The 122,238-nt window shown below is 44.4% G+C and overlaps 3 protein-coding genes across 9 annotated transcripts in view; all 3 read left to right on the top strand.

The window, feature by feature from the left end:
- The first annotated feature begins 2,084 nt into the window (after positions 1-2,084).
- LOC139409886 (beta-crystallin A4-like) lies at positions 2,085-5,289 on the top strand. 2 transcript variants are annotated; one of them, XM_071155285.1, is made up of 6 exons: positions 2,085-2,144; positions 3,331-3,374; positions 3,980-4,098; positions 4,306-4,447; positions 4,560-4,702; positions 5,072-5,289. In XM_071155285.1, exons 2-6 carry the CDS (start codon positions 3,336-3,338, stop codon positions 5,217-5,219), a joined length of 591 nt encoding a protein of 196 aa, XP_071011386.1. In that variant the 5' UTR covers positions 2,085-2,144; positions 3,331-3,335; the 3' UTR covers positions 5,220-5,289. The 2 variants fall into 2 exon arrangements, with proteins under 2 accessions (XP_071011386.1, XP_071011385.1); XM_071155284.1 differs by lacking the exon at positions 2,085-2,144 and adding an exon at positions 2,244-2,407.
- Positions 5,290-14,794: 9,505 nt separating this feature from the next.
- On the top strand, positions 14,795-114,241 carry LOC139408508 (G protein-coupled receptor kinase 3-like). Of its 2 annotated transcripts, XM_071152483.1 has the most exons (21): positions 14,795-16,749; positions 31,620-31,696; positions 53,526-53,599; positions 54,099-54,200; positions 54,445-54,519; positions 57,848-57,909; positions 58,393-58,444; positions 58,656-58,747; positions 58,915-59,014; positions 60,865-60,943; positions 64,178-64,308; positions 82,111-82,205; positions 82,322-82,429; positions 83,687-83,753; positions 86,073-86,173; positions 86,552-86,618; positions 86,825-86,920; positions 90,281-90,443; positions 91,911-92,047; positions 109,089-109,202; positions 109,334-114,241. In XM_071152483.1, exons 1-21 carry the CDS (start codon positions 16,637-16,639, stop codon positions 109,493-109,495), a joined length of 2,067 nt encoding a protein of 688 aa, XP_071008584.1. In that variant the 5' UTR covers positions 14,795-16,636; the 3' UTR covers positions 109,496-114,241. The 2 variants fall into 2 exon arrangements, with proteins under 2 accessions (XP_071008584.1, XP_071008585.1); XM_071152484.1 differs by lacking the exons at positions 14,795-16,749; positions 31,620-31,696; positions 53,526-53,599 and adding an exon at positions 53,828-53,855 and having other exon boundaries at positions 109,334-109,701.
- A 4,724-nt stretch (positions 114,242-118,965) lies between these two features.
- The window catches only part of LOC139408507 (unconventional myosin-XVIIIb-like), a 65,287-nt gene continuing 62,014 nt past the window's right edge, over positions 118,966-122,238 (top strand). For 2 of the 5 annotated variants that reach the window (XM_071152478.1, XM_071152477.1), the window contains exon 1: positions 118,998-119,173. The gene's annotated coding sequence lies outside the window, so the exon portion shown is untranslated. Of the gene's footprint in view, positions 119,174-122,238 lie in introns of all 5 variants that reach the window. The other 3 variants (XM_071152479.1, XM_071152481.1, XM_071152480.1) reach the window with 3 other exon arrangements.

Here is a 122,238-nt window from a genome sequence, read left to right as displayed (position 1 = left end):
CCCATTCTTCTCAGCAGATCCTCTCAAGCGCTGTCAGGTTGGATGGGGAGCGTCTCTCCAGAGATGTTCGATCGGGTTCAAGTCCGGGCTCTGGCTGGGCCACTCAAGGACATTCAGAGACTATTCCCAAAGCCAGTCCTGTGTTGTCTTGGCTGTGTGCTTAGGGTTGTTGTCCTGTTGGAAGGTGAACCTTCGCCTCAGTCTGTCCTGAACGCTCTGGAGCAAGTTTTCATCAAGGATCTCTCTGTACTTTGTTCCGTTCATAATTCAATTCTGACTAGTCTTCCAGTCCCTGCCGCTGAAAAACATCCCCACGGCATGATTCTGCCACCACCATGTTTCACTGTAGGGATGGTGCCAGGATTCCTCCAGATGTGATGCTTGGCATTCAGGCCAAAAAGTTGCATCTTAGTTTGTTCAGACCAGAGAATCAAATTTCTCATGTTCTGAGAATCCTTTAAGGTGCCTTTTGGCAAACTCCAAGCAGGCTGTCATGTGCCATTTACTGAGGAGTCAATGGGTCTTTATACTTACTTTCCGAATGCGCTGTATATAGATACAGTATTTTGTTATTTGGGGGTTAATAGGAGACAGTGACTGTAGCAAAGCAGGTGAGGTGAACCAGAGTGTGACAGACAGGTGAGCAGACAGAGAAACAGACAGGTCTCTCCCTATAGGTGAGTAAAGGACATGACAAGCTTGTCAACAGAGAGGGGAGGTAGGGAGGGTCATCCATTAGGCTTTGGGGACACAGCTAGCTAGTTTACTTACTCATAAGAAAACGTGAGATGTGAATGATAGAAATCGAGAAGGTTGATAGGGAGAGATGGTTAGGAAGAGAGACGGAGAGAGAGGGCGTGAGAAGAGAGAGAAATCAACAGTGTAGGCTACTGTACATGTCTTTGAGGGCATCCCCCTCCCCTCCTCCTCGCCCCTTGACATGCTCTCTAAGTGCCCTCCCCTCCTCTACGCCCCTTGACATGCTCTCTAAGTGCCCTCCCCTCCTCTTCGCCCCTTGACATGCTCTCTAAGTGCCCTCCCCTCCTCTTCGCCCCTTGACATGCTCTCTAAGTGCCCTTCTCTCCTCCTCGCCCCTTGACATGCTCTCTAAGTGCCCTCCCCTCCTCCTCGCCCCTTGACAAGCTCTCTAAGTGCCCTCCCCTCCTCCTCGCCCCTTGACATGCTCTCTAAGTGCCCTCCCGTCCTCCTCGCCCCTTGACATGCTCTCTAAGTGCCCTCCCGTCCTCCTCGCCCCTTGACATGCTCTCTAAGTGCCCTCCCCTCCTCCTCGCCCCATGACGTGCTCTCTAAGTGCCCTCCCCTCCTATTCGCCCCTTGACATGCTCTCTAAGTGCCCTCCTCCCCTCCTCGCCCCTTGACATGCTCTCTAAGTGCCCTCCCCTCCTCCTCGCCCCTTGACATGCTCTCTAAGTGCCCTCCCCTCCTTCTCGCCCCTTGACATGCTCTCTAAGTTCCCTCCCCTCCTCCTCGCCCCTTGACATGCTCTCTAAGTGCCCTCCCCCCTCCTCGCCCCTTGACATGCTCTCTAAGTGCCCTTCTCTCCTCCTCGCCCCTTGACATGCTCTCTAAGTGCCCTCCCCTCCTCCTCGCCCCTTGACATGCTCTCTAAGTGCCCTCCCCTCCTCCTCGCCCCTTGACATGCTCTCTAAGTGCCCTCCCGTCCTCCTCGCCCCTTGACATGCTCTCTAAGTGCCCCCCCCTACCTCCTCGCCCCTTGACATGCTCTCTAAGTGCCCTCCCCTCCTCCTCGCCCCTTGACATGCTCTCTAAGTGCCCTCCCCTCCTCCTCGCCCCTTGACATGCTCTCTAAGTGCCCTTCTCTCCTCCTCGCCCCTTGACATGCTCTCTAAGTGCCCTCCCCCCCTCCTCGCCCCTTGACATGCTCTCTAAGTGCCCTTCTCTCCTCCCCATATCTGGTCCCTGCCCTGGGTGATACTGTGGTGTCTGCACTTCTGGCCCTCTATAGATTACCCCTGCTTTTGTCGGTGGGACAAAGAGAGGCCCCTCCCCGCTGCTGAGCCGGGGCTTTCAGCGTGGCCCCTTGCCAGGGGAGGCTTTAAAAGGGTGGGGGCGCGTGAGTCCTCTCACTCTCATTCCAGGACAGCCAAGGGCATCAAAGCAAGGTGAGTCCCTCTGTCCCACCCAGCACCAGCCTGATCATCCACCCAGCAAGCCAGGCAGGCAAGCAGGCAGGTTGAGCGGGGCAGAGTACCCAGGGTAGGGTAACAGGCTCCATACTGACTTGGTCTGTCCCCCACCACTTCGCACTGCAGCCTAGCAGGCCCAAAGGCCTAACTCTGGGTGGCGGAAACAGAGACCAGGGGCAGACATAGGATGGACAGAGAAAGAGAGATGGAGAGAGGAGAAAAAAAGGAGGAAAAAGGGGGTAAATAGAGACGAGACGAGAAAAATGGAAAAAAAGTGAAAAATAGACAGAGTAGTATCCTGGATGTGGACCATGGCCAGCTGGACTTTCCTCATTCTAATCGGGGATGTGTAGCTGCTGATGATTTCAATCCAGCCTCACACAATGGTCCTGCTGTCCAGGCCTGTTGCTCCACAGCTCATGCTTTTCGGCTCGCTGGGATACTAGCCTCACAGGCGTTTCAGCCCCGAACAACACATAGTTAAATCAAGCCTTTTAGCCCTGCATACAAAGCTAAACCAGCCTTTCCACATTCTAGAGCATTGGAGCTGTACAGGCCTTTTCAGTACAAAAGCAGGCCATGCAGCGTAGCATAGCGTAGCTGTGGTCGTAGAGTATGAATAGTTTACACACATGGATGGAGTCCTGCTGTGCTAACCTGCCATTGGAAACTATTCTGGGGTTTGAAGCACAATGCTTCTCCATTTTCTCTCTCCACCAGCTACACACATGGATGGAGTCCTGCTGTGCTAACCTGTCATTGGAAACTATTCTGGGGTTTGAAGCACAATGCTTCTCCATTTTCTCCCTCCACAGCTATTTTATTTGTTTTTGTGTTTTCATTTTCACCCATATTGTTTTTTGATGCTCAGTAGTTTTTGATATGGGCAAACTTTGTTTCTAAACATTGTTGTGTGTCTGGGGCACTGTGTATGTGTGTGTTAATAATGTGAGAAGAAAGTGTGTGTGTGTGTGTGTGTGTGTGTGTGTGTGTGTGTGTGTGTGTGTGTGTGTGTGTGTGTGTGTGTGTGTGTAATATGAGTATGAATGTGTGGGAAAGAAATTCTCATCACGAGTTGTACATTGCACAAATGTAACATTCTGCACTTTGTAGGACTACAATTGTTTATAACAGTCCTACTATCTGTCCTCTCTCATTCCAGACAAGATGACTCACCATTGTACCAAGTTCTCCGGCCACTGGAAGGTATGTGAGACTGATTAACTGAGTGTATGGATGACAGCACAGCTCAATGCATTATGTAAAGGTCTGTTCTGGCCCTGTTTCAAAACTTCTACAATTCATCCTTTCTTGCAGTAGTCAATGATCTGAAAGCAATGTAGTGTACTTCCATCTATCCAGCCATGTCAGAACAGTGATTACCCCAAGGAGGGAAGAGGGGAAGGAAGGATGGATTTGAGCATAGCCTGCATAGCCTGCCTGTGTGTTCAGGAAAGTTCTTTAACAGAGGGCTGTGTGAGAAACAGGCTGAGCTCAGTACACACCGTTTATCACAGGAGACAATTCTGTCATAACAGCAGGCTCGGGTCTAGACACACTATTTCTGTTTCAGCTGAACAGATTACAACCTGCCCAAATTTAGACAAAACAGACCACATTGCATTACCATAGTCTCATATGATTGGTCCATTTATCCAGGTTCTGGATATTAGAACCAAATTGACCAATATCCCAGCTTTAAAGAGGTAGTTGTAGAGATACTTGTGGCAGCACCCAAACCTCAGCTTTAACCTGTCCAGGTAAATAGATAGATAGAGTACGTAATTCATGTCTCTCTCTGCCCCTCTCAGATCATTGTCTTCGACGAGGAGTGCTTCCAGGGCCGTCGGCATGAGTTCACCTCCGAGTGCTCCAATGTGATGGAGTTTGGTTTTGAGACCGTGCGCTCCCTCAGGATTGAGAGTGGAGCGTGAGTAAAAAACACACACAAATCCACATACACACGCAGGCACACTCACCTAGCACTGTATGGTTTCAGACTTTAGAACTATTGCTCAGAGAAGCTGGGGGAAAATGATGATATCGACACAATCTCTGACTTCTTCCCTTTCTCCCTCCCATCTTCTCTCCATCTCCCTCTCTCCCTCCCTGACCTTTCTCTCCCTCTCTCCTATAGTTGGATTGGCTATGAGCATGCTTCCTACCAGGGCCAGCAGTTTGTGCTGGAGAGAGGAGAGTACCCCCAGTGCGATGCCTTCAGTGGTAGCAATGCCTACCACATAGAGAGGATGACCTCCTTCAGGCCCATTGCCTGCGCTGTGAGTAACACAACCACCACTCTCTCTATCCATATCTCTTTTTACCACTATCTATTCTACACTATTCCTCTTGACTGACTAACTGACATCCCCCCTGTCCTCTCCCCTCCAGAACCACAGGGAGTGCCGTATGACCATCTATGAGCGCGAGAACTTCCTGGGTCGTAAGGGCGAGCTGAGTGACGACTACCCCTCCCTTCAGGCCATGGGCTGGTGCAACAACGAGGTTGGCTCCCTCAGGATCCAGTCTGGAGCGTGAGTAGCCAGCCGTAGTCCCCTAACACATCTCCCTCTCACCCTGTCTCTCACCCTCTCTCCTTCTCTAAAATCAAATCACATGTTATTTGTCACATGCTTGGTAAACAACAGGTGCAGACTAACAGTGAAAGGCTTACTTACGGCCCTTCCCAACAATGCAGAGAGAGAACAGAGAAATAATAGAAAAGTAAAACACGTAATACTACACTCACTCTCAAGCGCTCACTCCAATCTGCCTCTCTCTCTTACATTCTCTATGAATCTCTCTCATCATCGCTACAATTTCATTTTTTACTACTTCCCTAGCCTCATAGTATCCGTTTCCGCCAACTGACTCTGAAATCTCTCTGTCTCTCTACCTAACAGTTTTGTGTGCTACCAGTACCCCGGATACCGTGGCTACCAGTACATCATGGAGTGTGACCGTCACTGTGGCGAGTACAAGCACTTCAGGGAGTTCGGCTCCCACTCCCAGACCCCTCAGATCCAGTCCATCCGCCGCATTCAGCAGTAATTTCACCCGTTACCCCAAGCTTATCCCCACTGCTACCCAATGCTGAATAAACTGTCTTTCTAAAACCTCACTGACCTACTGTCCATGCTTCTGCCTCTCTGAATGTATGTCAACTGTAGATTAAATGGTACTATGAGATAAATATAGCTAGAGACAAACAAACAAACAATTCAATAAATAAACAAACAAACAATTAAACAGAGGGATATTTAGACGTTTGAGTACTTCTGACAATAATACCTTCACTGGCCAGCAGGGGGCGCTACGTCTCCAGTGATGCCTCTAAAAAAGTTAAATATCATAATAAAACGCGGATTGGTTAAATCAAATATAACGGTGCGATGACGCACATTGCTGGATAGAATCACACACATCATATTGACGACACCTGGCCCTGATGGCCTGTCAGTTGAATTCTATAGACCGCTTTGAGAGTTACTTGAATAACCTATTTTTTATGTTTCAAGATTGCATTGAAAATGAGGAAATGGTCTCCACTATGAAACAGAGCCATATTTCACTCATTCCGAAGCCAGATAAAGACCCTTCTCTCAAAATTGATTACAAATTGATTGCTCTGGTTCATGCCAAAAGATTAAAGAAAGGAATGGATACCATTATAAATGAGACTCAAACAGGATTTTTGAAAGGCCGTCACATAAACTCTAACATTAGTTGACCTTTGACCTTCTAGATAATTCAGATGCAATTGACTAAGATGCGGTTGCCTAATTTTTGGACATGTGTAAAGCCTTTGACACAATTGAACATTAATTTCTCTTTAGGTCACTTAAACTCTTTGGCTTCTGTGTAAATTTTATCAAATCATGTGCATGTTTTACAAAGACATAAATAGTTCTGTGTTACAAAACCTTAATAGATCCAAAAGATTCAGTACCAACAGAAGTGTATGAGAGGGATGCCCAATTTCGCAATTTTTATTAATTTTGGTTGTGGAACTTCTATCTCTAGATATTCTGAATCATGCATATCTGTATGGCTTAACCATATTTAACAAAGAAATCAACATTTCCCAACTGGCTGATGATACTACTCTTTTCTTAAGAGACAAAGACCAGGTCGCACATGGCCTTAATGCTATCACTGCATTCTCTATTGCATCAGGATTAAAAGTGAATGTTTCTAAATGTGGAAACGTATGTTTATATGACTCCGATGATAAAGAAAAATAATATATTCCTGTAAAGGTCTGAGTTAAATATGTAGGAATACATCTGTCAAAAAACCACTTAGTCAGACAAGATATGAATTTCTCTTCTAAAATTAAGAAAACAAAAAATATATTTAATAATTGGCTATAAAGGGATCTTTCTATACTTGGGAGAGTACTTCTGTCCAAGGCAGAGGGACTGTCTCGTTTTGTGTACCCCTCATTATCTGTATTTGTAAATCCCTCTACTTGAAAAGAGATCCACAAGACCTTTCTTGACTTCATCTGGAAAAATACGTCTCACAAACTAAAGAAATCTGTCCTCTCTAATACAAGAGCTGAAGGCGGTCTAGAAGTGTTTCGATTTTGTTTCGATTTTGTTGACATAAATAACACTCACAAAGATGCTTGATCAATACTGATACAATATGGTATTTCATTCCAAATAATGTGTTTAATAATTTGGGAGGTCTTCAATTTTTACTGAAATGTAATTATATTCCTGAAAGATTACCCGCTAAATTGGCTAGGTTTCACCAACAAGCTTTATTGGCCAGTAAAATATGTTTCCTGCAGAATTTTTCCCCACATAAAGCTATTTTTTAGAATAATTCAGACAAACCTGTAAGGAACAAGTCATTGTTCTACCTTAGCTGGCATGAGAGGAATATTGACTTTGTTCTTGATATTTTCGACAACAAGGATAATATTCTCACATATGAACAATTTATTACACTGAATGAGTTTCAAATACCTTTCAGAGAGTTTATTTCTGTGGTTAAAGCCGTTCCCAGTGGTTTAACTACACTAATGAAAACTCATCTTAGCTTTGGTAATGATCACAAAGCTTATGCAGAACTCAGTTTGGAAGGCGGGTGGGCTTACTTGCAAAATCTTGTTGTATATATACATAAGACAAATTCTACATTCACAGAACCAACTTACGCCTAGAGGCACATTTTTTTGGAACATGCTTATTCCTGATATTGTCTGGAAAAAAGCTTGGTTAAGGTAAGGCCTTACTGTAGCGGGATGCGTAATTGGTGGCAGATAAGTCAGGCGCAGGAGAGCAGAACTTGGTAATAACCAGAGATTTATTAAGCAAAACAAACAGCATCCAGAACAACAAGAATAAATGGCCACAAAATAACCCGTCAAGCGCTCCCGGGGAACGTGCACAAGCACTACAATAAACAATCCCACACAAGACATGGGGGGAACAGAGGGTTAAACACGCAACAAGTAAATGAGGGAATTGAAACCAGGTGTGAGAAAAAACAAGACAAAACAAATGGAAAATGAAAAGTGGATCGACGATGGCTAGAAGACCGGCGACGCCAACAGCCGAGCGCCGCCCAAACAAGGAGAGGACCCGACTTTGGTGGAAGTAATAACAGGGGTTAATACGGTAATCGGGGGGAAGCTGTAACCTATAACAAACCTTGTTCACTCTCCTCAGGACATTAAATGGCCCCACAAACCACGGGTCCAGCTTCCGGCAGGGCAGGCGGAGTGGCGGGTTTAGAGAGCCAAACCCGGTCCCCCGGAGCAAACACCAGGGCCTCACTGCGGTGACGGTCTGCGCTGGCTTTCTGGCGCAGTACGGCCCGCTGGAGGTGAACATGGGCGGCGTCCCATGTCTCCTCCGCGCGCCTGAACCAGTCGTCCACCGCAGGAGTCTCGGTCTGACTCTGATGTCAAGGTGCAAGAACCGGTTCGTACCCCAGTACGCACTAGAAGGGGGAGAGGTTAGTGGAGGAGTGGAGGAGCGAGTTCTGAGCTATCTCGGCCCAGGGCACGAACGCTGCCCACTACCCCGGCCGATCCTGGCAGGATATAACCCCACCCACTTTGCCAAAGCACAGCCCCCACACCACTAGAGGGATATCTTCAAACACCAAACTCACCATCCTGAGACAAGCCCGAGTATAGCCCACAAAGATCTCCGCCACGGCACAACCCAAGAGGGGCCCCAACCCAGACAGGAAGATCACGTCAGTGACTCAACCCACTCAAGTGACGCACCACTCCTAGGGACGGCATGGAAGAGCACCAGTAAGCCAGTGACTCAGCCCCTGTAATAGGGTTAGAGGCAGAGAATCCCAGTGGAGAGAGGGGAACCGGCCAGGCAGAGACAGCAAGGGCGGTTCGTTGCTCCAGAGACTTTCCGTTCACCTTCACACACCTGGGCCAGACTACACTCAATCATATGACCCACTAAAGAGATTCTTCATTAAAGACTTAAAGTTTGAGACCGAGTCTGCATCTCTCACATGGGTAGACAGACCATTTCATAAAAATGGAGCTCTATAGGATAAAGCCATGCCTCCAGCTGTTTGCTTAGAAATTCTAGGGACAATTAGGAGGCCTGTGTCTTGTGACCGTAGCGTACGTGTAGGTATGTACACCAGGACCAAATCGGAAAGATAGGTAGGAGCAAGCCCATGTAATGCTTTGTAGGTTAGCAGTAAAACCTTGAAAACAGCCCTTGACTTAACATGAAGCCAGTGTAGGGAGGCTAGCACTGGAGAAATATGATCAAATGTTTTGGTTCTAGTCAGGATTCTAGTAGCTGTATTTAGCACTAACTGAAGTTAATGTAATGCTTTATCCGGTTAGCCGGAAAGTAGAGCATTGCAGTAGTCTAACCTAGAAGTAACAAAAGCATGGATTAATTTTTCTGCATCATTTTTGGACAGAAAGTTTCTGATTTTTGCAATGTTACGTAGATGGAAAAAAGCTGTCCTTGAAACAGTCTTGATATGTTCGTCAAAATAGATTTTAGGGTCCAGAGTAATGCAGAGGTCCTTCACAGTTTTATTTGAGACGACTGTACAACCATTAGGATTAATTGTCAGATTCAACAGAAGATCTCTTTGTTTCTTGGGACCTAGAACAAGCATCTCTGTTTTGTCCGAGTTTAACGGTAGAAAGTTTGCAGCCATCCACTTCCTTACGTCTGAAACACAGGCTTCTAGCGAGGGCACTTTTGGGGCTTCACCATGTTTCATTGAAATGTACAGCTGTGTGTCATCCTCATAGCAGTGAAAGTTAACATTATGTTTTCGAATGACATCCCTAAGAGGTAAAATATATAGTGAAAACAATAGTGATCGTAAAACGGAACCTTGAGGAACACCAAAATGTACAGTTGATTTGTCAGAGGACAAACCATTCACAGAGACAAACTGATATCTTTCCGACAGATAAGATCTAAACCAGGCCAGAACTTGTCCGTGTAGACCAATTTGGGTTTCCAATCTCTCCAAAAGAATGTGGTGATCGATGGTATCAAAAGCAGCACTAAGGTCTAGGAGCACGAGGACAGATGCCATTAAAAGATGCCATTAAAAGGTCATTTACCACCTTCACAAGTGCAGTCTCAGTGCTATGATGGGGTCTAAAACCAGACTGAAGCATTTTGTATACATTCAGGAAGGCAGTGAGTTTCTGCGCAACAGCCTTTTCTACATTTTTTGAGTGGTACAACCGCATCTATGGTATTGCACAAGGTTAAACTGAGTTCCTCAGTTACAGTGGGGCAAAAAAGTATTTAGTCAGCCACCAATTGTGCAAGTTCTCCCACTTAAAAAGATGAGAGAGGCCTGTAATTTTCATCAACAGCTCTCGGTCCCCCACGTCATAGTTTCGCTCCGCCGGGCTGAGCTTCTTCGAGAAGAAGGCACAGGGGTGGAGCTTCGGTGGCGTACCAGAGCGCTGAGAGAGCACGGCTCCTACGTGTCCACCTCCACTATGAACGCCAAAGAAGAATCCGGATGGACCAGCACGAGAGCCGAGGTAAACAGAGCCCTCAGATAACCAAAAGCCCTATCCGCCCCTGCCCGACCACTGCAAGCGTACCGGGCCCCTCTTCAGCAGTAAGTTAATGGGAGCAACTACCTGACCAAAACCCTGGATAAACCTTTGGTAGTAATGGGCAAACCCTAGGAACCACTGCACCTCGTTTACCATGGTGGGAGTCGGTCAATTACGCGTGGTTGATATGGGGTCACTCTCAATCTCCACCCCCGAGGTGGAAATGCGTTACCCTAGGAAGGAGACGGACTGCTGGAAGAACAGGCATTTCTCAGCCTTGACGTACAGGTCATGCTCCAACAGTCGACCAAGCACCCTGCGCACCAGGGACACATGCTCAGAATGTCATCAATATACTCCACTACACTACCCTGAAAATCTCATCTACAAAGGCTTGGAAGACTGATGGAGCATTCATTAACCAGTACGGCATGACGAAGTACTCATAATGCCCTGAGGTCGTACTGAACGCCGTCTTCCACTCGTCTCCCTCCCGGATACGCTCCTGAGATCTAGTTTGGTTTCGATAGTCAATATACGGGCACAGACCTCCCTCCTTCTTCTTCACAAAAAATAAACTCGAAGAGGCGGGTGAAGTGGAGGACCGAATGTACCCCTGACGCAGGGATTCGGAGACATATGTTTCCATAGCCGCCGTCTCCGCCTGTGACAGGGGATACACGTGACTCCTGGGAAGTGCAGTGTCTACCAGGAGATTTATCACACAATCACCCCGTCGATGGGGTGGCAATTGAGTCGCCTTCTTTTTGGAGAAGGCGAGCCCCAAATCGGCATATTCAGGGGGAATGCGCACGGTGGAGACCTGGTCTGGACTTTCCACCGTAGTAGCACCAATGGAAACCCCTAAACACCTCCCCGAGCCCTATCGTTCCATCTCGCGCCGGCGGCCAGGGTCTGAAAATCCACGGCAAACTCCTGGGCGCTCCTCGTCCCCTGCCTGAGATGGAAGAGATGTTCACCCGCCGCTCTACCCTCGGGTGGGTGGTCGAAGACTGCCCGGAAGCGGCAGATGAAATCCTTGATATGGTCCAGCGCCGCATCTCCTTCTTCCCACATTGTGTTGGCCCACTCCAAGGCTTTCCCAGAGAGGCACGAGACGAGGGCGGATACCTTCTCACAGCCTGAAGGAGCCGGGTGGACGGTTGCCAGGTAGAAACCCTGGCAGCGTGCAGCCGTCCCGTCGTATTCCTGGGGACGGGCGAGATGAATCCCACTGGGACCTGGTGAAGGGGTGGCGAGTTGTGGAGACCCCGGTTGTGCTGGTGGAAGCGCTGGAGGAACTCCCTGTCTCTCCCAGCGGTCCATGGTTTGGACAATGCGGTCCATGGCGGCGCCGAGATGGTGAAGCATCGCCGCGTGCTCCCGAACGCGCTCCTCCACCCCTATTCCAGGGGCACCTGCTCCTGCTGACTCCATATGTTGCGGTGTGGGATTCTGTAGCGGGGTGCGTAATTGGCGGCAGAGAAGTCAGGCGCAGGAGAGCAGAACTTGGTAATAACCGGAGATGTATTAAGCAAAACCAACGGCATCCAGAACAACAAGAATAAATGGCCACAAAATAACCTGTCATGCGCTCCCGGGGAACGTGCACAAGCTCTACAATAAACAATCCCACACAAAGACATGGGGGAAACAGAGGATTAAATACACAAGTAAATGAGGGAATTGAAACCAGGTGTGAGAAAAAAACAAGACAAAGCAAATGGAAAATGAAAAGTGGATGAGCGCTGAGCGCCGCCTGAACAAGGAGAGGACCCGACTTCGGCGGAAGTCGTGACACTTACAAACATTGTATACCAAACAAATTTAAGGAAGTGCACTTTAAAATTTTACTTACGATATATCCACCATATGTTGTCCAAATCTGTGGCTATTGATGATATCTGCGTTTTTTGTGAAAAAGGTGAGAATCTGACTCACTTTGAACGTAAATTTGTGTCAGAATTTTGATGATTTTTTGAATCATTATGTGAATACAATTGCACAATAATTGTTAATTTTGTAAAATTATTTTTTAGATATTTTTTTGTATGTTTTAGCACTTTCTTGTTAATACCTGTGTTTTGTTTTGTTAGACATGTTTGATGTAGAAATGTAAGTTGTTGATATTTGTATTATGAACAAATATATAATATTAATCATACATCATACTGACGACATAACACAAACCGTCGTTCCGTGGCAGGCCTGCTATGAGAAGAGTCAGGTGGACAGTGGAAGCCCAATTTTGCCATGCTTTCATCAGAATTTGCTTTCCATTTTTAAATGCTGTCCACAAGGAATCACTGTATTATACTCTAAAGCACTACAACATTTGTAAGTAATTAGTATTTTATAGCTATATAATGACTTATGGGTTCAAATACTATTTCAAAAATCTGAATTACTTTCACATACATTTGAAGTAAGTATTCAGATATATTTTATTTGAAAAGACAAGAAGTTAAATATTTTAATGTAGGCCTATTTGGAAATACACTTGGAAAGTATTTAAGTATTTAAGTATTTAAGTATTTGAAAATACTGTCAAATATAAATTGGTAGAGTATTGTTATAGACCCTGTCTTTCAAAGATAATTTGTATAAATCCAAATAACTTCACAGATCTTCATTGTAAAGGGTTTAAACACTGTTTCCCATGCTTGTTCAATGAACCATAAACAATTAATGAACATGCACCTGTGGAATGGTCGTTAAGACACTAACAGCTTACAGATGGTAGGCAATTAAGGTCACAATTATGAAAACATAGGACACTAAAGAGGCCTTTCTACTGACTCTGAAAAACACCAAAATAAAGATGTCCAGGGTCCCTGCTCATCTGCGTGAACGTGCCGTAGGCATGCTGCAAGGAGGCATGAGGACTGCAGATGTGGCCAGGGGCATAAAATTGCAATGTCTGTACTGTGAGACGCCTAAGACAGTGCTATAGGGAGACAGGACGGACAGCTGATCGTCCTCGCAGTGGCAGACCATGTGTAACAACACCTGCACAGGATCGGTACGTCTGAACATCACACCTGCGGGACAGGTACAGGATGGCAACAACAACTGCCCGAGTTACACCAGGAACGTACAATCTCTCCATCAGTGCTCAGACTGTCCACGATAGGCTGAGAGAGGCTGGACTGAGGGCTTGTAGACCTGTTGTATAACGCAGGTCCTCACCAGACATCACCGGCAACAACGTCGCTTATGGGCACAAACCCACCGTCGCTGGACCAGACAGGACTGGCAAAAAGTGCTCTCACTGATGCGTCGTGGTTTTGTCTCACCAGGGGTGATGGTCGGATTTGCGTTTATCGTTGAAGGAATGAGCGTTACACCGAGGCCTGTACACTGGAGCGGGATCGATTTGGAGGTGGAGGGTCCGTCATGGTCTGGGGCGGTGTGTCACAGCATCATCGGACAGGGAAGACATCCTCCTCCCTCATGTGGTACCCTTCATGCAGGCTCATCCTGACATGACCCTCCAGCATGACAATGCCACCAGGCATACTGCTCGTTCTGTGCATGATTTCCTGCAAGACAGGAATGTCAGTGTTCTGCCATGGCCAGCGAAGAGTCCGGATCTCAGTCCCATTGAGCACGTATGGAACCTGTTGGATCTTAGGGTGAGGGCTAAGGCCATTCCCCCCAGAAATGTCCATGAACTTGCAGGTGCCTTGGTGGAAGAGTGGGGTAACATCTCACAGCAAGAACTGGCAAATCTGGTGCATTCCATGAGGAGATGCACTGCAGTACTTAATGCAGCTGGTGGCCACACCAGATACTGCCTGTTACTTTTGATTTTGACCCCCCCTTTGTTCAGGGACACATTATTCCATTTCTGTTGGTCACATGTTTATTTTTGCTGAAAATAAACGCAGTTGACAGTGAGAGGACGTTTCTTTTTTTGCTGAATTTATATATATATATATTTACAAATAGCCATTCAAATAATAAAATACTCAAACTTGGCTGTGTATGTGAAAATACTCTAATACATAGAAATCTATTAGAAATACTGATTCTCAAATACACATGTATTTGAACCCAGGTCTGTACTGGATACCAGAAAAAAATTGAGTTTCTCGATTAAATATATGTAGGTCTATATAGCGGCCTATGCTACAAAATCTGAGTAATTGATAGCCTCAATTTAGAACAAATTAGCAAAGGAATGGGTCTCCAACATAGACTTACAATAACATGGTTTCAAGGTCCACAGATGAGTTAATTGTCTGTTGATTCAGGGATTGGTCCATTGGATTGATCCAGCAAGTTATCACCCAGAAGTGTCTGTTATATATTATTCATGTAATATTTAAAAAAGATGCCCATAATGGCAGCCTACCGACCTCGTCTTTGATCCTATTATGTAATCTTAATTTGCAGTTAACACTGTTAAAAATAAAAATATAAAGCTAAACAAAATATTGCTCATTTTATATAATGGTTTTAATTTGATTCAAATCGTAATAGGGCATTTATAATCATCTAGGTCCGCGTCCATGAGTGATCCTGCTCCATTACATGTTTTCCAGGATGCTTAGTCGCAGTTGGAGGAAGTGGGGCTTTTACAATTAGGTAGGGCTTGTTTCTGAGAATACACAACACAGCCAGCGAAATGGAGTAAAGTCAACTGTTTTTATTCGGACTCAAAAGGGATAACAAGAGGAAATCGGTGCCTCTTGGAGGACCGTAAACAAACAGGATATCAAACGTTCTCCCGCGTCGTCAGTCTGTCGAATGCACAGATCTCAGCTGCGGCTTGTGCTGATTGAGGAGCAGAAACGTTTGATGGTTACAACTTTACGGAGGAAGTCACTGACGGGCAGCAAATATTACAAAGTTATATGTACTTAGGTTCTTAGTTTATATTTCATTGCCTCTTCGTCAGCTAGTTGGCAAGCTGTTGATCGCAACAAAAAAAAAATCAACTTGTTGTTGAAGACTCGGTCGCGAGGGACCGTGGACGGTTACCAAGCTAAGATTATCTTAACTAGCCCATTTCCTCCAACACCCCCTCCCCCATTATAGCTAGCTAGCTAGCCACTGTCTCCATATCAGAGCCCACACACTGGGGTGAAATAAATTACTATGGTTAATTTTGTGCGGTTTCGTTGGTCTCTTGTGAAATAACATGGATTTGGCTGAAGATCAGGATTCGTTACCTAACTGAGATGGCGAGCTAGCTAGCGAACTGGATGAGTGGGTTTCGTGTCGTTGCGATAAAGCGGTTGTGTTAGCTAGCGCTAGTTTGTTACCTATGCTTCGTATATTAACTAGCCCAAATTCAGCTATCTAACGTTACTGGCTAACTCGCTACCAAGTAGCACCGGTTTCCACAGAAGCTAGTAATAACACTTCTCCCTTGTCGACCACGTACATTGAGAATCTAGCTGGCTGATTTCGTGGCTGAATTTACAGTTTAAATGTGGCATCTAACGTAAAGTTAGTGCCAACAACCGAATGCTTGTTATCTTGATAGCTAAATTCGATAGTTGTCGCCAACGTTAGTTAGCTAAAGTAGATTTTAGTCGGGTATAGTTTTTGCGTGCTGCATATTCAGCTGGCAACCTACATCTGTGGTTTGATTGATGTCCTCCTTCTGATATCGCTGTGTAGGATCCTATGCCAATAAGACAATTGTTTAGATTTTTCATGTTGGTGAATATGTTTGAACCTGAACCTCACTACTGTATTCGCTAGTATCTGGACCATTCATTCGTCAGTACTTTTTTTTGTGTGATACAGGCGAGCTGGCTTGCTCTTGTTATTTTAGCTTTCTACCCCTGTCATCGTTATTACACGAGGATGTCTTTATCGAATACCAATTCGATAAAGTGATACAACCCATCTTTGTCGACGCATAAAGTCATGTTTTATTTTGAAGCAGATGCGACGAGACACAATTAGGAAGCTTGAAGCATACGTCTTGCTGGAGTACCACGTACCGCAATATTACATTTTTAGCTTTTCAAGAAGATAAAACAAACTATGTGGCTAGGATCAGTGGGGATTCACAGTTATTAGCTAGCTGCCTTGCTAGTTCGCCACATCTAGCAGGTGGGCCATCTAAAATAAGTGAAGCTCTCTGAAAGGTGGTAAACGAAATCTCTCATCAATCTGGTCTGGCCATTGAAACCACTACCATTTTTGGCACACAAAAAAATACCCAGATGATAAATACTATTTTTTTTGTGTAACAATGGTTGTGTTTTGAGCGACCGTGTGTGCCGAACCTAGAGGAAGAAAACGACACGCTTCATTCGATGGTCACCCCTGTCATCCGCATAGCTGCCTCGGTCGCCCAGGTTGGAACTAGATTTTAAAGATTTTCAGTGGACATTTGCTTTATCTTTCAAAAAAAAAAAATCCTTCCCACGGCTGGTGTTGCATCGACTCGGTCGAACCAGGGTTGAAGATGGCGGACCTCGAAGCAGTTCTCGCCGATGTCAGCTATTTGATGGCGATGGAGAAGAGCAAATCTACTCCAGCGGCCCGAGCGAGCAAGAAAATCATACTGCCTGAATCCAGGTACATGTAACTGCTTACCCGCCTTGTAGGTTCTGCTTCGGTCAGTCAATGTTTGTCTACCTGTCAAATTGATGTATGTGTGTATGGCCATATAGGGAGATGGGAGCCCTATCTCATTGAAACCTCTCGGTCAGTTACAGTAACTCACTAATAGGAAACTATTTGTCAACTGTCTCCGTTAGGCGACTCCAGGATCCCTACCATTCAAGGCCCTAGCCTTCAAGTCCACATTAGGCCAATTTGCATCTGACGTAATGCCATCGAGAATTATATCATTTTAATGAAGCTCATTAACAATGCGTTCTGACGACCAGACCAAGAATCATTCCAGCTAGCACCAAAACCACCCATCCATTACCACCACCTCCATCCGGTGGTAGCTTCTGTTTATTTATTTTTTACTGGTGGTTTAAGAGTGTAAATAATATGCAGTTATTTTCATCTGATTCAGTAATATGTTAGTACTACCAGTATCTGTTTTTGATGGAATGATAGATAAGAGATGGTGGGAGGAGTCTTCAGTATCCATCCATTTACATCTGCATATCTGTCCCCTTCAACTGCCTGAATTTCCCCATTTACATTTTTGACATTTAGCAGATAGTCTTATCCAGAACGACTTACAGTAGTGAGTGCATCCATTTTCGTACTGGTCCCCCTTGGGAATCAAACCCTCAACCCTGGCGTTGCAATCACCATGCTCTACCAATTGTGCCAAACGGGACCTACGGCAATCACTGGTGTTTTTGACAGCTATTTATAAACGCACAGTTTTTAAATGATTTTTTATAACATACAGGCCCGCAGGCAGCTACTATTGGGACGTTGAAGGCAAATGTGAGGTGATGGAAATTGAGCGTTAGGAGAGTGTGATGTGTGCATGTCCTTTGATGCCACCATAGCAACACCTTCTGTCAGTATGAAGCCAGTTAGGTAGTATTGTTGGAGCTAACTGCTACAATACATGACTAAAAGTATGTGGACACTTGCTCATCAAACATCTAATTCCAAAATCATGGGCATTAATATGGAGTTCGTCCCGCCCCTTTTCTGCTATAACAGCCTCCACTCTTCTGGGAAGGCATTCCATTAGATGTTGGAACATTGCTGCGGGGACTTGCTTCCATTCAGCCACAAGCATTAGTGAGGTCGGACACTGATGTTGGGTGATTAGGCCTGGCTCGCAGTCGGCATTCCCAAAGGTTTTCGATGGGTTTGAGGTCAGGGCTCTGTGCAGGCCAGTCAAGTTCTTCCACACCGATCTCGACTAACCATTTCTGTATAGACTTAGCTTAGCAGATTTGTCCGTCGGACAGCCAGATGGTGAAGCGTGATTCATCACTCCAGAGAACGCGTTTCCAGTGCGCCAGCACTCCAGCCTGCGCTTGGCATTGTGCATGGTAATCTTGTGCTGCTTGGCCATGGAAACTTATTTCATGAAGCTTCCGATGAACAGTTCTTGTGCTGATGTTGCTTCCAGAGGCAGTTTGGAAGTCGGTAGTGAGTGTTGTAACCGTGGACAGATGATTTGTATGCGCTTCAGCATTCGGCGGTCACGTTCTTTCAAGCTTGTTTGGCCTACCACTCCATGGCTGAGCCGTTGTTGCTCCTAGACATTTCCACATCACAATAACAGCAGTTACAGTTGACCAGGGCTAGCAGGGCAGAAATTTGATGAACTGACTTGTTGAAAAGGTGGCATCCTATGACGGTGCCACATTGAAAGTCACTGAGCTCTTCAGTAAGGTTGTTCTACTGCAAATGTTTGTCTATGGAGATTGCATGTGTGTGCTCAATTTTTATACACCAGTCAGCAACGGGTGTGGCTGAAATAGCTGAATCTACTCATTTGAAGGGGTGTCCACATACTTTTTGGTATTAACTAGGCTATTAACTACTTAAGAACAAATTCTTATTTACAGTATATATACTGTATGTCTCTGTAGCTGCCCATACAAAGATGGTATCCCCCGCTTAGGTGTAGTTGGTAGTGTGGAGAGGCCCTGTTGTCTGTGACCTTTAGAGAAGATTCATGCTAAACTGCTTTCTATAAGCATTTTGGATATGTGGGAATACCTACTTTACAAATAAAATACCTTACTATAACTAAAAAACAATTTTACCTTTATCCCTCCTCTGAAAAACCTGCATGCATTAGTTGAGCGTATAGCTGTACATTTTTATTTAAGGTCAGGGTTTGGCTGTCTAGTGAGCTGTTAGTCAGACTAAGGGAAAGAGGATGTGGTGAAGTGTTTTGTCAGTGTAGAGTTGACACCGATGGCATTCTCACCATAGATTTCGCAGTGTGTGTGTAAATGTGAAACGTACAGCTCAAAGGAGATCGAGATAATGAACGTATGATAATGTTAACAAGTCTCTGACTTGTAGTTTAGGCTCAGGCTGTATAACGTCTAAGCCTAAGTTTCTCACCAAGCTCAGTCCTAATCTTCACCAAGCTTAGTCCTAGTCTTCACCAAGCTTAGTCCTAGTCTTCACCAAGCTTAGTCCTAGTCTTCACCAAGCTTAGTTCTAGTCCTCACCAAGCTTCAGAAGCACAGCATGTTATGCCATCTCTTCCATCCATTGATTGCTTTATGGACTTTTCTCAATCATAATATTCAGTGTCATGCTGCGCAATGATCATAGATACAATCACTTCGTCAAAGTTCTTTCTGATAATGTTATGAATTGGCTCTAATCTGAGCAATCCTAAATTAGGTTTATCATTTGTTCATCATATAGCCTAGACATGTAAGATGTAGACCTGACACGATTCACTATTCTACCTGACCGAGAATAATTTATATACAACAAAATACAGTCACTCAGAACTTTTTGTAACATTGCACATAAAGTTAACTGTAATGAAAAGAGCTTTAGGCCTATTCCTTATTCTAGACCTGTCCATATATTTCTGTCTTAAACAACTTCTTAGGGCTGCAATTCCGTTAACGGGATCGATATGACAACAGCCAGTGAAAGTGCAGGGCGCCAAATTCAAAACAACAGAAATCCCATAATTAAAATTCCTTAAACATACTAGTATTTCACACCATTATAAATATGCACTTATTGTTAATCTCACCACAGTGTCCGATTTCAAATAGCCTTTAATAGCCCTGGGGTGGCAGGGTAGCCTAGTGGTTAGAGAGTTGGACTAGTAACCAGAAGGTTGCAAGTTCAAACCCCCGAGCTGACAAGGTACAAATCTGTCGTTCTGCCCCTGAACAGGCAGTTAACCCACTGTTCCTAGGCCGTCATTGAAAATAAGAATTTGTTCTTAACTGACTTGCCTAGTTAAATAAAGGTAAAATAAAAAATAAAATAAAAATTACAGCAAAAGCACCACAAATGATTGTTAGGTCAGAGCCAAGTCACAGAAAAACACAGCCGTTTTTCCAGCCAAAGAGAGGAGTCACAAAAATCAGAAATAGAGAGAATTCATCACTAACCTTTGATGATCTTCATCAGATGTCATGTCATGTATGTTTTGTTCGATAAAGTTCATATTTATATCAAAAAATCTCAGTACACATGTTCAGTAGTTCCAAAAACATCTTGTGATTTTGCAGAGAGCCACATCAATTTACAGAAATACTCATCATAAATATTGATGGAAATACGAGTGTTATACATGGAACTTTAGATACACTTCTCCTTAATGCAACCACTGTGATTTCAAAAAAGCTTTATGGAAAAAGCAAACCATGCAATAATCTGAGTACGGCGCTCAGAGCCCAAACAAGCCAAAAAGATATCCGCCATATTGTGCAGTCAACAGAAGTCAGTAATAACATTATAAATATTCACTTACCTTTGATGATCTTCATCAGAATGCACTCCCAGGAATCCCAGTTCCACAATAAATGTTTGTTTTGTTTGATAATGTCCATCATTTATGTCTAAATAGCTCCCTTTGTTGTGTTTGGTAAATCCAAACTCACGAAGCGCGTTCACTAGGAGCAGACGAAGTTCCGTTCCAGTCCGTAGAAACATGTCAAATGGTGTATAGAATCAATCTTTAGGATGTTTTTAACATAAATCATCAATAATGTTCCAACCGGAGAATTCCTTTGTCTGTAGAAATGCAATGGAACTCAAGCTAACTCTCACGTGAACGAGCGTCACGAGCTCAAAGCATTCTGGTAGACCTCGGACTCATTCCCCTCTCATTCGCCCCCACTTCACAGTAGAAGCATCAAACAAGGACTGTTTTTCATAGTTTTGTACCACTTTTTCTCCCCAATTTTGTGGTATCCAATTTTTCTCCAATTGTTTAGTAGCTCTTGTCCCATCGCTACAACTCCCGTACGGGCTTGGGAGAAACGAATGTTGAAGGTCACGCGTCCTCCGACACACAACCCAACCAAGCCGCACTGCTTCTTAACACAACGCACATCCAACCCGGAAGCCAGCCGCACCAATGTGTCGGAGGAAACACCGTGCACCTTGGTTGGCGCGCACTGCGCCGGTCCCGACACAGGAGTCGCTGGTGCGCGATGAGACAAGGATATCCCTACCGGCCAAGCCCTCCCTAACCCGGACCTCCCGGTCGCGGCCGGTTACAACAGAGTCTGGGCGCGAACCCAGAGTCTCTGGTGGCACAGCTGGCGCTGCAGTACAGCGCCCTTAACCACTGCGCCACCCGGGAGGCCTGGTTCTAAAGACTGTTGACATCTAGTGGAAGCCTTAGGAAGTGCAACATGACCAATATCCCACTGTATCTTCAATAGGGAATGAGTTGAAAAACGACCAACCTCAGAAACTTCAGAGTGATTTCTATCCAAATATACTAATAATATGCATATATTAGCAACTGGGACTGAGTAGCAGGTAGTTTACGCTGAGCACCTATGGGCACCTTATTCATCCAAGCTACTCAATACTGCCCCCAGCCATAAGAAGTTAACTTTTTGCCACCCTGGTGTTTGCAGCAGCACCCCACTGCCTTATGGGAGTTGTAGTACAGACAGACATCCTCACCCCTGAATGACCACCTCGAGAAATCAGATCAGCAACACACAGGGACCAGTTTCCCAGACCCAGAGTATACCTAGTCTTGGCCTTAGCACTGCTGACAGAGATTCTCCATCGATCACGCTTTTAAGTCCATGAGTAGGCTTAATCTGGGTTCAGGAAACTGGCCCTAAACATCACCTCCCTTTTTAGTGAAATTCAATATGTTTAGTCACATCTATTGATGAAAACCAATCACGTACTGGGCCAAAGTTAGCCTACTAAGGGATGACTGTGTTTACAGACCCCACTGTGTGTGTTCATTCAAGGCTGAATCGTACCATGGCCATTTGGTAAAGCCACTGGTTGATTTGTTTGCTTTAGATGTGGTCAATGAACAGGTCCAAACTGCAGCCTTGAACCCACTAAGACTAATGTTGTTCTTTTAGTTTTTCTACATTGATCTCCTATTACAGCCAGGGTCTTTTACACAATGGCTGATGTAGATGGTGTGAACTTTTGCTCCAGCAGAGCATTAACGCACTTGATTAATCTTATGAACTAATCATCATAGTCTTCAGCCAAGGCTTTGATTGGTAGAATCAGGTGTGTAACTGCTTGGCAGGAACCTAAGCTGTTCGGAGAAAGATGTTCTGGTACTGAGAAACGATTATTTAGCTACTTCTGTTAGTGTTTGTATTACAATTAAGTGAGTTCTGTGAAAGTGTCAAAATTCGTTCTATCCAGTCAGCCAGGCTTCTGTGACTTCCTCATCCTCTGTCTCAGCTCTATCAGACCCTAAGCTAGTGAACTAGATGTGTTGTTAAACTGAGTAGGCCTTCAGTTGGTTTTCCCATGTGCAGAGCAAGTTCACAGCCCCAACGTTAAAGCAGGGATTGACATTAAGGGTTGCCCTATTGCCTGGGGCAAGTGTCCTGATCCGTCCTGCAAGTTGAGCCTGCTCTGAGGCTGGCCCCATTGGGCAGGTTTTAATTTTTATTTTTTATTTTAAACTTTCAACAACCAAAATGCAAATAATTCCATTCTTTGTGGTTCCTCCCCTGTGTGTTGAAAAGATTGCCTCTCCAAATCAGATTTGGAAGATGTTTCTCCTCAGAGGTCAATCTATGTACTGTCTACGGCTTCTTCTACTTTTGGTGTGTGTGTGTGTGTGTGTGTGTGTGTGTGTGTGTGTGTATTGAGCTTGTAGAATTTGAATTTGATTGCTAATCGTCCATTAGGTATTGTTTACAGGGCTGAGGAGATAAGAGACTATTCTTCTGTGATAAAAGAGTGTGTCATAGGGGTGATAGTGGGGTTTGCTTTAACAAAGACTGAAGTAGTATGGTATACATGGCCCTGCTCTTTATTAATATTCTGCTTTAGTCGTGTGTGTGTGTGTGTGTGTGTGTGTGTGTGTGTGTGTGTGTGTGTGTGTGTGTGTGTGTGTGTGTGTGTGTGTGTGTGTGTGTGTGTGTGTGTGTGTGTGTGTGTGTGTGTGTGTGTGTGTGCTGAAGCCAGGATTACCAATACAGCACAGTGGGTAATACCACAGCAGATTGAGAGAGAGCATTAATACCATCAGGCCAGGGTCAGGAGGGTCAGCATCATTACTACTGTAGTGGCTGTGTTGCATAGGCTAGTCCTTCCAAACCTAACTGTCTAAAGTGGACATAGTGACTGGCTGTTAGCCTACTCTGCAACCTCACCCTCCCAGAAACGATTATTAGATCTGAATTGTCTGACCCCTGCTTGGGTTCAGATGGCTTTATGGAAATTATTTGTTTTAATTTGATAAGGATTTAAAAGATTATTGATGGAAAGCATGTGTTATCTCCTGAAATTGGCTATGATAATAATCCGACTAGAGAGGGAGACCTGGGAGGGGGGATCTAGGCTAGAGAGGGGTGGTATAGGCTTGAGAGGGAGAAACAGGGGTGGATCTAGGCTAGAGAGGGAGAGACAGAGGGGAGGGAAATGGGCTAGAAGGGGAGAGACAGAGTGGGGATCTAGGCTAGAGAGGGAGAGACTGGGGGGGGGGTGTATAGCCTAGAGAGGGAGAGACTGGGAGGGGAGGATCTAGGCTAGAGAGGGAAAGCGGAGTGCTGAAAGCCAGCGTTGGTATGTGTGAGTGATTTGGAGCTGTGTGTATGTGGGACGTGTATGTGAGTGTTTCAGCTCTGTATGTTTGTGTACTTGGGGCTGTGTGTATGTGGTCTTTGGAGTTGTTTGTGTGGCATTTGGAGTAGTGTGCGTGTGTTTTGTGTTAAGAGCTGTGTGTATGTTTGGAGTGGGTGTGAGTGTTTGTGTGTTTGGAGATATGTTGGCATTTACACAGGCAGCCCAATTCTGATATTTTTTCCACTAATTATTTTTTTGACCAATCACATCAGATATTTTCACATCAGCTATTTTTCAGAGCTGATCTGTTTGGTCAAAAGACCAATGAGTGAAAAAAAACCGATCTGAATTAGGCTGCCTGCTTGTGACGTTGTGGATTGCGCATCGCTGCTACATTCTCTTTGTGCCTAGGCTTTGCCTGCTGGCAGAGAGGTGAGATTTTGACGGCAGCATTGGAAGTGATAGAGAGGGGGAGGGGAGAGGATCGGGTGCTGGTACTGTTTGAAAGAGAGAGGCGAGGAGAGGCGAGAGGTTATGTGTGTTGTGCGGTAGGAGGTGGGGGAAGAGGGAATAAACTAGAAGGCTAAAGAGGGATGACAGAGAGCGGGAGGGGTTGTTGGAGTACAGTCGTTACAGGAGGCAGGTTCAGATCCAGAGGGGGAGGACAGTCAGGGAGGACTGGGGGGATGTCAGGGAACGTCACATTCCAATAACAATGGATAGATGACAATTCTTTGCAAATATAACGTTCTTTGGAAATATAACCAATTGTCAGTGCTGCCTTCTGGACCTCGTTGAAGACTGAATGCGGCCCCGGGGCAAAATGGGTTTGACACCCCTGGTCTACAGTATACAAGTCCTATCCTTTTTTAAATCCAAGAAGGGAAGTGCAAAATTTGTAAGTATGCACCAGTCTAGAAGAGTGTCAGTGGATTGTTATTGGTCAGTATAGCAGAGTGGGTTCTAGAATGTTATTGGCCAGTGTAGCAGAGAGTGGATTCTGATTGGCCAGTGTAGCAGAGAGTAGATTCTGACAGGACAGTCTGCTTTATGGCCCTGTCCAGAAACACCCCTTAGCCCCCTACTCATTGGGGCAAAGGCACTTCATGCATCTGAAATAATTGGATTGTTACATTATTGTAGTAGCTCCACCTTATCCCCTGATTGGCTACCCAGAGGAATTTGCACCAAATTGCTTATTTAGATCAGCTCTCTACAAGTGTCCACCAGGGACTAGGGGTTAGCCAGGCTAGTTGTTTCTGCAGCATGCAGACATGCCTATGACTCACCCCTGGCCTCCAGTGAATGAGGAAGAGTCAACTTCCTGTATCCTGGTTCTTGTGGCTCAGTTAGACAGAGAGCTATTACTGGACTGCGTACAAGTTGACCTGTAGGCACAGATCCAGGCCCAGCTATGTTACTACTAGTACTATTGGTTAAATTCTTACCCTGGTTTTAGCTTTGCTGCTAGGCTAGCATTATCCACTGTGTTATAAACTAGTAGGAGTGTGTAATGATATTGGGATCCTTAACATTAAGAAAAAACCCGAACTAAAAAAAAATGTTTTTTCCACAACATTTTAATCAGAGTGCAGTTATCACAAAACATTGTTTTCTGTGTTATAGTCCAACTAGACTATAAACTATAGAGAGGTAGTAATGGCATCTTTTTGTAGGTAATAACTCTGTCATGGTTCGTTGGACAAAGCCTATGAGGAAAATGAATGGTGTTTTTGGAAAAATGCTGAAAATAAGGTCTGTGGTAAACACTGGCTTAGGAGATCATATACGTTCGGTTCTGAGATAATCTTCATCAGTTAACGTCACTTTTTGTGAATTTTTAAGAATGAATGTAATAAAAATCACAAAGGCTTCACAATTCATAAAGATCATGTTAAGACTGCTATCTCATAGAACAAAAGATATAACATCTAAGCCTTTTTTAACCTCTGACCTTATTTTCAGCATTTATTCCCAAACCTTCTTTCCCCATCTGTTTTTCCCATAGGGACGTCTGAACAAATCAGAGGTAACTTATTTCTGGGTATTGGGACTACCAGCTCTAATGGTCTGGGGAAAGTTGTCATTTAAATAAAACCAGAGATGAAGAGGCAAACTTTAGGCTACTTTGGTGAATTTGCGAGGCCTGCAAGACCAGACATTGCGAGATACAGATTACCAAGAAGTATGCGCACGGTTTGCAAGGTTATTTCTGCCTGCACCCTCCTCTCTCTCCCTGGCCCTGGCTCGCCTGCTCTTTCTCTTCGCTAATGATGCGAGTGTGTGTTCAGTCTTCAATTTGTTGCGTGTAGAATATCCTAGCCCAGGGATATTCAACTCTTGTCCTACGAGGTCCGGAGCCTGCTGGTCTTCTCTTCTACCTGATAATTAATTGCACTCACCTGGTGTCCCAGGTCTAAATCAGTCCCTGATTTGTAGGGGTACAATGGGGGGAAAAAGGACGAACTGGTTTCCAAGTCCAGAGTTGAGGGTCTAGCCTATTCATTGATGATAGGTCCTGCTTTACTGAAGTTGAGAAACATTGCAAGCCAAGAAATGACGAGATACAGCAATCCATTGGGATAAACAGGATGGCAAGCAGTAAGAAGTCTGTTTTTGTCTCGTAAATATTCATTTTAAAAAAATGCATTCCATTATGTTTGTCTCTTTTTTTTCAATTTTCAAGTTAAATATACCTTCCTGCAACCCGCCTCACCCAATGTGGTATGTAGCTGCTATTTTTTTTAGATCTTATAACTGGAACCTCCATCAGAAGCTAGCCATTAGTTACTAGCTATTTAGTCATTGTTAGCCACTGCTAGCGGTCTTTACCTATAGCTCAGACACCAGCCACTATAGCCCGGATAAAACATGCCAGTCTGCACAGCGCGATATCAGCCCTGAGCATATCGGACTCCTTTTTTCCCCACTACATCACCGGATTCCTGCCACAAGCTCTGGACCATTACTCTGGATCATCGCAGCTAGCTAGCTGCTGCTGAGTGGCTATTGTCCAGAAGCATGCATCAGTTAGCCTCGAGCTAGCCTCAAGCTAGGCCAATCTCCCGGCTAGCAAACAAAGTACACCAACGACAATACCTCTCTTGCCAATTGGCCTGGACCCCTTTGTTGACACAGAGCCCTGTCGATCCATCACGGCTGGTCTGCTGACGTAATTCGACCGATGTGCTCTCAACCGGCCTATGCATCGTAGATGTTGGTGAAGATCCATCTACTAGCCCCGGCCCGCTAGCTTCCTGAACGCCGTGTCTCCCGCTCGCCTAGCGTAGTAATCAACTACCGAACGGCTCCCTGTTTCATCTATTGCTGCTCATTGGACCCTATGATCACTCGGCAGCTGATGCCTGCTGGATTGTTCATTACCACGGTACTTAATTTAGTTTATTTGTCGGCCCAGCCTCGAACTCAAGCCCTGTGTGTAGCTAACTGACCCTCTGTCGTTCATCGCCATTTACCCGTTGTTGTTGTCTCACCCGTTGTTGTCTTAGCTCTCCCAATCCACAACTGTGATTGCTTTATGTCTCTAATGTCAATATGCCTTGTATATTGTTGTTTAGGGCAGCTCTCATTGTTTTATTTTACTGCGGAGCCCCTAGTCCCGTTCAACATGCCTCATACTTATTTCCCTCATTAAAATGCAAATCAATTTATAATATTTTTGACATGCGTTTTTCTGGATTTTTTTGTTTGTTATTCTGTCTCTCACTGTTCAAATAAACCTACCATTAAAATTATAGACGGATCATTTCTTTGTCAGTTGGCAAACGTACAAAATCAGCAGGGGATCAAATACTTTTTTCCCTCACTGTACGTACGTACGTACATACATACATACATACATACATACATACATACACACACATAGATACATACATACATACACACACACACAGCTGTTGAGTCGACGTGCAAGGAGTCGGAGTATAATATTTTTTGACTCCACCATTGTTATCAGTTGGAAAAATGGGAAAGGCAAGCAACAGCATCGAAGTCCTGTAATGGTAATACTTTAAGTTAAAATAGAAGGTGGTGAAATGCAAACTTTGCGAGGTGGAGTTGAGGCACAGTAATGGTAGTACAGGTGCTTAACCATCTGAAAGGGACTCACCGTGAAACACAAACCATTGCTTGCAGCAGCACAGCTGCATTGTGAATTCAGGTGGAATGTTATGAGTTTTTCTTGTTTTCAAAGGGAAATTGATCAAGCAATTGTCTGTTTTTCTCCGTTTGTCACATCACTAGTAGTTTGTGTCTTTGTGAGCATCAGCCACTGTTTTACTACAAGTTAGTTAGCATTGGTGCTAGCATCAACCAGTATGTTACATGCCTACTAGTAAGTGTTTTCGCTAGCTAAGCATCAGCCTCTTTTACTACATCTGCCACTGTGTTATAAACTAGCTAGTATTTAGTGTCTCCTCTATCAACCACTGTTATACTTGGTGCTAGCATCTAGGCTTGGGCTGTATGCTGTGTATGCCGGAGTATTTTTATTATAAATTTGAATATTTGTAGCTACTTTTTAAGTAAATACCTGCAATCAACTTGTGCAATATGTTAGGAGATAAAATAGACCGCATTCTTCATTTAAATGTTTCATTATGTTGCTTACCGGTAGTACCCAGTCATGTGGTGTTTGTTTACAAGCCCACAACGGTGAGACTGGAGCCTTGAGTCACTGACTGTTGTGCATCACACACCAGGTGATCTAGTCACGGACACCGACGTCCAGACAAACTAAACCCCTTCAGTGCCACCGTCGCGGGCCGCTAACAAGGACTGCAACCCTCTCCTTCTCCGTGGCCGACGTGAGTTAAACATTTAAGCGTGTTAACCCTCGCAAGGCTGCTGGCCCAGATGGCATCCCTAGCCGTGTCATCTGAGCATGCACAGACCAGCTGGCTGGAGTGTTTTATGGACATATTCAATCAGCAATCACTAACTTGGGGAGGCTGCTGGCTACATTGAGACCCAATCACTGACCACTTTAATAAATGGATTACTAGTCACTTGAAACAATGCCACTTTATTCATGTTTACATACAGTGCCTTGCGAAAGTATTCGGCCCCCTTGAACTTTGCGACCTTTTGCCACATTTCAGGCTTCAAACATAAAGATATAAAACTGTATTTTCTTGTGAAGAATCAACAACAAGTGGGACACAATCATGAAGTGGAACGACATTTATTGGATATTTCAAACTTTTCTAACAAATCAAAAACTGAAAAATTGGGCGTGCAAAATTATTCAGCCCCCTTAAGTTAATACTTTGTAGCGCCACCTTTTGCTGCGATTACAGCTGTAAGTCGCTTGGGGTATGTCTATCAGTTTTGCACATCGAGAGACTGAAATTTTTTCACATTCCTCCTTGCAAAACAGCTCGAGCTCAGTGAGGTTGGATGGAGAGCATTTGTGAACAGCAGTTTTCAGTTCTTTCCACAGATTCTCGATTGGATTCAGGTCTGGACTTTGACTTGGCCATTCTAACACCTGGATATGTTTATTTTTGAACCATTCCATTGTAGATTTTGCTTTATGTTTTGGATCATTGTCTTGTTGGAAGACAAATCTCCGTCCCAGTCTCAGGTCTTTTGCAGACTCCATCAGGTTTTCTTCCAGAATGGTCCTGTATTTGGCTCCATCCATCTTCCCATCAATTTTAACCATCTTCCCTGTCCCTGCTGAAGAAAAGCAGGCCCAAACCATGATGCTGCCACCACCATGTTTGACAGTGGGGATGGTGTGTTCAGGGTGATGAGCTGTGTTGCTTTTACGCCAAACATAACGTTTTGCATTGTTGCCAAAAAGTTCGATTTTGGTTTCATCTGACCAGAGCACCTTCTTCCACATGTTTGGTGTGTCTCCCAGGTGGCTTGTGGCAAACTTTAAACAACACTTTTTATGGATATCTTTAAGAAATGGCTTTCTTCTTGCCACTCTTCCATAAAGGCCAGATTTGTGCAATATACAACTGATTGTTGTCCTATGGACAGTCTCCCACCTCAGCTGTAGATCTCTGCAGTTCATCCAGAGTGATCATGGGCCTCTTGGCTGCATCTCTGACCAGTCTTCTCCTTGTATGAGCTGAAAGTTTAGAGGGACGGCCAGGTCTTGGTAGATTTGCAGTGGTCTGATACTCCTTCCATTTCAATATTATCGCTTGCACAGTGCTCCTTGGGATGTTTAAAGCTTGGGAAATCTTTTTGTATCCAAATCCGGCTTTAAACTTCTTCACAACAGTATCTCGGACCTGCCTGGTGTGTTCCTTGTTCTTCATGATGCTCTCTGCGCTTTTAACGGACCTCTGAGACTATTACAGTGCAGGTGCATTTATACGGAGACTTGATTACACACAGGTGGATTGTATTTATCATCATTAGTCATTTAGGTCAACATTGGATCATTCAGAGATCCTCACTGAACTTCTGGAGAGAGTTTGGTGCACTGAAAGTAAAGGGGCTGAATAATTTTGCACGCCCAATTTTTCAGTTTTTGATTTGTTAAAAAAGTTTGAAATATCCAATAAATGTCGTTCCACTTCATGATTGTGTCCCACTTGTTGTTGATTCTTCACAAGAAAATACAGTTTTATATCTTTATGTTTGAAGCCTGAAATGTGGCAAAAGGTCGCAAAGTTCAAGGGGGCCGAATACTTTCGCAAGGCACTGTATCATACAATACTCATATCACATGTATATACTGTATTTTATACCATCTATTGCACCTTGCCTATGCCGCTCGGCCATCACTCATCCATATACTTACATATTCTCATTCACCTCTTTAGATTTGTGTGTATTAGGTACTTGTTTGGAAATTGTTAGATATTGCTGCACTGTCAGAACTAGAAGTACAAGCATTTCGCTACACTTGCATTAACATCTGCTACATGTGACCAATACAATTTGAGTTACGGTATGGTATTCACAACTAAATGTTTGCCAGCTAGATATCTTAACTATTAGGTTAATTATTTTAACTGTCTAAAATGTGCTACATGCTCTGCAGTTGTGCATTTGGTTTGCTAATTCAGTTACTACAGTAGTTAGTCATCTAGCTAAGTGGTTAGCTTCTTCAAAAATGAAGCTTTGCTTGCTGGTAACAGCAGAGAATCTCCTCCTGGATCCTTAACCTATCTCCTCTCTTGTTTAAACCAATCCGTCTTGGGCCAGGTGTCTGTCTGGCCAATGTGCTGTCATGTGGAAAGTGCTACCCTCCTTCTGCCATGTGTGTGGTAACGATCCCATCCCTGTGTGTGTGTGTGTGCGTGTGTGTGTGTGTGTGTTAATGGGCCCGTGGAGGGGGTGCTAATTGATTCATTCTCCCCAGTCCTCCTCTCATTAACACCCTCTCCCAGGGCAAGCTGCTGTTCTGTCCCCCCTACCCCCACCACTCCCCTGCTCCTCACCCTCCTGCTCTCCCCCGGGCCTCCCCTCTGTCAGGTGACACAGGTGGCAGGAAGGGAGGGCCCAAACCAGGGCAGGGATCAGGAATGGAGGTGGAGGGGAGCAGGGAGGAGAGCTGAAAGGATGACAGGAGAGATGAAGCTGGTGAAATTAGGAGAGTAGAGCCTGGGCAGGGAGGAATATAAATATGTTTTGTAGTGGGGAGTCCATACTCTGATTTCACCTTTGCCCTTTCTGTGTGTGTCCTTTCAAATATGCTCCAGTTTTCTAACAATGTGGAGCTCATTGTAACCTTGTGTCCTATAGAGGACAATAAGTACGTTCCTAATGTTGTATTCCCCTTTCTCGCCCCTCTCTCTTTTGAGCAGTATTCGCAGTGTGATGCAGAAGTACCTGGAGGAAAGAGATGAGCTGACCTTCGACAAAATCTTCAACCAAAAGATCGGTGAGTAGTCTGTGTGATAGAGTACTGTTGTCCTTTCAATAACCAAACAACCATGAGAACTATAGCACCACGTCAGACACAATAGAATTGCACACACACACACGCAAGAATGTGTTCTGGGAGGGGAGCTGTGGTAGGAAGGGCAATATGGCCTAAATGATTTCTCTGAATAAGCTTTTTGTTGTACAATTTAAAGTTAAAATACACTGCATTTCAAACAGTCAGCAATAATCTAATGAATTCAGGGCTTGTGAAGTTATTCCTAGCCTAAATATAACCCTGCCACAAACATTATTTTATTCAACTAGTTTAACCTGCTTTTTTCAATCACTGATCCAGCTTTCAAGTTTGTCTATGACAATGCCCTTTGTGTTACTAATGTAACCAGAAACATGCACAATGCATTTACTTCTTGTAGCAGGTTTTCTAGAAAATTGTCACCGGTCTCATATCAATCTCACAAGTGCTAGTGAATCGCCAGCTAGCCTTTATAGAAATCTTTGTTTCAAGTTTAGCCAACTTAGATGTATCTGCTAGCTAACAAGGCAAAACAGTTGAATGGTTATAAACACACCCTGCTGTCCGTCTCCAACAGTTTGAACAGCATGCTAGTCTGTCCACTTATTGTCCACCTTATTTCTCAGAATGACAACGAGTTGACAATTCCTTATATAATTGCGTTTTATGCTTATTGCACATTTATAAAACACAGACTAGACAGTATAAGTCTTTGGCTAAAATGCTGCGAGTGGTATGTGGCACGACTAACTTAGCCTTCTTTTTCCAGAATCAATGTTCATTGATACTCCTGTTTTAGTAATGTCTGCTCTGTACGCAATGTGAGGAGTTGAGACATACAAAGGGTATCGTCAGAAAGGTTAACTTGTCCTTTATTACAGTTAAATAATGTCTCAATGTGTTTGTGTCCATATGACTGATTCTGTTGACCTCAAATTCAAATAGCGATTTGAAACCGCTTATCAGAGAGGAAGAAGTGATCATCTTGGTTGTGTGAGTGGCAGAGGGAGGGGCTTGGTGTATGTGTGTAACAGAGAGGAAGAAGTGATCATCTTGGTTGTGTGAGTGGCAGAGGGAGGGGCTTGGTGTATGTGTGTAACAGAGAGGAAGAAGTGATCATCTTGGTTGTGTGAGTGGCAGAGGGAGGGGCTTGGTGTATGTGTGTAACAGAGAGGAAGAAGTGATCATCTTGTTTGTGAGAGTGGCAGAGGGAGGGGCTTGGTGTATGTGTGTAACAGAGAGGAAGAAGCGAAGCGAGAGGTTTCACTCTTGCCTAAATCTGTCCAAAATAAGCTCAAGGCATTTGGAATATCCTACAGAAACATACATTTGAACTCATCAAATGAATTAGATATTGGCCAGCCCTAAGCCGTTGTCATGGGATAAGTTGGTGATTGAGTTGGTGTGTGTCCTGTCTTGCCTGACAACACTCTACTTCCCTTTCCGAGATGCCATCTGTATGAGGCTGCTGATTGGCTAACCCTGTTCCAGCTCTTCACATGCTAACAGAACGTGGTGATCGGTGGTAACTAAAGGGTTATCCACTGTGGCTGACCTAAAGCACTCTGACACATGTAAAGCTTTTGGAACTTTTCCTGTGACCCAAAACCCATTTTGTAAACTGAACCTGTGTTTGTATCCAAGATCAATTCTCAGCCACCTGTCACAATAGTGTGCTCCGTCGCCTGGTTTCCAGTAGTATCACAGACAGTGAGACAGTAGCAGCGGTCTGTACCAGGGGACCAGAGCCCTGCAGCTCACTAGCTTTACTTACTGCTGCTCTGCTCTCTCTCACCTCCCCTCAGAGACTGCAGCGCTAATTATTTTTCTCTCTCTACCTGTCACTCACTCGCTACCTTCTCCTCTCTTCATTTCTCGATCCCTCTCGGTGTGGTAGTACGGTCATGGGCTGGGAATTGCCTGGGACTTGACGGTGCGATATTATCACGATACGATATTATTACGATACGATATTATCACGATACGATATCACGATACGATATTATTACGATACGATATTATTACGATACGATATTATTACGATACGATATTATCCCGATATTTAGGTGGCAATATGATATGTATTGAGATTCTCATGATTCTAGACGTATTGAGATTCTCATGATTCTAGACGTATTGAGATTGGATGTTCCAACATTGCTCACCATGTGTCTGCTGGAGAGACATGAGAAATGTTTTATTGATCGCTTATGAAAACTGCAAACTAGGTTATATCGTCAAAAATAATATCCCGATATGTAACTGTATCAATTAGTATTTTTCCCCATCACTAAAACACACACGTCACCAACCTACCTAACCACAGCATTGACACTGGATTGCTGCCATCACTGTTTGTTTATGGTGATTTTGGGGTGTTTTGTTAGTCTGCTGATGTTGGGCTGTGGTTAACAACTGATAAGTGTAGCTTGTACCCAGCCGTGTTGACAGGCCTCTGCTAACTGATATAGATTCTACCTACCCAGCCATATGTGTCATCCGTGTGTATGCATGCTCTAGTGGGGGGTAGTGGGGGGTAGTATTGCATAATGGTGGGGGGTTATTGTGGTCTCTCTCTTGCGATCTCTTGCTCACTTTCTCACTCTCTTTCTCACTCTCTCACTCTCTTCCTTCTCTCTCACCTCATATCCTCTTTAGCTGTGAATGGGCTGAAGACACATCCTCGCACTCACATACACTACATGACCAAAAGTATGTGGACACCTGCTCGTTGAACGGCTCATTCCAAAATCATGGGTATTAATATGGAGTTGGTCCCCCCCCTTTGCTGCTACAGTATAACAGCCTCCACTCTTCTGGATAGGCTTTCCACTAGATGTTGGAACATTGCTGCGGAGACTTCCTTCCATTCAGCCACAAGCATTTAGTGAAGTCGGGCCAGCACAGAATCGTCTAGAATATCATTGTATGCTGTAGCGTTAAGATTTCCCTTCACTGGAACTAAGGGGCCCGAACCATGAAAATCAGCCCCGGACCATTATTCCTCTTCCACCAACCTTTACAGTTGGCATTATGCATTGGGGCAGGTAGCGTTTTCCTGGCATCCGCCAAACTCAGATTTGTCCGTCGGACTGCCAGATGGTGAAGCGTGATTCATCACTCCATAGAATGTGTTTCCACTGCTCCAGATTCCAATGGTGGCGAGCTTTACACCACTTCAGCCGATGCTTAGTATTGTGCGTGGTGATCTTAGGCTTGTGTGCGGCTGCTTAGCCATGGAAACCCATTTCATGAAGCTCCCTAATAACAGTTCTTGTGCTGATGTTTCCTGAGGCAGTTTAGAACTCTGTGGTGAGAGTTGTAACCGACTATTTTTACACACTACATGCTTCAGCACTTGGAGGTCTCGTTCTGTGAGCTTGTGTGGCCTAAAACTTCATAGCTGAGCTGTTGTTGCTCCTAGACGTTTCCACTTCACAATAACAGCACTTACAGTTGACCGGGGCAGCTTTAGCAGGGCTGAAATTTGTTGGAAAGGTGGCATCCTATAACGGTGCCATGTTGAAAGTCACTGCGCTCTTCAGTAAGGCCGTTCTACTTCCAATGTTTGTCTATGGAGATTGCATGGCTAAGTGCCCAATATTGTATATCTGTCAGCAACAGGTGTCACTGAAATAGCCACTAATTTGAAGGGGTGTCCACATACACTATATATATATATATATATATATATATATGTACAAAAGTATCTGCCAGGCACACACATGCGTGTCGCTTCTGGGTGTCAAAAGGGGGGATGGAGAAAGGTAGTTGAGTGTCATCCGCATAGTAATGATAGGAGGGACCATGTGAGGATATGATGGAGCCAAGTGATTTGGTGTATAGAGAGAAGAGAGGGTCTAGAACCGAGCCTTGGGGGACACCATTAGTGACAATACGTGGTGCAAACACAGATCCTCTCCACGTCACCTGGTAGGAGCGGCCTGGATGCCCACCCCTGAGAGGGCGAGAGGAGGATCATCCTACGGTGCCACGTTGAAAGTCACTGAGCTCTTAAGCAATGCCATTCTACTGCGAATGTCTTCTATGGAGATTGCATGGCTTTGTGCTCGTTTGTATACACCTGTCCGCAACAGGTGTGGCTGAAATAGCTGAATCCACTAATTTGAAGCAGTGTCTACAAACTTGTGTGTATGTGTGTGTGCACACAGCTGTGTGTCCCTAGGGCCTAGGCTGTGTGTGTTAGACCATGTCCCCACATGTCAGTACCAGAGCATGTGGGGAGGGTAAGGAGGCCTCTGGCACGTTAGACATCCAGCCCTTGCTCTCCATCTATATCGCTCTCATTCGCTATCTCTCTCGCTCTCATTCACTATCTCTCTTGCTCTCATTCGCTATCTCTCTCGCTCTCGTTCACTATTTCTTACTCTCATCGCTCTGTCACGCACTCTCCATGTTTAAACTCTGCTGTCCCCACTGTCTGACTCTCACTGGGTTACTGGGAATATGTGGATACTGCATTGCGGTACTGAGATCACCCCACCCCTCATGCCAGAGTGCCTGTGAGGGCCTGAGAGGAGAGAGGCTCCTCAGATACAGCCATATGACTGCTAACGTGTGTGTGAGACTTTGTTTACAGGCTGGTGCACAAAGCTGATGTACACCGTGTTCAAGATGGCTGACTGTGATTGGCTCTCTTGTGACTGGAACACTAAGCTATGATTGGTTCTCTGGGTGGAAGGGCTGGCTTCTTGTGTTCCAGAGGCCCCCATAGCGTTCTTTCACTCCCTCTCCTTGTCTGAATTCTTTCTCTCTGTGTTTCTTTTACTCTTGCCCTGCCGTTCTTTCCCTCTTTCTCTCTCTCCATCTGTCAGAGTACTGGAATGGATGATGGAGAGTTTTACGTTGCTTAGCAACTGTCGGTTGCCATGGGAACTCAGCAGAACTCTCGATGACAGGGAAAAATGAAATGGATTAAAGGAGAAATAAAAAAATATGATGAGAACGGAGGAGGAGAGGAAATGGAGAAGGGGACATTAAACGAGAGCGATAAAGGCTAGATGGATCCACAATGCACTGGAGCTGCCCGAGGCCAGCGGGCATGACGGGTGGGGCAGTCTCAATAGTCTACAGTGGCCTCTTCTCCTCACCATATCTCCTACCTAAGTCTCCCACCTTTCTACCCAGGTCTCCATGCCTTTTCTCTCCTCATGTCCCCACTACACGCTTCAATTCCTCACCATGTCTCCTATCCTTCTCTCTTCAGGAGTGAAGAACACACACACCCTCCCTCTCGCTCTGCCACTGCTCGCTGGTATGATGATGATCGCTGTTTATCTTGTTAGTGTGTCAGCTCATGCGTATACTGATGTGTGTGTGTGTGTCAAAGTGTCAGCAGTTGTGTGTGTGTGCTTGAGCGTGTGTCAGGGTAGTGGCTCATTGATTGGTGTCTCTGCTCCAGCAGACGGGTCTAATTGCTAAGGGACTGGGTGTATTAATTGGCCGGTCGATCATACACACTCAAACTCACACAACACTGTTTTGGACCATCAGAGAGAGGGGCACTGGAACCAGTGTGTGAGTTTGATAGAGCCAACACTACTCTGTCTTACTGCTGCTCTCCCTCAAACCACTTTTTCCCTAAATGACAATATCCATCCTCGCTTCTCTCATACCCCTCTTTCTCTTCCCACTTCTCTCCATATACCCCCATTCCTCCCCTCTTTTCTCACTCTCTTTCTGTCCAGCTCTTGGCATCAGGCCTGTGTGTTTATAAACTCTGGACTGGTGTGAATGTGTTTCCCAGACAGACTTGGAGCCTGTGTGTGTGTGTAGCCTGCTGTTACTGTACGTCTTATTGCTTGTGTATTTGGTTGTGTCTCTCAGAGAGGGTGAGTGAGCTGTGAGGATTTTGGCAGAGTGAGTTTTCACATTGAGCTAATCTTATGACCTTGTGCTAGACAAGGCTGAAAGCCCTCGCCAGCCCTGACTCTCTACCTCAGGAGATGTGGAGGGGAGTAAGAGGAGGGTGGAGGGGAGTAAGAGGAGGGTGGAGGGGAGTAAGAGGAGGGTGGAGGGGAGAAAGAGGAGGAGGGTGGAGGGGAGAAAGAGGAGGAGGGTGGAGGGGAGAAAGAGGAGGAGAGTGGAGGGGAGAAAGAGGAGGGGAGAGAGGAGGTTGGAGGGGAGTAAGAGGAGGTTGGAGGGGAGAAAGAGGAGGTTGGAGGGGAGAAAGAGGAGGGGAGAGAGGAGTAAGAGTGGAGGGGGTATAGGGGAGGTTTGGAGGTGGTAAAGGGGAGGTTTGGAGGTGTAAAGGGGAGGTTTGGAGGGGAATAAGAGTAGGTTTGGAGGGGTTAGAGGGGAATAAGAGGAGGTTTGGAGGAGGTCAAGGGGAGGTTTGAAGGGGGTAGAGGGGAGGGTAGAGAAGAGAAAGAGGGGGAGGGGAGGTTTGGATGGTAGAAGGGAGAGAAAAGAGGGATAAGGGTAGAGGAAGAGGGAGAGTGGTTGAGATCAGTAAAAAGACTGAAAGTAGTGTAGAGTGAGAGAAGGTGTTGTGGACACCAGTGTTCTTTATACTGTTAGGTGTTCCTGATTGATGGTCACTGTGTGGTAGCAGACTAGCCAGTGTGTGTGTTGCATTATACATGTACTGACCTTCACTGTGGAGGAGAGCTAGCATAGAGCCAGGGAGTCAGTGTGTGCGTTTGAGCTTTAGATGTGTGTGTGTGTGTGGGGGGGGGGGGGTATAGTGTACTTTTTTGATGTATTGCTTCACAGGCTTATAATGGAATTGAAGGAGGGAGACGGTTTGACTGACTGAGATTGTGTGGGGAAGAGAAAGTGGCCGCAGTGGCGAAATGACAATGTACAAAATGTATCAGTTTTAAAGCTCATTTCCTGTAATTCTATACATTTTTCTGCAGCTTATGCTGTCTGAGTAACTCAAAGTGAACGTGGTTGAGGGGTTTTCCTGGTTTAGTGCGTGTATGTGTCCGTGTGTGGGAGGTTTGAACATGGACACTTCCTGAATAGTGACAAGAGATGAAAGTACAGAACAGAGCGGTAGAGAGCAGGCAGGTTGTCTACACGGATATTGAAGTAAAGACGGGAGAAAGAGACCTACCTATCTTCCTACATCACGGGTCCAGAATAAACAGCTTCAGCTAAAAGGACTGGAGATGGATGAAGGGGAGGAGACGTGTGTGTGTGTGTGTGTGGACTGTGTTGAGCTGTGAGTTAGGGCGACTTAATCAGCAGGTTATATTTAGCCAGTTCAGGTGATTCCAGTAATGACACAAAGCACAGAGAAGCCTATGTCTCATCCTAGGAGTGTGTGTATGCGGGCGTTGCTGTGTGTGTGTTTTGTGAGAAGGCCATTTGTTGATTTAGCTGGTGACTGCTGAAGTGTCCTGTGATTAAGGTTAATCCCTGACTCCAGCGATGTAAAATGTCTGGCTCTTTCTTCTCTAACCTTATTCCACTGAAGAACACCCACCAACCACTGTGTGTGTGCGCTTTGCATGCAAAAACGCCCTCTCTGCAAACAGGGATCCTCTCTACACACACTAACCCTAATGTGTGTGTGAGTTTGTGCGCGTTTACAAATGTATGTGTACAATAGTTTGTGTGTGCGCAGAGGTCGCAGGAAGGCAGAATCCTTGTTCCCTGGTGTGTCTGTGTGCCACTGACAGGAACCGAGGAGGAAAGGGAGGGGAGGGGCTTGGACTTATGAGGAAATGATGCGTAGGGTCTGGAGAAGAGATAAAGGAGAGAGGGAAGGGGGAGCAGGAAGGAGTTTGTTCTCTCTCAATTCAAAGGGCTTTATTGGCATGGGAAACATGTTTACATTGCCAAAGCAAGTGAAATAGATAATAAACCAAATAGTGTTGCACAGTGTATACCTGTACCACAGTAATATCATGGAATCGACACCTCATGATACCAACATTTTAGAATACTATATTGCCCTACCGATCTAAAGAACCCACTGGCGCCTGTTAGAAAATGTCAAAGTTAGTTTTGTTTTTAAATTCAGCTGAATGTTTTGAAGCAACAGCCACTAGTCTTTTGTATGCGTCGGTCCAATAAAGGCAGCTGTAATGAGCCAGCCGGCAGCCGTTACCCACCTGATTCTCTCTGGCCACTCTATTTTAAATATAATTTAGCCATGATGGCGAGCGGAGATGAGTCTTCTGTTATGTGACATATTGGAGCAGCGCACAGAGCAAGCAAAGGTGAGCGATTGTATTATTTCATCCCTGGTAGGACCAAAGAGCACAGGCCAGTCTGAGTAGGCTCTGCAATTTCTCTGTCTCGGTGAGTGTCAGAGAGGAGAAATAGAGCACAGCTTCTTCAAAGCCATGCCTGCAGCTTTACAGCAAAGTAAAAGGGCGTGTCTCTAGCTCAAATGAAAAAAATCCCCCCTATTACTAGAGCTACCTTTTCTCTTCCTTTGCGATTTTTCATGCATTTAATTTATTTTAACCAACTATGTCGCGGGCCGTTTTTGAAACTAAACCCGGGTTGGTAATTATTGGTTTGACAAACCATTGTTTAGTCATGTTACCAAGCTAACAACCTGCGAACTTGGCAGGACGTCTAGGCAGATTTGATTGGCACAGGAAGAAAGGACAAGGGTCTGCTTCTCCACTCATGAGATGTATTTTAAAGGTACAGTGCATTAGGAAAGTATTCAGACCCCTTGACTTTTTCAACATTTTGTTATGTTACAGCCTTACTCTAAAATGGATTAAATTGTTTTTTCCCCTCATCAATCGACAAACAATACCCCATAATGACAAGCAAAAACAGCTTTTTAGAAATGTTTGCACATTTGATTAAAAAAACTGAAATATCACGTTTACATAAGTATTCAGACCCTTGTACTCAGTACTTTGTTGAAGCACCTTTACAGCCTCGAGTCTTCTTTGGTATGACGCTACAAGCTTGGCAAACCTGTGTTTGGGGAGTTTCTCCCATTTCTTCTCTGCAGATCCTCTCTAGCTCTATCAGGTTGGATGGGGAGCATTGCTGCAGAGCTATTTTCAAGTATCTCCAGAGATGTTCAATCGGGTTCAAGTCCAGGCTCTGGCTGGGCCACTCAAAGATATTTAGAGACTATTCCCGAAGCCAGTCCTGCGTTGTCTTGGCTGTGTGCTTAGGGTTGTTGTCCTGTTGGAAGGTGAACCTTCGCCCTAGTCTGAGGTCCTGAACGCTCTGGAGCAGGTTTTCATCAAGGATCTCTGTACTTTGATCCATATCCCTAGATCCTGACTAGTCTCCCAGTCTCTGCTGCTGAAAAACATCCCCACAGCATAATGCTGCCACTCATGTTTTACTGTAGGGATGGTGCCAGGTTTACTCCAGATGTGACGCTTGGCATTCAGGTGAAAGAGTTCAATCTTTTTGTCATCAGACAGGAGAATCTTGTTTCTCATGGTCTGAGAGTCCTTTTGGTGCCTTTTGGCAAACTCCAAGTGGGCTGTCATGTGCCTTTTACTGAGAGTGGCTTCCATCTGGCAACTCTACCATAAAGGCCTGATTGGCGGAGTACTGCAGAGATGGTTGTCCTTCTGGAAGGTTCTCCCATCTCCACAGAGGAACTCTGGAGCTCTGTCACAGTGACCATCGGGTTTTTGGTCACCTCCCTGACCAAGGCCCTTCTCCGTCAATTGCTTAGTTTGTCCAGGGGGCCAACTCTAGGGAGAGTCTTGGTGGTTCCAAACTTCTTCCATTTAAGAATGATGGAAGCCACTGTGTTCTTGGGGACCTTCAATGCTGCATAATTTGTTTTGGTACCCTTCCCCAGATCTGTGCCATGACACAGTCCTGTCTCAGAGCTCTATGGACAATTCCTTCGACCTCATGGCTTGGTTTTTGCTCTGACATGCACTCTCATCTTTGTAACCTATATAGACAGGTGTGTGCCTTTCCAAATAATGTCCAATCAATTGATTTTACCACAGGTGGACTCCAATCAAACATCTCAAGGATGATCAATGGAAACAGGACGCACAGAATCTCTATTTCGAGTAGGGATGCATGATATATCGGTGGACGTATCGGAATTGGTTAATATTAGCTAAAAATGCCAACATCGGTATCGGCCCAGTGTCTAATTTACCAATGTCAAAACTGACGTGCAGACCTATATAACATGACGTAATGATGCCATGTAAAATGTTTCGTTATAGGTGCAACACAGCATTCCTAACCTAACCCACAATGTCTGCTGTGTGGATCAAGCAGTCAAGTCGAGCAGTCATTTGAAACAGTAAGACCATTTCAGCGAGACACCTCACAGGCAAAATCCATTAACACCAAGATAATGGAATTCATTGTCCTTGACAATCAACCGTTCTCTGTCATGGGTGATGTTGGCTTTCGCACCAGTACACACAACCAAGTGTCGCTATTACTGTGTAATAGCGTCACTGCTATTAGCTTCACGACTGACGTTTGGACCAGCGATATCAGCCCCATGAGCATGCTGAGTCTGACAGCACAGTAGCTTGTCTAGGATTTCGTACTGAGGAAAGTTGTATTGCATGCTCATGAATATGCTGGTTGTCATACCGCTGCTGCCATTTCAATGGCATTTGAGAACATTTGTGAAACTTGGAAACATGAAAACACTCCTAGCTCCATTTGAACAACTGACTGGAGAAATAAGCTCATCAACTGTGTCTGCAGCAGACGTGATACCGTCTGTCATGGCATTGAAACGCCTGCTCAACAAAACTTCCCACACAGGCTGTGAACAAGTAATTGTCACCACCATGCTCGATGCTAGGTACAAGGATCGCTACTTCGGCGAAGACAAGAAACAGGGTTTACGTGAAATGTTAGACACAGCTGGACAAGATCGAAATGGACACAGTGACAGTGCGCTCCGAGGAAGAGAGGCCACGGACAGACAGAGCTGGACAAGATAGAAATGGACACAGTGACCGTGCGCTCCGAGGAAGAGAGGCCACAGACCGACAGAGCTGGACAAGATGGAAACTGACACAGTGACCGTGCGCTCCAAGGAAGAGAGGCCACAGACAGACAGAGCTGGACAAGATAGAAATGGACACAGTGACCGTGCGCTCCGAGGAAGAGAGGCCACAGACAGACAGACAGCTGGACAAGATAGAAATGGACACAGTGACAGTGCGCTCCGAGGAAGAGAGGCCACGGACAGACAGAGCTGGACAAGATGGAAACTGACACAGTGACAGTGCGCTCCGAGGAAGAGAGGCCACAGACAGACAGACAGCTGGACAAGATAGAAATGGACACAGTGGCCGTGCGCTCCGAGGAAGAGAGGCCACGGACAGACAGAGCTGGACAAGATGGAAACTGACACAGTGACAGTGTGCTCCGAGGAAGAGAGGCCACGGACAGACAGACAGCTGGACAAGATAGAAATGGACACAGTGACCGTGCGCTCCGAGGAAGAGAGGCCACGGACAGACAGAGCTGAAACTTCACTGCTTGACATGTATGATGAAATCCTGGTTGAGACTGAACAAAGAAACAGCACAGCAAGTAAGTGAAATAAATAGGTTTTGATTATATTTTACTGGTAATGGGGACATACGTAAATGCCAACAAAATAACTTTGTGTGTGACACGTGTATTTAACTAGGCAAGTCAGTTAACAAATTCTTATTTACAATGACGGCCAACCCCGGACGACGCTGGGCCAATTGTGCACTGTCCCATGGGACTCCCAATCACTGCCTGATGTGATACAGCCTGGATTCGAACTAGGGACTGTAGTGACGCCTCTTGCACTGAGATGCTGTGCCTTAGACCGCTGTGTCCATGTGTGTGTGTTAACTATTTAACTGTAGTAGAATGCTTAAAAGTCCGCTAAAATGTTTAATATTGGTTATCGGTATCTTTTTTTTTGGCAAGGAAAATATTGGATATCAGCCATAAATGTCGTATCAGTGCATCTTTAGTTTCGAGTCTCATAGCAAAAGGTCTGAATACTTATGTAAATAATGTATTTCTGTTTTTGAATTTGAATACATTTTCAAAAAATTCTAAACCTGTTTTCTTCTTGTCAATATGGGGTATTGTGTTTAGCTAGCTAGCTATTTCACTTCGGTTACACCAGCCTCATCTCGGGAGTTGATAGGCTTGAAGTCATAAACAGTGCAATGCTTGAAGCATAACGAAGAGCTGCTCGCAAAACGCACTAAAGTGCTGTTTGAATGAATGCTTACGAGCCTGCTGCTGCCTACCACCGCTCAGTCAGATACTTGTATGCTCAGTCAGATTATATGCAACGCAGGACACGCTAGATAAACTAGTAATATCATCAACCATGTGTAGTTAACTAGTGATTATGATTGATTGATTGTTTTTTATAAGATAAGTTTAATGCTAGCTAGCAACTTACCTTGGCTTACTGCATTCACATAACAGGCAGTCAGTCTCCTTGTGGAGTACAAAGAGAGGCAGGTGGTTATAGCGTTGGACCAGTTAACTGTAAGGTTGCAAGATTGGATCCCTCGAGCTGACAAGGTGAAAATCTGTCGTTCCGCCCCTGAACGAGGCAGTTAATAGTTCTTAACTGATTTGCCTAGTTAAATAAAGATTAAATAAAGGTGTAAAAAAATCCGTTTCCAGAAATACCGATTTCCGATTGTTATGAAAACTTGAAATCGGCCCTAATTAATCGGTTGACCTCTACTATAGGTTAACTTGCATTAATTTGTGGAATTAAATTGCTGCGTTTGTTTTTATCACACGAGCACAGCATACAGCCTAGTTTGAGGAGTGGAATAGCCTACCACCTGTCAGACAGCGTGAGAGTAGCTCCTCAAAAAAGCTCTAGGCTACTGGAGGGAAGCCTGCTTGTGTGTCAGCACAGTCATTGCAGAACAAATAACAATTCTAAGTGCAATGCGTGTTAACTTTGGTGACCACGATTTTAAAAGGAGCTATTTTTCTTTCTCAATCTCCCCTCGTAATGCGCTCCTCCAGTTTTCCATTCAGATGCATAGTCAACGGTCGGCTGTCTGGGGTCTATCAGCTCATCACGCACCACTTAGACCCCAGACAGCCGACCGTTGACAAAGTGGTGCGTGATGAGTTGATAGACCCCAGACAGCCGACCGTTGACTATCAGCTCATCACGCACCACTTTGTCAACGGTCGGCTGTCTGGGGTCTATCAGCTCATCACGCACCACTTTGTCAACGGTCGGCTGTCTGGGGTCTATCAGCTCATCACGCACCACTTTGTCAACGGTCGGCTGTCTGGGGTCTATCAGCTCATCACGCACCACTTTGTCAACGGTCGGCTGTCTGGGGTCTATCAGCTCATCACGCACCACTTTGTCAACGGTCGGCTGTCTGGGGTCTATCAGCTCATCACGCACCACTTTGTCAACGGTCGGCTGTCTGGGGTCTATCAGCTCATCACGCACCACTTTGTCAACGGTCGGCTGTCTGGGGTCTATCAGCTCATCACGCACCACTTTGTCAACGGTCGGCTGTCTGGGGTCTATCAGCTCATCACGCACCACTTTGCAATGTTAGCTTGAGGCAGTACAAATGTTTGAAACCTAAACATTTTACATTACTTCAAATAATGAGGCATGTCTTATGTTGCTTCAGAGTAGCCAAAATACAACCTTAGAAACTTGGAGGCAATTATTTTATAAAGACCAGCATTTCTCTCCTATTATATTGATTTTCATATCAACTTTCTATTCGTTGTCCAGAAGCCAAAGGCACAATCCTCGTCATATTAACAACCCATCCTAGTAGTTGCATCTTTAGATTCCCCCTCTAAGTTTCTATCTCTGTCACATATGGAACTGCTAGCATTAGGTGCCCTGTTTAGAATTGTGTTTTCCGCCTGTTGCATTTTGGCAAATGTTTGAAGATGAGGTTTTGTTAGCTGCTTCATTACTGGAGTTTCATGTTCAGTAATAGGCTATAGCCGTCTCACTGTTCGACGATAGGCTTGCTAATGTTTCATGTTTCCGTTAAGCTCTTAATGAAAAATGTCTGGTCCTTGTATGACCGCTTAATGGGGGTCTGCTTAATGAGGGTCTGTTAGTCGGCAGCAAAATTCACCCAAATTTGTTTCCCTACTTTGTATAGTCGCTCGCTCTCGCTGTCTCGCTCTCGCTGTCGCGCTCTCGCTGTCTCGCTCTCGCTGTCTCGCTCTCCTCTCTCCCTCACTGGGCTGGTGAGATAGAGATGCCATTGCAGACAGAAGTGTGTAGTAATGGTGGGAGAGTTAGCTCTGTGTCAAGGCCCTATATACCTGTACTACAGAGGGAAATGATGCTTCACGATGCACATCAACCCTGTCACCTCTCTGCCTGGACCATCTCACTGTCTTTTGCTGCTATACCTCCACATCAAATGGCATCTGCCACAACACACTCTCTAAGAGGGGGGGGGGGGCATCTGTGAGTGAGCGTATAGGGGGGTGAGCATCTGTGAGTGAGCGTATAGGGGGGTGAGCATCTGTGAGTGAGCGTATAGGGGGGTGAGCATCTGTGAGTGAGCGTATAGGAGGGTGAGCATCTGTGAGTGAGTGAGCGCATAGGGGTGTGAGCATCTGTGAGTGAGCGAATAGGGGGGTGAGCATCTGTGAGTGAGCGCATAGGGGTGTGAGCATCTGTGAGTGAGCGTATAGGGGGGTGAGTGTATAGGGGGGTGAGCATCTGTGAGTGAGCATATAGGGGGGGTGTATCTGTGTGTGAGCGTATTGGGGGGTGCGTCTGTGTGTGAGCGTATAGGGGGTGTGTGTGAGCGTATAGGGGGGGTGCGTCTGTGTGTGAGCGTATAGGGGGGGTGCGTCTGTGTGTGAGCGTATAGGGGGTGTGTGTGAGCGTATAGGGGGTGTGCGTCTGTGTGTGAGCGTATAGGGGGGTGCATCTGTGTGAGCTTATAGGGGGGGTGTGTCTGTATTTGAGCGTATGGGGGGGTGCGTCTGTGTTTGCGTGTATAGGGGGTTGCGTCTGTGTTTGAGCGTATAGGGCGGGTGCGTCTGTGTTTGAGCGTATAGGGGAGGTGTGTCTGTGTGCGAGCGTATGGGGGGGGTGCGTCTGTGTGCGAGCGTATGGGGGGGTGCGTCTGTGTGCGAGCGTATGGGGGGGTGCGTCTGTGTGCGAGCGTATGGGGGGGTGCGTCTGTGTGCGAGCGTATGGGGGGTCCGTCTGTGTTTGAGTGTATGGGGGGTCCGTCTGTGTGTGAGCGTATTGGGGGGGTGCGTCTGTGTGTGAGCGTATAGGGGGTGTGCGTCTGTGTGTGAGCGTATAGGGGGTGTGCGTCTGTGTTAGAGCGTATTGGGGGTGAGTCTGTATTTGAGCGTATAGGGGGGGTGCGTCTGTGTGAGCTTATAGGGGGGGTGCGTCTGTATTTGAACGTATAGGGCGGTGCGTCTGTGTGAGCGTATGGGGGGGGTGCGTCTGTGTTTGAGCGTATAGGGGGATGCGTCTGTGTTTGAGCGTATATGTTTGTGTGAGCATATAGGGCGGATCTCTGTGTGAGCATATTTGGGGGGGGGGGGGGGGGGGTGTGTGTATCTGTGTGAGCTTTTAGGGGGCGTGTATCTGTGTGTTAGCGTGTAGGGGGGGGGGGGGGGTGTTTCTGTGTGTGAGAGTATAGGGGGTAGGGGTTTATCTGTGTGTTAGTGTATCTGGGGGGGGGGGGGGGGGGGTTCTGTGCGGGAATGTATCGGGGGGGTGGTGTTTCTGTGTGCGAGCGTATGGAGGGGGATGTTTCTGTGTGTGAGCCTTTAGGGGGGTGTATCTGTGTGTGAGCGTATGGGGGGGTTTATCTGCGTGTTAGCGTATCGGGGGGGGGGGGGGGGGGTTCTGTGTGCTAGCGTATAGGGGGGGTGTATCTGTGTGTGTTTATCTGTGTGTGTGAGTGTATGTGTAGCTAGTAGTGATGCACCGAAATGACATTTTTATCCAATATTTTTCTTGCCAGAAAAGCGATACCGATATTTACCATTTTTGGGACCTTTTAAACATTCTAGTACAGTCAAATAGTTAACACACACACATGGACGTAGCAGTCTACGGAACTGCATCTCAGTGCAAGAGGCATCACTACAGTCCCTGGTTCGAATCCAGACTGTATCACATCTGGCAGTGATTGGGAGTCCCATAGGGTGGTGCACAATTTGCCCAGCGTCGTCCATGTCTGGCCGGGGTAGGCCATCATTGTAAATAAGAATTTGTTCTTAATTGACTTACCTAAATGAAGGTTACACACACCACACTGACCAAAAAGTTATTTTGTTGGCATTTATGCTTGTCCCCATTACCAGTAAAACATAATCAAAACCTATTTCTTTCACTTGCAGTGTTGTTTCCTTGTTCATTTGTTCAGTCTTTTCATTCTCATCCAGGATACTATGGAATGCTGTTTGGGTCTTTGCATGTCAAATATGCTTGTTGACCAATCAGGACCTGAATATGACACATAATAAAAAAATGTACCCCCTTTTTCTCCCCAATTTTCGTGGTATCCAATTGTCAGTCGTTACTGTCTTGTCTCATCGCTACAACTCCCGTACGGGCTCGGGAGAGACTAAGGTCAAGAGCCACGCGTCCTCCGAAACACAACCCAACCAAGCCACACTGCTTCTTAACACAGCGCGCATCCAACCCGGAAGCCAGCCATACCAATGTGTCGGAGGAAACACCGTACGCCTGGTCCGTGTGTACTGCGCCCGGCCCACTACAGGAGTCGCTAGTGCGCGATGAGACAAGGATATCCCTACCGGCCCAAACCCTCCCTAACCCAGACGACGCTAGGCCAATTGTGCGTCGCCCCATGGACCTCCCGGTTGCGGCTGGCTGCGACAGAGCCTGGGCTCGAACCCAGAGTCTCTGGTGGCACAGATAGCACTGCTTAGACCACTGCGTCACCTGTGAGGCAACGTGTACATTTTTTACGTAGTTATTGCATTGATTACACTATCACTCGTATTTCATATGTCACAACGGTTCATCGATACGTATGCTATGATGCTGGTAAAGTTGTCTCGTGCACCTACAATGCTGGTCATTTAAAAAGCTAGCTAGCTCATGGATGCAAACAATGTTCTTCCCCAAAAACATAGCAAAACGACATAATCTGTTTCAGTAGCTATAGTTAGCTAGCTAACTAACTATATAGCTAGGTGTCATCTAAAATAACCCTAATTTACAAGACAGTTCTTATTTTATTATTGGTGGTCGGACCCATCTATGTGAATAGTGGACTTTGCGGTTAGCCTTCAAAATAAAAGTATGTCCATTGACAGTGATGCAAATCAATACATATTGTATAATTATGCCATAATTGGAATAGATCATGCTAAACGAGGTTGGAATGTTGTTATATAAAATCAACAAAAGACAATTTTGTTAATTTGACAAATCTATTGAAATCACACTGGATGTATTATACTTGAGAATTGCATTGGGGGCATACTTATTTCACTGCACAGCCTTACCTATGGATTGTAGATAAATTACATGGGGTATCAGTCTACTCAGTGCCACCAAGAGAACATTTGCGTCATAGCTCTTATTGCGGGACTCTGTAACAACAGTGAATTGAGACATTTATTGTCAACCTATGTATATTGAACACTATTCCAGAGGAAAAACAATACTGCGTGGGTGTTTTGGAGTCTGATAACTCTGAGGATGTTGGGAAAAAATATTTTGGGTATTGAGTAGACTGATACCTCATTTCATTGATCCCCAATCCTTAGGTAAAGCTGTACAGTGCAATATGAATGTCAATACACACAATAGGCTGACTGGGGAGGTGATTTCACACAGTGACCGTCCTGAGATAAGAGCTACAATGCTAATATTTGTGTAAACTCTTCACAGTTCTGTTCTTTGGGTGTCACCGAGTAGACTGATACCCCATTTCATTGCTTCACATTCCAAACTTGTTTAACATTACCTTGTCTAAATATGACATGATTCCACAAATTGTAACCTTCTGCATCACTTTCAAAGAGGTACTTTTATTTTGAAGGCAAACTGCAAATTCCACTATTGTGCCAAATCCTTATTGTGGCTACCTTCACAAAACATAACCAGGTCCGGTCGAGCCTCACTAGCCATATGAAGCTAACTGGCTGCTTATAACGTTAGCTTTGGGCAACAGGGTTAAGTAGCTGGCTAGCTATGTATTATTTCATGAACTGAAGTTCAATTTCAATAGGCGAACAACAAGTGGCTACCTAGCTAATACTTAATCACAAGGATTCCTAAATCATTGCTAAGAATAATGAAAATGACTGCAGTTTCTACTGGGCATTGCTTTCAGGCTGGTTCTATTGGTGCTAGCTTATTACCAGCTAAAGCTAGCTACCCCAGAAGATGTGGTCGAACAAATGCTTTATTCCCAATGCGGTATTGTAAACACATCGCTCGTGGCTGGTGTTTGCTTGTTTGCCTACTTTTGTACAGCATTGACAGTGTTACTGATAGTTGTGGTGGCGTTTGGCTTGCACGTACAGCATTGACAGTGTTACTGATAGTTGTGGTGGCGTTTGGCTTGCACGTACAGCGTTGACAGTGTTACTGATAGTTGTGGTGGCGTTTGGCTTGCACGTACAGCGTTGACAGTGTTACTGATAGTTGTGGTGGCGTTTGGCTTGCACGTACAGCATTGACAGTGTTACTGATAGTTGTGGTGGCGTTTGGCTTGCACGTACAGCATTGACAGTGTTACTGATAGTTGTGGTGGCGTTTGGCTTGCACGTACAGCATTGACCGTGTTGCTGATAGTTGTGGTGGCGTTTGGCTTGCACGTACAGCATTGACAGTGTTACTGATAGTTGTGGTGGCGTTTGGCTTGCACGTGCAAATTCAGAACACACAACATTGTATAATAGAGCTGTTATTAGAGCTGTTATTAGAGCTGTTATTTGATGTGTCAAATGCTTCAAATAGTGTTATTGTCAAATAGTGTGGTTTGATGTCGATCTTTTTTTGACACGCAAAGACCCAAACGACATTCCATAGTATGTTGTGAAGCTAATAGCAGTGACGCAATTACTGTGTAACTCTGGTAGGGCAACGTGTACCGGTGCTCGACCAGTCGGCGAAAGCCAACATCACCCATTTCAGAGAACGGTTGATTGTCAAAGGCAATGAATTCCATTATCTTGGTGTTAATGGATTTCGCCTGTGAGGTGTCTCGCTGAAATGTTCTTACTCTTTCAAATGACTTGTTGACTGCTTGATCCACACAGCGGACATTTTGGGCTAGGTTAGGAATGCTGTGTTGCACACGTGCTGTGTTGCAAATTTTACTTGCCATCATTATGTCATGTAGACCTACGTTACCTACGTTACGGTCTGCACATCAGCGTTAAACTGGACATCGGGCTGATACAGATGTTGGCATTTTTAGATAATATCGGCCGATTCTGATATGTTCACCGATAGGGATGCACGATATAGTAGCTAGCTTATCAATTAGCCTTTAACTGAATCAATAAGCACAGCAGTAGTAAGCAGGTTATCTTTCTCTCCTCTTTTCCACTTTGCCTTTTGGTCTCTACCTCCTGAGGTTATGAAGAGACACTGCTCACAACCGCTCCGTTAACAACCGCACACTCAGTCATATCGTGTGTGTGTGTGTGTGTGTGTGTGTGTGTGTGTGTGTGTGTGTGTGTGTGTGTGTGTGTGTGTGTGTGTGTGTGTGTGTGTGTGTGTGTGTGTGTGTGTGTGTGTGTGTGTGTGTGTGTGTGTGTGTGTGTGTGTGTGTGTGTGTGTGTGGGAGCGGGTGTGTGTGTGTGTGGGAGCGGGTGTTTTTTTGTATGTGTTACTGTGAGATGGCCCCGTGCTTTAAATAACCTCTTCTTCCTTTGTTATGGAGGACAGAGTTAACGTGTGTGTGGAGTGAGAGTCACTCAATCATAGAGAAGTGAAAATGCCAATCTCCTAAAATCCACTGTCCCCTGATCCCTTCTCTTCTACCATTCTTCTTACTTACATCCTCATCTCTCCTATCCTCTCTCCTAACCTATAGTAGCTTAGTTTCTCTCAAGGTTTCTACCTAGGCAGGGATTTCCCACTGGCCGTTGTCACCTGTGCTTCTTGGTGGAGAATTAAACCTAGCAGCTCACAGCTCACAATCAATTTATCAGATTGTGTTTGATAGTGCGTCATTGACTCTTTAATCAGTAGTGTGGCAAAATAAATAATGATTTGGAGGAAAGGGGGAAGAGGGAGGTGATTGAAGTGTCAAGAGAAAAGGGCTCGTAGGCTAGTTGTTGTTTTTCACCTCGGGTGTGCTCAACCACGTGTTTTTCACCACAGAGGGGTGTGCTCAACCACGTGTTTTTCACCACAGAGGGGTGTGCTCAGCCGCGTGTTTTTCACCACAGAGGGGTGTGCTCAGCCGTGTGCTTTTCACCACAGAGCTAGTTAGTCACCAACGCTGTTAGTTGGTAAACTCAGAGCATTTCGCTCTCAGAGCGTTCAGAGTGCACACTGGACGCTCTGGCCAAGGAGTAGGGTTGATCCGAGCGTTCTGATCTGACAACAGCAGTCAAGCTGGTTAGGCTGTTTTCATGTTATCCAGAGCTTTGGTGACTAACTGTGCTGCTGGCAACAATTTAATAAAACCTTTTTTTGCCAACGCTTACTGACACCGGACATCTGAAATCGGAGTAGATAGCCAGAGCTACGTCTATCGACAGTTGTCACACTGACATCATAACCATTCTATTGAAATAGTTACTTGCAAAGTGGAATCTTTTATTTAGACATGTAGCTAGCTAGCTAGCTAGCTAGCTAAACAATGAAGCATAATCCCAACTCACAACTTTACTACCCTGCATGTCACTAACCAACAAGGTTCAATGTTAGTTAGCTAACATTAGGCTATAACTAGCAATGCAAATGGCTTTTGAGATACAAATAATATTACTAAACAGGTCAGACAAGTAACGTTAGCCAGCTAGCTGACAAAATTTGAAACCTGTAATATCAGAAAATGTAGCTAGCTAGACTCTCTTGCATGGATGGACTTCTCCCTCTCTGTCACGGATGCCATGGTTGCCCTTAATTTGAAGATGTAATCTGGAGACAGGTGTTTTTTTTACAACATCCTTGTGTGTTCTCTTTACGACTCTCCATATTTGCATACGTTCAAATGGCTCTCATGTGAAATAGTGACGCCAACATACGCCACCTAGCTTCCTGAAACCAGCCACATATATATATTTACTCTAATAAGCAAAAATATACTTCCACAACAGACATGAACTTTTATTTTCACTGATTGTCATCTGAGATGTGAAATATCTCTGCTGATGATGATGTGGTGTATCGGCTGTAACAACACATGCACACGTGCCGTGAAGGCTATGATGAGGTTACCGTGGCAACACACAGGCTTTTTTTGCGAGCTGTTCAGATGGGCTTCAGTAGATTGTGTGTGTGTCCTAGTGTGTGTAAACGTTTGTGTCAGTGATACGTAGATAATAATGCAGACAATAGAGATGTAAGATGACGCTCACCCCCTGTAATTGTGGTCCATTTCAAGCACATTGCAATGTGTGTGTCTGATAGGGGATTTGCTCAATGAGATGAGGACATTGTTCTCTTACTAAGGCTAATCCACTAGAAAGGCCTACTTCTCAAAATGAAAGGTGTATGTGTGTGTGCAGACCCCAGAAGCTTTATTTACAATGATATTACCTTTCCTACTTTTAGTTAGGTCAAAACACACACACACACACACAACACACACACACACACACACACACACACACACACACACACACACACACACACCTAAAGCTGATGTCATAATGTCAAAGAAACAACTCTGACAGTGTGTATGTGTTTTCTCTGTTTCAGGGTTTCTGCTGTTCAAGGATTTTTGTTTGAATGAAATAGATGAGGCCGTACCACAGCTCAAGTTCTACGAAGAAGTGAGAGAAACACACACCTCTATCTCTGTCTGCCTTTCTCGTTCTCTCTCCTCTGCCTTTCTCTCTCTCCCCCCTCTGTCTGCCTTTCTCTCTCTCTCCCCTCTGTCTGTCTGTCTGCCTCTCTCTCTCTCTCTCTCTCTCTCTCTCTCTCTCCTCTGTCTGCCTTTCTCTCTCTCTCCTCTGTCTGCCTTTCTCTCTTTCCCCTCTATCTGCCTCTCTCTCTGAGGCCGTACCACAGCTCAAGTTCTACGAAGAAGTGAGAGACACACACCTCTATCTCTGTCTGCCTTTCTCTCTCTCTCCCCTCTGTATGTCTCTCTCTCTCTCTCTCCCCCCTGTCTGTGTCTGTCTGTCTCTGTCTCGCTCTCTCCCTCTCTGTAGTCAGTGGTTAGAGAGCAGAAGTCTAGTGTGTGTCAGTTGTATTAAAGGTCATGTGAGATGTTTGAGATTAGGCTAATTCCATGGTGTTTCAGAGGAAGTGTATGTGTGTGTGTGTCAGATTAAGGACTACGAGAAGTTGGATTCTGAAGAGGAGCGGTTGTGTCGTAGCAGACAGATCTATGATGGATACATCATGAAGGAACTCCTCTCCTGTTCACATGTAAGGTCAACATGGGAAAACCAACACAGTGTAACAAACTCCCCTAAAATGCTGTCCTCTCTCAGGGAGGAGGTTGACATGAATTAACACAATGCAACACCCCAACCTATCTAAAACACTTTACATGGTATACTGGACTGGAAATGACTGTCACATGACCCTCCTCTCTCTCTCCTCCACCCCCCATACTCTTCTCCATTCCCCCTTCTCTCTCTGTCTTGCTCTCGATCTCTCTCTCTCTCAGGCCTTCTCTAAGAAAGCAGTAGACCACGTTCAGACTCACCTGGCCAAGAAACAGGTGCCTCCCTCTCTCTTTCAGGTAAGGAACACGCACACAAATTGCAGCACCAATCTAACTCCTGTGTGTCTCTGTGCCGTCTCACATAGTGGGGTTCCGACACACACACACCTTAACCTAGTTCTATTATTATGATTATCATGACCATTGGTATTTATCCTGCAACTTGTTACTTTTACCCCTGTTTATATGTACATGTCTACCACAATCCCTCCAGTACCCCTGTTTACATGTACATGTCTACTACAATCCCTCAAGTACCCCTGTTTACATGTACATGACTACCATAATCCCTCCAGTACCCCTGTCTACCACAATCCCTCCAGTACCCCTGTTTACATGTACATGACTACCACAATCCCTCCAGTACCCCTGTCTACCACAATCCCTCCAGTACCCCTGTTTACATGTACATGTCTACCACAATCCCTCCAGTACCCCTGTCTACCACAATCCCTCCAGTACCCCTGTTTACATGTACATGTCTACCACAATCCCTCTAGTACCCCTGTCTACCACAATCCCTCCAGTAACCCTGTCTACCACAATCCCTCCATTACCCCTGTCTACCACAATCCCTCCAGTACCCCTGTTTATATGTACATGTCTACCACAATCCCTCCAGTACCCCTGTTTACATGTACATGTCTACCACAATCCCTCCAGTAACCCTGTCTACCACAATCCCTCCAGTACCCCTGTCTACCACAATCCCTCCAGTACCCCTGTTTACATGTACATGACTACCACAATCCCTCCAGTACCCCTGTCTACCACAATCCCTCCAGTACCCCTGTTTACATGTACATGTCTACCACAATCCCTCCAGTACCCCTGTTTATATGTACATGTCTACCACAATCCCTCCAGTACCCCTGTTTACATGTACATGACTACCACAATCCCTCCAGTACCCCTGTTTACATGTACATGACTACCACAATCCCTCCAGTACCCCTGTTTACATGTACATGACTACCACAATCCCTCCAGTACCCCTGTTTACATGTACATGTCTACCACAATCCCTCCAGTACCCCTGTTTACATGTATAGTACCAGTCAAACGTTTTTACACACCTGCTCATTCCATTTATGTTACTATTTTCTACATTGTAGAATAATAGTGAAGATATCAAAGCTATGAAATAACACATATGGAATCATGTAGTAACCAAAAAAATAGATATTTTAGATTCTTCAAAGTAGCCACCCTTTGCCTTGATGACAGCTTTGCACACTCTTGGCATTCTCTCAACCAGCTTCACCTGGAATGCTTTTCCAACAGTGTTGAAGGAGTTCCCACATATGCTGAGCACTTGTTGACTGCTTCTCCTTCACTCTGCGGTCCAACTCATCCCAACCATCTCAATTGGGTTGAGGTCATGTGATTGTGGAGGCCAGGGTCATCTGATGCAGCACTTGATCACTCTCCTTCTTGGTCAAATAGTCCTTACACATCCTGGAGGTGTGTTGGGTCATTGTCCTGTTGAAAAACAATTGATAGTCCCCCTAAGCGCAAACCAGATGGGATAGTATATTGCTGCAGAATGCTGTGGTAGCCATGCTGGTTAAGTGTGCCTTGAATTCTAAATAAATCACAGAAAGTGTCACCAGCAAAGCACCATCACACCTCCTCCATGCTTCGTGGTGCCACAAAGACACAGTTGGAACCAAAAATCTTACATTTGGACTAATCAGACCAAAAGACAGATTTCCACTAATGTCCATTGCTTGTGTTTCTAGCCCAAAGCAAGTATCTTCTTCTCATTCCTTTAGTAGTGGTTTCTTTGCAGCAATTAGACCACGAAGGCCTGATTCACAGTCTCCTCTAAACAGTTGATGATGAGATGTGTGTGTTATTTGAACCCTGTGAAGCATTTATTTGGGCTGCAATCTGAGGCTGGTAACTCTAATGAACATGTCCTCTGCAGCAGAGGTAAATCTGGGTCTTCCTTTCCTGTGGTGGTCCTCATGAGAGCCAGTTTCATCATACCACAGCAGAGGTAAATCTGGGTCTTCCTTTCCTCTGGCGGTCCTCATGAGAGCCAGTTTCTTCATAGCGCTTTATGGTTTTTCAGGCTGCACTTGGAAGTTCTTGAAATGTTCCAGATTGACGGAACTTCACATCTTCAAGTCATGATGGACTGTCATTTCTCTTTGCTTATTTGAGCTGTTCTTGCCATAATATGGACTTGGTCTTTTACCAAATAGGGTTGTCTTCTGTATAGCACCCCTACCATGTCACAACACAATTGATTGGCTCAAACACATTAAGAAATAAAGAAATTCCACAAATGAACAAGGCACACCTGTTAATTGAAATGCATTCCAGGTGACTACCTCATGAAGCTGGTTGAGAGAATGCCAAGAGTGTCATCAAGGCAACGGGTGGCTACTTTGAAGAATCTAAAATATATTTTTTGGGTTACTACATGATTCCATAGTTCTGATGTCTTCACTATTCTACAATGTAGAAAATAGTAAAAAGAATGAGTAAGTGTGTCCTAACTTTTTTATTGGTACTGTACATACCTACCTCAATCTAGTAGCCCTGTTAAATGAACATACCTACCTCAATCTAGTAGCCCTGTTAAATGAACATACCTACCTCAATCTAGTAGCCCTGTTAAATGAACATACCTACCTCAATCTAGTAGCCCTGTTAAATGAGCATACCTACCTCAATCTAGTAGCCCTGTTAAATGAACATACCTACCTCAATCTAGTAGCCCTGTTAAATGAACATACCTACCTCAATCTAGTAGCCCTGTTAAATGAACATATCTACCTCAATCACTCTAGTTGCCCTGTTAAATAAACATATCTACCTCAATCACTCCAGTAGCCCTGTTAAATGAACAAATCTACCTCAATCACTCCAGTAGCCCTGTTAAATGAACATATCTACCTCAATCACTCCAGTAGCCCTGTTAAATGAACATATCTACCTCAATCACTCCAGTAGCCCTGTTAAATGAACATATCTACCTCAATCACTCCAGTAGCCCTGTTAAATGAACATATCTACCTCAATCACTCTAGTAGCCCTGTTAAATGAACATATCTACCTCAATCACTCTAGTAGCCCTGTTAAATGAACATATCTACCTCAATCACTCTAGTAGCCCTGCACATTGTAATGATGGTACTGGCATTGACCTTTTTTTCTTCTCGTATTTCACGTTCTTCTTCTTATCTATATTACTACACTTATTGTGCATTGTTGGGAAATAACTCACAAGTTCAGCATTTCACTGTACTGGTTTACACCTGCTGTATCCTGTGCATCGACAATAAAACGTTGAAACTTGAAACGCACAGACTCACTAACTCCAGTTTGTGTTCAGCCGTACATAGTGGAGATCTGTGACAGTCTGCGAGGGATGATCTTCCGCAAGTTCATAGAGAGGTAAGACGGGGGGGGGGGGGGGGGGAGAGACAGGGGTGTAGAATAAATATGTTGCATGCTGGCCAGAGTAATACAGTTTTTCATTGTCTCCAGATTTAGAATAAAGTGCTTTATTATCCACTCATCCATTTGTGTCGTAAGGGAAACAAGTTTCTCCACACTCCCACAGTCAGTAGGCCGGGGAATATTTATTTTATACATGTTTTATTGAACCTTTATTTAACTAGGCAAGTCAGTTAAGAACAAATGATTATTTACAATGATGGCCTACCTCGGCCAAACCCGGGCGACGCTGGGCCAATTGTGCGCCGCCCTATGGGACTCCCAATCACAGCGGATGTGATACAGCCTGGATTCGAACCAGGGACTCTAGTGACGCCTCTTGCACTGAGATGCAGTGCCTTAGTCCGCTGACCTGCTTGTTCTTTCCTTCTTTCTGTCTCTCTACCTCTCCTCATCTTTCTTTTTTCTCTCTTTCATCAGTGACAAGTTCACTCGTTTCTGCCAGTGGAAGAATGTGGAGCTGAACATCCATGTGAGTTGTATTTTGTATGTGTGGGTGTTATTCTAACTTACTGTATGGATTGTGGTGATGTTTTGCCTGTGAAAGGCTTTTCTTTCACGTCTTATTGCCTACTGTCTGAAGTGTAACATCACGTCAGCTTCTCTCTCTGTCTTGTTCTCTCTCTCTCCATCTCGCTCGTTCTACATCTCCCCCTCACTCTATCTCGCTCGCCTCTCTTTAGTTGACGATGAATGACTTCAGTGTCCATCGTATCATTGGTCGAGGGGGTTTCGGGGAGGTGTACGGCTGCAGGAAGGCTGACACCGGCAAGATGTGAGTAGCGCAGGAGCATGAACTTGCAGAGAAAGAGGGGTGGTTAAAGTGGAGAAAATAAACATTAATAAATGACTGGAGGGGATAAAATATCCTACAGGAACAGTGAGTTCTCAGCAGTACAGCACCAGTAAGGTCCTGTGTGTGTGTGTGTGTGTGTGTGTCAGGTATGCCATGAAGTGTTTGGATAAGAAGAGGATCAAGATGAAGCAGGGAGAGACTCTGGCTTTGAACGAGAGAATCATGTTGTCCCTTGTCAGCACAGGGGTGAGTCTAACACACCGCTTTCTGTCCACTCTGTTTATACATATGTATATTCACATACACAGTACAAGGGAGTATCATTTTCAGATTGAGCTTTGCCCGACTATTTTAACACAGACACACAAGCCTTTCCTACTTGACTGTGTGTTCACATACAGTGCCTTGCGAAAGTATTCGGCCCCCTTGAACTTTGCGACCTTTTGCCACATTTCAGGCTTCAAACATAAAGATATAAAACTGTATTTTTTGGTGAAGAATCAACAACAAGTGGGACACAATCATGAAGTGGAACGACATTTATTGGATATTTCAAACTTTTTTAACAAATCAAAAACTGAAAAATTGGGCGTGCAAAATTATTCAGCCCCTTTACTTTCAGTGCAGCAAACTCTCTCCAGAAGTTCAGTGAGGATCTCTGAATGATCCAATATTGGCCTAAATGACTAATGATGATAAATACAATCCACCTGTGTGTAATCAAGTCTCTGTATAAATGCACCTGCACTGTGATAGTCTCAGAGGTCCGTTAAAAGCGCAGAGAGCATCATGAAGAACAAGGAACACACCAGGCAGGTCCGAGATACTGTTGTGAAGAAGTTTAAAGCCGGATTTGGATACAAAAAGATTTCCCAAGCTTTAAACATCCCAAGGAGCACTGTGCAAGCGATAATATTGAAATGGAAGGAGTATCAGACCACTGCAAATCTACCAAGACCTGGCCGTCCCTCTAAACTTTCAGCTCATACAAGGAGAAGACTGATCAGAGATGCAGCCAAGAGGCCCATGATCACTCTGGATGAACTGCAGAGATCTACAGCTGAGGTGGGAGACTCTGTCCATAGGACAACAATCAGTCGTATATTGCACAAATCTGGCCTTTATGGAAGAGTGGCAAGAAGAAAGCCATTTCTTAAAGATATCCATAAAAAGTGTCGTTTAAAGTTTGCCACAAGCCACCTGAGAGACACACCAAACATGTGGAAGAAGGTGCTCTGGTCAGATGAAACCAAAATTGAACTTTTTGGCAACAATGCAAAACGTTATGTTTGGTGTAAAAGCAACAGCTGAACACACCATCCCCACTGTCAAACATGGTGGTGGCAGCATCATGGTTTGGGCCTGCTTTTCTTCAGCAGGGACAGGGAAGATGGTTAAAATTGATGGGAAGATGGATGGAGCCAAATACAGGACCATTCTGGAAGAAAACCTGATGGAGTCTGCAAAAGACCTGAGACTGGGACGGAGATTTGTCTTCCAACAAGACAATGATCCAAAACATAAAGCAAAATCTACAATGGAATGGTTCAAAAATAAACATATCCAGGTGTTAGAATGGCCAAGTCAAAGTCCAGACCTGAATCCAATCGAGAATCTGTGGAAAGAACTGAAAACTGCTGTTCACAAATGCTCTCCATCCAACCTCACTGAGCTCGAGCTGTTTTGCAAGGAGGAATGGGAAAAAATGTCAGTCTCTCGATGTGCAAAACTGATAGACATACCCCAAGCGACTTACAGCTGTAATCGCAGCAAAAGGTGGCGCTACAAAGTAGCCGGTGATTCTTAAGGGGGCTGAATAATTTTGCACGCCCAATTTTTCAGTTTTTGATTTGTTAAAAAAGTTTGAAATATCCAATAAATGTCGTTCCACTTCATGATTGTGTCCCACTTGTTGTTGATTCTTCACCAAAAAATACAGTTTTATATCTTTATGTTTGAAGCCTGAAATGTGGCAAAAGGTCGCAAAGTTCAAGGGGGCCGAATACTTTCGCAAGGCACTGTACATGCACAGCACATTTTCAGATTGACCTCTCTGACTTTACATTTAAATACGTCCCCTCCCTCTTTCTCTCTAGGACTGTCCGTTCATAGTGTGTATGACATACGCCTTCCACACACCAGACAAACTCTGTTTCATTCTGGACCTGATGAACGGTAAGACTCCTGAAAGGTGGCAAGTCTCGCCTGGTTCAACCTGCAGGTGAGACACCAGTCACCATGAGGAGTCTCATTGTAGTGGTCTGTCCCTCTGAGGATCATGGTAAAGTACACGGTCACACAGAATGGGACAGGACATCACTGATGGCTCTCTGTCCCTCTGGGCTGATGCGCAACTGACAGTCTCTGACGTGTGTCTTGTTAAGTAGGTTACATCCCCATCTACAGACAATCTCCAATGGATTCAGAGTCTGCGGATGGTAGCACACACGCACACACACACACACACACACACTGACCATAGATCACATTTTGACAGCAGTTACACACACACACACACTGACCATGGATCACATTTAGACAGCAGTTACACACACACACACACACTGACCATGAATCACATTTAGACAGCAGTTAACACACACACACACTGACCATGAATCACATTTAGACAGCAGTTAACACACACACACACTGACCATGAATCACATTTAGACAGCAGTTAACACACACACACACACACACACACACTGACCATAGATCACATTTAGACAGCAGTTAACACACACACACACTGACCATGGATCACATTTAGACAGCAGTTACACACACACACACACACTGACCATAGATCACATTTTGACAGCAGTTACACACACACACACACTGACCATGGATCACATTTAGACAGCAGTTACACACACACACACACACTGACCATGAATCACATTTAGACAGCAGTTAACACACACACACTGACCATGAATCACATTTAGACAGCAGTTAACACACACACAGACACTGACCATGGATCACATTTTGACAGCAGTTACACACACACACTGACCATGGATCACATTTAGACAGCAGTTACACACACACACACACTGACCATGAATCACATTTAGACAGCAGTTACACACACACACACAATGACCATAGATCACATTTAGACAGCAGTTAACACACACACACTGACCATAGATCACATTTAGACAGCAGTTAACACACTGACCATAGATCACATTTAGACAGCAGTCACACACAAACACACACTGACCATAGATCACATTTAGACAGCAGTTGCACACACACACTGACCATAGATCACATTTAGACAGCAGTTACACACACACACTGACCATGGATCACATTTAGACAGCAGTTACACACACACACACACACACACACTGACCATGGATCACATTTAGACAGCAGTTACACACACACACTGACCATGGATCACATTTAGACAGCAGTTACACACACACGCACACTGACCATGGATCACATTTAGACAGCATTTAACACACACACTGACCATAGATCACATTTAGACAGCAGTTAACACACACACACACTGACCATGGATCACATTTAGACAGCAGTTACACACACACACACACACATACACTGACTGTAGATCACATTTAGACAGCCGTTACACACACACACTGACCATAGATCACATTTAGACAGCAGTTAACACACACACACACACACACTGACCATAGATTACATTTAGACAGCAGTTAAACCCACACACACACACTGTCCATGGATCACATTTAGCCAGCAGTTATACACACACACACACACACACACACTGACCATGGATCACATTTAGACAGCAGTTACACACACACACACACACACACTGACCATGGATCACATTTAGCCAGCAGTTACACACACACCCACTGACCATGGATCACATTTAGACAGCAGTTACACACACACTGACCATGGATCACATTTAGACAGCAGTTACACACACACACACACACTGACCGTAGATCACATTTAGACAGCAGTTACACACACACACTGACCATAGATCACATTTAGACAGCAGTTAACACACACACACACTGACCATATATCACATTTAGACAGCAGTTACACACACACACTGACCATAGATCACATTTAGACAGCAGTTACACCCACACACACACACTGTCCATGGATCACATTTAGCCAGCAGTTATACACACACACACACACACTGACCATGGATCACATTTAGACAGCAGTTACACACACACTGACCATGGATCACATTTAGACAGCAGTTACACACACACACACACACACACACTGACCGTAGATCACATTTAGACAGCAGTTACACATACACACTGACCATAGATCACATTTAGACAGCAGTTAACACACACACACACACACACACTGACCATAGATCACATTTAGACAGCAGTTACACACACACACTGACCATAGATCACATTTAGACAGCAGTTACACCCACACACACACACTGTCCATGGATCACATTTAGACAGCAGTTACACACACACACACACTGACCATGGATCACATTTAGACAGCAGTTACACACACACGCATACTGACCATATATCACATTTGGACAGCAGTTGCACACACACACTGACCATAGATCACATTTAGACAGCAGTTACACACACATACACACACACACACACACACACTGACCATGGATCACATTTAGACAGCAGTTACACACACACAAACACTGACCATGGATCACATTTAGACAGCAGTTACACACACACGCACACTGACCATGGATCACATTTAGACAGCAGTTACACACACACACACTGACCATGGATCACATTTAGATAGCAGTTAACACACACACACACTGACCATAGATCACATTTAGACAGCAGTTAACACACACACACACGCACACTGACCATAGATCACATTTAGACAGCAGTTACACACACACTTACCATAGATCACATTTAGACAGCAGTTAACACACACACATACACACACTGACCACAGATCACATTTAGACAGCAGTTACACAATGACTGAGCTATCGATTAGACTACAGCTCTAAACACACACTGATATCAATATGTGTGCCGCGTTATCCTGAGTGTCTCTCAGGGGGAATCTAGATCATGTTGATCAAGTCATACTTCTTATTGTGTCTTGCTGACTCACCCCTGTGTCTTGCTGACTCACCCCTGTGTCCTGCTGACTCACCCCTGTGTCCTGCTGACTCACCCCTGTGTCCTGCTGACTCACCCCGGTGTCCTGCTGACTCACCCCGGTGTCCTGCTGACTCACCCCGGTGTCCTGCTGACTCACCCCGGTGTCCTGCTCACTCACCCCGGTGTCCTGCTCACTCACCCCTGTGTCCTGCTCACTCACCCCTGTGTGTTGGAGAAGGGATGGTTACACTCAGTGACGTGTATTAATTGTGTGTAGGAGGGGACCTACACTACCACCTGTCCCAGCATGGTGTGTTCAGTGAGAAGGAGATGCGTTTCTACGCAGCAGAGATCATCCTGGGACTAGAACACATGCACAACCGCTTCGTCGTCTACAGAGACCTCAAGGTAGGACTCTCCATACACCTTTTAATCACCTCCCCTCTTTCTAGTTGTTCTGTCTAGAGACCTGACTGCTGTATACCTCCTTTATCCCTCTGTTTATCTCTCTCTCTCTCGTTATTAGTCTCTCTCTCCCTCTCTCGTTATTAGTCTCTCTCTCCCTCTCGTTATTATTCTCTCTCTCCCTCTCTCGTTATTAGTCTCTCTTTCTCCCTCTCTCGTTATTAGTCTCTCTCTCCCTCTCTCGTTATTAGTCTCTCTCTCTCCCTCTCTCGTTATTAGTCTCTCTCTCTCCCTCTCTCGTTATTAGTCTCTCTCTCCCTCTCTCGTTATTAGTCTCTCTCTCCCTCTCGTTATTAGTCTCTCTCTCCCTCTCGTTATTAGGCTCTCTCTCCCTCTCTCGTTATTAGGCTCTCTCTCCCTCTCTCGTTATTAGGCTCTCTCTCCCTCTCTCGTTATTAGGCTCTCTCTCCCTCTCTCGTTATTAGGCTCTCTCTCCCTCTCTCGTTATTAGGCTCTCTCTCCCTCTCTCGTTATTAGGCTCTCTCTCCCTCTCTCGTTATTAGGCTCTCTCTCCCTCTCTCGTTATTAGTCTCTCTCTCTCTCTCTCAATTCAATTTGCTTTATTGGCATAACGTAACAATGTACATATTGCCAATGCTCATTTTGGATATTTACAATATAAAAATAAATAAAAATGAGAATCAAAATTGTCAGCGGGACAACAGTAACAACAATAACTAAGTGTCAAAATAACCATACATTCAACAATAACAATAAGCATACAGTAGAGGACATGTGCAGGTTGATTGGTCTGTCAGACACTGTCCCTCAACTTATAGCAGGCAGCAATGTAGTGCGCTGCCAACCCACAGCTCTCTGCATCCTCCCCCAACAGGACGGGTAGCCTATCCTCATCAGAGAGGTCTTTGAAACCTTGAATAAGGGTTTCAAATTTGGGAAAATGACACTCTAGTTGTTTTTATATATTTTTTTAAACATTTTGTCAGGAAATGCAGGTCTGGTCTGTCTCAGGTTCTGCTGTTGTGCAGTGGTTGCACAGCCTTTCCTCTACAGAGACCCAGGTTTTCCTGTGTCTACCCTTCTCAATGGCAAGGCTGTGCTCACTGAGCCTGTACATTGTCAAGGTTTTTCTAAGGTTTTGATCAGTAACCATGGTCAAATATTTAGCCACGGTGTACTGTCGATTTAGGGCCAGATAGCACTGCATTTTGCTTTGTGTTTGTGCTCGTGTTTCCCAATAAGCAATATAGTTTGGTTTTGACTGTGTTGTAATTTGGTTTATTCTGATTGATTGGATGTTCTGGTCCTGAGGCTTCAGTGTGTTAGTAGAACAGGTTTGTGAACTCAGCCACAGGACCAGCTGGATGAGGGGACTCTTTTCTTTGCTCAGCTCTTGGCATTGCAGGGCTTGGTAATGATATGAGAGCGGGTCACTGTATTTTAAATGTTTCCAAAACTTAATTGCTCTTTTTTGAGTTTATTATTATTAGTGGATATTGGCCTAATTCTGCCTTGCATGCATTGTTTGTAGTTTTCCTCTGGACATGTAGGAGAATCTTACAGAACTCTGCATGCAGGGTTTCAATGGGGTGTTTGGCCCATTTGATGAAATCTTGTTTTGCAAGTGGACCCCACACCTCGCTGCCATAAAGTACAATTGGTTCAATGACATATTCAATTAGTTTTATTTCAATTTGAATTGGCTTTTTAATGGTGTAGAATGCCCTGCGTGCTTTCTCTCTCAGCTCATTCACTGCCTCATTAAGGTGTCCAGTTGAGCTTATTTTAAACCTAAGTAATTGTAGTGTGTACAGTACTCTATATATTTTGTACCAATTGAGAACTTTGGTCTAATTCCCTGAGATCTGGATCTTCTCTGGAAAATCATTATTTTAGTCTTTTTGGGGTTTACTGCCAGGGCCCAGGTCTGGCAGTACTGCTCTAGCAGGTCCAGGCTTTGCTGTAGGCCATGTGCTGTGGGTGACAGCAGACATAGGTCATCTGCGAAGAGTTTAACTTTTGAATTTAACTTATGAATTGTGGAGACTAACACCAGGGGCTGAGGATCTTTCTAGAATAGTGGCCAATTCAATAATGTAAATATTGAAGAGTGCAGGGCTCAGATAGATTGCAACCCTGGCGAAGACCCCACCCCTGGTTAAAGAATTCTGTTATTTTCTTACCAATTTTAATGCTGCACGTATTGCCAGTATACATTGATCTAATTACAGTGCCTTGCGAAAGTATTCGGCCCCCTTGAACTTTGCGACCTTTTGCCACATTTCAGGCTTCAAACATAAAGATATAAAACTGTATTTTTTTGTGAAGAATCAACAACAAGTGGGACACAATCATGAAGTGGAACGACATTTATTGGATATTTCAAAAGTTTTTAACAAATCAAAAACGGAAAAATTGGGCGTGCAAAATTATTCAGCCCCTTTACTTTCAGTGCAGCAAACTCTCTCCAGAAGTTCAGTGAGGATCTCTGAATGATCCAATGTTGACCTAAATGACTAATGATGATAAATAGAATCCACCTGTGTGTAATCAAGTCTCCGTATAAATGCACCTGCACTGTGATAGTCTCAGAGGTCCGTTAAAAGCGCAGAGAGCATCATGAAGAACATGGAACACACCAGGCAGGTCCGAGATACTGTTGTGAAGAAGTTTAAAGCCGGATTTGGATACAAAAAGATTTCCCAAGCTTTAAACATCCCAAGGAGCACTGTGCAAGCGATAATATTGAAATGGAAGGAGTATCAGACCACTGCAAATCTACCAAGACCTGGCCGTCCCTCTAAACTTTCAGCTCATACAAGGAGAAGACTGATCAGAGATGCAGCCAAGAGGCCCATGATCATTCTGGATGAACTGCAGAGATCTACAGCTGAGGTGGGAGACTCTGTCCATAGGACAACAATCAGTTGTATATTGCACAAATCTGGCCTTTATGGAAGAGTGGCAAGAAGAAAGCCATTTCTTAAAGATATTCATAAAAAGTGTCGTTTAAAGTTTGCCACAAGCCACCTGGGAGACACACCAAACATGTGGAAGAAGGTGCTCTGGTCAGATGAAACCAAAATTGAACTTTTTGGCAACAATGCAAAACGTTATGTTTGGCGTAAAAGCAACACAGCTCATCACCCTGAACACACCATGCCCACTGTCAAACATGGTGGTGGCAGCATCATGGTTTGGGCCTGCTTTTCTTCAGCAGGGACAGGGAAGATGGTTAAAATTGATGGGAAGATGGATGGAGCCAAATACAGGACCATTCTGGAAGAACCTGATGGAGTCTGCAAAAGACCTGAGACTGGGACGGAGATTTGTCTTCCAACAAGACAATGATCCAAAACATAAAGCAAAATCTACAATGGAATGGTTCAAAAATAAACATATCCAGGTGTTAGAATGGCCAAGTCAAAGTCCAGACCTGAATCCAATCGAGAATCTGTGGAAAGAACTGAAAACTGCTGTTCACAAATGCTCTCCATCCAACCTCACTGAGCTCGAGCTGTTTTGCAAGGAGGAATGGGAAAAAATGTCAGTCTCTCGATGTGCAAAACTGATAGACATACCCCAAGCGACTTACAGCTGTAATCGCAGCAAAAGGTGGCGCTACAAAGTATTAACTTAAGGGGGCTGAATAATTTTGCACGCCCAATTTTTCAGTTTTTGATTTGTTAGAAAAGTTTGAAATATCCAATAAATGTCGTTCCACTTCATGATTGTGTCCCACTTGTTGTTGATTCTTCACCAAAAAATACAGTTTTATATCTTTGTTTGAAGCCTGAAATGTGGCAAAAGGTCGCAAAGTTCAAAGGGGCCGAATACTTTCGCAAGGCACTGTATGTCATGTTTTACCCCCTACACCACTTTCAATAACTTTGTAGAACAGTCCTGTATGCCAAATAGAATCAAATGCTTTTTGGAAGTCGATAAAGCAAGCTTATATTTGCTATTATTTTGGTGGACATGTTTATCTATCAGGGTGTGTAGGATGTAAATATGATCAGTTGTGCAATGTTTTGGTATAAATCCAATTGGGCTTTTACTCAAGACATTGTGCTTATTAAGGAAGTTTATAACTCTTACATTTATAATACTACAGAAAACCTTCCCCAGGTTACTGTTTTAGTTAGTTAGCCTCTCTTTCTCGTTATTAGTCTCTCTCTCTCTCGTTATTAGTCTCTCTCTCTCTCTCTCTCGTTATTAGTCTCTCTCTCTCGCTCTCTCTCGTTATTAGTCTCTCTCTCTCTCTCTCTCTCTCGTTATTAGTCTCTCTCTCTCTCTCTCTCTCGTTATTAGTCTCTCTCTCTCTCGTTATTAGTCTCTCTCTCTCTCGTTATTAGTCTCTCTCTCTCTCGTTATTAGTCTCTCTCTCTCTCGCTCGTTATTAGTCTCTCTCTCGCTCGTTATTAGTCTCTCTCTCTCTCTCTCTCTCGTTATTAGTCTCTCTCTCTCTCTCTCTCTCTCTCGTTATTAGTCTCTCTCTCTCTCTCGATATTAGTCTCTCTCTCGTTATTAGTCTCTCGTTATTAGTCTCTCTCTCTCTCTCTCTCTCTCTCTCGTTATTAGTCTCTCTCTCTCTCTCTCGTTATTAGTCTCTCTCTCGTTATTAGTCTCTCTCGTTATTAGTCTCTCTCTCTTGTTATTAGTCAAATTCAAGCTGCTTTATTGGCATGAAAAACATTGTCAATATTGCCAAAGCAACAACGTATACAATATACATTGTAACAAAATTATAAATGATAGCAAATAATAATATAAAATGGTAGTAAATAATAATACAACATTAAATACTAAAATAATAACAATAAAATGGTAACAGTCAATAGTAGAAATTTAATAAATATAAAATCAAATTATGGAAAATGAAACTATAACTAACTTATAACTAAATAACCGTCATCTTCTCCTTTATATCAGTACTACAACTACCATCATTACTACGACTACTAATACCATCACTAAACTGTTATCACTACCATTAGCACCCATATTTGGAATGATAAACAGCAATAATAATAGTAATAACAATAATAGTAATAATAAGTAAGTTACTGCTTACTATGCAGATGTTATTATTCAGTGTCCCTCAGGCAAATACATATTTGGAAAATACATATTTGGCTGCAAGAGGAGCCATTGCTCCTTCGCCCATGAGTATTTTTAGTTTTTCCTCTGGGTTCAATTTGTCGCTCTCTCGTTATTAGTCGCTCTCTCTCGTTATTAGTCGCTCTCTCTCGTTATTAGTCGCTCTCTCTCTCTTTCTCGTTATTAGTCTCTCTCTCTCTCTCGTTATTAGTCTCTCTCTCTCTCTCTCTCGTTATTAGTCTCTCTCTCTCTCTCTCTCTCTCTCGTTATTAGTCTCTCTCTCTCTCTCTCTCGTTATTAGTCTCTCTCTCTCTCGTTATTAGTCTCTCTCTCTCTCTCGTTATTAGTCTCTCTCTCTCTCGTTATTAGTCTCTCTCTCTCGCTCGTTATTAGTCTCTCTCTCTCTCTCTCTCTCGTTATTAGTCTCTCTCTCTCTCTCTCGTTATTAGTCTCTCTCTCTCTCTCGATATTAGTCTCTCTCTCGTTATTAGTCTCTCTCGTTATTAGTCTCTCTCTCTCTCTCTCTCTCGTTATTAGTCTCTCTCTCTCTCTCGTTATTAGTCTCTCTCTCGTTATTAGTCTCTCTCGTTATTAGTCTCTCTCTCTTGTTATTAGTCAAATTCAAGCTGCTTTATTGGCATGAAAAACATTGTCAATATTGCCAAAGCAACAACGTATACAATATACATTGTAACAAAATTATAAATGATAGCAAATAATAATATAAAATGGTAGTAAATAATAATACAACATTAAATACTAAAATAATAACAATAAAATGGTAAAAGTCAATAGTAGAAATTTAATAAATATAAAATCAAATTATGGAAAATGAAACTATAACTAACTTATAACTAAATAACCGTCATCTTCTCCTTTATATCAGTACTACAACTACCATCATTACTACGACTACTAATACCATCACTAAACTGTTATCACTACCATTAGCACCCATATTTGGAATGATAAACAGCAATAATAATAGTAATAACAATAATAGTAATAATAAGTAAGTTACTGCTTACTATGCAGATGTTATTATTCAGTGTCCCTCAGGCAAATACAAATTTGGAAAATACATATTTGGCTGCAAGAGGAGCCATTGCTCCTTCGCCCATGAGTATTTTTAGTTTTTCCTCTGGGTTCAATTTGTCGCTCTCTCTCGTTATTAGTCGCTCTCTCTCGTTATTAGTCGCTCTCTCTCGTTATTAGTCGCTCTCTCTCGTTATTAGTCGCTCTCTCTCGTTATTAGTCGCTCTCTCTCGTTATTAGTCGCTCTCTCTCGTTATTAGTCGCTCTCTCTCGTTATTGGTCTCTCTCGTTATTAGTCTCTCTCTCTCTCGTTATTAGTCTCTCTCGTTATTAGTCTCTCTCTCTCTCTCTTATTAGTCTCTCTCTCTCTCTCGTTATTAGTCGCTCTCTCTCGTTATTGGTCTCTCTCTCTCTCGTTATTAGTCTCTCTCTCTCTCGTTATTAGTCTCTCTCGTTATTAGTCTCTCTCTCTCTCTCTTATTAGTCTCTCTCTCTCTCTCGTTATTAGTCTCTCTCGTTATTAGTCTCTCTCTCTCTCTCTTATTAGTCTCTCTCTCTCTCGTTATTAGTCTCTCTCGTTATTAGTCTCTCTCTCTCTTTCGGTATTAGTCTCTCTCTCTCTCGTTATTAGTCTCTCTCGTTATTAGTCTCTCTCGTTATTAGTCTCTCTCGTTATTAGTCTCTCTCGTTATTAGTCTCTCTCTCTCGTTATTAGTCTCTCTCTCTAGTTATTAGTCTCTCTCTCTCTCTCTCGTTATTAGTCTCTCTCTCTCTCTCGTTATTAGTCTCTCTCGTTATTAGTCTCTCTCTCTCTTTCGTTATTAGTCTCTCTCTCTCTCTCGTTATTAGTCTCTCTCGTTATTAGTCTCTCTCTCTCTTTCGTTATTAGTCTCTCTCTCTCTCTCGTTATTAGTCTCTCTCATTATTAGTCTCTCTCGTTATTAGTCTCTCTCGTTATTAGTCTCTCTCTCTCTCGTTATTAGTCTCTCTCTCTCGTTATTAGTCTCTCTCTCTCTCTCGTTATTAGTCTCTCTCGTTATTAGTCTCTCTCGTTATTAGTCTCTCTCTCTCTCGTTATTAGTCTCTCTCTCTCTCGTTATTAGTCTCTCTCTCTCTCTCGTTATTAGTCTCTCTCGTTATTAGTCTCTCTCTCTCTCTCTTATTAGTCTCTCTCGTTATTAGTCTCTCTCTCTCTCTCGTTATTAGTCTCTCTCTCTCTCTCGTTATTAGTCTCTCTCTCTCTCTCGTTATTAGTCTCTCTTGTTATTAGTCTCTCTCGTTATTAGTCTCTCTCTCGTTATTAGTCTCTCTCTCTCTCTCGTTGTTAGTCTCTCTCGTTATTAGTCTCTCTCTCTCTTTCGTTATTAGTCTCTCTCTCTCTCTCGTTATTAGTCTCTCTCGTTATTAGTCTCTCTCGTTATTAGTCTCTCTCTCTCTCGTTATTAGTCTCTCTCTCTCTCGTTATTAGTCTCTCTCTCTCTCTCTCGTTATTAGTCTCTCTCTCTCTCTCTCGTTATTAGTCTCTCTCGTTATTAGTCTCTCTCGTTATTAGTCTCTCTCTCTCTCGTTATTAGTCTCTCTCTCTCTCTCGTTATTAGTCTCTCTCGTTATTAGTCTCTCTCTCTCTCTCTTATTAGTCTCTCTCGTTATTAGTCTCTCTCGTTATTAGTCTCTCTCTCTCTCTCGTTATTAGTCTCTCTCGTTATTAGTCTCTCTCGTTATTAGTCTCTCTCTCTCTCGTTATTAGTCTCTCTCTCTCTCGTTATTAGTCTCTCTCTCTCTTTCGTTATTAGTCTCTCTCTCTCTCGTTATTAGTCTCTCTATCTCTCGTTATTAGTCTCTCTCTCTCTCTCGTTATTAGTCTCTCTCTCTCGTTATTAGTCTCTCTCGGTATTAGTCTCTCTCTCTTTCTGTATTAGTCTCTCTCTCTCTTTCGGTATTAGTCTCTCTCTCTCTCTCTTATTAGTCTCTCTCGTTATTAGTCTCTCTCTCGTTATTAGTCTCTCTCTCTCTCTCGTTATTAGTCTCTCTCGTTATTAGTCTCTCTCTCTCTCTCTTATTAGTCTCTCTCGTTATTAGTCTCTCTCGTTATTAGTCTCTCTCTCTCTCGTTATTAGTCTCTCTCGTTATTAGTCTCTCTCGTTATTAGTCTCTCTCGTTATTAGTCTCTCTCTCTCTCGTTATTAGTCTCTCTCTCTCTCTCGTTATTAGTCTCTCTCTCTCTCTCGTTATTAGTCTCTCTCTCTCTCTCGTTATTAGTCTCTCTCTCTCTCTCGTTATTAGTCTCTCTCTCTCTCTCGTTATTAGTCTCTCTCTCTCTCTCGTTATTAGTCTCTCTCTCTCTCTCGTTATTAGTCTCTCTCTCTCTCGTTATTAGTCTCTCTCGGTATTAGTCTCTCTCTCTTTCGGTATTAGTCTCTCTCTCTCTCTCTCGTTATTAGTCTCTCTCTCTCTCGTTATTAGTCTCTCTCTCTCTCTCGTTATTAGTCTCTCTCTCTCTCTCTTATTATTCTCTCTCGTTATTAGTCTCTCTCGTTATTAGTCTCTCTCTCTCTCTCGTTATTAGTCTCTCTCTCTCTCGTTATTAGTCTCTCTCGTTATTAGTCTCTCTCGTTATTAGTCTCTCTCTCTCTCGTTATTAGTCTCTCTCTCTCTCTCGTTATTAGTCTCTCTCTCTCTCTCGTTATTAGTCTCTCTCTCTCTCTCTCGTTATTAGTCTCTCTCTCTCTCTCTGGTTATTAGTCTCTCTCTCTCTCTCGTTATTAGTCTCTCTCGTTATTAGTCTCTCTCGTTATTAGTCTCTCTCTCTCTCTCTTATTAGTCTCTCTCGTTATTAGTCTCTCTCGTTATTAGTCTCTCTCTCTCTCTCGTTATTAGTCTCTCTCTCTCTCTCGTTATTAGTCTCTCTCGTTATTAGTCTCTCTCGTTATTAGTCTCTCTCGTTATTAGTCTCTCTCTCTCTCTCGTTATTAGTCTCTCTCTCTCTCTCGTTATTAGTCTCTCTCGTTATTAGTCTCTCTCGTTATTAGTCTCTCTCTCTCGTTATTAGTCTCTCTCTCTCTCTCGTTATTAGTCTCTCTCTCTCTCTCGTTATTAGTCTCTCTCTCTCTCTCGTTATTAGTCTCTCTCTCTCTCTCGTTATTAGTCTCTCTCTCTCTCTCGTTATTAGTCTCTCTCTCTCTCTCGTTATTAGTCTCTCTCTCTCTCTCGTTATTAGTCTCTCTCTCTCTCTCGTTATTAGTCTCTCTCTCTCTCTCGGTATTAGTCTCTCTCTCTTTCGGTATTAGTCTCTCTCTCTCTTTCGGTATTAGTCTCTCTCTCTCTCTCTTATTAGTCTCTCTCGTTATTAGTCTCTCTCTCTCTCGTTATTAGTCTCTCTCTCTCTCTCTCTTATTAGTCTCTCTCGTTATTAGTCTCTCTCTCTCTCTCGTTATTAGTCTCTCTCTCTCTCTCGTTATTAGTCTCTCTCGTTATTAGTCTCTCTCGTTATTAGTCTCTCTCTCTCGTTATTAGTCTCTCTCTCTCTCTCTCGTTATTAGTCTCTCTCTCTCTCGTTATTAGTCTCGCTCTCTCTCGTTATTAGTCTCTCTCTCTCTCTTGTTATTAGTCTCTCTCTCTCTCTCGTTATTAGTCTCTCTCTCTCTCGTTATTAGTCTCTCTCGCTCTCTCGTTATTAGTCTCTCTCTCTCGTTATTAGTCTCTCTCGGTATTAGTCTCTCTCTCTTTCGGTATTAGTCTCTCTCTCTCTCTCTCGTTATTAATCAAATCCAATTTATTTATATAGCCCTTCGTACATCAGCTGATATCTCAAAGTGCTGTACAGAAATCCAGCCTAAAACCCCAAACAGCAAGCAATGCAGGTGTAGAAGCACAGTGGCTAGGAAAAACTCCCTAGAAAGGTCAAAACCTAGGAAGAAACCTAGAGAGGAACCAGGCTATGTGGGGTGGCCAGTCCTCTTCTGGCTGTGCCGGGTGGAGATTATAACAGAACATGGCCAAGATGTTCAAATGTTCATAAATGACCAGCATGGTCGAATAATAATAAGGCAGAACAGTTGAAACTGGAGCAGCAGCATGGCCAGGTGGACTGGGGACAGCAAGGAGTCATCATGTCAGGTAGTCCTGGGGCATGGTCCTAGGGCTCAGGTCCTCAGAGAGAGAGAGAGAGAACTTAAATTCACACAGGACACCGAATAGGACAGGAGAAGTACTCCAGATATAACAAGCTGACCCTAGCCCCCCGACACAAACTACTGCAGCATAAATACTGGAGGCTGAGACAGGATGGGTCAGGAGACACTGTGGCCCCATCCGAGGACACCCCGGACAGGGCCAAACAGGAAGGATATAACCCCACCCACTTTGCCAAAGCACAGCCCCCACACCACTAAAGGGATATCTTCAACCACCAACTTACCATCCTGAGACAAGGCTGAGTATAGCCCACAAAGATCTCCGCCATGGCACAACCCAAGGGGGGGCGCCAACCCAGACAGGATGACCACATCAGTGAATCAACCCACTCAGGTGACGCACCCCTTCCAGGGACGGCATGAGAGAGCCCCAGTAAGCCAGTGACTCAGCCCCTGTAATAGGGTTAGAGGCAGAGAATCCCAGTGGAGAGAAGGGAACCGGCCAGGCAGAGACAGCAAGGGCGGTTCGTTGCTCCAGAGCCTTTCTGTTCACCTTCCCACTCCTGGGCCAGACTACACTCAATCATATGACCCACTGAAGAGATAAGTCTTCAGTAAAGACTTAAAGATTGAGACCGAGTCTGCGTCTCTCACATGGGTAGGCAGACCGTTCCATAAAAATTGAGCTCTATAGGAGAAAGCCCTGCCTCCAGCTGTTTGCTTAGAAATTCTAGGGACAATTAGGAGGCCTGCGTCTTGTGACCGTAGCGTACGTGTAGGTATGTACGGCAGGACCAAATCAGAGAGATAGGTAGGAGCATGCCCATGTAATGCTTTGTAGGTTAGCAGTAAAACCTTGAAATCAGCCCTTGCTTTGACAGGAAGCCAGTGTAGGGAGGCTAGCACTGGAGTAATATGATCAAATCTTTTGGTTCTAGTCAGGATTCTAGCAGCCGTATTTAGCACTAACTGAAGTTTATTTAGTGCTTTATCCGGGTAGCCGGAAAGTAGAGCATTGCAGTAGTCTAACCTAGAAGTGACAAAAGCATGGATTCATTTTTCTGCATCATTTTTGGACAGAAAGTTTCTGATTTTTGCAATGTTACGTAGATGGGAAAAAGCTGTCCTTGAAATGGTCTTGATATGTTCTTCAAAAGAGAGATCAGAACCAGAGTAACGCCGAGGTCCTTCACAGTTTTATTTGAGACGACTGTACAGCCATTAAGATTAATTGTTAGATTCAACAGAAGATCTCTTTGTTTTTTGGGACCTAGAACAAGCATCTCTGTTTTGTCCGAATTTAAAAGTAGAAAGTTTGCAGCCATCCACTTCCTTAAGTCTGAAACACATGCTTCTAGCAAGGGCAATTTTGGGGCTTCACCATGTTTCATTGAAATGTACAGCTGTGTATCATCCGCATAGCAGTGAAAGTTAACATTATGTTTTCGAATGACATCCCCAATAGGTAAAATATATAGTGAAAACAATAGTGGTCCTAAAACGGAACCTTGAGGAACACCAAACTTTACAGTTGATTTGTCAGAGGACAAACCATTCACAGAGACAAACTGATATCTTTCCGACAGATAAGATCTAAACCAGGCCAGAACTTGTCCGTGTAGACCAATTTGGGTTTCCAATCTCTCCAAAAGAATGTGGTGTCGATGGTATCAAAAGCAGCACTAAGGTCTAGGAGCACGAGGACAGATGCAGAGCCTCGGTCCGATGCCATTGAAATGTAATTTACCACCTTCACCTATTAGTCTCTCTCTCTCTCGTTATTAGTCTCTCTCTCTCGTTATTAGTCTCTCTCTCTCGTTATTAGTCTCTCTCTCTCGTTATTAGTCTCTCTCTCTCTCGTTATTAGTCTCTCTCTCTCGTTATTAGTCTCTCTCTCTCTCGTTATTAGTCTCTCTCTCGTTATTAGTCTCTCTCTCGTTATTAGTCTCTCTCTCTGTCGTTATTAGTCTCTCTCTCTCTGTCGTTATTAGTCTCTCTCTCTCTCTCGCTCTCTCGTTATTAGTCTCTCATTCTCTCTCGTTATTAGTCTCTCTCTCTCTCTCTCGTTATTACTCTCTCATTCTCTCTCGTTATAAGTCTCTATCTCTCTCTCATTATTAGTCTCTCTCTCATTATTAGTCTCTCTCTCGTTATTAGTCTCTCTCTCTCTCTCATTATTAGTCTCTCTCTCGCTATTAGTCTCTCTCTCTCTCTCGTTATTAGTCTCTCTTGTTATTAGTCTCTCTCGTTATTAGTCTCTCTCTCTCTCGTTATTAGTCTCTCTCTCTCTCTCGTTGTTAGTCTCTCTCGTTATTAGTCTCTCTCTCTCTTTCGTTATTAGTCTCTCTCTCTCTCTCTCGTTATTAGTCTCTCTCGTTATTAGTCTCTCTCGTTATTAGTCTCTCTCTCTCTCGTTATTAGTCTCTCTCTCTCTCTCGTTATTAGTCTCTCTCGTTATTAGTCTCTCTCTCTCTCTCTTATTAGTCTCTCTCGTTATTAGTCTCTCTCGTTATTAGTCTCTCTCTCTCTCTCGTTATTAGTCTCTCTCGTTATTAGTCTCTCTCGTTATTAGTCTCTCTCTCTCTCGTTATTAGTCTCTCTCTCTCTCTCTCGTTATTAGTCTCTCTCTCTCTTTCGTTATTAGTCTCTCTCTCTCTCGTTATTAGTCTCTCTATCTCTCGTTATTAGTCTCTCTCTCTCTCTCGTTATTTTTTATTTATTTTTTATTTTACCTTTATTTTACTAGGCAAGTCAGTTAAGAACAAATTCTTATTTTCAATGACGGCCTAGGAACAGTGGGTTTAACTGCCTGTTCAGGGGCAGAACGACAGATTTGTACCTTGTCAGCTCGGGGGTTTGAACTTCCAACCTTCCGGTTACTAGTCCAACGCTCTAACCACTAGGCTACCCTGCCGCCCCAATTAGTCTCTCTCTCTCGTTATTAGTCTCTCTCGGTATTAGTCTCTCTCTCTTTCTGTATTAGTCTCTCTCTCTCTTTCGGTATTAGTCTCTCTCTCTCTCTCTTATTAGTCTCTCTCGTTATTAGTCTCTCTCTCGTTATTAGTCTCTCTCTCTCTCTCGTTATTAGTCTCTCTCGTTATTAGTCTCTCTCTCTCTTATTAGTCTCTCTCGTTATTAGTCTCTCTCGTTATTAGTCTCTCTCTCTCTCGTTATTAGTCTCTCTCGTTATTAGTCTCTCTCGTTATTAGTCTCTCTCGTTATTAGTCTCTCTCTCTCTCGTTATTAGTCTCTCTCTCTCTCGTTATTAGTCTCTCTCTCTCTCTCGTTATTAGTCTCTCTCTCTCTCTCTCTCGTTATTAGTCTCTCTCTCTCTCGTTATTAGTCTCTCTCTCTCTCTCGTTATTAGTCTCTCTCTCGTTATTAGTCTCTCTCTCTCGTTATTAGTCTCTCTCTCTCTCTCTCGTTATTAGTCTCTCTCGGTATTAGTCTCTCTCTCTTTCGGTATTAGTCTCTCTCTCTTTCGGTATTAGTCTCTCTCTCATTAGTCTCTCGTTATTAGTCTCTCTCGTTATTAGTCTCTCTCTCTCTCTCGTTATTAGTCTCTCTCTCTCTCTCTTATTATTCTCTCTCGTTATTAGTCTCTCTCGTTATTAGTCTCTCTCTCTCTCTCGTTATTAGTCTCTCTCTCTCTCTCGTTATTAGTCTCTCTCTTTATTAGTCTCTCTCGTTATTAGTCTCTCTCTCTCTCGTTATTAGTCTCTCTCTCTCTCTCGTTATTAGTCTCTCTCTCTCTCTCGTTATTAGTCTCTCTCTCTCTCTCGTTATTAGTCTCTCTCTCTCTCTGGTTATTAGTCTCTCTCTCTCGTTATTAGTCTCTCTCGTTATTAGTCTCTCTCGTTATTAGTCTCTCTCTCTCTCTCGTTATTAGTCTCTCTCTCTCTCTCGTTATTAGTCTCTCTCGTTATTAGTCTCTCTCGTTATTAGTCTCTCTCTCTCGTTATTAGTCTCTCTCTCTCTCTCTCGTTATTAGTATCTCTCTCTCTCGTTATTAGTCTCTCTCTCTCTCTCGTTATTAGTCTCTCTCTCTCTCTCGTTATTAGTCTCTCTCTCTCTCTCTCGTTATTAGTCTCTCTCTCTCTCTCTCGTTATTAGTCTCTCTCTCTCTCTCGTTATTAGTCTCTCTCTCTCTCGTTATTAGTCTCTCTCGGTATTAGTCTCTCTCTCTTTCGGTATTAGTCTCTCTCTCTCTTTCGGTATTAGTCTCTCTCTCTCTCTCTCTTATTAGTCTCTCTCGTTATTAGTCTCTCTCGTTATTAGTCTCTCTCTCTCTCTCTCGTTATTAGTCTCTCTCTCTCTCTCTCTTATTAGTCTCTCTCGTTATTAGTCTCTCTCTCTCTCTCGTTATTAGTCTCTCTCTCTCTCTCGTTATTAGTCTCTCTCGTTATTAGTCTCTCTCGTTATTAGTCTCTCTCTCTCATTATTAGTCTCTCTCTCTCTCTCTCTCTCGTTATTAGTCTCTCTCTCTCTCGTTATTAGTCTCTCTCTCTCTCGTTATTAGTCTCTCTCTCTCTCTTGTTATTAGTCTCTCTCTCTCTCTCGTTATTAGTCTCTCTCTCTCTCGTTATTAGTCTCTCTCGCTCTCTCGTTATTAGTCTCTCTCTCTCGTTATTAGTCTCTCTCGGTATTAGTCTCTCTCTCTTTCGGTATTAGTCTCTCTCTCTCTCTCTCGTTATTAATCAAATCCAATTTATTTATATAGCCCTTCGTACATCAGCTGATATCTCAAAGTGCTGTACAGAAATCCAGCCTAAAACCCCAAACAGCAAGCAATGCAGGTGTAGAAGCACAGTGGCTAGGAAAAACTCCCTAGAAAGGTCAAAACCTAGGAAGAAACCTAGAGAGGAACCAGGCTATGTGGGGTGGCCAGTCCTCTTCTGGCTGTGCCGGGTGGAGATTATAACAGAACATGGCCAAGATGTTCAAATGTTCATAAATGACCAGCATGGTCGAATAATAATAAGGCAGAACAGTTGAAACTGGAGCAGCAGCATGGCCAGGTGGACTGGGGACAGCAAGGAGTCATCATGTCAGGTAGTCCTGGGGCATGGTCCTAGGGCTCAGGTCCTCAGAGAGAGAGAGAGAGAACTTAAATTCACACAGGACACCGAATAGGACAGGAGAAGTACTCCAGATATAACAAGCTGACCCTAGCCCCCCGACACAAACTACTGCAGCATAAATACTGGAGGCTGAGACAGGATGGGTCAGGAGACACTGTGGCCCCATCCGAGGACACCCCGGACAGGGCCAAACAGGAAGGATATAACCCCACCCACTTTGCCAAAGCACAGCCCCCACACCACTAAAGGGATATCTTCAACCACCAACTTACCATCCTGAGACAAGGCTGAGTATAGCCCACAAAGATCTCCGCCATGGCACAACCCAAGGGGGGGCGCCAACCCAGACAGGATGACCACATCAGTGAATCAACCCACTCAGGTGACGCACCCCTTCCAGGGACGGCATGAGAGAGCCCCAGTAAGCCAGTGACTCAGCCCCTGTAATAGGGTTAGAGGCAGAGAATCCCAGTGGAGAGAAGGGAACCGGCCAGGCAGAGACAGCAAGGGCGGTTCGTTGCTCCAGAGCCTTTCTGTTCACCTTCCCACTCCTGGGCCAGACTACACTCAATCATATGACCCACTGAAGAGATAAGTCTTCAGTAAAGACTTAAAGATTGAGACCGAGTCTGCGTCTCTCACATGGGTAGGCAGACCGTTCCATAAAAATTGAGCTCTATAGGAGAAAGCCCTGCCTCCAGCTGTTTGCTTAGAAATTCTAGGGACAATTAGGAGGCCTGCGTCTTGTGACCGTAGCGTACGTGTAGGTATGTACGGCAGGACCAAATCAGAGAGATAGGTAGGAGCATGCCCATGTAATGCTTTGTAGGTTAGCAGTAAAACCTTGAAATCAGCCCTTGCTTTGACAGGAAGCCAGTGTAGGGAGGCTAGCACTGGAGTAATATGATCAAATCTTTTGGTTCTAGTCAGGATTCTAGCAGCCGTATTTAGCACTAACTGAAGTTTATTTAGTGCTTTATCCGGGTAGCCGGAAAGTAGAGCATTGCAGTAGTCTAACCTAGAAGTGACAAAAGCATGGATTCATTTTTCTGCATCATTTTTGGACAGAAAGTTTCTGATTTTTGCAATGTTACGTAGATGGGAAAAAGCTGTCCTTGAAATGGTCTTGATATGTTCTTCAAAAGAGAGATCAGAACCAGAGTAACGCCGAGGTCCTTCACAGTTTTATTTGAGACGACTGTACAGCCATTAAGATTAATTGTTAGATTCAACAGAAGATCTCTTTGTTTTTTGGGACCTAGAACAAGCATCTCTGTTTTGTCCGAATTTAAAAGTAGAAAGTTTGCAGCCATCCACTTCCTTAAGTCTGAAACACATGCTTCTAGCAAGGGCAATTTTGGGGCTTCACCATGTTTCATTGAAATGTACAGCTGTGTATCATCCGCATAGCAGTGAAAGTTAACATTATGTTTTCGAATGACATCCCCAATAGGTAAAATATATAGTGAAAACAATAGTGGTCCTAAAACGGAACCTTGAGGAACACCAAACTTTACAGTTGATTTGTCAGAGGACAAACCATTCACAGAGACAAACTGATATCTTTCCGACAGATAAGATCTAAACCAGGCCAGAACTTGTCCGTGTAGACCAATTTGGGTTTCCAATCTCTCCAAAAGAATGTGGTGTCGATGGTATCAAAAGCAGCACTAAGGTCTAGGAGCACGAGGACAGATGCAGAGCCTCGGTCCGATGCCATTGAAATGTAATTTACCACCTTCACCTATTAGTCTCTCTCTCTCGTTATTAGTCTCTCTCTCTCGTTATTAGTCTCTCTCTCTCGTTATTAGTCTCTCTCTCTCTCGTTATTAGTCTCTCTCTCTCTCGTTATTAGTCTCTCTCTCTCTCGTTATTAGTCTCTCTCTCGTTATTAGTCTCTCGCTCTCTCGTTATTAGTCTCTCATTCTCTCTCGTTATTAGTCTCTCATTCTCTCTCGTTATTAGTCTCTCTCTCTCTCGTTATTACTCTCTCATTCTCTCTCGTTATAAGTCTCTATCTCTCTCTCATTATTAGTCTCTCTCTCATTATTAGTCTCTCTCTCGTTATTAGTCTCTCTCTCTCTCTCATTATTAGTCTCTCTCTCGCTATTAGTCTCTCTCTCGTTATTAGTCTCTCTCATTATTAGTCTCTCTTTCTCATTAGTCTCTCTCTCTCTCTCTCGTTATTAGTCTCTCTCTCTCGTTATTAGTCTCTCTCGTTTTTAGTCTCTCTCTCGTTATTAGTCTCTCTCTCTCGTTATTAGTTACATTAGCCCATTAATGTAAGATATGATATTAGATTTGTTGACCTCATCTAACTCTCGCTGTCTTCATGTCACAGCCTTGTTCTTCTATAGTTATTGGTTGTTTCCTATGTTGTCATTGATGTCAATAACCTCTTCCTGTATGCCTCCCCCCTTCTATCTCTCTCTCAGCCTGCTAACATCCTATTGGATGAGCATGGTCATGTGCGTATCTCAGACCTGGGTCTGGCCTGTGACTTCTCCAAGAAGAAACCTCACGCCAGCGTGTAAGTACGCAGCCCTACAACCCTGCCCCTGTTGTGTTCTGAGGATCATGACCATGGGTGTGAGTGTGGTATTACTGCAGTGTGTCTGATACTAACGGTCCCCTGGTGTGTGACAGTGGTACCCATGGATACATGGCCCCAGAGGTGCTTCAGAAGGGGACAGCTTACGACAGCAGTGCTGACTGGTTCTCCCTGGGCTGCATGCTCTTCAAACTGCTCAGAGGGTAAGAACACACACCTCTATCCCTCTCTTGTCTCTCCAACCCGCCTCTATTCCTCCACCTCTTTTTATCCTTTCATCACTACTACATCTCCTCTATCATTCTTTCTCTCATTCCATCTCTCTCTCCACACAGTACCACATGTTACTCAATCACTTTCTTAATCCCTTAGTCTCTGTCTCTGTTGGTCAGTCTGCTGCATTCCCTCATATCACTCACTAATCTCTCTCCTCCTGTGATCCCTCCATCCAGCCTTGTCTCTCTCTCTCTCTCTCTCTCTCTCTGTCTCTCTGTCTCTCTGTCTCTCACTGTCTCTCTCTGTCTCTCTCTGTGTCGCGCCTTGAATAAGCCTTGAATAAGCCTTGAATAAGGGCTTCAAATTTGGGGAAATGACGCTCTAATTGTTCTATATTTTTTACATTTTGTCAGGAAATGCAGCTCTGTCTCAGGTTCTGCTGTTGTGCAGTGGTTGCACATCTCTCTCTCTCTGTGTTTGATGTGGAGTGTGTAAATGCCAGTGGTCCGGGCCCAGTAGGTCACACTTCAGAGGCAGGCAGGCAGGCAGCTGGGTTTAGGGACCGGTAACGATTGCTAGGTATGGTGTGAAGTGAGGGAGTGAGAAATAGAGAGGGGAGGGAGGTTGATGTGTGTGTGTCACTATGTTTGAACACTTGAAAGACGAAAGAGAGATACATCTGTTGAGGACGAGCTGTTGAGGACGAGCTTGTCAGTGTGACATCACTCACATGACTTGGTTCACTGTTTCACCGTGTCCCACACTGTTTCACCGTGTCCCACACTGTTTCACCGTGTCCCACACTGTTTCACCGTGTCCCACACTGTTTCACCGTGTCCCACACTGTTTCACCGTTTCCCACACTGTTTCACCGTTTCCCACACTGTTTCACCGTGTCCCACACTGTTTCACCGTGTCCCTCACTGTTTCACTGTGTCCCACACTGTTTCACCGTGTCCCTCACTGTTTCACCGTGTCCCACACTGTCTCACCGTGTCCCACACTGTTTCACCGTGTCCCACACTGTTTCACCGTTTCCCACACTGTTTCACCGTTTCCCACACTGTTTCACCGTGTCCCTCACTGTTTCACCGTGTCCCTCACTGTTTCACCGTGTCCCTCACTGTTTCACCGTTTCCCACACTGTTTCACCGTGTCCCACACTGTTTCACCGTGTCCCTCACTCCTTCCCTCCTTCCACCACAGTAACACTAACAGCCTTCCTCTCTGTATCCTCTCTCTAGGCACAGTCCCTTCAGACAGCACAAGACCAAAGACAAACATGAGATTGACCGGATGACGCTCACTATGGTAAGGTCTCCTTATGTGCACACACACACACTATGATAGATCTTTGTGTACACTACAGTGTGCACAAAGCACACACACACTCATTGAGATGTCCTTATGTGCACACACACACACACACACACACACACTCATTGAGATGTCCTTATGTGCACACACACACACTATGATAGATCTTTGTGTACACTACAGTGCGCACAAAGCACACACACACTCATTGAGATGTCCTTATGTGCACTAGAACACACAGCATGTGGTTAGTTCATGTTGACACAGAACAGAAGTATTCATACCCCTTGATTTATTCCACATGTTGTTACAGCCTGAATTCAAAATGGATTAAATAGATACTTTTTTATAGAAATGTTTGCATATTTATTGACCATGAAATATTTCATTTACATAAGTATTCACACCATTTTCAGGTCTTGTAATAGATTTTCAAGTAGAATTAAGTAAAAACTGTAACTTGGCCACTCAGGAACATTCCAAGTCTTCTTGGTAAGCAACTCCAGTGTATATTTGGCCTTGTGTTTAAGGTTATTGTCCTGCTGAAAGATGAATTAAATCTCCCAGTGTCTGGTGGAAAGCAGACAACCAGGTTTTCCTCTAGGATTTTGTCTGTGCTTAGCGACATTCCATTTCTTATTTTATCCTGATAAACTCCCCAGACCTTACCAATTACAAACATACCCATAACATGATGCAGCCACCACTATTCTTGAAAATATGGAGAGTGGTACTGTAATGTGGTGTATTGGATTTGACCCGAACGCAACACTTGGTATTCATTTTTTGCCACATTTTTTGCAGAATTACTTTGACATTGTAGTCATTTAGCAGACTCTTCTCCAGAGCGACTTAGTTAGTGCATCTTAAGATCGTTTTAAGATTCATTTTTTTATTAATTTGTTTAAAAAAATGATCCGCTGACATTATGGGGTATTGTGGGTAGGGAGTGACAAAACATCTGTATAATCAATTTTCAAATCAGATTGTAACACAACAGAATGTGTAAAAAGTCTAGGAATGTGAATACTGTCTGAAGGCCCTGTATACGCAAAGTAAGGATTTATCCTTCAATACACTGAAACAAATGCACACACACACCCCCACAGCATTACATATCCTGGAGATATCATCTTCACAGATGTTGCAGAAAACTCCTCCTGCCAAGTCTGCCTCATAATGCCCAGGGAATGAGAGAGAGGCAGGAGAGAACTGAGAAGAGGTTCTGGCAGGAACGAGGGTGAATTTGTATCCTTACTTTGCATCCCTCTCTCTGCCTGCTACAAACAGCATCAGATTACACCATAGCATCCTGAGTGGTGCAGTGGTCTAAGGCACAGCATCGCAGTACTAGCTGTGCCACTAGAGATCCTGGTTCGAGTCCAGGCTCTGTCGCAGCCGGTCGCGACCGGGGTGGCGCACAATTAGTCCAGCGTCATCCGGGTTAGGGGAGGGTTTGGCCAGCAGGGATCCTGTCGCACACTAGCGACTCCTGTGGCAGGCTGGGCGCAATGCACGCTGACACGGTCGCCAGGTCACGTGTTTCCTCCGACACATTGGTGCGGCTGGCTTCCGGGTTAAGCGGGCATTGTGCCAAGAAGCTTGGCTGGGTTGTTTCGGAGGACGCACGGCGCTCAACCTTCGCCTCTCCCGAGTCCGTACGGGAGTTGCAGCGATGGGACAAGACTAACTACTAATTGGATACCATGAAATTGGGGAGAAAGAAAGCCATAGAGTGTGTCCTAGCATAGCCTACGAGGGGAGGCCTACACCAGCCGTGCCAAACCCTCTTGAGAAGCTACACTCACGCAGAGTTTCGTTGCAGCTACTCCTCAGGACCACAATTAGCTGGATCATGTGTTAGAGCAGGGCTGGAACCAAAACCTGCACATGTGGTAGTTCTCCTTGAAGAGGGTTGGTCACCCCTGGTCTTGACTAGAGTATGTCTACTGTAGAAGACTATGGCATATCAGAGCAGAGAGAACCACCCCTCTGTTAGGAGAGGCTAAACAAGGAAAGTATTGTCAGTCGAGATTAAATCAGATTAGGTTTTAATCCAGCCACTTAATCTGAGTAATCTATATAATCCCTGTTAGGAATTCTGATTTAATGGTTTTATTAGATAAATGATCACCACCAAAGTCAGAGGGCTTGGAATGAGAGTGTTATGGAGAACTGTGGACATACAGTTCTCTCAATTTTCAATACATATGGAATAAACTTTATTGTCATGATAAATCAAGTCAGTATTTTATCTTGTTAAAGCAGGAAATGAGACTAATCTCCTCCCCTTTCTCTCTCTCCTCTCCGTAGAACGTGGAGTTGCCAGACTCGTTCTCTGTGGAGCTGAAGGGTCTATTGGAGGGTCTGCTGCAGAGAGACGTGGTGAAAAGACTGGGCTGCCTGGGACGAGGGTACACACGCGCGCACAACCACACACACCCAAAAGCCATTTGTCTTTCAATGCACCAATAGAGTTACCATGCACCTGTCCTGAGCAACATGATTGAATATTTCCATTGGTTCTCTGTCCAACCTTGTGGCGAGTATAAGGCCTAGTGTGAATACTGTGAAAGGCCTATACATTATAATAGTCCGTAACCTAGTTTGTAGAGCACAGTTTTAATTTGGAGTTTGGTTCTGTTGGAAATACTGCCTCCTGCTGTTAGGACTTGGAACTGTTCCAATGTGAGAATGACCTGGCTTTTTCTCTCTCGCTCCCTTTCTCTCACACACACACACACACACACACACACACACACACACACACACACACACACTCACACACACAGGGCCCCAGAGGTGAAGGAGCATCTGTTCTTCAAAGGCATTGACTGGCAGCAAGTGTATCTCCAGAAGGTAAGGCGTGTGTGTGTTGAATCAGGTGACCAGGTTCGTTATAAAGCCTCCCAGTCTGGACAGTCGTCCCTGTTCTCTTTCTCTCCATCTGTTGCCATGGTTACTCCTCTGCTGTAGGAATGTAGTCGTTGTTTTGTTCACTCACCCTTTTTTTTCTCTAATACTTATCCCCTTTCCCCCCCTCTTCCTCCTCTCCTCTCCTCCAGTATTCTCCCCCTCTCATCCCTCCTAGAGGAGAGGTAAATGCAGCAGATGCTTTTGACATTGGTTCCTTTGATGAGGAGGACACCAAGGGCATCAAGGTAAAGCTCCAACACACACAACCCTTATCTCATGAAACACCAAGGGCATCAAGGTAAAGCTCCAACACACACAACCCTTATCTCATGAAACACCAAGGGCATCAAGGTAAAGCTCCAACACACACAACCCTTATCTCATGAAACACCAAGGGCATCAAGGTAAAGCTCCAACACACACAACCCTTATCTCATGAAACACCAAGGGCATCAAGGTAAAGCTCCAACACACACAACCCTTATCTCATGAAACACCAAGGGCATCAAGGTAAAGCTCCAACACACACAACCCTTATCTCATGAAACACCAAGGGCATCAAGGTAAAGCTCCAACACACACAACCCTTATCTCATGAAACACCAAGGGCATCAAGGTAAAGCTCCAACACACACAACTCTTATCTCATGAAACACCAAGGGCATCAAGGTAAAGCTCCAACACACACAACTCTTATCTCATGAAACACCAAGGGCATCAAGGTAAAGCTCCAACACACACAACCCTTATCTCATGAAACACCAAGGGCATCAAGGTAAAGCTCCAACACACACAACCCTTATCTCATGAAACACCAAGGGCATCAAGGTAAAGCTCCAACACACACAACCCTTATCTCATGAAACACCAAGGGCATCAAGGTAAAGCTCCAACACACACAACCCTTATCTCATGAAACACCAAGGGCATCAAGGTAAAGCTCCAACACACACAACTCTTATCTCATGAAACACCAAGGGCATCAAGGTAAAGCTCCAACACACACAACCCTTATCTCATGAAACACCAAGGGCATCAAGGTAAAGCTCCAACACACACAACCCTTATCTCATGAAACACCAAGGGCATCAAGGTAAAGCTCCAACACACACAACCCTTATCTCATGAAACACCAAGGGCATCAAGGTAAAGCTCCAACACACACAACCCTTATCTCATGAAACACCAAGGGCATCAAGGTAAAGCTCCAACACACACAACCCTTATCTCATGAAACACCAAGGGCATCAAGGTAAAGCTCCAACACACACAACCCTTATCTCATGAAACACCAAGGGCATCAAGGTAAAGCTCCAACACACACAACCCTTATCTCATGAAACACCAAGGGCATCAAGGTAAAGCTCCAACACACACAACCCTTATCTCATGAAACACCAAGGGCATCAAGGTAAAGCTCCAACACACACAACCCTTATCTCATGAAACACCAAGGGCATCAAGGTAAAGCTCCAAAACACACAACCCTTATCTCATGAAACACCAAGGGCATCAAGGTAAAGCTCCAACACACACAACCCTTATCTCATGAAACACCAAGGGCATCAAGGTAAAGCTCCAACACACACAACCCTTATCTCATGAAACACCAAGGGCATCAAGGTAAAGCTCCAACACACACAACCCTTATCTCATGAAACACCAAGGGCATCAAGGTAAAGCTCCAACACACACAACCCTTATCTCATGAAACACCAAGGGCATCAAGGTAAAGCTCCAACACACACAACCCTTATCTCATGAAACACCAAGGGCATCAAGGTAAAGCTCCAACACACACAACCCTTATCTCATGAAACACCAAGGGCATCAAGGTAAAGCTCCAACACACACAACCCTTATCTCATGAAACACCAAGGGCATCAAGGTAAAGCTCCAACACACACAACCCTTATCTCATGAAACACCAAGGGCATCAAGGTAAAGCTCCAACACACACAACCCTTATCTCATGAAACACCAAGGGCATCAAGGTAAAGCTCCAACACACACAACCCTTATCTCATGAAACACCAAGGGCATCAAGGTAAAGCTCCAACACACACAACCCTTATCTCATGAAACACCAAGGGCATCAAGGTAAAGCTCCAACACACACAACCCTTATCTCATGAAACACCAAGGGCATCAAGGTAAAGCTCCAACACACACAACCCTTATCTCATGAAACACCAAGGGCATCAAGGTAAAGCTCCAACACACACAACCCTTATCTCATGAAACACCAAGGGCATCAAGGTAAAGCTCCAACACACACAACCCTTATCTCATGAAACACCAAGGGCATCAAGGTAAAGCTCCAACACACACAACCCTTATCTCATGAAACACCAAGGGCATCAAGGTAAAGCTCCAACACACACAACCCTTATCTCATGAAACACCAAGGGCATCAAGGTAAAGCTCCAACACACACAACCCTTATCTCATGAAACACCAATGGCATCAGTCAAATCCACAGCATTATATAACCGCTGATCCTGATATACACACTCACCTACATCATACTGCAACGCTCACACATGCTCATACATGCTCACACACACGGAGGCTGAGGTGTAACGTGACTCTATCAGTGTTCAGAGAGAAAGTCCTTCCAACAGAGGTTTAACATTACACAACAGTATTAGGAACGTTGGGAGCGTTCCAGGCTGCCTTAATTACAGTGGTGCTGCACAGCTTAGCAGGTCTCACAAGGACTGGTGACGTGGTTCTCAGGTATTACTTCACTTAGCCTTCCAACTCATAGCTGTGTTGTTTCTCTCCCTCTTTCTCTCCTCTTCCTCTCCCCTTTCACCTCTCTTTCTCTCCTCTTCCTCTCCCCTTTCACCCCTCTTTCTCTCCTCTTCCTCTCCCCTTTCACCCCTCTTTCTCTCCTCTTCCTCTCCCCTTTCACCCCTCTTTCTCTCCTCTTCCTCTCCCCTTTCACCTCTCTTTCTCTCCTCTTCCTCTCCCCTTTCACCTCTCTTTCTCTCCTCTTCCTCTCCCCTTTCACCTCTCTTTCTCTCCTCTTCCTCTCCCCTTTCACCCATCTTTCTCTCCTCTTCCTCTCCCCTTTCACCTCTCTTTCTCTCATCTTCCTCTCCCCTTTCACCCCTCTTTCTCTCCTCTTCCTCTCCCCTTTCACCTCTCTTTCTCTCCTTTTCCTCTCCCCTTTCACCTCTCTCCCTCTTTCTCTCCTTTCACCTCTCGCCCTCTTTCTCTCCTCTTCCTCTCCCCTTTCACCTCTCGCCCTCTTTCTCTCCTCTTCCTCTCCCCTTTCACCTCTCTCCCTCTTTCTCTCCTCTTCCTCTCCCCTTTCACCTCTCTCCCTCTTTCTCTCCTCTTCCTCTCCCCTTTCACCTCTTTCTCTCCTCCTCCTCTCTCCTTTCACCTCTCGCCCTCTTTCTCTCCTCTTCCTCTCCCCTTTCACCTCTCGCCCTCTTTCTCTCCTCTTCCTCTCCACTTTCACCTCTCGCCCTCTTTCTCTCCTCCTCCTCTCCCCTTTCACCTCTCTCCCTCTTTCTCTCCTCTTCCTCTCCCCTTTCACCTCTCCCTCTTTCTCTCCTCTCCCTCTCCCCTTTCACCTCTCTCCCTCTCTCCAGTTGTTGGACAGTGACCAGGAGTTGTATAAGAACTTCCCGCTGGTCATCTCAGAGCGCTGGCAGCAGGAGGTGGCTGAGACGGTGTACGAGGCGGTCAACTCTGACACGGACAAGAACGAGGCCCGCAAGAGGGCCAAGAACAAACAGCTGGGCCACGAGGAGGGTGAGGACACACACGACGCGCGTCTCCACACGCGCACGACGCGCGTCTCCACACGCGCACGACGCGCGTCTCCACACGCGCACGGCGCGCGTCTCCACACGCGCACGGCGCGCGTCTCCACACGCGCGCGGCGCGCGTCTCCACACGCGCGCGGCGCGCGTCTCCACACGCGCGCGGCGCGCGTCTCCACACGCGCGCGGCGCGCGTCTCCACACGCGCGCGGCGCGCGTCTCCACACGCGCGCGGCGCGCGTCTCCACACGCGCGCGGCGCGCGTCTCCACACGCGCGCGGCGCGCGTCTCCACACGCGCACGGCGCGCGTCTCCACACGCGCACGACGCGCGTCTCCACACGCGCACGACGCGCGTCTCCACACGCGCACGACGCGCGTCTTCACACACGCGCACGACGCGCGTCTTCACACACGCGCACGACGCGCGTCTTCACACACGCGCACGACGCGCGTCTTCACACACGCGCACGACGCGCGTCTTCACACACGCGCACGACGCGCGTCTTCACACACGCGCACGACGCGCGTCTTCACACACGCGCACGACGCGCGTCTTCACACGCGCACGACGCGCGTCTTCACACGCGCGCACGACGCGCGTCTTCACACGCGCGCACGACGCGCGTCTTCACACGCGCGCACGACGCGCGTCTTCACACGCGCGCACGACGCGCGTCTTCACACACGCGCACGACGCGCGTCTTCACACACGCGCACGACGCGCGTCTTCACACACGCGCACGACGCGCGTCTTCACACACGCGCACGACGCGCGTCTTCACACACGCGCACGACGCGCGTCTTCACACACGCGCACGACGCGCGTCTTCACACACGCGCACGACGCGCGTCTTCACACACGCGCACGACGCGCGTCTTCACACACACGCGCACGACGCGCGTCTTCACACACACGCGCACGACGCGCGTCTTCACACACACGCGCACGACGCGCGTCTTCACACACACGCGCACGACGCGCGTCTTCACACACACACGCACGACGCGCGTCTCCACACACACACACACACGACGCGCGTCTCCACACACACACACACACGACGCGCGTCTTCACACACACACACACACACGACGCGCGTCTTCACACACACACACACGACGCGCGTCTTCACACACACTCACACGACGCACGTCTCCACACACACACAACGCACATCTCCACCCACACACACGGCGCACGTCTCCACACACAACGCACGTCTCCACAAACATCACACTAGAGATGCACGATATGGACTGAATGTTATATTGCAATATTTTTGTATTGATGATATGACTTGTGTTGTAACAAAACACTTGTAAGACGGTAGGTACTGTGGAACATAGTGTTTTATCATTGTGCAGCCCTACCTCACACACATCATGTGGGTAAGCTTTTCCTTGTACCTGCTGGCGCTGGCTTTCCTTCCATGTGTGTTTATTGTGTGTTTCAGACTATGCCCTGGGGAAGGACTGTATAATGCACGGCTACATGTTGAAGCTGGGGAACCCGTTCCTGACGCAGTGGCAGCGCCGATACTTCTACCTGTTCCCCAACCGAGTTGAGTGGAGGGGAGAGGGGGAGTCACGGGTGAGCAACACACCTTACTCAATCCCTTTTTGTGTGCCTGTGTGTCCAAGTTGGTGTGCTTCTTCTGTTGTTCACGTATGTGGTCGTCTGTCTGTTTCCACTTACAAGCATGTGCTTTCATGGGTGTGTGATGGGTGTGTGTATTCTTCGTCATTGTCCATCTGTCTGTCAGTGCATGAAGGTTGTCTGTCCTCGCTCCATTCTGTAGGCCTGGATGAAAACATGAAAACATTCTGTAGGCCTGGATAAAAACATGAAAACATTCTGTCGGCCTGGATGAAAACATTCTGTAGGCCTGGATGAAAACATTCTGTAGGCCTGGATAAAAACATGAAAACATTCTGTCGGCCAGGATGAAAACATTCTGTAGGCCTGGATGAAAACATTCTGTAGGCCTGGATAAAAACATGAAAACATTCTGTCGGCCTGGATGAAAACATTCTCTAGGCCTGGATGAAAACATGAAAACATTCTGTCGGCCTGGATGAAAACATTCTCTAGGCCTGGATGAAAACATTCTGTTTGTATGGATAAAAACATTCTGTAGGCCTGGATAAGAACATGAAAACATTCTGTAGGCCTGGATAAAAACGTTCTCTAGGCCTGGATGAAAACATTCTCTAGGCCTGGATATAAAACATTCTGTCGGCCTGGATATAAAACATTCTGTAGGCCTGGATGAAAACATTCTGTAGGCCTGGATATAAAACATTCTGTAGGCCTGGATATAAAACATTCTGTAGGCCTGGATTAAAACATTCTGTAGGCCTGGATGAAAACATTCTGTAGGCCTGGATATAAAACATTCTGTCGGCCTGGATGAAAACATTCTCTAGGCCTGGATATAAAACATTCTGTAGGCCTGGATATAAAACATTCTGTAGGCCTGGATATAAAACATTCTGTAGGCCTGGATAAAAACATTCTCTAGGCCTGGATATAAAACATTCTGTAGGCCTGGATAACAACATGAAAACAATCTGTAGGCCTGGATGAAAACATTCTGTAGGCCTGGATATAAAACATTCTGTCGGCCTGGATGAAAACATTCTCTAGGCCTGGATATAAAACATTCTGTAGGCCTGGATATAAAACATTCTGTAGGCCTGGATATAAAACATTCTGTAGGCCTGGATGAAAACATTATCTAGGCCTGGATGAAAACATTCTCTAGGCCTGGATAAAAACATTAAAGCATTCTGTAGGCCTGGATGAAAACATTCTGTCGGCCTGGATAAAAACATTAAAGCATTCTGTAGGCCTGGATGAAAGCATTCTGTAGGCCTGGATAAAAACATTAAAGCATTCTGTAGGCCTGGATGAAAACATAAAAACAATCTGTCGGCCTGGATAAAAACATTCTGTAGGCCTGGATAAAAGCATTCTGTAGGCCTGGATGAAAGCATTCTGTAGGCCTGGATGAAAGCATTCTGTAGGCCTGGATGAAAACATTCTGTAGGCCTGGATGAAAACATTCTGTAGGCCTGGATAAAAACATTAAAGCATTCTGTAGGCTGGATGAAAGCATTCTGTAGTCCTGGATAAAAACATTAAAGCATTCTGTAGGCCTGGATGAAAACATAAAAACATTCTGTAGGCCTGGATGAAAACATTCTGTAGGCCTGGATAAAAACATTTTGTAGGCCTTGATAAAAACATTAAAGCATTCTGTAGGCCTGGATGAAAACATTCTGTAGGCCTGGATGAAAACATTCTGCAGGCCTGGATGAAAACATTCTGTCGGCCTGAATGAAAGCATTCTGTCGGCCTGGATGAAAACATTCTGTCGGCCTGGATGAAAACATTCTGTCGGCCTGGATGAAAACATTCTGTAGGCCTGGATGAAAGCATTCTGTAGGCCTGGATAAAAAACATTCTGTAGGCCTGGATAAAAAACATTCTGTAGGCCTGGATGAAAACATTCTGTAGGCCTGGATGAAAACATTCTGTAGGCCTGGATGAAAACATTCTGTAGGCCTTGATGAAAGCATTCTGTAGGCCTGGATGAAAGCATTCTGTAGGCCTGGATGAAAACATTCTGTAGGCCTGGATGAAAACATTCTGTCGGCCTGGTTGAAAACATTCTGTCGGTCTGGATGAAAACATTCTGTAGGCCTGGATAAAAAAAACATTCTGTAGGCCTGGATAAAAACATTAAAGCATTCTGTAGGCCTGGATAAAAAACATTCTGTAGGCCTGGATGAAAACATTCTGTAGGCCTGGATGAAAACATTCTGTAGGCCTGGATGAAAACATTCTGTAGGCCTGGATGAAAACATTCTGTAGGCCTGGATGAAAACATTCTGTAGGCCTGGATAAAAACATGAAAACATTCTGTATGCTTGGATGAAAACATTCTGTAGGCCTGGATGAAAACATGAAAACATTCTGTAGGCCTGGATGAAAACATGAAAACATTCTGTAGGCCTGGATGAAAACATAAAAACATTCTGTAGGCCTGGATGAAAACATTCTGTAGGCCTGGATGAAAACATTCTGTAGGCCTGGATAAAAACATTAAAGCATTCTGTAGGCCTGGATGAAAACATTCTGTAGACCTGGATGAAAACATTCTGTAGGCCTGGATAAAAACATTAAAGCATTCTGTAGGCCTGGATAAAAACATGAAAACATTCTGTAGCCCTGGATAAAAACATTTTGTAGACCTTGATAAAAACATTAAAGCATTCTGTAGGCCTGGATAAAAACATGAAAACATTCTGTAGACATGGATGAAAACATTCTGTAGGCCTGGATGAAAACATTCTGTAGGCCTGGATGAACACATGAAAACATTCTGTAGGCCTGGATAAAAACATTTTGTAGGCCTTGATAAAAACATTAAAGCATTCTGTAGGCCTGGATGAAAACATTCTGTAGGCCTGGATGAAAACATTCTCTAGGCCTGGATAAAAAACATTCTGTAGGCCTGGATGAAAACATTCTGTAGGCCTGGATGAAAACATTCTGTAGGCCTGGATGAAAGCATTCTGTAGGCCTGGATGAAAGCATTCTGTAGGCCTGGATGAAAACATTCTGTCGGCCTGGATGAAAACATTCTGTCGGTCTGGATGAAAACATTCTGTAGGCCTGGATAAAAAAACATTCTGTAGGCCTGGATAAAAACATTAAAGCATTCTGTAGGCCTGGATAAAAAACATTCTGTAGGCCTGGATGAAAACATTCTGTAGGCCTGGATGAAAACATTCTGTAGGCCTGGATAAAAACATGAAAACATTCATTAGACCTGGATGAAAACATTCTGTAGGCCTGGATGAAAACATTCTGTAGGCCTGGATAAAAACATTAAAGCATTCTGTAGGCCTGGATAAAAACATGAAAACATTCTGTAGCCCTGGATAAAAACATTTTGTAGGCCTTGATAAAAACATTAAAGCATTCTGTAGGCCTGGATAAAAACATGAAAACATTCTGTAGACCTGGATGAAAACATTCTGTAGGCCTGGATGAAAACATTCTGTAGGCCTGGATGAAAACATGAAAACATTCTGTAGGCCTGGATAAAAACATTTTGTAGGCCTTGATAAAAACATTAAAGCATTCTGTAGGCCTGGATGAAAACATTCTGTAGGCCTGGATGAAAACATTCTGTAGGCCTGGATGAAAACATTCTGTAGGCCTGGATGAAAACATTCTGTAGGCCTGGATGAAAGCATTCTGTAGGCCTGGATGAAAACATTCTGTCGGCCTGGATGAAAACATTCTGTAGGCCTGGATGAAAACATTCTGTAGGCCTGGATGAAAACATTCTGTAGGCCTGGATGAAAGCATTCTGTAGGCCTGGATGAAAACATTCTGTCGGCCTGGATGAAAACATTCTGTCGGCCTGGATGAAAACATTCTGTAGGCCTGGATAAAAAAACATTCTGTAGGCCTGGATAAAAACATTAAAGCATTCTGTAGGCCTGGATGAAAACATTCTGTAGGCCTGGATGAAAACATTCTGTAGGCCTGGATGAAAACATTCTGTAGGCCTGGATGAAAACATTCTGTAGGCCTGGATGAAAACATTCTGTCGGCCTGGATGAAAACATTCTGTAGGCCTGGATGAAAACATTCTGTAGGCCAGGGGCCTGTTGCACAAAACTAGGATAAGGGATTAAGCCAGGATATCTTGGTGATCCTGGCTCAATTGATCCGTAATCCGGTTGCACTAAAGATGGATAGGGGGCAGGAGGATATGTTATGGTATAAATTACCATGGAGATTTATTCTGTGGAGCTAGCCTGCTCCAGACCAGGCTAAATTCCAGGATCTATTTAATCTCATCCCTAATGTCAGTCAGCAGTCACCACAAATGGAAACCAATAGTTATTTCACTGCTCACTATACATTGTTATCACATATAACTAGACCCACTGTTATTTAAACGTTTGTGATCATTAATTTCAATGATTTTGGATAAAAAATGATTTTTAGATGATGTTGCTATCATTAGATAATTTACAGTTTCCCATAGACTATAAGGCTATATATAAAATGCTAGAATATTAGGGCCACAGAGGGGAAAAAAACACAAGTCATAATATTGTAACCAGTTGTTTTAAAGGAGGACAGTTGTTAAAATGACAGATGTGGGGCATTTCGTGAAATTGTACTTCAGTATGGTTTCATAAACAAAGACATGCTGATGTGCCAGAATATTAAGTATCACATTGTCATAAGTATCAAAACTGTAAAAACAATATGTAGCTTTTCTGCAGAAAGAACCAGCCTCATAAATTTATGACTTTATCCTTTTTCTTCAGTGTGGCCCTAGTACTCTGTCATATAAACAAATACACATTCCATATGAATATAAAAACACAATGTGTAACATTATGTTCCTTTATTGAATAAGGACAAAACAAAGCAGGTAAACCATCAGCTCCTTTCAAAACTGAAGTCACAGTGACTCTACAAGATGGAAAGCACAGAATCTAAGCATATTATACAAAATGATACATATACAGACCTTTGAATGTGTATAACACACCCTGCATGTCTGCACACTAAAATAAATGCAGGACAAATCCATACACATCAACTGAACAGACAAATGAATGGATGCAGTAGCCTCCCTGCAGCCTTGTATTACACACAGTATACCGCACAAACATCATAAGAGGCCAAATTCGTCAAAAAACGAACCCAAAAAAACCCAAATTCCTCTGCCACCGCAGGACATATTTAACCAAAATTGAAAGCACACATACTAACTAAAATAATTCAACACATATTGGTCCCTCAGCAGCCGACCACTGTCGTCATCAGGGAAGATTGCCGGATTGTCCCAGTCCATGGCTGGTGGCACTCTGGGGGCCCTCTCCTTCCTCAGGCAGGCCACATTGTGAAGGACAGCACAAGCCACAGTAATATCACATGCCCTAACAGGGCTGACCCTTAATTTGTGAAGGCAGTGAAAGCGTGCCTTCAGGAGGCCAAAGGTCATTTCAACTCTGGTCCTGGCATGGGCATGGTTGTAGGCCTGCTGTGCTTCCTGGGGGTCTGTGAAAGGTGTCAGGAGAAAAGGCTGGCAGCCATACCCCCTGTCTCCCAGCAACACACCAGAGAATTCACCTGTCAACACAAAATCTCATCATTACTACCTCATAAACACAGTGATATTCTTGACACAGCCATGATGGTTATAAATAGGGGTTGTGTGGCTTACCTTGTGATAGGCACTGATAGATTTCAGAGGCCCGAAAGATTCTGGAGTCATGGACTGAGCCAGGCCATTTTGCCACAACATTGCTGATCACACAGTCAGCATTGCAGACCATCTGAAATCATAAGATGAGGAATATTACACCAATCAATGCACATCACTGGCAATGCAGAGTGTTCGTCAATGGACAATATCAAAAAGTTATGTTCACCTGAACATTAATGCTGTGAAAGGATTTCCTATTCACAAAATCGGCCTCATGGGCACCTGAGGGGGCTTTTATCCTTATGTGTGTGCAGTCCACTGCACCAATGACATTGGGGAAACCTGTCACACAAAGTAATGAGTATCCTACTATGTGTTAACAGTTGTCCTGTAATTTGTAGATCCTCTTACCTGCAATCCTATAGAACTCCTCTTTGATGTCACAGAGTCTTCTGTGGCCAGGGAAGGAGATGAAGACATCTGCTAATGCTTTGATAGCCAGACACACACTCCTTATTTTGCGGCAAATTGTGGCCTTGTTCAGCTGTTCTGCATCCCCCACTGAGTACAGGAAGGCTCCACTAGCAAAAAAGCGCAAGGCCACACAAACCATTTGCTCCACACTCAGTGCATGGCTCCGTGCAGTGCGGTGCTTAATCCTGGGACCCAGTAGTCTGCATAGATACCTGATGCCATCTGCAGAAAACCTGTATCTTTCATATAGATGGTCATCAGGGAAGGCCAGTGGGTCCAACCGGTCCCTGAAGACCCTTTCTCACCTGAAGGCTCTCCTCAGCACAAGTGCTTCTTCATCCACCACATCTCGCACGAATGGGCATGCCATTGTCAGAGCAGAAAGGAACACACAATTTTGGGCCTTCATATAGGCTAGTGGCCACACCTGGTGCTGGGGGGGGTGGGCAAAAGAGGGCGATGCCTTATAACGATGACTTGGTTGTACTGATTGCTGGGAAAATAAAAAAAACCTTAGAAAGATGCCACCGTCCTGTGTGCTCACAATAAGAGCTCATATGTCATGGCTCACTTGACTTTACGAGAATATACCTAATTTTTATTTTGAGCTGTGTCATCTTCTTGGAGCTGGGGGAGGAAAGAAAAATAATGATTAATACATTTGTGTTACAGTTAGCATACAGTGTACATTGAAGGCATATCTCACCTCCCTCTCAAGTTTTTTTATTTCAAGGTCCAGTTTCCTAATTGTCCTCTTTTTTATTTCGAACTCCAGTGCAAGATTTTCCATCTTTTTCTTCTTGTACTGAATGTCTATGTCTGCCAGTTCTATTTGGCATCGGAGGTGGTTGCCATACAACTTTCTGATAGCTTGTGAGCTCTGTGAACACAATACAATTAGCGCAGCTGGAATTTGGCAGGATGTGGTGTCCTTTTATTAATACGCACTATGTTGCCAGGCTGGTTTTCCCACTGTATAGCATCTGGGTCCTGTAAAAGAAATTAGATTTTTTGATTTTGATGAGGACTCCTCACCATTGTAGAGTAAATAGTACTTTCACAGTCTTAACATGATACCTCATGCCTTCTGGAATCCAGAGAGATGGTCTCCTCCTCATCATCGTCTCCATCATGTGCTGTTGCTGCTGCACTGGGGCCTTCACCCTATCACATTTAATCGGATTCATATTGAAGCTAGTAGACAAGACATGCCAGGCCTACAGTATGCCTTTGATGGAGTACTCACTGGATCAGCATCGTCTGGTGCTTGTGCTGGTGGCTCTAACAGGAACACAGTGCTGCCAGACACTGCAAGGCAATAGGTAAACCAAAGTCAGACAGTCCAAATTGATTCAATATGAATGTGGTTGTATCCCATGTAGAGATGGAAGGACATACCTTGAATGAAGCGGGTGGCATCTTGGGAGGAACCTATGCTCGTCTCTTTCCCCCCAGGGATCCCCTCTAAGACGGGCCTGCCTTTATTTAGCTCCAAGGCCATGTCCTCTGCTGGGGTAAGGTCAGCCTTTGGTGACCCACCACCCGTGCCTTGTCTGTGGGTATTCTTTTTCACTGCTAAAACAGTACAGACAATGTGTGAGCAGGCACCTTCTGGGTACAATATATGCTTGTGCTTTGTTAAATATTAGTCAGGGACCATACCATTCTGCAGAATGTTCTTGTATTTGATTTTGACCTGCTGCCATGTCCGTTTTGGCCCGTTCATGTTTAATCTACACACACACACACACACACACACACACACACACTTAATGGAGTCACACTGCAAAAAATTACTTGGTATTTTTGTCTTGTTTTCAGTAAAAATATCAAAAATTTTATCATAGCTTTATACAGTGTGATGGAGTTACTTTACACAATTTCACTCATATCTGCAGTGCATTTCAATAAAAAAAATTAACCGTTTCATAATTACAGTACAACTGCATTTTTGGAGATGTGAATTAAATATTTGAATTGTAATTGTGATGTTTCAGCGGAGCGGTGAGTGTGTAATTGTGCACTACTTACGCATTCAGGCGGTCTGCAATACTTTGCCACGCTTTTTCTCTTTGCTTTATCACTGTGGCGGTGTTGCCTTTCTTCTTAATTATATCTTTTACCTCCTCGTATGCCTCCATGAGGATTTGTGCTTCCGACGGGGAAAAGTACGCGGCTCTAGTTGCCATGGTAAATCAGTTAATCTGTGATCTGTGGCGGGGTCTATTTGAGTGAGCCGTGAGCGCGCACCTATCCAGGATTGGTTTCACCTGGCTTAATGAATCCGTGTCTGCTCATCCTGGCTTGGTCTTTGTGCAACCAATTAAGCCTGGACGCACATGTTTTGGCTTCATTGAGCTCAGCTGAGTCATTTATCCCGGATGTCTTAATTCTACTTTTGTGCAACAGGCCCCTGGATGAAAGCATTCTGTAGGCCTGGATGAAAACATTCTGTCGGCCTGGATGAAAACATTCTGTCGGCCTGGATGAAAACATTCTGTAGGCCTGGATAAAAAAACATTCTGTAGGCCTGGATAAAAACATTAAAGCATTCTGTAGGCCTGGATGAAAACATTCTGTAGGCCTGGATGAAAACATTCTGTAGGCCTGGATGAAAACATTCTGTAGGCCTGGATAAAAACATGAAAACATTCTGTAGACCTGGATGAAAACATTCTGTAGGCCTGGATGAAAACATTCTGTAGGCCTGGATAAAAACATTAAAGCATTCTGTAGGCCTGGATAAAAACATGAAAACATTCTGTAGCCCTGGATAAAAACATTTTGTAGGCCTTGATAAAAACATTAAAGCATTCTGTAGGCCTGGATAAAAACATGAAAACATTCTGTAGACCTGGATGAAAACATTCTGTAGGCCTGGATGAAAACATGAAAACATTCTGTAGGCCTGGATAAAAACATTTTGTAGGCCTTGATAAAAACATTAAAGCATTCTGTAGGCCTGGATGAAAACATTCTGTAGGCCTGGATGAAAACATTCTGTAGGCCTGGATGAAAACATTCTGTAGGCCTGGATGAAAACATTCTGTAGGCCTGGATGAAAGCATTCTGTAGGCCTGGATGAAAACATTCTGTCGGCCTGGATGAAAACATTCTGTAGGCCTGGATGAAAACATTCTGTAGGCCTGGATGAAAACATTCTGTAGGCCTGGATGAAAGCATTCTGTAGGCCTGGATGAAAACATTCTGTCGGCCTGGATGAAAACATTCTGTCGGCCTGGATGAAAACATTCTGTAGGCCTGGATAAAAAAACATTCTGTAGGACTGGATAAAAACATTAAAGCATTCTGTAGGCCTGGATGAAAACATTCTGTAGGCCTGGATGAAAACATTCTGTAGGCCTGGATGAAAACATTCTGTAGGCCTGGATGAAAACATTCTGTCGGCCTGGATGAAAACATTCTGTAGGCCTGGATGAAAACATTCTGTAGGCCTGGATGAAAGCATTCTGTAGGCCTGGATGAAAACATTCTGTCGGCCTGGATGAAAACTTTCTGTCGGCCTGGATGAAAACATTCTGTAGGCCTGGATAAAAAAACATTCTGTAGGCCTGGATAAAAACATTAAAGCATTCTGTAGGCCTGGATGAAAACATTCTGTAGGCCTGGATGAAAACATTCTGTCGGCCTGGATGAAAACATTCTGTAGGCCTGGATGAAAACATTCTGTAGGCCTGGATGAAAGCATTCTGTAGGCCTGGATGAAAGCATTCTGTAGGCCTGGATGAAAACATTCTGTCGGCCTGGATGAAAACATTCTGTCGGCCTGGATGAAAACATTCTGTAGGCCTGGATAAAAAAACATTCTGTAGGCCTGGATAAAAACATTAAAGCATTCTGTAGGCCTGGATGAAAACATTCTGTAGGCCTGGATGAAAACATTCTGTAGGCCTGGATGAAAACATTCTGTAGGCCTGGATGAAAACATTCTGTAGGCCTGGATAAAAACATTCTGTAGGCCTGGATGAAAACATGAAAACATTCTGTAGGCCTGGATGAAAACATGAAAACATTCTGTAGGCCTGGATGAAAACATGAAAACATTCTGTAGGCCTGGATGAAAACTTAAAAACATTCTGTAGGCCTGGATGAAAACATTCTGTAGGCCTGGATGAAAACATTCTGTAGGCCTGGATGAAAACATTCTGTAGGCCTGGATGAAAACATTCTGTAGGCCTGGATAAAAACATTTTGTAGGCCTTGATAAAAACATTAAAGCATTCTGTAGGCCTGGATAAAAACATGAAAACATTCTGTAGACCTGGATGAAAACATTCTGTAGGCCTGGATGAAAACATTCTGTAGGCCTGGATAAAAACATTAAAGCATTCTGTAGGCCTGGATAAAAACATGAAAACATTCTGTAGCCCTGGATAAAAACATTTTGTAGGCCTTGATAAAAACATTAAAGCATTCTGTAGGCCTGGATAAAAACATGAAAACATTCTGTAGACCTGGATGAAAACATTCTGTAGGCCTGGATGAAAACATTCTGTAGGCCTGGATGAAAACATGAAAACATTCTGTAGGCCTGGATAAAAACATTTTGTAGGTCTTGATAAAAACGTTAAAGCATTCTGTAGGCCTGGATGAAAACATAAAAACATTCTGTCGGCCTGGATGAAAACATTCTGTCGGCCTGGATGAAAACATTCTGTCGGCCTGGATGAAAACATTCTGTAGGCCTGGATAAAAAACATTCTGTAGGCCTGGATAAAAATATTAAAGCATTCTGTAGGCCTGGATGAAAACATTCTGTAGGCCTGGATGAAAACATTCTTTAGGCCTGGATAAAAACATTCTGTAGGCCTGGATGAAAACATGAAAACATTCTGTAGGCCTGGATGAAAACATTCTGTAGGCCTGGATGAAAACATGAAAACATTCTGTAGGCCTGGATAAGAACATGAAAACATTCTGTAGGCCTGGATGAAAACATAAAAACATTCTGTAGGCCTGGATGAAAACATAAAAACATTCTGTAGGCCTGGATGAAAACATTCTGTAGGCCTGGATGAAAACATTCTGTAGGCCTGGATAAAAACATTTTGTAGCCCTGGATAAAAACATTTTGTAGGCCTTGATAAAAACATTAAAGCATTCTGTAGGCCTGGATAAAAACATGAAAACATTCTGTAGACCTGGATGAAAACATTCTGTAGGCCTGGATGAAAACATTCTGTAGGCCTGGATGAAAACATTCTGTAGGCCTGGATAAAAACGTTCTCTAGGCCTGGATATAAAACATTCTGTCGGCCTGGATATAAAACATTCTGTAGGCCTGGATATAAAACATTCTGTAGGCCTGGATAAAAATATTAAAACATTCCTGGATGAAAACATTCTGTAGGCCTGGAAACAAAACATTCTCTAGGCCTGGATATAAAACATTCTCTAGGCCTGGATATAAAACATTCTGTAGGCCTGGATGAAAACATTCTGTAGGCCTGGATGAAAACATTCTGTAGGCCTGGATGAAAACATTAAAGCATTCTGTAGGCCTGGATGAAAACATTCTGTAGGCCTGGATGAAAACATTCTGTAGGCCTGGATAAAAACATTCTGTAGGCCTGGATGAAAACATGAAAACATTCTGTAGGCCTGGATAATAACATGAAAACATTCTGTAGGCCTGGATAAAAATATTAAAACATTCCTGGATGAAAACATTCTGTAGGCCTGGAAACAAAACATTCTCTAGGCCTGGATATAAAACATTCTCTAGGCCTGGATATAAAACATTCTGTAGGCCTGGATGAAAACATTCTGTAGGCCTGGATGAAAACATTCCGTAGGCCTGGATGAAAACATTAAAGCATTCTGTAGGCCTGGATGAAAACATTCTGTAGGCCTGGATGAAAACATTCTGTAGGCCTGGATAAAAACATTCTGTAGGCCTGGATGAAAACATGAAAACATTCTGTAGGCCTGGATAAAAACACGAAAACATTCTGTAGGCCTGGATAAGAACATGAAAACATTCTGTAGGCCTGGATAAGAACATGAAAACATTCTGTAGGCCTGGATAAAAAACATTTTGTAGGCCTTGATAAAAACATTAAAGCATTCTGTAGGCCTGGATGAAAATATTCTGTAGGCCTGGATGAAAACATTCTGTAGGTGCTGGATAAAAACATTCTGTAGGCCTGTATGAAAACATGAAAACATTCTGTAGGCCTGGATAAAAACATGAAAACATTCTGTAGGCCTGGATGAAAACATTCTGTAGGCCTGGATGAAAACATTCTGTAGGCCTGGATGAAAAACATTCTGTAGGCCTGGATAAAAAACATTCTGTAGGCCTGGATGAAAACATTCTGTAGGCCTGGATAAAAAACATTCTGTAGGCCTGGATAAAAACATTCTGTAGGCCTGGATAAAAACATTAAAGCATTCTGTAGGCCTGGATGAAAACATTCTGTAGGCCTGGATGAAAACATAAAAACATTCTGTAGGCCTGGATGAAAACATTCTGTAGGCCTGGATGAAAACATTCTGTAGGCCTGGATAAAAACATTCTGTAGGCCTGGATGAAAACATGAAAACATTATGTAGCCCTGGATGATAACATTCTGTAGGCCTGGATGAAAACATGAAAACATTCTGTAGGCCTGGATAAAAACATGAAAACATTCTGTAGGCCTTGATTAAAATATTCTGTAGGCCTGGATGAAAATATTCTGTAGGCCTGGATAAAAAACATTCTGTAGGCCTGGATGAAAACATAAAAACATTCTGTAGGCCTGGATGAAAACATTCTGTATGCCTGGATGAAAACATGAAAACATTCTGTAGGCCTGGATAAAAACATGAAAACATTCTGTATGCCTGGATGAAAACATGAAAACATTCTGTATGCCTGGATGAAAACATTCTGTAGGCCTGGAAAAAAACATGAAAACATTATGTAGGCCTGGATGAAAGCATTCTGTAGGCCTTGATGAAAACATTCTGTAGGCCTGGATGAAAACGTTCTCTAGGCCTGGATAAAAAACATTCTGTCGGCCTTGATAAAAACATAAAAACATTCTGTAGGCCTGGATAAAAGCATTAAAACATTCTGTAGGCCTGGATAAAAACATTAAAACATTCTGTATGCCTGGATAAAAGCATTAAAACATTCTGTAGGTCTGGATAAAAACATGAAAACATTCTGTAGGCCTTGATAAAAACATGAAAACATTCTGTAGGCCTTGATAAAAACATTATGTGGGCCTGGATAAAAACATTCTCTAGGCCTGGATGAAAACATTCTGTAGGTCTGGATGAAAACATTCTGTAGGCCTGGATGAAAACATGAAAACATTCTGTAGGCCTGGATAAAAACATTTTGTAGGTCTTGATAAAAACGTTAAAGCATTCTGTAGGCCTGGATGAAAACATAAAAACATTCTGTCGGCCTGGATGAAAACATTCTGTCGGCCTGGATGAAAACATTCTGTCGGCCTGGATGAAAACATTCTGTAGGCCTGGATAAAAAACATTCTGTAGGCCTGGATAAAAATATTAAAGCATTCTGTAGGCCTGGATGAAAACATTCTGTAGGCCTGGATGAAAACATTCTTTAGGCCTGGATAAAAACATTCTGTAGGCCTGGATGAAAACATGAAAACATTCTGTAGGCCTGGATGAAAACATTCTGTAGGCCTGGATGAAAACATGAAAACATTCTGTAGGCCTGGATAAGAACATGAAAACATTCTGTAGGCCTGGATGAAAACATAAAAACATTCTGTAGGCCTGGATGAAAACATAAAAACATTCTGTAGGCCTGGATGAAAACATTCTGTAGGCCTGGATGAAAACATTCTGTAGGCCTGGATAAAAACATTTTGTAGCCCTGGATAAAAACATTTTGTAGGCCTTGATAAAAACATTAAAGCATTCTGTAGGCCTGGATAAAAACATGAAAACATTCTGTAGACCTGGATGAAAACATTCTGTAGGCCTGGATGAAAACATTCTGTAGGCCTGGATGAAAACATTCTGTAGGCCTGGATAAAAACGTTCTCTAGGCCTGGATATAAAACATTCTGTCGGCCTGGATATAAAACATTCTGTAGGCCTGGATATAAAACATTCTGTAGGCCTGGATAAAAATATTAAAACATTCCTGGATGAAAACATTCTGTAGGCCTGGAAACAAAACATTCTCTAGGCCTGGATATAAAACATTCTCTAGGCCTGGATATAAAACATTCTGTAGGCCTGGATGAAAACATTCTGTAGGCCTGGATGAAAACATTCTGTAGGCCTGGATGAAAACATTAAAGCATTCTGTAGGCCTGGATGAAAACATTCTGTAGGCCTGGATGAAAACATTCTGTAGGCCTGGATAAAAACATTCTGTAGGCCTGGATGAAAACATGAAAACATTCTGTAGGCCTGGATAATAACATGAAAACATTCTGTAGGCCTGGATAAAAATATTAAAACATTCCTGGATGAAAACATTCTGTAGGCCTGGAAACAAAACATTCTCTAGGCCTGGATATAAAACATTCTCTAGGCCTGGATATAAAACATTCTGTAGGCCTGGATGAAAACATTCTGTAGGCCTGGATGAAAACATTCCGTAGGCCTGGATGAAAACATTAAAGCATTCTGTAGGCCTGGATGAAAACATTCTGTAGGCCTGGATGAAAACATTCTGTAGGCCTGGATAAAAACATTCTGTAGGCCTGGATGAAAACATGAAAACATTCTGTAGGCCTGGATAAAAACACGAAAACATTCTGTAGGCCTGGATAAGAACATGAAAACATTCTGTAGGCCTGGATAAGAACATGAAAACATTCTGTAGGCCTGGATAAAAAACATTTTGTAGGCCTTGATAAAAACATTAAAGCATTCTGTAGGCCTGGATGAAAATATTCTGTAGGCCTGGATGAAAACATTCTGTAGGTGCTGGATAAAAACATTCTGTAGGCCTGTATGAAAACATGAAAACATTCTGTAGGCCTGGATAAAAACATGAAAACATTCTGTAGGCCTGGATGAAAACATTCTGTAGGCCTGGATGAAAACATTCTGTAGGCCTGGATGAAAAACATTCTGTAGGCCTGGATAAAAAACATTCTGTAGGCCTGGATGAAAACATTCTGTAGGCCTGGATAAAAAACATTCTGTAGGCCTGGATAAAAACATTCTGTAGGCCTGGATAAAAACATTAAAGCATTCTGTAGGCCTGGATGAAAACATTCTGTAGGCCTGGATGAAAACATAAAAACATTCTGTAGGCCTGGATGAAAACATTCTGTAGGCCTGGATGAAAACATTCTGTAGGCCTGGATAAAAACATTCTGTAGGCCTGGATGAAAACATGAAAACATTATGTAGCCCTGGATGATAACATTCTGTAGGCCTGGATGAAAACATGAAAACATTCTGTAGGCCTGGATAAAAACATGAAAACATTCTGTAGGCCTTGATTAAAATATTCTGTAGGCCTGGATGAAAATATTCTGTAGGCCTGGATAAAAAACATTCTGTAGGCCTGGATGAAAACATAAAAACATTCTGTAGGCCTGGATGAAAACATTCTGTATGCCTGGATGAAAACATGAAAACATTCTGTAGGCCTGGATAAAAACATGAAAACATTCTGTATGCCTGGATGAAAACATGAAAACATTCTGTATGCCTGGATGAAAACATTCTGTAGGCCTGGAAAAAAACATGAAAACATTATGTAGGCCTGGATGAAAGCATTCTGTAGGCCTTGATGAAAACATTCTGTAGGCCTGGATGAAAACGTTCTCTAGGCCTGGATAAAAAACATTCTGTCGGCCTTGATAAAAACATAAAAACATTCTGTAGGCCTGGATAAAAGCATTAAAACATTCTGTAGGCCTGGATAAAAACATTAAAACATTCTGTATGCCTGGATAAAAGCATTAAAACATTCTGTAGGTCTGGATAAAAACATGAAAACATTCTGTAGGCCTTGATAAAAACATGAAAACATTCTGTAGGCCTTGATAAAAACATTATGTGGGCCTGGATAAAAACATTCTCTAGGCCTGGATGAAAACATTCTGTAGGTCTGGATAAAAACATTCTGTAGGTCTGGATAAAAACATGAAAACATTCTGTAGGCCTGGATAAAAACATTATGTAGGCCTGGATAAAAACATTCTGTAGGTCTGGATAAAAACATGAAAACATTCTGTAGGCCTGGATAAAAACATGAAATTCTGTAGGCCTGGATAAAAACATGAAATTCTGTAGGCCTGGATGAAAACATTCTCTAAGCCTGGATAAAAAACATTCTGTAGGCCTGGATAAAAACATGAAAACATTCTGTAGGCCTGGATAAAAACATGAAAACATTCTGTAGGCCTGGATAAAAACATGAAAACATTCTGTAGGCCTGGATGAAAACATTCTCTAAGCCTGGATAAAAAACATTCTGTAGGCCTGGATGAAAACATTCTCTAAGCCTGGATAAAAAAACATTCTGTAGGCCTGGATGAAAACATTCTGTAGGCCTGGATGAAAACATTCTCTAGGCCTGGATGAAAACATTCTCTAAGCCTGGATAAAAAACATTCTGTAGGCCTGGATGAAAACATTCTGTAGGCCTGGATAAAAACATGAAAACATTCTGTAGGCCTGAATGAAAACATGAAAACATTCTGTATAAGACACAAAGATAAGTCTGACCACTGCTGGCCCACCCTCCTCTCTTCCTTTCCTCCTGCAGTAGATGGATTGGAGTGTCTCCTCAGTTCAGAGTTTAGAGAAGCGTCCTCACTCTGCAGCTCCGTTCCGAAGACCCCTCTCCTCTATTGCTCCATTTTGATTGGTCCATCTCATAGCCAGCTTGTCTGTGATTGATTCCTCTCCTCCCCGAAGTGAATTTCTGATTGGTTGGTGTGTGTTCAACAGCAAAACCTGCTGACGATGGAGCAGATTGTGACGGTGGAGGAGACGCAGATTAAAGATAAGAAGTGCATCCTGCTGCGCATCAAAGGAGGGAAGCAGGTTGTCTTGCAGTGTGAGGTACGTAGGAAAACTACTAGATCTTTCTGTCTTGGTCTCTTTCACTGTCTCGGTCTCTATAAATGATTGTGCTAGTTGTAAGTTAGTCAAATGGAAGGTGTGTGTGTAATATGTGTGCTACCTGTCTGCAGAGTGACCCAGAGTTTGTCCAGTGGAAGAAGGAGCTGACCGAGGCGTTCACTGAGGCCCAGAAGCTGCTCCGTCGCGCTCCTAAGGTCATTGGGAAGGGACGGGCTGGGGGGGTGGAGCTCTCCAAACCTCCCCTCACACACCACAACAGCAACGGCCTGTAGGCTACACACCTGCACACACACACCGCATCTTATAACCTCATCCCCTATGACCCCGCCCCCCCTAGACACACACACACAAACATACAGTAACACCCCGCACTCTCGCCCTGGAGTGTGTATGGACCAAGCCGGCAGCCTCTCTCCTCTGAAAGCCAAAGCGTACCATGGGACCCTGGGATGAAGGGAAAGAGATGTGCATGTACCTAAAGCGGTCCAGAGTGTTTTCTCTCCTCCATCTCTCACTGTAGCCTCGGGGTAGACCCTTCTCAATGATGACACCCCAATGCACTGGCATTCCACCCAGTCAACCTGGCAGAGCAGCAGAAAGCAGCCCTGGAGTAGGAGACTGAAGACTAGGGCCCCTCTTCTCCTTGTCTCCCTCATTCCCCAGCCTCGTCTTGAGACTGGACCTGAGCCACACACACCTGCCAGCCACTCTCCACAGGATTATCTGACTGTAGTGTAGGGGCAGGAACTAAAGCAGGAGGTGAAGATCTGGACCAATGGCATCGCTTGGAGAGAGGGGGCTGGACCAATGACATTTCTCTCCTGTGGGCTCATACGGAGGGGAGGAGAGAAAAGCAGAAGGAGCATAGACCTGCTGGGACATACCAAGAGAATGGCAATGAACTGTGTGTGTTGCAGTGTGTGTGTACGTTATTGTCCTTGTGTGTACGCTATTGTCCCTGTGTGTACGCTATTGTCCCTGTGTGTACGTTATTGTCCCTGTGTGTACGTTATTGTCCCTGTGTGTACGTTATTGTCCCTGTGTGTACGTTATTGTCCCTGTGTGTACGTTATTGTCCCTGTGTGTACGCTATTGTCCCTGTGTGTGTATGCTATTGTTGCTGTGTGTGTATGCTATTGTTGCTGTGTGTGTATGCTATTGTTGCTGTGTGTGTATGCTATTGTCCCTGTGTGTTGCTGTGTGTGTACGCTATTGTCCCTGTGTGTTGCTGTGTGTGTACGCTATTGTCCCTGTGTGTTGCTGTGTGTGTATGCAATTGTTGCTGTGTGTGTACGCTATTGTCCCTGTGTGTTGCTGTGTGTGTACGCTATTGTCCCTGTGTGTTGCTGTGTGTGTACGCTATTGTCCTTGTGTGTTGCTGTGTGTAAGCTATTGTCCCTGTGTGTTGCTGTGTGTGTACGCTATTGTTGCTGTGTGTTGCTGTGTGTGTGTATGCTATTGTCCCTGTGTGTTGCTGTGTGTGTACGCTATTGTCCCTGTGTGTTGCTGTGTGTGTACGCTATTGTCCCTGTGTGTATGCTATTGTTGCTCTGTGTGTGTATGCTATTGTCCCTGTGTGTTGCTGTGTGTGTACGCTATTGTCCCTGTGTGTTGCTGTGTGTGTACGCTATTGTCCCTGTGTGTATGCTATTGTTGCTCTGTGTGTGTATGCTATTGTCCCTGTGTGTTGCTGTGTGTATACGCTATTGTCCCTGTGTGTTGCTGTGTGTGTATGCTATTGTTGCTGTGTGTGTATGCTATTGTTGCTGTGTGTTGCTGTGTATGTGTATGCTATTGTTGCTGTGTGTTGCTGTGTGTGTGTATGCTATTGTCCCTGTGTGTTGCTGTGTGTGTATGCTATTGTCCCTGTGTGTATGCTATTGTTGCTCTGTGTGTGTATGCTATTGTCCCTGTGTGTTGCTGTGTGTATACGCTATTGTCCCTGTGTGTTGCTGTGTGTGTATGCTATTGTTGCTGTGTGTGTATGCTATTGTTGCTGTGTGTGTATGCTATTGTTGCTGTGTGTGTATGCTATTGTTGCTGTGTGTGTATGTTATTGTTGCTGTGTGTGTATGCTATTGTTGCTGTGTGTGTATGCTATTGTTGCTGTGTGTGTATGCTATTGTTGCTGTGTGTGTATGCTATTGTTGCTGTGTGTGTATGCTATTGTTGCTGTGTGTGTACGCTATTGTTGCTGTGTGTGTACGCTATTGTCCCTGTGTGTTGCTGTGTGTGTACACTATTGTTGTTGTGTGTGTGTACGCTATTGTCCCTGTGTGTGTGTGCGTGCGTGTGTGTACGCTATTGTGCGTGTGTGTGTACGCTTTTCTCCCTGTGTGTGCGTGTGTGTGTGCGCGTGAACGCTATTGTCCCTGTGTGTGTGTGTATGCTATTGTCCCTGTGTGTGTGTATGCTATTGTCCCTGTATGTGTGTGTGTGTGTGTGTATATGCTATTGTCCGTGTGTGTGTGTATGCTATTGTCCGTGTGTGTGCATGCTATTGTCCCTGTGTGTGTGTATGCTATTGTCCGTGTGTGTGTGTGTGTATGCTATTGTCCGTGTGTGTGTGTGTGTGTGTGTGTGTGTATATGCTATTGTCCGTGTGTGTGTGTGTATGCTATTGTCCGTGTGTGTGTGTATGCTATTGTCCCTGTGTGTGTGTATGCTATTGTCCGTGTGTGTGTGTGTGTGTGTGTGTATGCTATTGTCCCTGTGTGTGTGTATGCTATTGTCCGTGTGTGTGTGTGTGTGTGTGTATGCTATTGTTGCTGTGTGTCCAGAGATGGGGCCATAGAGGTGGAAGCAGGTTGTTATTCCTTCAACAGAGAATGAAAAATGAGAGGAAGAAAGCTGCTTTGAATTTGGAAGAGACTTTTACCCTTTGTTCATGTCCTCCCTCCCTCCATCATTGAAGTGCATAATGTGCCAACGTCAATATTTACTTGAGTCACCTGAGCACCCAGGAGGACCCGTTTGAAAGCAGGCATCGCCCTCAGATACAGATCTCACTGGCACGGAACTCTTGTGACCATGGATAAACTTCCCCGATTGGCTCCTGTACAGCTGCTGGTAACCATGGAGACCGGGGAACGCTTGTACTCGTAACTATAGGAACAGGGGATGGTGTGTATGAAGGACACACCGTCAATCCGACAGAGACATAGATGGAGGAGGGATCTACTGACTGACTAGCAATCTTTATGGGCCACAGTATGTGTATATAGCCCAAGTCCTTCTCTGTATCTCCTGTATAAAACAGTACTACTCTACAATACATGTCTGTCTGTCCTCTTCTCTATGGGCATGTGGGGAGGGGGGGGGTCTGACAGCTTTCAATCAACTGGCAGTGTGCATACCTCAGTGGGTGTGTGTGTGTGCGCGCGCACGTGCATGCATCTGTGAACCTCTGAGGGCCAAATACTGTGCGATTGTATCAGGGCAGTCCTAATTTGTGTGTATGCCATAGTCTTGCAGCCATCCAGATGCAGATTTACACACACACATGCAGATTTACAGACAGACACACAGGAATGGTTGTATAGGGACGTCAGTGCAGAGAGAGTGGTGTTAGGTTGTTGACTCCACAAACCATCAGTTAGTTCACTTCAGGCTGGTTTGAACTTTCATATAAATAATTTCTGATTGTGACCCAGAATGCAGCTTTATGTTTCACAGTTTTAGGAGAACCAGCTGTGCTGCAGGCTGGAGTCATGACATCTTTAACTGAATGACATGAACGCACAGCTGGGAGATGTTTTAGAAAAGAGAGAGGAGGAAGAGGTGAAACAATTTGTTCACTCAATTGTAATTTCAGGGTTTTGTTTTTTCATGCAGTACAATGTTCCTTGTCTGTTATAACCATGCATTTCCTCAGCTGTGACCTGCATGTGGGGCTGGGGGGGGATATTCTTAGTAGCCTTTACAAGTCAGAGGGAAGTGATGTTGTTTTAGAGATACCTGTCACCTTTCATGGTGTCTTTTAATTGTTTTTAAACCAAATGAATGGGTTTAGTTTTTGTTGAAATGACTTTGTAGCACCTTTTTAAGCCAATGTGTTACTTACTTGATGTTCAATGTGCCAAATACCTGTTGCTGTTTGGCTGACTGTTCTGGACCAATGAATTCTCCTCTCTCAACTTTGACCCCTCACAGCACCAGCCTTTGGCCACACACACACACACTCAACCCCTGAATCTGAGGAATGTGTGTCTTTTAAAGGGTACAAAACGAACAACTGGTGCTGTGGAGCAGAGTGTGAGGAGAGGTGTTTCTCTGTCCTAGCATGGAGTGAGTCTGACTTTTGGCACCTTTACCTGTCACACACAGGGCTGGGTTGTAATGGGTTCAACTGGTGTGTGTGCGTGCTGCATTCAATCGCTTGTCAGTATGTTTATTTAGTGGAGATGTTTTTGTCAAACGCGCGCTAGATATTGAAAGAGGATGGCATATAGTAAGGATAAAAACTAACAAATTCAAGTATATATATAAATATATGTGTATATGAAATGACAAATGCTCTAGGATTATTTAAAAAGATGTAACGATGTAGATTTATGTTCAGATGACGATGGGCAGGGGAAGGGTTGGGATTTTGATGTATATTATCTGTTTGTGGTGAAGACATTGGCTCGGATCTTGCACATAAAGACTTTAGCTATTGAACCTGCGAGTTACCAGATGATTATTTTTGTTTGAATACCAGACTCTTGCTCTTTCATATTTATTGTGTTTTGGGGAAATGGCGCCTCCTGTCTACGAGCTCACACCAGACGTCTCGCTGTAGAAAACTGCTCCACACACATCACTCTTTTACATGTACCACAAATACTACTGGCTTTGGGTTACTCTTAAGATTGAGATTATGACGACAATGATCATTATTGATAATATTATTCAATAATAGTTATAAAAATTATTTTGTTTTAATGAATTTTGTTTTGTTTCCAAGACAGGTAGAGCATATGTGTTGGACTGCTTATATAAAACAGTTCAGAAATAAATAAAAACTTTTTTTCGTGTTGCTTTGTCTAAGTGTGATTTGTTGAGCCACTACAGTACACTACATACTATTGAAGTTGGTAGTTTACATACACCTTAGCCAAATACATTTAAACTCAGTTTTCATTTCATTCTAGTAAAAATTCTCTGTCTTACATCAGTTAGTATCACCACTTTATTTTAAGAATGTGAAATGTCGGAACAATAGTGTAGTGATTTATTTCAGCTTTTATTTCTTTCATCACATTCCCAGTGGGTAGGAGGTTTTTATACACTCAATTAGTACTTGGTAGTGTTGTCTTTAAATTGTTTTACTTGGGTCAAATGTTTCGGGTAGCCTTCTACAAGCTTCCCACAATAAATTGGGTGAATTTTGGCCGATTAATCTGACAGAGCTGGTGTAACTGAGTCAGGTTTATAGGCCTCCTTGCTCGCACACGCTTTTTCAGTTCTGCCCACACATTTTCTATGGGATTGAGGTCAGGGCTTTGTGATGGCCACTCCAATACCTTGACTTTGTTGTCCTTAAGCCATTTTGCCACAACTTTGGAATTATGCTTCATTGTCTGTTTGGAAGACCCATTTGCAACCAAGCTTTAACTTACTGACTGATGTCTTGAGATGTTGCTTCAATATATCCACATCATTTTCCATCCTCATCATGCCATCTATTTTATGAAGTGCACCAGTCCCTCCTGCAGGAAAGCACCCCCACAACATAATGCTGCCACCCCCATGCTTCACGGTTGGGATGGGTGTTCTTCGGCTTGCAAGCCTCCCCTCTTTTCTTCCAAACGATGGTCATTATGGCCAAACAGTTCTATTTTGTTTCATCAGACCAGAGGACATTTCTCCAAAAAGTATCTTTCTCCCCATGTGCAGTTGCAAACCGTAGTCTGGCTTTTTTATGTTGGTTTTGGAGCAGTGGCTTCTTCCTTGCTGAGCGACCTTTCAAGTTATGTCGATATAGGACTCGTTTTACTGTGGATATAGATACTTTTGTACCTGTTACCTCCAGCACCTTCACAAGGTCCTTTGCTGTTGTTCTGGGATTAATTTGCATTTTTTTGCACCAAAGTACGTTCATCTCTAGGAGACAGAACACGTCAACTTCCTGAGCGGTATGACGGCTGCGTGGTCCCATGGTGTTTATACTTGCGTACTATTGTTTGCACAGATGAACGTGGTACCTTCAGGCGTTTGGAAATTGCTCCCAAGGATGAAACAGACTTGTGGAGGTCTACAATTGTTTTTCTGAGGTCTTGGATGATTTCTTTTGATTTTCCCATGATGTCAAGCAAAGAGGCACTGAGTTTGAAGGTAGGCCTTGAAATACATCCACAGGTACACCTCCAATTGACTCAAATTATTTTAAATTAGCCTATCAGAAGCTTCTAAAGCCATGACATTTTCTGGAATTTTCCAAATTCTGTTTAAAGGCACAGTCAACTTAGTGAATGGCAAATTCTGACCCACTGGAATTGTGATACAGTGAATTATAAATGAAATAATCTGTCTGTAAACAATTGTTGGAAAAATGTATTGTGTCATGCACACAGTAGATGTCCTAACCGACTTGCCAAAACTATAATTTGTGGAGTGGTTGAAAAACAAGTTTTAATGACTCCAACCTAAGTGCATGTAAACTTCTGACTTCAACTGTACTTTATAACGATATCAAGGGCAAGTTAAGACTTGCTATTAAGAATTGCTATTTCAGCCTCACCTGTTGCTGACCGCTGTATAAAATCGAGCACACAGCCATGCAATGTCCATAGACAGACATTGGCATTAAAATTGCCATACTGAAGAGCTCAGTGACTTTCAACGTGGCACCGTCTAAGGATGCCACCTTCCCAAAAAGTAAGTTTGTCAAATGTCTGCCCTGCTAGAGCTGCCCCGGTGAAGGGCTGTTATTGTGAAGTGGAAATGTCCAGGAGCAACAATGGCTCAGCCGCGAAGAGGTAGGTCACACAAGCTCATATAATGGGACCGTCGAGTGCTGTAGCGCGTAAAAATTGTCTGTCCTTGGTTGCAACACTCACTACAGAGTTCCAAACTGTCTCTGGATGCAACGTCAGCACAATGACTTAATGAAATGGGTTGCCATGATCAAGCAGCCACACAAGCCTAAGATCACAATGCTAAGCTTCGGCTAGAGTGGTGTAAAGCTTGCCGCCATTGGACTCTGGAGCAGTGGAAACGCGTTCTCTGTAGTGATGAATCACGCTCCACCATTCTAGATGATTCTGTGCTTCCAACTTTGTGGCAACAGTTTGGGGAATGCCCTCTCCTGTTTCAGCATGACAATGCCCCTGTGCACAAAGTGAGGTCCATACAGAAATTGTTTTTTTCGAGATCGGTGTGGAAGAAATTGACTGGCCTGCACAGAGCCCTGACCTCAACCCCATCGAACACCTTTGGGATCAATTGAAACACCTACTGCGAGCCGGTGCCCGACCTCAATGCTGTTGTGGCTGAATGGAAGCAAGTCCCTACAGCAATGTTCCAACATCTAGTGGAAAGCATTCCCAGAAGAGTGGAGGCTGTTATAGCAGCAAAGGGGGGACCAACTACATATTAATGCCCATGATTTTGAAGTGAGATGTTAGACGAGCAGGTGTTATGTGGTGTAGCTCTTTTAATGTGCTCATGTTCAAGCAATCTGACAATTTTTCAATAACATCCAGCTACTGAATAAGTATGAATAAATGTACCCCTGTTTTATAACACATTTAATGTAAAAACTTGGAGAAGTACCAGACACTGAACTATTGATACCATAATAGTTGATGTGCTCTCCTGAAACCTGTTCTGCACACTGTGCCCAAGAGGGAGCTGGTGGATTCTTGGGATAGGTCAGTGCTTCCAGTCCTTTTTCCTCCCCTGTCCCCACCTCTTCTGTCCCCCTCACTCCTCTCTTAACTTCACCTAGCTCCTCATCCTGAAGTTCAGTTTGGCTGAAACAGGGTGCACTGGGACATGGAACGTGATGTGACCAGGCGAGGAAGTAGCACCCCTCTCAGATGGAACAGTACATCATGGACATTATTCAGGAACATACAACATGTCTTCCATAAAATATATGTTCACATTTTCAAACTAGTTTTCATTGGGATGCAGATGAAGGACATATGGGGATTTTATCAAAGCAAGCAAACACTAACAGTACATTCAGAAAGTATTCAGACCCTTTCACTTTTTCCACATTTTGTTACATTACAGCCTTATTCTAATATTGATTACATTGTTATTTTTTTCTCACCAATCTATACACAATACCCCAGAATGACAAAACAAAAACATGTTTGTGGAAATTTGAGCAAATTGAAATAAGGCATTTACATTGGTATTCAGACCCTTTACTCAGTACTTTGTTGAAGCACCTTTGGCAGCGATTACTCTTCTTGGTTATGACGCTACAAGCTTGGCAAACCTGTATTTTGGGAGTTCCTCCCATTCTTCTCTGCAGATCCTCTCAAAATCTGTCAGGTTGGATGGGGAGCATCGTTGCACAGCTATTACATCTCTCCAGAGATGTTCGATCAGGTTTAAGTCCAGGCTCTGGCTGGGCCACTCAAGGACATTCAGAGACTTGTCCCCAAGCCACTCCTGCCTTGTCTTGGCTGTGTGCTTAGGGTTGTTGTCCTGTTGGAAGGTGTGTAGATTGATTAGTAAAAAAATATATAATCAATCCAGTTTAGAATAAGACTGTAACGTAAAAAATGTGGAAAAATTGAAGGGGTCTGAACACTTTCCGAATGCACTGTATGCATGTGAAAACTCAGAATTATAAATCATCACACCACGTGCTTGACATATGTCACTTTATTCTGTGCCATCGGCTTTGAACGAGGCACCCAACTCATCCCTGGAGGCAGCCCGCATATAAAACGAATGCAATTACTTTCACTCCTCCCTGGTGAACTCGGCCATTTTAATCCAATCCTCTGTCTTGCTTTATGAGGCTCTTCCTCTCTCAGCTGTAGCTGTCAGTCAGGTTAGAACGGTTTTGACTAGATGGGATACAGTTTATGTCAGAATTGGCCAGAATTGACTTTCCGCATCAGGTTAGGACAATTTACGCAGCAGGCTAGGAGAATTAGATTAAAGTTTGCAAAAGGGTAAGGATTAACGTAACCCAATTCAGAGATACATGGCTTTTTCTAGCAGTTGCTATGGAATGGGCTTTGGGCTTAGAGTTTGTGTGTGTGTTTGTTTCAGTCTAACAACATCAACAGCAATCCATCACTCTTATGTCCAAATCCCAATAGCCAATACATTCATTCCAGCTTTCCACTCTCTCACCTCAGTCTCTATATGCCATTTATCCGTTGGCTTGTTTAGACCTGAAGTCTAAACCTTAGACAAATGAAGATGCAGGAAGCCTTAGTTTGCTACAGCATCCTCTTTTACCCATTGCTTTGCCCCAACTCTATTCTCTCTCTCACCTCTCACTCTTTCTCTCTTTCTTTCTCTGTCCCCTCTCTCCCCTGTCATTTGCTAAAATCCAGTTCTCCTAACAGGGTAGTATCCCCTACCACCTCCCCCAGTCCCACTATATTTATAGCTCAATCTGGTGGCAAGCCAGCTGCCTCCCTTATCTGTGTGTGTGTGTCATAATAATAGAACTGTGTGTGTGTGTGTGTGTGTGTGTGTGTGTGTGTGTGTGTGTGTGTGTGTGTGTGTGTGTGTGTGTGTGTGTGTGTGTGTGTGTGTGTGTGTGTGTGTGTGTGTGTGTGTGTGTGTGTGTGTGATGGCTGAGATGGCTGTCTGTGTCACTCTATTTCTGACTGCATTGCTGGGACCCCCATTCGGCTTGTCTGACTATGTGTGTCGGTGTGTGTTTCTGTTTGACAGTGGGACAGTGAGCCTCTCTCTTTGGCCTCACAAGATTCGGATTATAAAGCAGTACATTTGGAGTTCCTGCGTTGAGTATTAGCCATCATAAGGTAGGTGAACTTTGAGTTTAGTGTGTATTTGTGTGAAATGTCAGAGAATATAAGACAGAGACAGAGTTTGTTCTCATTACTTTGTTTCTAGAGCCCTGGGTGGATCTTTGTACTGAGGGACAGTTAGGGGAGAGAGGGTTAAGGGAAAAGGAGAGAGAGGATGGGGTAAAAGAGACAAAGAAGTGCTGGGTAGGGTAGAGAGAGAGGACGGGTAGGGGAAAGAGGGTAGGGGAAAGAGGGTAGGGGAGAGAGGTAGGAGAAAGAGAGTGTGGAGAGGAGGGGTAGTGGAAAGTGGAGAGGGTAGGGTAGGGTAGAGGGGTAGAGGAGAGGGCAGGGTAAAGGTAGAGAAGAGGACAGGGTAGAGGGGTAGAGGAGAGGACAGGGTAGAGGTAGAGAAGAGGACAGGGTAGAGGGGTAGAGGAGAGGACAGGGTAGAGGGGTAGAGGAGAGGGCAGGGTAGAGGGGTAGAGGAGAGGACTGGGTAGAGGTAGAGGAGAGGACAGGGTAGAGGTAGAGGAGAGGACAGGGTAGAGGTAGAGAAGAGGACAGGGTAGAGGGGTAGAGGAGAGGACAGGGTAGAGGGGTAGAGGAGAGGGCAGGGTAGAGGGGTAGAGGAGAGGACAGGGTAGAGGGGTAGAGGAGAGGGCAGGGTAGAAGTAGAGGAGAGGACAGGGTAGAGGTAGAGAAGAGGACAGGATAGAGGAGAGGACAGGGTAGAGGTAGAGGAGAGGACAGGGTAGAGGTAGAGGAGAGGACAGGGTAGAGGGGTAGAGGAGAGGACAGGGTAGAGGGGTAGAGGAGAGGACAGGGTAGAGGTAGAGAAGAGGACAGGGTAGAGGGGTAGAGGAGAGGACAGGGTAGAGGTAGAGAAGAGGACAGGGTAGAGGGGTAGAGGAGAGGACAGGGTAGAGGGGTAGAGGAGAGGGCAGGGTAGAGGGGTAGAGGAGAGGACAGGGTAGAGGGGGAGAGGGGTAGAGGAGAGGACAGGGTAGAGGGGTAGAGGAGAGGGTAGGGCATAAGGGTAGAGGAGAGGGCAGGGTAAAGGGGTAAAGAAGAGGACAGGGTAGAGGGGTAGAGGAGAAGACAGGGTAGAGGGGTAGAGGAGAGGACAGGGTAGAGGGGTAGAGGAGAGGACAGGGTAGAGGGGTAGAGGAGAGGACAGGGTGGAGGGGTAGAGGAGAGGACAGGGTAGAGGGGTAGAGGAGAGGACAGGGTGGAGGGGTAGAGGAGAGGACAGGGTAGAGGGGTAGAGAAGATGACAGGGTAGAGGGGTAGAGGAGAGGGCAGGGTAAAGGGGTAGAGAAGAGGACAGGGTAGAGGGGTAGAGGAGAGGACAGGGTAGAGGGGTAGAGGAGAGGACAGGGTAGAGAAGAGGACAGGGTAGAGGGGTAGAGGAGATGGGTAGGGTGGAGGGGTAGAGGAGATGACAGGGTAGAGGAGAGGACATGGTAGAGGGGTAAAGTAGAGGACAGGGTAGAGGGATAGAGGGGTAGAGTAGAGGACAAGGTTGAGAGGTAGAAGAGAGGCGTAGGGTGGAGGGGTAGAGGAGAGGACAAGGTAGAGGGTTAGAGGTGAGGGGTAGGGTGGAGGGGTAGAGGAGAGGACAAGGTAGAGGGGTAGAGGTGAGAGGTAGGGTGGAGGGGTAGAGGAGAGGACAGGGTAGAGGGTTAGAGGTGAGGGGTAGGGTGGAGGGGTAGAGGATAGGACAGGGTAGAGGGTTAGAGGTGAGGGGTAGGGTGGAGGGGTAGAGGATAGGACAAGGTAGAGGGGTAGAGGAGAGAGGTAGGGTGGAGGGGTAGAAGAGAGGCGTAGGGTGTAGGGGTAGGGGATAGGACAAGGTAGAGGAGAGGGGTAGGGTGGAGGGGTAGAGGATAGGACAGGGTAGAGGGTTAGAGGTGAGGGGTAGGGTGGAGGGGTAGAGGATAGGACAAGGTAGAGGGTTAGAGGTGAGGGGTAGGGTGGAGGGGTAGAGGATAGGACAGGGTAGAGGGTTAGAGGGGTAGAGGAGAGGGGTAGAGGAGAGGGGTAGGGTGGAGGGGTAGAGGGGTAGAGGAGAGAGGTAGGGTGGAGGCGTAGAGGAGAGGACAAGGTAGAGGGGTAGAGGAGAGAGGTAGGGTGGAGGCGTAGAGGAGAGGACAAGGTAGAGGGCCTGGTATACAGGAGTTGCCTGAAAGTGTGACTGCTGTCAAAGACAGCATATAACAGTTCCTCATATAGGATGGGTTATGTCATGTTATATCAAGTTGACAGGGTTGTCACTATTGATTTGGTGGATCACAAGAAAATTGGAGTCGCTTCAGGTGGGAGATAAAAGTTTGGAAACCGGCGGAATTGAGCCACCGTTCGCGGAAACATGCCATGGACACAGCATCATGGCTGAACAGATCTGACAAAGTTAAAACAGTTGCTTACATATCACCCAGAAATGTGTTGTGGTGAATCAACAGGTGAACACTGAAGTAAAAATATATATTAATCTGTCTGTCTGTCTGTCTGTCTGTCTGTCTTTCTGTCTTTCTGTCTTTCTTTCTTTCTTTCTTTCTTTCTTTCATAATGTCGTATGTTTTACCCCAACACCACTTTCCATCAGTTTGTATAGCAGACCCTCATGCCAAATTGAGTCGAAGGCTTGCAATACCCAATATTTTCATAAAATCTACAGGTCTGTTTGTTTGTTCACAACTGCTGGTGCTCCAGACAAGAGCTGGAGGTAGTGGATGTGTCTGTAAGGGCCAGGGCCCAGATTCAAAAAACACTTCTTTCGCAAAAACTTAAGAAGCTTCCTAAGAAAAAAAAGCACAAAGATAAGATAGTTCTTAATTGTAATTCCTCAACAATATCTTTAGATTTAGTGATTTCTTACAAACTTTTCAAATAAATTTATTTAAATGTTCTTAAAATGTTTGTTGCTAGGCAACCGTTTTAGCTAGCTATCTAGCTAGCAATGGAAATCATGTTATGGAAATATGGCATGCTATGACGGTGCCACGTTGAAAGTCACTGAGGTCTTCAGTAAGGCCATTCTACTGCCAATGTTTGGAGATTACATGGTTGTGTGCTCGATT

Source organism: Oncorhynchus clarkii, chromosome 5 (assembly GCF_045791955.1).
Source record: "Oncorhynchus clarkii lewisi isolate Uvic-CL-2024 chromosome 5, UVic_Ocla_1.0, whole genome shotgun sequence".
Classification (NCBI taxonomy): Eukaryota; Metazoa; Chordata; class Actinopteri; order Salmoniformes; family Salmonidae; genus Oncorhynchus; species Oncorhynchus clarkii.
This window is presented reverse-complemented; position numbering and strand designations above follow the sequence as displayed.

What these genes read in the sequence shown, in the direction of transcription:
- LOC139409886 (XM_071155284.1), top strand. Translation starts at nt 2,356, where the DNA reads ATGGACAGAGAAAGAGAGATGGAGAGAGGAGAAAAAAAGGAGGAAAAA. An exon ending in AAAAAAGGAGGAAAAAGGGG is followed by an intron (nt 2,408 to 3,330) that starts GTAAATAGAGAC and finishes CTCTCATTCCAG; the next exon opens with ACAAGATGACTCACCATTGT. An exon ending in CTCAGGATTGAGAGTGGAGC is followed by an intron (nt 4,099 to 4,305) that starts GTGAGTAAAAAA and finishes TCTCTCCTATAG; the next exon opens with TTGGATTGGCTATGAGCATG.
- LOC139408508 (XM_071152483.1), top strand. Translation starts at nt 16,637, where the DNA reads ATGGCGGACCTCGAAGCAGTTCTCGCCGATGTCAGCTATTTGATGGCG. An exon ending in AAGGCTGACACCGGCAAGAT is followed by an intron (nt 58,748 to 58,914) that starts GTGAGTAGCGCA and finishes TGTGTGTGTCAG; the next exon opens with GTATGCCATGAAGTGTTTGG. An exon ending in CATTCTGGACCTGATGAACG is followed by an intron (nt 60,944 to 64,177) that starts GTAAGACTCCTG and finishes AATTGTGTGTAG; the next exon opens with GAGGGGACCTACACTACCAC.